The sequence below is a fragment of the Nomascus leucogenys genome, chromosome 6, assembly GCF_006542625.1.
Source record: "Nomascus leucogenys isolate Asia chromosome 6, Asia_NLE_v1, whole genome shotgun sequence".
Lineage (NCBI taxonomy): Eukaryota > Metazoa > Chordata > Mammalia > Primates > Hylobatidae > Nomascus > Nomascus leucogenys.
Window position 1 is genome coordinate 92,046,313 of NC_044386.1, and position 144,179 is coordinate 92,190,491.

At 42.2% G+C, this 144,179-nt stretch overlaps 3 protein-coding genes across 10 annotated transcripts; 1 reads left to right on the forward strand and 2 right to left on the reverse strand.

The window, feature by feature from the left end:
- Positions 1-3,883: 3,883 nt before the first annotated feature.
- Positions 3,884-14,367, reverse strand: HIGD2B (HIG1 hypoxia inducible domain family member 2B). The gene is made up of 3 exons (XM_012507211.2): positions 14,001-14,367; positions 8,112-8,290; positions 3,884-4,464 (listed from the first exon to the last, which is right to left on the reverse strand). Exon 3 carries the CDS (start codon positions 4,449-4,451, stop codon positions 4,131-4,133), a length of 321 nt encoding a protein of 106 aa, XP_012362665.1. The 5' UTR covers positions 4,452-4,464; positions 8,112-8,290; positions 14,001-14,367; the 3' UTR covers positions 3,884-4,130.
- On the forward strand, positions 14,364-66,775 carry BBS4 (Bardet-Biedl syndrome 4). 5 transcript variants are annotated; one of them, XM_003267182.2, is made up of 16 exons: positions 14,370-14,436; positions 23,303-23,354; positions 37,717-37,796; positions 40,286-40,349; positions 43,357-43,468; positions 44,832-44,904; positions 50,864-50,917; positions 52,906-53,033; positions 56,280-56,334; positions 57,936-58,004; positions 59,627-59,779; positions 59,877-60,048; positions 63,438-63,507; positions 64,136-64,277; positions 65,066-65,267; positions 65,783-66,775. In XM_003267182.2, exons 1-16 carry the CDS (start codon positions 14,413-14,415, stop codon positions 65,887-65,889), a joined length of 1,557 nt encoding a protein of 518 aa, XP_003267230.1. In that variant the 5' UTR covers positions 14,370-14,412; the 3' UTR covers positions 65,890-66,775. The 5 variants fall into 5 exon arrangements, with proteins under 5 accessions (XP_004088354.1, XP_003267230.1, XP_030670573.1 ...); XM_030814714.1 differs by having other exon boundaries at positions 14,379-14,436; positions 50,859-50,917; positions 65,783-66,773; XM_004088306.2 differs by lacking the exon at positions 23,303-23,354 and having other exon boundaries at positions 14,364-14,436; positions 50,859-50,917.
- Positions 66,776-79,762: 12,987 nt separating this feature from the next.
- Positions 79,763-112,036, reverse strand: ADPGK (ADP dependent glucokinase). 4 transcript variants are annotated; one of them, XM_030814716.1, is made up of 7 exons: positions 111,716-112,036; positions 103,154-103,379; positions 100,073-100,135; positions 88,769-88,889; positions 84,629-84,825; positions 83,933-84,031; positions 79,763-81,281 (listed from the first exon to the last, which is right to left on the reverse strand). In XM_030814716.1, exons 1-7 carry the CDS (start codon positions 111,946-111,948, stop codon positions 80,730-80,732), a joined length of 1,491 nt encoding a protein of 496 aa, XP_030670576.1. In that variant the 5' UTR covers positions 111,949-112,036; the 3' UTR covers positions 79,763-80,729. The 4 variants fall into 4 exon arrangements, with proteins under 4 accessions (XP_030670576.1, XP_030670575.1, XP_030670578.1 ...); XM_030814715.1 differs by having other exon boundaries at positions 79,763-81,284; XM_030814718.1 differs by lacking the exon at positions 103,154-103,379 and having other exon boundaries at positions 79,763-81,284; positions 111,503-112,015.
- Between the last annotated feature and the right edge of the window lie 32,143 nt (positions 112,037-144,179).

Consider the following 144,179-nt stretch of genomic DNA (forward strand, 5'->3'; position numbering starts at 1 on the left):
AGAGGATTTTGATAAAGGAAGAATTCTATCAACCAGGATCACTGAGGAGGAATGAATTTATAACTACCTTTTTTAAGGCTAGAAGAGACCTTAATTAAATTCCTTCTATTTACAAAGGAGGGAACTGAAGTCCAGAAATGACAAAAGATTTGGCAGCTTTAAAGAATCCATCCAGCCCCTCCATGAAAAGGAAATAGGCCAACGTTGAGTTTTAGTATTCTAAACTTTTGGAAAGTGGTAAAAATGAAGGATATTGAACAAAAATTCTAGTTTTTTTTTTTTCTATCTTGTTCATTTAGTGTCAACATGCTGTAAGTTTTCATAATTTTTTTTTTTTTGGTTTTTCTTTTTTTTGAGATGGAGTTTGACTCTTGTTGCCCAGGCTGGAGTGCAATGGTGCGATCTCAGCTCACTGCAACCTCCACCTCCTGGGTTCAAGTGATTCTCCTGCCTCAGCCTCCTGAGTAGCTGGGATTACAGGCATGCACCACCACGCCTGGCTAATTTTGTATTTTTTAAATAGAGACAGGGTTTCTTCATGTTGGTCAGGCTGGTCTTGAACCCCCAACCTCAGGCGATCAGCCTGCCTCAGCCTCCCGCAGTCCTGGGATTACAGGCATGAGCCACTGTGCCCAGCCTGTTTTTTTTTGAGATGGAGTCTTGCTCTGTTGCCCAGGCTGGAGTGCAGTGACACAATCTTGGCTCACTGCAACCTCTGCCTCACAGGTTCAAGAAATTCTCCTGCCTCAGCCTCCCGAGTAGCTGGGACTACAGGCGCACACTGCCACACCTGGCTAATTTTTTTTTGTATTTTAGTAGAGACGGGGTTTGACTGTGTTGCCCAGGCTGGTCTCGAACTCCTGAGCTTAGGCAATCCACCCACCCCAGCCTCCCAAAGTGCTAGGATTACAGGCATGAGCCACCACACCCTGCCTGGTTAATTTTTATGACAATAAAAATATTCTCATAAAATTTGGGAACTTCCAAAACCTATGGAGAAGAAAATTTAAATTATCCATAATCCCACAATTTATTCATTTGCTTATTTGAGCAACAAATAAAAGTGCACACCTTAAGAGCAGGGCATGTTCCAAGACTGACTATCCAGAAATGATAGCCTCTAACTGATTCCCTTCCAACCCGTTTCTCAGTGCACTACTACTAATAATTTTAAAATCAGATTATTTAGTTTTGAAATCTCCTTTTCACCTAATATATCATAAGCCTTTTTCCAGGTTATCAAATAATATTCCAAGCTATGATTTTAACAGCTGCATAACATCACATCATATAAATTTACACTGATTTATTAAACCATTCTACTTGGGACATAATAAGATGATCAATTTTTCAATATTATAAATAATGTTGCATGTAATATTCTTTGGCCACATACCTGATTATCTTTGAAAACTTCCCTAGAATTCAGATTGTTAGATCAAAGCCTTAAATATTTTTAAGGTTTTAAATACACAATACTCAACTGCTTTCTTGAAAGACTGTAATAGTTTTACTTCTACCAGCTACAAGAGTGACTTTCAGTCATAGAGCAAAGCCCACACCTCAAAACAATGAGTGTTAGCTTAAAAAAAGTCATTGTCAACTGAGTTCGAATGGTTTTTCCTTTAATTTGCAGTTCTTACTTGGCAATGGTAAGTCAAACTTTCCAAAAAAACTTTGTTCTCTTTTTTCATAAATTATATATGCATACTTTTTGTCATTTTCTATGGAACTGTTAACATTTCTTCTTAGCATTCTAGTCTTAATATTTCTCAGTGAGGGATTTTTCTGATTGCATTCTGAGATCTAGCCTCCTGGCTGGGGCAGTAAGAGGTGGGATGGAGAAAGGGCAGGAGTCAGAGCCAGGCTTGTTCTCTTAGTCCTTCCACAATCACCAAGGTGTGACCTGGGCCAACTCTTAGTATCTCTGGGCTTTAGTTTCCTCCTCTGTAAATAGAAGGGTCTAATTAAGGTCCCTTCCAGTCCTATAAAAGGGAGTTAGAGATCCATAGTTTCAAAGCTTCTTTCACTATCATGATTTGAAGGAGGTAGTGCTAGTGGGTAAACATCAAACCGTAAGCTTGTTTCCCCAGTTCTAACCTACCACTACCACCTACCACTGAGAAAATCATTTCAAGGCTCTTAGTTTTCTGATCTGTAAATGGAAACCTCGTTTTACAGATTTGTTGTAAAAATTATGTGAAATAATAGAAATCAGGCCAGGCGTGGTGGCTCACGCCTGTAATCCCAGCACTTTGGGAGGCTGAGGTGGGCAGATCACCTGAGGTTGGGAGTTTGAGACCAGCCTGACCAACATGGCAAAACCCTATGTCTACTAAAATGCAAAATTAGCTGGGCGTGGTGGTGCATGCCTGTAATTCCATCTACTTGGGAGGCTGAGGCAGGAGAATTGCTTGAACTCAGGAGGCAGAGTTTGCAGTGAGCGGAGATCATGCCATTGCACTCCATCCTGGGCAATAAAAGTAAACTCCATCTCAAAAAAAAAAAAATAATAATAATAGAAATCAAAGTGTATAGAGTATAATATACCACAGACAGACGGGATGCAGTGGCTCATGCCTGTAATCCCAGGACTTTGGGAGGCCGAGGCGGGTGGATCACCTGAGGTCAGCAGTTCGAGACCAGCCTGGCCAACATGGTGAAACCCCGTCTCTACTAAAAATACAAAAATTAGCCGGGCATGACCACTCACCAGAGTGACTATAATCCCAGCTACTTGGGAGGCTGAGGCAGGAGAAAAGCTTGAACCTGGGAGGTGGAGGTTGCAGTGAGTTGAGATCGTGCCATTGCACTCCAGCCTGGGCGACAAGAACAAAACTCTGTCTGAAAAAGGAAGAAAGGAAGGAAGGAAGGAAAGAAGGAAGGAAGGAGAGAGAGAAAGAAAGAGAAAGAAAGAAAGAAAGAAAGAAGAAAGAAAGAAAGAAAGAAAGAAAGAGGGAAGGAAGGAAGGAGACCATATTCATACTAGTAGCTGCTTATGACTAATAGAAGTAAGGATGAGGATTAGAAGCGATTTCAACTTTATAATACATTCTTTCCTTTATATAATAACAATGAAAAAGACAGCCAGGCACAGTAGCTCATGCCTGTAACCCTAGTGCTTTGGAAGGCTGAGGTGGGAGGATCATTTGAGCCCAAGAATTTGAGACCAGCCTGGGCCACAGAGCAAGACTCCATCTCTACAAAAACTTTAAAACAATTAGCCAGGTATGGTAGCCTGTGCCTCTAGTCCCAGCTACTAGGGAGGCTAAGGCAAGAAAATCATGTGAGCCCAGGATGTCGAGGCTGCAGTGAGCTACGATAGTGCCACTGCACCTGCACTCCAGCCTGGGTGACAGAGTGAGACCTTGTCTCTCTTTAAAAAAAAAAATGAAGCAAATATAACAAAATATTAACAATAGTCAGTGTTGATTCTGTGGTAGGAACATAGTTGTTTGCAAGATCATGCTCTGGACTTTTCTGTATCTTAAAAAATTTCCTGGCCAGGTGCGGTGGCTCATGCCTGTAATCTCAGCACTTTGGGAGGCCAAGGCGGGCGAATCACGAGGTCAGGAGTTTGAGACCAGCCTGGCCAACATGGTGAAACCCCGTCCCTATTAAAGATACAAAAAATTAGCCGGGTGTGATGGCACGTATCTGTAATCCCAGCTACTCGGGAGACTTAGGCAGGAGAATTGCTTGAATCTGGGAGGCAGAGGTTGCAGTGAGCCGACATTGTGCCATTGCACTTCAGCCTGGGTGACAGGGCGAGACTCCATCTCAAAAAAGAAAAAAAAATTCCCCCTTCCCATACAAATATGCCTAGTTCATAAAAGCAATCCTAAAAGATTACATACAGTATGAATGTAATTTTTTACTTTTTTTATTTTTAGAGTTTATTAAGCAGGGGAGTGGAGGGGAGATGTGGCACAAATAGAAGTATGTTACATTCAAACAACAGAATCTGGGATTTTTGAAAAAATCTTTCAGTTACGGTTACAGAAGGGTCACTTCCTCCCTCAACGACACAGGGACCTCTCAAAGGAGAGGAGAGAGTAAGTCCCATGGTAGGGCCAGTGGTTGCTCCTGGGTTTTGGAATGATTTCTGCAGAGTTTTCAAGACCCTGGGCTCAGGGTCGAGACTTCATAGCGGTGGCAGCTAGACCCAGCAAGAGGGCTGCGACGGTGAAGCCCTGGGTGGCGATCCAGGTGCGCATCATGAGCTGTGAGCACTGGCTGTTGCCCTGGTGGAAGCAGTAGAGGCCGTTGGTGAGGACGGCTGCCGTGCCCAGGCAACCTATGGGTACAACCGGGTTCTCGCGGGTCTTGCGAAAGAACTTTTCCTTGAAACCCTCAGAATTGCTGTAAACAGTGGGGCTAAACCCCTCAAAGATGGGAGGCTTCGACGATTCAAAGGGGGCCTCCGGAGTCACAAAGCCGGGAGTCGCCATGCCCAGGCCACAGCTGCAGGAGAAAATTCTTTTTTTTTTTTTTTTGAGAAGGAGTCTCACTCTGTAGCCCAGGCTGGAGTGCAGTGGTGCAACCTTGGCTCACTGAAACCTCTGCTTCCCTGGTCCCAGTTAAAGCAATTCTCCTGCTTCAGCCTTCGAAGTAGCTGGGATTACAGGAACGTGCCACCATGCCAGGCTAATTTTCGTATTTGTATTTTTAGTAGAGACGGGGTTTCACCATGTTGGCCAGGCTGGTCTTGAACTCCTGACCTCATGATCCGCCTGCCTCAGCCTGCCAAAGTGCTGGGATTACAGGTATGAGCCACCATGCCCAGCCTACATGTTTTTTTATAATGTTATTTGATATAACAACTTGGAAAGGACAAAATTATAGAAATGGAGAATAGATTAGTGGCTGCAGGGGTTAGGAATGGGGAGGTGGTGGGAAGGAGGTATGTGTTTATTAAAGGGTAATGACAGGGAGGCTTATGGTGATGGAACTCTTTGTATCTTGACTATGGTGACAGATACACAAAATCTACACGTGTGACAAAACTGCACAGAACTAAATACACACAAATGAAGTAAAAGTGGGGAAGTCTACATCAGATTGGTGGACTGTATCAATGTTAACATTCTGGCTGTGATATTATACAATAGTTTTGGAAGATGTTACCATGGGATAACTGTAGAAAGGGTATATGTGACCTGTCTATTATTTCTTATGACGGCAGGTGAATCTACAATTATCTCATAAGAAAAAGTAAGAAGAGGCCAGGCGTGGTGGCTCACACCTATAATCCCAGCACTTTGGGAGGCCGAGGCAAGCAGATCACTTGAGGCCAGGAGTTTGAGACCAGCCTGGCCAACATGGTGAAAGCCCATCTCTACTAAAAATACAAAAATTAGCCGGGCATGGTGGCACACTACTCAGGAGCTACACAGGAGGCTGAGGCAGGAGAATCACTTGAACCCAGGAGGCGGAGGTTGCAGTGAGCCGAGATCACACCACTGCCCTCCAGCCTGGGTGGGCAACAACAACAAGACTGCAAGGGAATAATGTTCTCTTTGGGAAAGAGATTGGATGTAAATAGGAGGTCTAGTAGCTGGGCATGGTGGCTCACACCTATAATCCCAGCACCTTGGAAAGCTGAGGCAAGAGGATCACTTGAACCTAGGAGTTTGAGACCAGCCTGGGCAATATAGCAAGATTTCTATAAAAAATGAAAAAAATTAGCCAGGCATGGTAATGCATGCCTGTGGTCTCAACTACTGAAGAGGCTGAGGCAAGAGGATCAATTGAACATCCAGAAGTTGAGGCTGCAGGGAGCCATGATCATGCCACTGCCCTCCAGCCTGGGTGACAGGGCAAGACTGTATCTCTAAAAATTAAAAAAATAAAATAATAAATAGAATATATAAAAGTAAATAAAAATTAAAAATACAGATCTGGAGCTGGTAGGGAAGAAACAGAGCTGTATGGGAGAAAAGAATACTTTCCCTTGTTGATGTATGGTCTGTGTCCCCTTTTTCTCCTCTTATTTTCCTTTGCATTCTTCCTCTGATTGACTTCTTTCTCAAGTGCCTCTTCTCTCTGACTTTCCCTGTGTCATTATTTTCCTCAACTCATTATTTTCCCTCTTTGCTTTGCTAAAAGACTCTATCCCTGCATCTTATTCAGAGCACACTGACTGCACTGGACAGGAGTTACAAGAGAGAAGAGGTACTCACAGAATCCTGGATTTCTAAAACACTTAAGCTACAAAGGTTGGTGAATATCAGAGTCCAATAGTCACATATTACACAGATGAAAACTGAAGTGCTGAGAAGGGAAATAACTTGTGTCACTCACAGAGGGAATTTTTGGTAAAGTTGGAATATGAGCCTGGGACCCACTAGGACAGCTTCCCTAATTTTCTTTTCTTTTTTTTTTTTTTTTTAGACAGGTTCTTACTCTGTTACCCAGGCTGGAGTTCGGTGGCATGATCAAAACTCACTGTGGTCTTGACGTCCTGGGCTCAAGTGATCCTCCTGCCTTAGCCTCCCAAGTAGCTAGGAATGCAGGAGTGTGCCACCATGCCTGGCTAATTTTTTTGTATTTTAATTTTGTAGAGATGGGGTCCGGATATATTGCCCATGTTGGTCTCAAACTCTTGGACTCAAGTGATCCTCCTACCTTGTGCTCCCAAAGTGCTGGGATTAGAGGCGTGAGCCACTGCGCCTAGCCCTAGTTTCTGTAATTTTCAACAGACGGAGCTCCCTAGTTGGAGATAAAGAGATTCCTGGGGGCAGCCAATTAAAACATAGAGAAATTAGAGCAACATGGTAAGAGAAATAATCTGATTGGGTGCAGTGGTTCGCGCCTGTAATCCCAATAGTTTGGGAGGTCAAGGCAGGAGGATCACTTAAGCCTCGGAGTTTGAGACCAGCCTGGGCAATATGGCAAAACCCCATCTCTACAAAAAATAAAAAATTAGCTGAGCATGGTGGCGCATGCCTGTAGTCCCAGCTACTCAGGAGTGTGAGGTAGGAGGATCACTTGAGCCTAGGAATTTGAGGCTACAATGAGCCATGATTGTGCCACTGCATTTCAGCCTGGGTGACAGAGCAAGAGACTCTGTCTCAAAAATAGAAAAGAAAAGAAAGAAAAAGAAAAGGAAGGAAGGAAGGAAGGAAGGAAGGAAGGAGGGAAAAAAAAAGAAAAAGAAAAAAGAAGGAAACAAAGAGGGCAGCCGGGCACAGTGGCTCACGCCTGTAATCCCAGCACTTTGGGAGGCCGAGGTGGGCAGATCACCTAAGATCAGGAGTTTGAGAGCAGCCTTGCTAACATGGTGAAACCTTGTCTTTACTAAAATACAAAAAATTAGCCGGGCATGGTGGCACACTCCTGTAGCCCCAGCTACTAGGGAGGCTGAGGCAGGAGAATCGCTTGAACCAAGGAGGCAGAGGTTGCAGTGAGCTGAGATTGCACCACTGCACTCCAGCCTGGGAAACAAGAGCAAAACTGTGTCTCAAAAAAAAAAAAGAGAGAGAGAGACAAAGAAAGACGAAAGAAAGATGGAGGATGGAGGGAGGGGGGAAGAGGAAAGAAGGAAGGGATGGAAGGATACAGCTACTAAGTAGTTATGAGCCAGAGTTATAAACTAGCCAGATGGTTTTGTGATAGGATTTGGGTAGAATGAAAATCTCAAGAGGTTAAATTCCTAAGAGGCAACTCTTCTCTCTTACTAACTATGGATTATTTTAAATGCATCAGATACCCCTCCTCGAGATGTAATGTTATACCATAAATGTTATGTGGAGAAACTGCCCAAATGAACAGACCAGCACTCACGCTGAGAACAGGAATAGGCAGTAGCCTATTTTGAGCCTACCTTTTTAAAAAACACTTGCATTTTGGGAAAATATAAAAAAAATGTGTCCAACAGGGTTGTCCTGTTGGTACCAAAAACCTTCAGAAATTTCAGAGTATATGATATTGGTAAGAAGCACCAAAGCAGAAAGTACCTCTTTCTGCATGCGAGAAACCATCATTTATGTGATGTTCCCTAACACAAGAAAGGGTCTCCGTTAAGCAAGTGAGGGGTGGAAGGAGCTGTTGCCAGAGCCCGCCAGAATCATCCTGGTAACCAACTGCTGGTCCAAACATTTCCTACTTACATGCAACAGTGCAAAGTGCCAACAGAGTTCTCCTGACGAATGTCTTCATGTTCCTTATAGATTCCCTGCTTTTGCCTGGGCAAAATAGTCCATCAACCAAAGTTTAGGTTTTCTGCCCTTCTTCCCATTCTTACCCAGCAGGTGGAGTCTACAGCCTAACTCAGGTTTGACCTCAGTAGCTAGAGGAAAAGTGGTTAAACAAAATAAAGAAGTTAGAAAGGGTTAAACAAAATAAAGAAGTTAGAAAGGGTTAAACAAAATAAAGAAGTTAGAAGCTGATTTACCTTTTAAAATAACAAACTTAAGTTCTTGTCTACAGTAAGCTTTATGGATCAAAAACTATTCTGACTTTTCATCTCAACAGATATTCTACACATATCACACATCAGCATACATATATGCCTCTTAGAAAATTCTGTTATTAAAACTTGAAGGAAAGGTGAGATCATGAATAAACTGAGCATTAAAAAAAATTTATCTTTCATAACTTTTCAATCTAATATCTGTATATTATAATCATTTATTTTTTCATGTACTAATTCATTTATGTATTTACCCATCAATAAATATAATCTGACGTGCACTATGATAAATGAGGTCAAAAAAAGGAGATACCCTGATCCACACAAGATATAAAGATGAAGGGCTGGGCGCGGTGGCTCACGCCTATAATTCCAGCACTTTGGGAGGCTGAGGCAGGCAGATCACCTGAGCTCAGGAGTTCAAGACCAGCCAGGCAAACATGGCGAAAACCCGTCTCTACTAAAAATGCAAAAAATTAGCTGGCCGTGGTGGCGGGTGCCTGTAATTCCAGCTACTCAGGAGGCTGAGCCTGAGGCACGAGAATTGCTTGAACTCAGGTGGTGGAGGTTGCAGTGAGATCGTGCACCCCAGCCTGGGTGACAGAGTGAAATTCTGTCTCAAAAAAAAAAAAAAAGTGCTATATTGATGACTGAGACCTGAGATAGTGAGAGACAGGGATGTACAACTTGAGTCATACTGTGGACTGACAGGATGGGAATAGCTAAGGGACTGTCTGAGGTGGGGATGCCTGTCTGGTTCACTTGTTACTGCCTTGTTTATGTGACTTTGATAGTACTTAGCATCTGCTGTTGACACTCTGTGGGAGATACACCTAAACCACACAGACAGCATTATTCTGAAAAGGAGAAGTTGCCAGGGAGTGTGGACCAGTAGTCTCAGTGGCCCTGTACTCTCCAAGCAGAAGTGTAGACTTCTTAGCTCTTCTTCCCTGTGACTAGCCTTCAGGTGTAATTTCCAGTATATAGTTCCTTATAAATTCTATAGCTCAGGAGAATAAATAAGAGGCTCCTTTTCCAGAAAATCCAGTATTGGTTTTCCTCCTTCGGAGGCTTAGAGTCAGAACTCTCTAAGTAGGCATGGCAGGATCCATGGAGGTGGCCACATCTCGCTTTTTTCAGTGAGTATTAGATCCCACAAGACAACCGCTCAGCTAAACATAATTAAAACTTAGGTTTTATGCTATTTGTTCCTTTCCTAAAACCCTCAGTGACTCCTTATTATCCATAGGGAACATACAAGCTAAATAAACGTGAACTTTTTTCTCCAAGCAAAACATTCTCCCCAGTGAATAGAAAATCTTGTTTTCCTGTGTTACCTTGAACCAAAATGTTTTTTTTGTTTTTTTTGTTTTTTTTTGAGGCAAAGTCTTGCTATGTCGCCCAGGCTGGAGTGCAGTGGCGCGATCTCATCTCACTGCAACCTCCACCTCCTGGGTTGAAGTGATCCTCCTGCCTCAGCCTCCCAAGTAGCTGGGATTACAGGCGCCCGCCACCACACCTTGCTAATTTTTGTATTTTCAGTAGAGATGAGGTTTTGCCAGGTTGACCAAGCTGGTCTCAAACTCCGGACCTCAAGGGATCCATCTGCCTGCCTTGGCCTCTCAAAGTGCTGGGATTACAGGCATGAGCCACCACACTTGGACTCCTTTAAAATTATTATTATTATTATTATTATTATTATTATTATTATTATTGAGACAGAGTTTCGTGCTGTTGCCCAGGCAGGAGTGTGGCACTACCTTGATTATAGACGCAAGTCACTGGGCCCAGCTCTCTTTCCAGTTTTAAAGTATTATTTTTAATTATCCAAAACAAATGTGTAGTAAATAGTCGTCTTATAAATCTTTGTTTTCTTAGCATATAATTTCAGAAATAGAACTGATCAAAGGGTATGTGTATTTTTAAGGATTTATAATGCCAGATGCCTACCAAAAGATGTTAACAACTTATTGAACTGACAGTATATAAGGGTGCTATACAGTAATTTATTTATTTGAAAAACAAATCTTTATTGTGTAGAAATATGTATTTTAAAAATCCCCCAGAAAAGATGCTCTTCTCTCATTTCCCCATCCTATTCCTCTTCTTCCACATCTCTGATATAAAGGACATTATTAAATCTTATTAAAACTTCATCCACACTAGGCATGGTGGCTCATGCCTGTAATCTTGGCATTTTGGGAGACCAAGGCAGGCAGATCACCTGAGGTCAGGAGTTTGAGACCAGCCTGGCCAACATGGTGAAATCCTGTCTCTACTAAAAATACAACAATTAGCTGGGCATGGTGGCTGACGCTTGTAATCCCAGCTACTTGGGAGGCCAAGGCGCGAGAATTGCTTGAACCTGGAGGTTGCAGTGAGCTGAGATCGCACCACTGCACTCCATCCTGGGTGATAGAGTGAGACTCTGTCTAAAAATAAGATAAAATAAAATAAAATGAAAACTTCATCCAGATGTCTGGACAACACTTTAACTATGTATTCTTCTGTATTTGCAAGTTACATGTTCATATAGCCATCTACAGATACCAGTTAGCCTTTGTAATCCATTCCCCACTTAAGTTTCACCGTCTACTGGCTCTTCTGTTAATCCCTTGAGGAAAAGTTTGGAATTGAGGGGTAAATCCTTTATAAGGAGAATGCTGCAGTCTATTCGCTATTCACCGCTGACCAAGCTGCCACCCGGCCCTCCTGACTGCAGCAGGCACCCCTAGACAGTCATGTAAATGGACTAGGCCTGAGTCTGTAGTTCTTTGCTCTGAAAAAGGAGACGTAATGGCTTCTACTTTCTATTTATTATTTTGTGGAAATAATAGAGGAGTTTCTCTAGAATGTTTTTTGATCTGGTGGTTAAAGAGACCTTGGACATTTAGTCCCTGAAATAAATTGTTGCATCTTTGAAGGAAAAGACGAAAGTAGTTTCTTACACTTTAGTGAAGAGGCCTTTGGAAAATTTTGTTCTAGATGTTGTATATTTTCTGCAGAGGAGTGTTGGGGATTCCCCAAATCAGTAGAACTAAAGGGTAACTGAAGAGAACAGGGAGTGACATGTCAGATTGAGAATCAGTCTTTTGAAAGTGGCAAAAAGAATATGTGTTAAAAGAAAAAATAGGGTAGAAAATAAAAAGCATAGGGCAGAAGATATTAGCTTCAATTCCTCTTTTTTTTTTTTTTTTGATCCTTGGGAATGATTTCTTCCTAGTTAGACTGCCAGTGTTGCATAGTAACCCCACCCATGAAGAGGACTGGAATACTGAAAAACTGCATGAAACTAAGCACTGAGGGTTGGGCAGGGTGGCTCACGCCTGTAATTCCACACTTTGGGAGGCCAAGGTGGCTGGATTGCTTGAGCTCAGGAGCTTGAGACCAGCCTAGGTAACATGATGAAATCCGATTTCTACAAAAGATACAAAAATTAGCTGGGCGTGGTGGCATGAAGCTGTAGTCCCAGCTACTTGGGAGGCTGAGGTGGGAGGATCACTTGAGCCTGGGAGGTGGAGGCTGCAATGAGCCGTGATTGTCCCACTGCACTTTCACCTGGGCAACAGAGCGAGATCCTGTCCCAAAAACAAAAAAACTAAGCACTGTGGATTAGAAATGAATAATTTTTCATCTTTATATCTTTTTTTTTTTTTTTTTTGAGACAGTCTTGCTCTGTCTCCCAGGCTGGAGTGCAGTGGCACAATCTCGGCTCACTTAGGCCAGGTGTTTAATTAATCTCTGAAAAGTGGAGAATTTAGCACCAGGCATGGTGCCTGGTGCCTGTAATCCTAACTACTTGAGAGGATGAGGTGGAAGTGTTAAAGGTGGAGTGTGTCCAGGTTCTTGGTGTCTTGAAAAAAGAATTGGACAAAATGCACAAACAAAGCAAGGAAGGGACAAAGGAATTTACTGAACATGAAAGTACACTCCAGTGTGGCAGCGGGCCTGAGCTTAGAAGTTCAATGGGTCCATTACAGAATTTTGGGGAGTTTAAATGCCCCCAGAGGATTCCATGATTACTTCCGGTATGCCTTATGTAAATGGAGAAGATGAAGTAAAGTTACAAAGGCATTTATGGCCTATGCCCTATGGACAGAATATTACCTGTTATAGCTGAAGTGTGAATTGGCCTTATGTACCCTACCTCCAGACCCTATTTTCCTGCCTCAGGAGGATTACTTGATCCTAGGAGTTCAACTCCAGTCTGGACATCATAGTGAGACCCCTGTCTCTGAAAAAAAATTTTTTTGAGACAGAGTTTTGCTCTTGTTGCCCAGGCTGGAGTGCAATGGCATGATCTCGGCTCACTGCAACCTCCACCTCTTGGGTTCAAGCAATTCTCCTGCCTCAGCCTCCCAAGTAGCTGGGATTACAGGAGCCAGCCACCACGCCCGGATAATTTTTTGTATTTTTAGTAGACACAGGGTTACACTATGTTGGCCAGGCTGGTCTCGAACTCCTGACCTCAGGTCATCTGCCCACCTCGGCCTCACAAAGTCCTGGGATTACAGGCATGCGCCACCGAGCCCAGCAAGTTTTTGTTTTTTAGACGGAGTCTCCCTCTATCGCCCAGGCTGGAGCGCGGAAGTGCGATCTCGGCTCACTGCAACCTCTGCCGCTTGAGTTCAAGTGATTCTCCTGACTCAGCCTCCCGAGTAGCTGCGATTACAGGCGGGCACCACCATGCCCGACTAATTTTTTGTATTTTCAGTAGAGACGGGGTTTCACCATGTTGGCCAAGCTGGAAAATTTTTTTTCTAATAAGTGAAAGGCAGAGTATTTATCTGAAAAAAGTGGGAGACCAACAGTATCATGGGATTGTTATAAAGATTAAAAGACAGAGTGTTACTGAAATACTTAGAAGAGCTGTTATTCTATTGCTGTCCTTTCCCCTTGTATTTGGATAGATTACCGTACTTGTTTCTTCTATGTAACTCTGTCAGTGGGGTTCTCCTTCTCTTAGAGGCCTGGAGAAATTTGTCTTAAATGCTTTCCCAGTTAATGAATTGGGAGAGGCAGATTTTATGTCTAAATTACAAGGGCGAGACTTAAAAGTATGAATTGGGGCTAACGTCAGTGCTCAGGTGCAGGGATCCTCCGTTTTGTTCATCACACAGCTCCCGGCACTTTAATAAATGAGGCTCAAAGAAACGACGGGCTTAGGTCATGCAGTAGTCAAATCCAGAACTCATGGTTGATTCCAAAGCCCACACGTTTTCCTAGTTTAGAAACACTAAACATTTAATTCACCGCACCGGGGGCCAGACAGGTAATGGATAACGCCTTAAGTATGTTAGGAAGGGAAGACTGTGGTAAAAAGGCGAAGAAATGTTTATCTACAGTCGCAGCCGCTATTCAGATCTATTTCACTGCCTTGCAGAAAAGGCCGACTGTCGTCTCTTTATCCCATGGCCGATTTCTTGTGAAATCTCCTAACTTTTAAATACTTCCAATCAAAAGACTGCGGTTCAAATGCAGCCCACCGGGAGCGTGTTTGCAAACTCTGGAGTAAACAAGAGTGGGAAGCTGATGAGGTGAGTACCTCAGTTCGATAGTGATAGCCAAGAAACGGGGAGTTTTGTACCTAAGGCGAGAATGAAATTCTACGCAGGAGGGTCCCGGAAGGAGGACTGAATTAAATGCAGATTAGAGTTAGGGCAGGGCAAGGTGGCGGGAGAACTAGGCTGCTATCCCAGGTGACTGGCCTATCCAGCCAGCGCGGCCAGAGGTACAGACCATGTACAGACCACGGCGAGGGGTGTTAGGGGCTTCTCGGGATAAAGGCAGCGAGTGGCTGCGCATTCCCTCCCTGACTCTTTCAGATGTAAGCCTTCTGTGGAGCAGACCCTAATCCTGCCCCCCCGATTCCTTAGGTCACTCGGCGATTTACTTCCTTCGCCGGCTCCTCACAGTCCTCCACAGCCCTACGACTTCCGCTTGCCTCGTCGTCTGGGAAGCCGCCGACTTCCGGCCGTGCAGCGGTGGGCTGAGCCAAAATGGCTGAGGAGAAAGTCGCTACGGTGAGCGCCGAGATTCTCTTTTGTTGCCCGGCCGCAGGGCAAGGCAGGCTGGCGGGTGGCTTCTGTCCTATGCAGCGGTTCCTGGAGAGAGGCGGAGCTGGGTGCCGAGCGGCTCAGGGTGGGCGGGGCGACACGGTCCTCTTTCTACTGTCCCGGCACCTGGTCGCCTGGGGCAAGTCTGGATACTTAGCAGCACAAGTCCTGTTCTAGGACTGTAGTCCCTCTTGGGGTGCGCTGGACGGAGAAGGGAGACTTTTCACCAGTAATGCCTCTTACCTTAGTCCCATCTTTTTCTCTCTCGGGGGTTTGGAAGGTAATAACTAGCACTTGTGTAGACAGTTTCTGTTAATCCCGTGAACTGGGAATTTAACATGACGACAGCCTGGAAGCTTGCAGCGTCACTGCCTTCTGCCAGTGGAGCAGGACTATGTTTTTTCTGTGGTGACTAAGTTTAGGAAAGTACGGTTTTGGAATTCAGCTGAAGGCTGAGTTGGGCGTTAACTCCACAGAACTGCTAATATAGAGAAACCCGATGAATTCAGGATGACCTAGTCGCTGTTTTTTGAGGCATATATCCATAATTGGATCTAATTTCGGTAAAGTGCCAAGTGTGAAGCCTTGTTTACCTTGCTTTAGTGTTGGGTTTGGAAGCCTCTTCTGTCCATTTGTTAGAATGATTTTAGGTATTCGGAATTTATTGTCTTTCGAAAAACGCCCTGGAAAACAGTACAAGAGCAGCCTTTGGCTGTTTTACAACTTAGTTTTGGTTAAGCAGCAAGGCTAGTGTTATTGTTAGAGGGCCTTTTGTTTGTTTTCTACTCTCATTTGCAGAGTAGTCATATCATTCTAGTCTAATTAGAAAACTCTGAAGACAAACTTTTTTTTTTTTTTTGAGACGGAGTGTCGCTGTTGTCGGCCCGGACTGGAGTGCAGTGGCGCGATCTCGACTCAGTGCAACCTCCGCCTTCCAGGTTCCAGCAATTCTCCTGCCTCAGCCTCCGGATTAGCTGAGAATACAGGCGCCTGCCACCACGCCCGGCCGAAATATTTTTATTAAGCTAAGAAATTTAAAATAGCTAGGCCAGACGCGGTGCATCACGCCTGTAATCCCAGCACTTTGGGAGGCCGAGGCGGGTGGATCACTTGAGGCCAGGAGTTTGAGACCATCCTGGCCAACATGGTGAAACCCCGTCTCTACTAAAAGTACAAAAATTAGCGGGGCATCATGGCGCTCACCTGTAATCCCAGGTACCTGGAAGGCTGAGGCAGGAGAATCGCTTGAACCCTGGAGGCGGAGGTTGCAGTGAGCCAAGATCGTGCCATTGCACTCCAGCCTGGGCGACAGAGACAGACTCCATCTCAAAAAAAAAAAAAGAAAGAAAAACAGATTTTAAAATAATAGGCCAGGTGTAGTGGCTCACGCCTGTAATCCTAGCACCTTGGGAGGCTGAGGTGGGTGGATCGCCTGAGGTCAGGAGTTCGAGACCAGTCTGGCCAACGTAGTGAAATCCCGTCTGTACTAAAAAAAATACGAAAAATTAGCTGGACGTGGTGGTGGGCGCCTGTAATCCCAGCTACTAGGGAGGCAGAGGCAGGAGAATCGCTTGAACCCAGGAGGCAGAGGTTGCAGTGAGCCGAGATCGTGCCATTTCACTGCAGCCTGGGCATCAAGAGCGAAACTCCATCACAAAAAAAATAAAAAAAAAATAAATAGCATGGTTAATGTTACTGGGTTTTAAATATTAAAGACATAAGAAAAAATACTTCTACGTAATCTTAAAGTGTAAAAGATAACGGGTAACATAACATTGCTACAAATACAGCTTATCCTCTAGTGCTCATCACAGGTGTTTGTGTAATAGAATATGAACTTGAGTCGGTGATGGCAGAATTGTCCTGTACATTTGAATGTCTAATACTGTTTTAAAGAGAATAGCTTTTGTTTTGATTTGACTAACCATTAAGCCTGAAGTTAACTGTTTTCATTGTTATCAAATTTATTGCTAGTAGTGTTATGTTTATAGTAATTTTCATCTTTTCCAGTTACTAATGCATGGAAATTTGAATTTCTGTCCTTTTTGGAAGTGGTATTTTATCTTTTTTTTTTTTGTCTTGAGATGGAGTCTCACTCTGTTGCCCTGTCTGGAGTGCAGTGGTGTGATCTCAGCTCAGTGGAACCTCCACCTCCTGGGTTCAAGCGATTTTTCTGCCTCAGCCTCCCGAGTAGCTGGGGTTACAGGCCCTCACCACCATGCCTGGCTAATTTTTGTATTTTTGTGGAGACGGAGTTTCACCATGTTGGCCAGGCTGGTCTTGAACTCCTGACCTCGTGATCTGCCTGCCTCAGTCTCCCAAAGTGTTGGGATTACAGGTGTGAGCCATCACCCCCAGCCTTATTTTTTAATACAATTAAAAGAACCCAGTAATCCTGCTCCTAGACCTGTGTCCCATAGAAAAAAATGTTAAACATGAGCGTGTAGTACTAGGGCATTCGTGGTAGTACTATCCGTAGTGGAAAAACGCTGGAAGCAAATTAAATGCCCATTAATAGGGTAATTGATGACTTTAGATATTTCCATACTGTGGAATATTATGCAGTCATTAAAAAGAATGTTACAACTAATTGCTTTTCCTCTCAGAAGCCCTTCTGTCTTACTAGAGAAATTTGTTCTCCTTTCTTTCTTCTGCCTGTTAAACCTCTGCTCCTAAACTCAGAAAAAAAAAAATTACGACTAATTGACTTGGAGGGACTTCCATGGTGTACATTTAAATAAAAGGTAGATGTGAAGTGGGGTATATATTATGTGATCTTCATTTCATAACACAAAGGAAAACATAGATCTGTAGATAAGGATATATGGATATGGATGAGAGAAAAGGAAAAGACTCAAAACTCACAGAGAATTTTTGAAGAAATGTATAGGTAAAAATCTAGGAAGGCTACAGTCAAGGCCTTGAGGCCAGAAGACACCCCATCAAAACTGAGTAAAACTAGCCCAGTGTGGGACACAGAAATTCTAATACGCTACCAAAATTACTTACGGGTTGCTACCAGTTCCTTAGAAGGAAAACTGAGGACAGATATTTGTATTTTCAGTATAGTTTAGAATTCTTAAAAAATGAACAAACAGGCTGTACTTGGTGGCTCATGCCTGTAATGCCAGGACTTGTGGAAATTGAGGAGAGAGGATAACTTGAGTCCAGAGGTTTGAGACCAAACTGGGCAACATGTTGGAGCCCCATTTCTACAAAAAACACAAAAATTAGCCAGACGTGGTGGCATGCGCCTGTAGTCCCAGCTACTGGGGAGGATCATCTGAGCCTTGGGGAAGTTGAGGCTCCAGTGAGCCGAGATTGTGCCACTGGACTCCAGCAGGGGCAGAGTGAGACCTTGTCTGAAAAAAACAAAAACAAAAAATGAATGAGCAACTAGCTCTGGCTTTCATGATTTGTGCTTATAAATCTTATTTTTTTATTATTTATTTATTTATTTATTTATTTTGAGACGGAGTCTCGCTCTGTCGCCCAGGCTGGAGTGCAGTGGTGCGATCTTGGCTCACTGCAACCTCCGCCTCTGGGGTTCACGCCATTCTCCTGCCTCATCCTCCTGAGTAGCTGGGACTACAGGCGCCTGCCACCACGCCCCGCTAATTTTTTGTATTTTCAGTAGAGACGGGGTTTCACCATATTAGCCAGGATGGTCTTGATCTCCTGACCTCGTGATCCGCCCGCCTCAGCCTCCCAAAGTGCTGGGATTACAGGCGAGCCACTGCACCTGGCCAATAAATTTTTTTTATAATGCCCTGATTCTCATTATTTGATGTATTTGGATAAATATCTGTCATCTTGTAAATTAAAGGATTAAACTGATAAGAGCAGAAAACAGAAATTAGTACACTAGTTGATCTGCCTCAGATATAGTGCCTATGTATCAGGTGCTCCATGAATATTTGTTGGATGAATAAATGATCATAAAACTATATAAAAATGAAGAAATAACAATAAAATAATGTGTTCTATATAAATCCTATGAATGAGATTGAGTGGGCTAATATAATCCTTTCCATCTCAGAATGTTCTAGAAAGTCTTTCAAGACTCATCAAAAAAATAATTCTGCTTTGTGCAGAAAGAAGGGTTGCTGACCTTTGAAGGTGCTTTTTGAGTCTTTAACATTCTTTACTAACATATTCCCCAAAGTTAAGAAATTCTAGTTAGATTTAAAAAAATTGAGTTCTTTAAAATTTAAAAAACAGTTTTGTTGAGGTATAGTACACATACCATAAAATTTACTCAATTTAAGTACATAGTTTGATCAGTTTTAGTAAACTTATGTAGTTGCACAGCTGTCATCAGAGGGTACTTTTAAAACATGTCCATCACTCCAAAAGGGTTCCTTGTGTCAATGGAATTGCTGGGTTGTATTGTTTAAGTATTTGTTTAAAAAAAACAGAAACAAATCTGCCTAACTTTTCTGCAGGCTATATACGAGTTAACATTTCCATGAGCAATGCATGAGGGTTGTGATTTTTCCACATCTCTGTCAACACTTGGTTTGTCAGTTTGTTTTTATTTAGCCGTTGTAGCGGATGAGTAGTGATGGTGTATGGTGGTTTTAATTTGTATTTTCTTCATGAATAATGACATTGAAGATTTTTTATATGTTTATTTTCCACCCATATCTCTTTGGAGAAATGTCTCTATAAATTTTTGTGCGTTTTTAAATCAAGATCATTAACCAAATGAGCCCCTCCTGCTCAAGTGATCCTTCCACCTCAGTCTTCCAAGTAGCTGGGACCACAGACAGGCGCAGGCCACACTTGGCTAATTTTTGTATATTTTGTAGAGGCGGGGTTTTGCCATATTGCCCAGGCTGGTCTTAAACTCCTGATCTCAAGCAATCGGCCTGCCTCACATAAGTATTCTATTTTGAGGATTAATTTTTGTTGTTGTGAAATATATCCTACCTGTAAAAAGTGGTTAAAATGTTGTATGTATGCTTTAAATGATAATATAATGGAAACTTGTGTTCCTACTGCACAGGTTAGGAAATGGATTATTAATAACTTCGAAACCTCCTAAATGCCTCCCTCCTACTGCATTTTCCTTCCTCCAAATCAGATGTAGTGTTTCTTCAATTTTATGTTAATATTTTGTATTTTTTTATAGTTTTACCATATTTTTTATATATATCCTTAAACAATATATTAGTTTTTAAAATTTGTTTATTAACCTTCAGTTTATTCATTATTTCAACACTGTATAGTATCCTATTGTAGTAAAGTATGTCAATTAACTTATCCATTCCACTAGATGGAGATCGGGATTATTTCTGGTTTTTAGTTATTAAAAACAATGCTGCTGCTGGGTGCAGTGGCTCACACCTGTAATCCCAGCACTTTGGGAGGCCGAGGCTGTGGATCACGAGGTCAAGAGATCGAGACCATTCTGGCCAACATGGTGAAACCCCGTCTGTAATAAAAATACAAAAATTAGCTGGATGCGGTGGTGCGCACCTATAGTCCCTGCTACTCAGGAGGCTGAGGCAGGAGAATCACTTGAACCCAGGAGGCAGGTTGCAGTGAGCCGAGATTGCGCCACTGCACTTTAGCTTGGCAGAGCAAGACTTTGTCTCAAAAAAAAAAAAAAAAAAAAAAAAAAACCCAAAAAAAGCTGCTATAAATAGGGCCAGGACTAAGGAAAGGTAAGTGAGGTGCTTAGGGTTCACATTTTATGGAGTAAGAGTAAGTACCTTCTTAAGGTTTGTACCCTAGGTTCTTCACATGCCTCACTTTAGTCCTATTCCTGAGCATTATTATGTAGGTCTTCTGATGCAGTATCTAAGAGTTTCTCTAAGGTATACCTGGAAATAGATTGCTAGGTAATGGAGTAACTTTATTACTTCTAGGAAACTATATGGTGGTTGTAACAATTATGCTTCTACCACCAGTCATTATGGTGGATATGAAATTATGTCTTAATGTGATAATTTACATTGCAATTTTTTTTTTTTTTTTTTTTTTTTTTTTGAGACAGAGTCTTGCTCTGTCACCCAGGCTGGAGTGCAGTGGCGTGATCTTGGCTCACTGCAACCTCTGCCTCCTGGGCTCAAGTGATCCTTCCACCTCAGCCTCCCAAGTAGCTGGGACCACAGGCTCAGGCCACACTTGGCTAATTTTTGTATATTTTGTAGAGGCAGGGTTTCACCGTGTTGCCCAGGCTGGTCTTAAACTCCTGAACTCAAGCAATCGGCCTGCCTCAGCCTGCCGAAGTGCTGGGATTAGAGGTTTGAGCCACCACACCTGGCTGTTTGTTTGGTTTGAGCCTGTTCCTCAGGCTGGAGTGCAGTGGTGCGATCATGGCTTGCTGCAACTTGGCCTTCTGGGCTTAAGAGATCCTCCCACCTCAGCCTCCTGAGTAGCTAGGACTAAGGGCACGTGCCACTATGCCTGGCTGATTTCTAAAGTTTTTTTTTATAGAGGCAGGGTCTCGCTATTTTGCCCAGGCTGTTCTCAAATTTGTAGGCTCATGTGATCCTCCTGCCTCAGCATCCCAAAGTGCTGGGATTATAGGTGTGAGCCATCACATCTGGCTGATCTGTCTTAAACTAGAGAATTTCATTTTTTTCTACCTCCTTTCTTGTTTTTTTTTAAAAAACTGAATTTCCATCTGTTCCCCCTCCCTTTCTGCTCCTCTTATTTCATTCCTTGGAAGTTATACTTTGCCTTCCTTTAGTGAGTACCAAAGAAATTAAAAAATACATGTTTACTGTAAGTCGAGGCCTAAATGTTGCTAATACAGGGACAATCATGCTTTACTACCATCTATTGCCATCTGCGAATGTATGCCATTGTTGTTTAGTTTTGTAGTTCCTAATGTATTTTAATTAAACACCACAAATTATGCTTTTTGTTTTATTCAGTCAGTAGATTTTTAGAATACTTGCTTATTTTACCAATTCGTTTGCTCATTCTACTCCTTCGTTCTGGGATTATTTTTCTTTTTCCTAATATATTTTCATTAAAAGTTTATTTGGTGAGAATCTAAAAACTCTCAAATTCTGAAAGTTTTAAAAATTTGCCTTTGTTGTTGAAAATTAGTTTTGATGGGTGAGAGAATCTAGATCAGGTGTTGGCAAACTTTTTTGGTAAAGGGCCAGATAGTAAATATTGTGGGCTTTGTGGGCCATAGAGTCTCTGTGACAACTACTCAACAATGCTGTTGTAGGACAAAAGCAACCATAGACATTATATAAACATGCGTGTGGGTATGTTCCAACAAAATTTTGTTTGTAGACACTGAAATTTGACTCAGAATTTTCATGTGTTAATATAATTTTTTGAATTTTTTTAACATTTAAAAATGTAAAAATCATTCTTAGCTTGTAGACCAAATAAACAGGATGGATTTGACCTGTGGGCCATAGTTTGCCGACCTCTGGTCTAAATTAACATTCATTTTACTTAGTACCTGACACTGGAGTAATTATTCTTATGATGTCTTATTGTGATATTGTCTTCCATTTTTAATTGTTGAAGAGCCAGCTGTCTGTCTTTTTTGTTTTTCTTTTCTTCTTTTTTTTTTTTGAAATGGAGTTTTGCTCTTATCGCCCAAGCTGGAGTGCAGTGGCGTGATCTTGGCCCACTGCAACCTCCGCCTCCTGGGTTCAAGTGATTTTCCTGCCTCAGCCTCCCAAGTAGCTGGGATTACAGGTGCCCGCCACCACACCCAGCTAATTTTTGTATTTTTAGTAGAGATGGCGTTTCACCATGTTGGCCAGGCTGGTGTTGAACTCCTGACCTCAGGTGATCCACCCGCCTTGGCCTCCCAAAGTGCTGCAATTACAGGTGCGAGGCACAGCGTCTGGCGTTTTTTCTTTCTTTCTTTCTTTTTTTTTTTGAGACAGAGCCTTGCTCTGTCACCCAGGCTGGGGGGGCGATTGTATGATCTCGGCTCATTGCAACCTCTGCTTACCAAGTTCAAGCCATTATCCTGCCTCAGCCTCCCAAGTAGCTGGGACTATAGGCACGTGCCACCATGCCGAGCTAATTTTTGTTTATTTAGTAGAGATGGGGTTTCACCATGTTGGCCAGGCTGGTCTTGAACTCCTGACCTCAAGTGATCCTCTCGCCTCAGCCTCCCAAATAACTGTCCTTTCTTTGTTGGTAATCTGGTGATATGTTTTCTTGTTTGGCTGCTTTTAAGAGCTTCTTCTTGTTTCTGGTGCAGTTCGTTATGATGTGTCTAAGTATGTATTTATTTTCATTTAACCTGGTCAGGATTTGTTGAGTATCCCGAAACTAAGGATTGGTGTTTCTCATTACATCTGGAAAAATTTGAGCCATTATTTTTGCTTATATTATGGTATATCATAGGAAGTTGATAAAAGAAAAATTCATTTGATGGTTTTCTACGCGGTTATAGTGTAAAATAACTATCTCCCTTTTAGAATTGAGTGCTAGACAGTTTCTGTGTAGATGATCTCATAAGCTTCCTTTTATCAAACAGTGGTCACTTTTTTGGTTTGGCTGCTGAGAAGTATGGCATCAAGTATCATACTAATATGAGGTGTTTAAGAACTTAGTGTATTTCTTATGCACATTTTACTATATGCTATAATTATACATTAAAAATGCATGTTGTAAATATTATAAATATGCATTATACATTATTAATAGTTTGGATAGCAAAAGTATGACTTGACATTTGTTTTTTAAACCGTATTTAAAATAACTCTATCAGAATATGGATTTAATGGATTAGTTGCGTAATTGGTGAGCTACTGATTATTCTTGTTATTTAGATGCTTCTTTAAGTTAGCAAGTTTATATTGTGGTGCTTCAATATAGACTACTTATTTCATTTCAGAGAACCGTATTTCCTGTATCTACTGAGTCTCAAAAACCCCGGCAGAAGAAAGGTCTGTATGCAATTTCATTGTATGTGTATATTTGCACAGATTTCTCTGTCTCTGTTTTTTTGGAGGCAGAGTCTCACTGTCGCCCAGGCTGGAGTGCAGTAGCACAATCTCGGCTCACTGCAACCTTTGCCTCTGGGGCTCAAGCAATTCTCCTGCCTCAGCCTCCCAAGTAGGTGGGATTACAGGCGCACGCCACCACACCTGGCTAACTTTTGTGTTTTTGTAGAGATGAGGTTTCACTGTGTTTGCCAGGCTGGTCTCGAACTCCTGACCTCAGGTGATCCACCAACCTTGGCCTCCCAGAAGTGTTGGGATTACAGGTGTGAGCCACCGTGCCCGGCCAGATTTCTCTCTCTTGTTGATTCTTTTATCTATTCTATATGATGTCAAAATGAGTGTTGGGAAAAGAAGTAATAGTCTAAACGTTCTGTCACATCTAGCTTTTATTTAATTGAGTTATTAGATATTAGGAGGTTGGTTTGACCTAGAAATTATTTAAATGGGGTTTGATTATTATGTAAGTGTGTACTAATTTTCTGCTTCGGGCAAAACCACTCTGTGAAGTTCCAGATATCTTTTTGCTTTGTTGGTTTCTAGTTTAATTCTATTGTGGGTAGAGAACATTATATGGTTTGTTTCATGGCCCACAATGTGGCCTGTGTTGGTGAATGTCCCATGTGCACTTAGAAAGAATGTGTATTCTGCTCTTATTGGAGGTAGCATTCTGTAAATGTCAATTAGGTCAAGTTGGTTGATAGTGTTCTGTATATACTTAAAATTACAGATATTCATATTCTTACTGATGTGTAGTTACTGATTGGAAGGGTGACAGAAGTGTTGAAGTGTGCAAATGTAATTGTGGATTTGTTTCTACTTTCAGTTCTATCAATTTTTGATTTGTGTATTTTGAAGATATGTTGTTGGATGCAATACATTTGGGATTGTCTGATTTCTTGGTAAATTGACCCATTTGTTATTATGTAATATTCCTCTTCAATTTCTGATAATATTCCTTGTTTGAAGTCTACTTTGCCTGATAATATTTTAGTTTTAGTTATTTATTTAGCTATTGTAGTTTTGTTTTGGCCAGTCTTTGAATGGTATCAACGTATAATTTTCGTAGAGTAAAATTCCCTTTTTTTTAGTACAAATTCTGGGTTTCGACAAATGAAACTAGTCATGTAACCACTACTAGCACCATAATCAAGTTATAAAAGTTTAATTACTCCCCCAAAAGTCACCTTTACTTTGTAGTAAACCACTTCTTCCATTCCCAATTGCTGGCAGCCATTAATCTGTGTCTTTCTTCCTAGTTTTGCCTTTCTTGGAATGCCAAATAAATGGAATCATACATTATTATTATTTTGAGAGAGAGGGTCTCGCTCTGTCACTCAAGCTAGAGTGCAGTGGTGTGATTATACCTCACTGCAACCTGAAACTCCTGGGTTCAAATGGTCTTCCCCAGTAGCTGGGTCTATAGGTTCATGCCACCATGCCTGGCTAATTTTTAAATTTTTTTTGTAGAAACGGGGGTCTGGCTCTGTTGCCCAGGCTGGTTTTGAACTCCTGTCTTCAAGTGATACTCCATCTTCGGCCTCCTGAAGTACTGGAATTACAGGCATGAGCTATTGCACCTGGGTTATGTAAATTTTTCAGTGGCTTTTACGTCTCATACAATGTTGGTTTGTTTGTTTTTGAGGTGGAGGTTCGCTGTGTCACCCAGGCTGGAGTGCAGTGGTGCGATCTCGGCTCACTGCAACCTCCACCTCCTGGGTTCAAGTGATTCTGCTGTCTCAGCCTCCCAAGTAGCTGGGATTATAGGCATGAACCACCATGCCTGGCTAATTTTTTTGTTTTTGGTATAGATGGGGGTTTCACCATGTTGGCCAGGCTGGTCTTGAACTCCTGACCTCAAGTGATCCACCTCCTTTGGCCCCCCAAAGTACTGGGATTACAGGCATGAGCCACTGCATCCAGCCCAATATAGGGAAGTATTAAGAAAACAGGAGAAATATCATCCTTAAGGATTAATGGGACTTTAACAAATTAAAAAAGTAGTACTTTGAATAAAAAGCTGTCACATTTTACTGTGAAATCCTTAGACTTTTTTTTAAAACCTCTAGTTCAGGTTTTTTCAGCTTTGGCATGAATGATATTTTGAGCAAGATAAATCTTTGTTGGAGTTGTCCTGTATATTGTAGGATGGTTAACAACATCCCTGGCTTCTACCTGGTAGATGACGGTAGCACTTACTTGTAACAACCAAAAGTGTCTCCAGATGTTGCCAGTTATTCCTTCTGGGGCAAAATTGTTCCCACTTGAGAACCACTGCTCTGGTTAAGTAGTATAATACTTGGAAATAGAAGGCAGGAAGTTGGTAAATGCATAAAGAATTCACACAGAAGTTGGATTAGCAAGCTGAGACGTTATTTGAACAAGTAGCAATTGGAGGCATTTTTGACTGAGAATGGATGTTGTCCCTCTCCCTCACCCTTTCCTCCTCAGCTTGAGAGGTCCATATCCTAGTTCGACTCTTTAGTTTTGAGGGTGATGACTGCCAACTGTGGAAGGGATAAACAGATTTCTATTTGGTATTTTTGTCCAAATATATCAGGACTTTTTCAAGAACAGACAATGAAATTGTTGATCAGAACTACTTGATGGTTCTGAGAAAATAATATCCTACGTGAGGCTACTGAAGTCCTCTTCCTTTTGCCCCATGATGTGACCTTAGGTGACTTTCTTCTGGCTTTCAGCTGAAGATCTTACCCATCATCGAGGTGAGTGAACTGATTTACTGCTTGAGTCTATTTCCTTCCTTAAAGGAGTCTTCATGGAAAACTTTACCCATTTTGGGGTGGCCATAGCTGAGGATGAGTTTTGTCCACAACCTGAGACAACATACTCACTATGTAAGAAACATGATCTCAGCTTGATATCTGGTTTTAGAGTAATTGTTTAATGGAATAATTTATTATTGTAAAATATACGTAAAATTTACCATTTTTAAGTGTGTAAGTCAGTGGCATTAAGTACGTTTACAAAGTTGTGCAGCCATCACCACTGTCCATTTCTAGAAGTGTTTCATCATTCCAAACAGAAACACTGTACCCATTAAACGATAAATCTCCACATCCCCTTGCCTCCCTAGATCCTGGTAATCTCCATTCTATTTTATGTATCTATGAATTTGACTATTCTAGGTTTTTCATGTAAGGTGAATCATACAATATTTGCCCTATCTGTCTGGCTTATTCCACTCAGCATTTTCAAGGTTCATTCATGTTGTAGCATGTGTCAGAATTTCATTCCTTTTTAAGGCTGAATAATATTCTAGTGTATGTATGTATCACATTTTGTTTGTCTGTTGATGGGCATTTGGGTTGTTTTCCTTAGAGTCTTTATATGTCAGTAATTCTTAAAGAATTTAAACGTTGTAGAAACTAGGAATTTTGTAGATATTCTAGAAATATGTCATTTCCTGTACTGTATATAATAATTTATTCTACGGACTAATTACTGTGTATATATTTGGTTCTCAGACGTGATTTTGTAGATGCTGTACATGCTCTTCACTTCATTAATCTTTTCCTTTTGTTAATTTTGGTTCCTGTGTATACAGAATTGTAGAGTTACAAGGTAATTTAGTTGTTACCTAATTCACCCTAAAGTCTACATGAAACCACTGTTACAGTCTTTGATAAGTAGTTACCAAATCTCACTATTTCTACTGTGATAGTGAATGACTTTCATTGATTAGCTTTTTGAAATAATAGTTTATCTTGCTTGTCTTGGTATCCTCACCTCCGAGTCTGTTTGTCTATTGTAATCTGGCTTTTGCCCCACCACTCCACTGATTAAATTGATGAGCTAAGGGTTTTTTTTTTTTTTTTTTTTCCTACTGCCACCTCTGCCTCCCAGGTTCAAGTGATTCTCTTGCCTCAGCTTCCCGAGTAGCTGGTATTACAGGTGCCCACCACCATGCCTGGCTAATTTTTTGTATTTTTAGTAGAAACAGGGTTTCACTATATTGGCCAGACTGGTATCAAACTCCTGACCTCATGATCCACCCGCCTCGGCCTCCCAAAGTTCTGGGATTACAGGTGTGAGCCACTGCGCCTGGCCCAATTCTGTTTAATTTTTGAGGAACAATGTTAACTTCTAATTTAAATGGAAGGTAGTATATATAATTTTTCCCTATTATTTTTAATTTCAATGCTAGTAAATCTTTAAATCTGAAGTACACACTTGAATTTTGACAGATATGTATACTCATGTACATATTTATATACCTGTAATCATCAGATCAACTAAAACATTTTTATCACCTAGAAAGTTTCCTCATGCCTTTTTCCAGTAAGTCTTCTGCTTCACTTCACCAGATGCAACCACCATTCTGATTTCTGCCTGTATAAATTGATTTTGAACTTTCCTATAAGTTGTGCTTGTACTTCACACAAAGGGAGCCATACAGTATCTACTATTTAGCTTTTGGCAACTTTCATACAACATGTTGTTTTGGAGATTCATCCATGTTGTTATATGTAGTTCTTTTATTTAAAAAATGGTGTTTAGTATTCAGTTGCATGACTATACCACCGTTTGTCCATTCTCCTGTTAATGAACATTTGCAATGTTTCTAGTTTTTGAGTACTGTGAAAGTTTCTATGAACATTTATTTGTTTAGAGATGGAGTCTCACTTTATTGCCCAGGCTGGAGTGCAGTGGTGCGATCTCAGCTCACTGTAACCTCCATCTCCTGGGTTCAATCGATTCTTCAACTTCAGCCTCCTGAGTAGCTGGGACTACAGGTGCGTGCCACCACACCTGGCTAATTTTTGTATTTTTAGTAGAGAGGGGGTTTCACCATATTGGCCAGGCTGGTCTTGAATTCCTGACCTCATGATCCGCCTGCCTCAGCCTCCCAAAGTGCTGGGATTACAGACATAAGCCACCGCACCCGGCCTGAACATTTATTTACTGGTCTTTTTTTGTGTGTGCATGTGCCATGTGTTTTTACTTGAATAAGTGCCTAGGGAGTGGAATTGCTGGGTCATATGTGAACTGTTTGTTTTAACTTTATAATAAACTGCCAAAGTATTTTCCAAAGTGGTTGTTCAATTTTACCCTACCACCAGCAACGTGTGAGGATTCTGTTTGCCTATGTTCTTGCCAACATTTGTTACTATCAGTCTTTTTCATACTAGACTTGCTGGTGGGTGTATTGTGTTTTATTGTGATTTTAATTTGCATTACCCTAATGACTAGTGATGTTGAACACCTTTTCATATACTTACTGATCATATCTTTTGTGTAGTGCCTGCTCAAGTTTTTTGCCTATTTTTAAATTCCTTTTTCCTTATTATTGATTTGTGAGACTTCTTTATATATTCTGAATGTAAGTCCTTTGTCTGTTATACGTGTGGTAAATATTTCCCCCCAGCCTGTGTTTTACTACTTTCATTTTATTAAGGTATCTTTTGATGATCAAAAGTTTAATTTTGATGAAGGCCAATTTACTATTATTTTTCTTTTGTGATTAATGCCTTCTGTGTCTTGTCTAGGAAATCTTGATCCTTACCCCAGACTGAATTGTGTGTCCCCTCCCTTTTCTGCATTAATATTGCAGAAATTAATTTTTTGGTTTTAGAAAATGTCTAATTTGGCTCAATCAGTAATTTTTGATATCTTTCTATTGAAATATATATACAGCAAAGTACATACATAAATCATAATTGTACTGTGCAGTGAAGTTTTACAAAGTAAACATACCCATGTAATCACCATCTAGATTAAGGTATAGAATATTATCAGTGCCCTCCAGGCCGCCTCCTTATTCCCTACCACTCATTAACCACCCCTCCCAAAGATAATAACTTGTATTTAACTTCTATCTTCTATTTTTTTTTTTTTTTTTTTTTTTTGAGACGGAGTCTCGCTCTGTCGCCCAGGCTGGAGTGCAGTGGCGCAATCTCGGCTCACTGCAAGCTCCGCCTCCCGGGTTCACGCCATTCTCCTGCCTCAGCCTCTCCGAGTAGCTGGGACTACAGGCGCCCGCCACTACGCCCGGCTAATTTTTTTGTATTTTTAGTAGAGACGGGGTTTCACCGTGGTCTCGATCTCCTGACCTCGTGATCCGCCCGCCTCGGCCTCCCAAAGTGCTGGGATTACAAGCGTGAGCCACCGTGCCCGGCCTTAACTTCTATCTTCTAGATCAGTTTTGCCTGCTTTTGAATTTAATGTAAATGGAATCATGCAGTGTGTACTTTTGAATATCTGGCTTCTTTGCTCAGAATTATGTTTGTGAGATTCATCTGTGTTGTTGCATGTAGTAGTGGCTGGTTGTTTTCTTCCTTGTTATAAATATTCCATTATGGGGCTCTACCTAAGTCTATTCATTTTATACTTGATGAACATTTGGGATATTTTTATTGTGATGTATTATGAATAATGCCACCATGAAGAGTCTTGTGCATGTTTTTTGGTACACATACATACTTAGGAGTAGGATTTTCAGGGTCACCAGGAAGGATATATTTAGGCTCAGTAAATATTAGCAAGCAATTTTTAAAATGCGGTTAATATAATCCCCATGTGTAAAATAAAGGTGTACAAACACACACACACACTTGCTCATATGCTTATATGTGCATAGAAATAACTCAAGAAATGCTTCACCTCTGGTGAGGGATAGGAATGGAATGGGTCTTTTGTTTAGTATCTTATGTGCCCTTTGACTTTTGTTTTACTGTAAGTATGTATTTTTAAGAAAACCAAGTAGTTATTTTTAAAAATCATTTGAAAGTCTTCCTACTTTGGTATATGAAAAGCACTGCTTGTAAAAAAAAAAAAAAAAAATAGAAAAGCTTTAAAATCATTACTATTTTTTTGAGATGGAGTCTTGCTCTGTCGCCAGGCTGGAGTGCAGTGGTGTGATCTCCGCTCACCGCAACCTCTGCCTCCTGGATTCAAGCAATTCTCCTGCCTCACCCTCCCCAGTAGCTGGGACTACAAGTGTGTGCCACCAGGCCCAGCTACTTTTTTTTTTTTTGTATTTTTAATAGAGACGGGGTTTCACCATGTTGGCCAGGACGGTCTCGATCTCTTGACCTCGTGATCTGCCTGCCTTGGCCTCCCAGAGTGCTGGGATTACAGGCATGAGCCACTGTGCCTGGCCACTTTAAAATCATTAATGTTGTGTTGCTCAGTTAATGTGTAATTGACAGCCCAAACATTTACATTTTAATATTAGAAAATCCTTTATGATTGGGCAGAAACTTGGTTTAATGGGTCACCTTGGAGACCTGGGTTATAGTCCCGCCTCTTCCATTAACTACTTGTTGGATGTAGACAATTTACTTAACCTTTAGGACCTTAATTTCCTCCTTTGTAACGTGAGAATGTTCTCTGCATTGCATAACTCACTGGCCTTATGTGAATATTCAGTGGAATAATAAGAGAGAAAAACTTTGAGATACATACACACACACCCTTAACAAGGATCTAATTGTTAAATTTTGATTTGAGGAAATAAAATAATCTAAGCTATAACGTAAAACCATAATTAGCTAATCTTTTATATGACTTTTTTCTTCCTTATTTCAAGCTAATGAGAAGCAAACAAACTGGATAGCAGCAATATAATTAAAAAATTAAAGGCCAGCTTCTAGCATGTATTCTTGAGTCAACACTGATTCAGCTTAGTCTCTTCCTCTTCCTTCATCATCATTTATGTCCCTGAACAGAGTAGATGTTTCTCTTGATCCTGGGCCTGTTTGCCCTCAGATCCATTCCTTGCCTTCTCTTCTCTTTTTGGTATGGTGAGGAGCTGGCTCTTGCAGCCTCCTTTTCTTCCCAGGCTTCTGTGTCAGCAGTTTCTGGCTGGATTAGCAAGTGGAGGAACTGGCAGGAGATTAGAAGGCAAGAGGAAGAAGACAGGGCTTCCCTCCCCGACCTTCAGGCCTCAGAGTCGTAGTGGCTTTTTGCTCATGCAGACTTCTGATTTGTCTCACCATTCCCTCTTGGGCCTCTCATTTCTTCCATTGCCTGTTCTCTGCATTAAAGTCCTTGTGTTTCAAATCCCGAAGTGGTTTTTTGTTAGGCTTTGACTGATACAGGGCTCCAAATGATAGTAATGAAAATGTCTTACATTTATTTTCAAGATTTGTTATTTCTTTTGATGCCCCAAATATCCTATTGAGGTAGAAAAGTGTTTTAATTCCTGTTTGGCATGAGGAAATTAACATTTATTGAATGACCATTTTCAGATTCTTTGGATTTTCAGGTGAAAATTATAGGGGGGATAAATGGAGGCCCAGAGAAGTGAAATAACTTGCCCTAGGCCCCATAGAAGGCTGGTATTGAATGAAGATTGTAATTCTACACGTGAAAACTTTTATGTGCCACATGTCTGCTAGTCCTGGAAGAAATCCTTTCTTTGATGAGTATTTTTTTTTTTAAAGGCATTACTTGCAATGTATTTACAAAAGCCTTAGTTATTTAGTAAATTTTGCAATGAAAAATCTGAACCATAATAGTTTTCTACTTAGTACTTATATAGCTAGCATATTATCCCTAGCATTAATCAAAGTGTCATGTAAAGGTGTGATTTTTGAGCCTAAGCAGAATTTGAAATTCTTCTAAGAGAATTTACCACCTAGGGCAAACTGCAGGGGAGAATTCTTGAAGTGTCATGTTAATTCACTTCTGGAATTATTTAAAATATGTCAGGTGCATCCTTAAAAGGAGAAAGAAGGGGAAGAGATGTTACAAAAGAGTAGAATGGGGCAAGAGAAGTGGCAAGGGAGTATTGTTGCTAGGTTGCCAGCCTTCTGCCCCCACTGTCTTGGTGATGGTGGAGGGGTAGTGTGGTAGCTGGGATATGAATGAGGTCTTTTTTATAATTCACTAAAAGCCATTACCTTGTCTTCATCTCATCAGCTGCCTACCTGACCTCTGTGGTAACATAGGCTCCTGAAATGTGGCATTGGAGATGATCACTCTGCTTTATTGCAAAATAGGGGAGACTGTGTTCTGCATTTACATGCTTATGTTTTGTGGAGGATCTTTCAACTAGTAATTCTCATAATACCTGTGAAAGCATATAAGAACCAATATCTCCATTTTTAGGGGGAGTTGGAGTGAGCAATGATTTGGAATACCAGAAATTCAACGTAATACATTTACAGGTAAAATTCTAATTGTAAATTCAGGATTCGTAGATTCTAGGGATTTCTGAGGTATCCAGAATTCCTTCATCTTTGACGATAAATAGATGATAATGGTAATAAAAATAACAGCAACAGGCCCAGCACAGTGGCCCACACCTGTAATCCCAGCACTTTGGGAGACTGAGGCAGGTGGATCGCTTGAGGTCAGGAGTTCAAGACCAGCCTGGCAGACATGGCAAAACCCCATTTCTATTAAAAATGCAAAAATTAGCCGAGCATAGTGGCATGTGCCTGTAATCCCAGCTACTCAGTAGGCTGAGTCATAAGAATCATTTGAATCTGGGAGGCAGAGATTGCAGTGAGCTAAGATCGCGCCACTGCACTCCGGCCTTTATGACACAACTCGACTCCATCTCAACACAAAACAAAATGCAAAAAAACAGCAACAATAATAGGTAACATTTCTTTAAGGCTTGCTATGTACCAGGCGCTATTTGAACCTCTTTATATATTAGGTAATTCGATCCTTACAACTCTATGAGGATGAGTATTTTATTTCCTGACCCTTGTATTTAAAAGTAAAACCCCCCAACCCGTCACTGTTTCTCTTTCCTGCTTTATTTTTCTCCATAGAAAAATATCACTCATAAATGTAAGATACTTTATTATCTATCCTGTGTGGTAGCAGCCCCTGCCCTCAATTGTAAGCTCCATGAAATCAGGGAGTTAGTTTTGTTCACTGCCGTATTCCAAGTGCCTAGAACAGTGCCTGGAACATGGTAGGTACCCAGCGAATATTGGTTGAATGAATGAGTCTTGGTTTTACAGATGAGGAAACTATAAATTTCCCAGGTCACACATTTGGTAATAGGACAGTTGTGTACACTGAAATGTTCTCTAAAATATTTGATGAAACTAAAATTCTTTTAGCTTTTGGACAGCTACATCTCCAAGAGTGTGAAATGACCTTCAGCACTGGATTTGGTGGATTTTCCTTTTTCTAATCCCTAGAGTTCCATTTAATGAGCATTTGGGTTCTTGAGCTACCTTACAAATTGGACACTTTTTTCTCCAGCTTTCACTCAGGAAACACAAAACGTGGCTTGTCCTTTTTTTTTTTTTTTTTTTTTGAGACTGGGTCTCACTCTGTCACCCAGGTTGGAGTGCAGTGCACGATCACGGTTCATTGCAACCTCTGCCTCCCAGGCTCAAGCAATCCTCCTAGCTCAGCCTCCTGAGTAGCTGGGACACCAGGCTTGTGCCACCACTCCTGGCTAATTTTTTCGTATTTTTTTTTTAGAGATGGGGTTTGTCCAGGCTGGCCTCGAACTCCTGGACTCAAGTGATCCATCCACCTGGGCCTCCCAAAGTGCTGGGGTTACAGGCATGAGCCACTATGGCTAGCCCCGATTGTCTTTTATTGTGAGATTTTAATAACAGCTAAGACTTGAAAATTAACATTTTATAAATTTTCTTTTAGACTACTTAGTGATATTATACTAAGTATCTAAGGTTTGTAATACTTAATATAAACTCAGAAGAGTTCAGTGCCTCATTCTCTTTTATTCTTTCCCTTTAGTAGGTAGGTGACAGAGGACTAGGTCATGCAGTTGAGACTTGGTCCAAGATTACTCAGTAAGCTACTTGTCCCAGAACTATTTATTTATTTACTTATTTTTGAGATGGAGTCTCGATCTGTCGCCCAGGCTGGAGTGCAGTGGTGTGATCTCGGCTCACTGCAACCCCTGCCTCCTAGGTTCAAGCGATTCTCCTGCCTCAGCCTCCCGAGTAGCTGGGATTATAGGCACCTGCCACCACGCCCGGCTAATTTTTTGTATTTTTAGTAGAGACTTGGTTTCATTGTGTTAGCCAGGATTGTCTCGATCTTCTGGCCTCATGATCCACCTGCCTGGACCTCCCAAAATGCTAGGATTACAGGCGTGAGACACCGCCCCCGGACCCCAGAGCTATTTATGACGGTGCACTTTATGCACTTAACACACTTACATGTCTTTAAGCTTGGTGACTCGTGTGGCTTTTTCAAAGGAGATTTGATTCTGGAAGTGGTTAAGTAGAATGTGAATGGCCAAGGTCTGGTCATTGGTGAGGCCTTAGGGGAAGAGAAGAAAGGAAACACGAGTCTTAGAAGAATTTCAGATAGGCCCCAACGACTAGAAGGGCGGTTCTACTATGAGAATGTGTGTAGTCAGAAAATGAAGAGTCAGTTGCTTAAAATTTTACTTTTTTTCTTGTTCCTGGCATGTAAAGTCATATCCATACTTTGTTATAATTTCTTCTTACAAATTCCATTGATAATCCCTATTCTTGGATAGCAATGAGCAGCATTACTTCTTTTTTATTTTTTAAAAAAATTTAAATTTTTTGTTGAAATGAGGGTCCTGCTATATTGCCCAGGCTGGTATCAAATTTCTGGGCTCAACTGATCCTCCTGCCTCAGCCTCCCAAAGCGCTGGGATTACAGTTGTGAGCCAGTGTGTCTGGTTGTACCTTGTAATTTTTGTGTTCAGGCAACATTAACTCTGAGTCACAGTAAGCTTTTTTTCTTCCTGTTATATTATGGACATAGAAGTTTTTTGGTTTTCTTTAGGTTGTTTCTCCTTAGTTGCAGAACATCAAGAAATGGATTACAGTCATTTTCCTCTCTTCCCCATGCTCTTCCCTTTCTTTTTTCTTTTTGGAGACAGAATCTTGCTATGTGGCCCAGGCTGGAGTACAGTGTCACGATCTTGGTTCGCTGCAACCTCCCCGCCCCCAGGTTCAAGTGATTCTGGTGCCTCAGCCTCCCTAGTAGCTGGGATGACAGGCATGCGCCACCACTCCCTGCTAATTTTTGTATTTTTTGTAGAGATGGGGTTTCACCATGTTGTCCAGGCTGACCTCAAACTCCTGGACTCAAATGATCTGCCCCACTCGGTCTCCCAAAGTGCTAGGATTATAGGCATGAGCCACCACATCTGGCCTCTTTTCCATTTTTAAAAAGGACTGTCTCCAACATATTAAAGTTCACAAAAAATAATATAAACACACATGTACCCACTGGCTAGGCTTAATAAAAAACATTTAGTCATGTTTACTTTAAAGCTTTTTTTTTTTTGAGAAATAAGCATTAAAGAGTTGAAGTCTCCTTTCTATCTGTTCATAATTCTGTTCTCCTCTCTTCCTTCCTTGAGATCTTCACTATTCTGAGGTTAATTTGGATCTTTCTACTCCTTGTTACCACAGAAAAGTAATTTCTTAATGAATTTGACCGTATTTTAAACTTCTGATTTCAGTGGGCAGGTAACTCATTTTTTAGTTTCTGTATCATGAGCCATTTTCAATGACTCAACTAGATTTTTTTCATCGTTGACTTCTCATTTCTGGGCAACAGCATAATGTTCTCATTTGAGCTATTTCTAAGGATTGTGTTTAACTAAAATATTTTTGGTACTCTGTTCATCAGATGTGATTTTTTTGTTGTTGTTTGAGACGGAGTCTCGCTCTTTCACCAGGCTGGAGTGCAGTGGCGCAATCTTGGCTCACTGTAACCTCTTTCTCCCAGGTTCAAGTGATTCTCCTGCTTCAGCCTCCCAAGTAGCTGGGACTACAGGTGCGTGCTACGACGCCCGGCTAATTTTTTGTGTTTTTAGTAGAGACGGGGTTTCACCGTTTGGCCTCCCAAAGTGCTGGGATTACAGGCGTGAGCCACTGCGCCTGGCCAGATGTGATATTAACTATCTTATATATATATATTTATGTTGCGGGAAGTCAGGGACCCCGAACGGAGGGACCGGCTGTGGCAGAGGAACATAAATTGTGAAGATTTCACGGACATTTATCAGTTCCCAAATAATATTCTTATAATTTCTTACACCTGTCTTACTTTAATCTCTTAATCCTGTTATCTTCGTAAGCTGAGGATGTACGTCACCTCAGGGCCACTATGATAATTGTGTTAACTCTACAAATTGATTGTAAAACGTGTGTTTGAACAATATGAAATCAGTGCACCTTGAAAAAGAACAGAATAACAGTGGTTTAGGGAACAAGGGAAGACAACCATAAGGTCTGACTGCCTGTGGGGTTGGGCAAAATAGAGCCATATTTTTCTTCTTGCAGAGAGCCTATAAACGGACATGCAAATAGGGAAGATATTGCTAAATTCTTTTCCTAGCAAGGAATTTTAATAATTAATACCCTGGGGAAGGAATGCATTCCTGGGGGGAGGTCTATAAATGGCCGCTCTGGGAGTGTCTGTCTTATGCTGTTGAGATAAGGACTAAAATACACCCTGGTCTCCTGCAGTACCCTCAGGCTTATTAGGGTGGGGAAAAAACCCCACCCTGGTAAATTTGAGGTCAGATCAGTTCTCTGCTCTGGAACCCTGTTTTTTGTTGTTTAAGATGTTTATCAAGACAATTCGTGCACTGCTGAACATAGACTCTTATCAGTAATTTTGCTTTTGCCCTTTGCCTTGTGATCTTTGTTGGACCCTTATCAGGAGTTTCTCATTTTGCCCTTGTCCTGTTTCCTCAGAAGCATGTGATCTTTGTTCTCCTTTTTGCCCTTTGAAGCATGTGATGTTTGTGACCTACTTGCTGTTCTTAGACCCCCTCCCCTTTTGAAATCCTTAAAAACACTTGCTGGTTTTGCAGCTCAGGTGGGCATCACGGTCCTACTGATATGTGATGTCACCCCCGGAGGCCCAGTTGTAAAATTCCTCTCTTTGTACTCTTTCTCTTTATTTCTCAGCCAGCCGACACTTGTGGAAAATAGAAAGAACCTGTGTTGAAATATTGGGGGCAGCTTCCCCGTATATTTCCTTAGTGACATTCCTGCAATCTCCTTTAGAAAGTCTTTCTATTCACCTTCTATAACCAGGGAAGGAGAGATTGAGAAGAAGAGACAAAGGATGATTTTATGTTTTTCAGTCCCAGTCATTATTTGATGAGAAACTGATATTACAACCTTCGAAAACTCAAGATATGTATTCAACATGTAGTAGTAGAACAAGTATCTTAGTTTAATAGTCTATATATTTTTGATGCACTATAATATATTCTTGTAGTCAGTAGGATCAAAATTTTAATGTGATATTGCAGTATGTTTATGGTTAGTTTAGACATGAGGATAGTGCTAAAGGAGAAAATCTGATGACTGTGTTGTTTGTTTTGTCAAAATATGCTACCTAGCTCCAGAGTTTCCTATTTTGGAGAAGCAGAACTGGTTGATTCATCTTCATTATATCCAGAAAGATTATGAAGCCTGCAAGGTAAGAGATTGCCATGATAATAAAAATGAGAAGGCAGGATGTTGGGTAGGCAACTAACAGTGCCTGCTGAACAGCATGTGGCAGTTTATATCTCAGTGATAAAATATGAATTCCTTTTTCCCCGTACTTCACACACTGGTTATCTTTTGCTATGGTAGTGATGTTTAACATACAACCTCAAAATGTCAGTGGCCCCCAACAAACAGATATTTATTAATTGCTCATGGGCTTTCAGATCAGCTGTGGGTTGGCTGGGTTTGACTGCAGGCTGTGGGTCAGGTTCAGGTGTGTTCCATGTGTCTTCTCATGTCAAGAGCAAACAACTCTCTGGGATATGTTGGTCTTCTGGTGGAGGCAGATGTTCAGCTCAGCACATTAAGTTTTTTATCTTTGGATAGATGAAAAATGGTATTTTGTCGAGTTCTTTTTTTTTTTTTTTTTTTTTTTTTGAGATGGAGTCTCACTCTGTCACCTAGGCTGGAGTGCAATGGCACGATCTTGGCTCATTGCAGCCTCTGCCTCCCAGGTTCAAGCAATTCTTCTGCCTCAGCCTCTTGAGTAGCTGGGACTACAGATGAGCGTCACCACGCCCAGCTAATTTTTTGTATTTTTAGTGGAGATGGGGTTTCACCATATTAGCCATGCTGGTGTTGAACTCCTGACCTCGTGGTCTGCCCGCCTTGGCCTCCCAAAGTGCTGGGATTACAGGTGTGAGCCACCGTGCCCAGCCCTGAGTTTTATTTTTTAATTTCCCTCTTATTGCAAGGTTGATCATCATGTGTATATTTAAAAACCATTTGTATTTCCCTTTCTCTGTATCTTTGGTAACATACCATATATGTTACAAACTTGCAGGCAGACAGTGGTAGTACTAACATGCAGAACATATCCTTGGTATCATCTTTTTTGGCATCCAGAGCTTTGTGACCCATCTAAGGTTTTTAATTTATACCTGTGGCATTTATACCTATGGCAATGCACAGAACTAATTCATACTGGTATGACAAAGATTCATGCCAGTTTTTTTTTTTTTTTTTTGAGATAGAGTTTTGCTCTTATTGCCCAGGCTAAGAGTGCAGTGGCAAACTCTCAGCTCACTGCAACCTCTGCCTTCTGATTTCAAGTGATTCTCCTGCCTTAGCCTTCCAAGTCGCTGGGATTACAGGCGCCTGCCACCATGCCCAGCTAATTTTTTTTTTTTTTTTTTTTTTGTATTTTTAGTAGAGATGGAGTTTCACCATGTTGGTCAGGCTGGTCTCGAACTGCTGACCTCGTGATCCACCCGCCTTGGCCTCCCAGAGTGCTGGGATTATAGGCATGAGCCACCGCACCTGGCCCATACCAGTGTTTTTTTGATACCACTGATCTGAAAGCAGATACCAGTATGAATCTTTTTCTTTTCTTTTTTTTTGAGACAGAGTTTTGCTCTTGTCGCCAAGGGTGGAGTGCAATGGCGTGACCTTGGCTCACCACAACCTCCGCCTCCTAGGTTCAAGCGATTTTCCTGCCTCAGCCTCCTGAGTAGCTGGGATTACAGGCATGTGCCACCACACCTGGCTAATTTTTTGTGTTTTTAGTAGAGATGGGGTTTTTCCGTGTTGGTCAGGCTGGTCTCAAACTCCTGACCTCAGATGATCCGCCTACCTCGGCCACCCAAAGTGTTGGCATTACATGCGTGAGCCACCACGCCCGGCCACCAGTATGAATCTTGAAAGGTTCTCTTTCTTTTTCATCTGTGATAATACTTGGAAATCTTTTCATACTTTTCTTAGCTTGCCTAGTTAGATTTTAGACAGGGGTTGGCAAACTTTTTCTGTAATGGGCCAACAATATTTTAGGGTTTGTAGGCCACATACAGTCACTACATCATATTTGTTATCTTATTTTTTATAACCCTTTAGAAATATAAAAACCACTGTTAGCTTGAGAGCTGTACAGAAATATACAGGGCCTGTAAGCCCTGTAGTTTGCAAATCCCTGTTCTAGAATAAGTAATCATAACAAGGGAGTTGAAATTTTAAGAAACTGAATGAACTAGTACTTTACTAGGCATTATTAATACTCTAGGTTTTTTTACATATGATTCTTATCCAGGTCTACTTTTTCATTACTATTTTATTTATTTATTTTTTAGATGGAGTCTTGCTCTGTTGCCCAGGCTGGAGTGCAGTGGCGTGATCTTGGCTCACTGCAACCTCCGCCTCCCGGGTTCAAGCAATTCTCCTGCCTCAGCCTCCTGAGTAGCTGGGATTACAGGCACGTGCCACTACTGCCCGGCTAATTTTTGTATTTTTAGTAGAGATGGGGTTTCACCATATTGGTTAGGCTGATCTTGAACTCCTGACCTCATAATCTGCCTGCCTTGGTCTCCCAAAGTGTTGGGATTACAGGCATGAGCCACCACACCTGGCCTGTCCATGTCTACCTTTTCTTAAAGACACCTGGAGAAACTTAACCACTGCTCAGAAGCATTTTTCTTCCTCTTTCAGGCTGTTATCAAAGAACAGCTTCAGGAGACTCAGGGATTGTGTGAATATGCTATCTATGTCCAAGGTAAGACACACACTTCTTGTCTTCTTGCTAGAGAAATACACTTTTCCTAGGTTCTTGAAAAAGACCAGGCAATTGAAGAAACAAGTTCAAGTACAGTCATGCACCGCCTAACAACGGAGATATGTTCTAAGAAATGTATTGTTAGGCAATTTTGTCATTGTGTGAACATTACATAGAGTGTACTTACACAAACATAGATGGATGATATAGTGTACTATACACATAGGCTATATGATACAGTCTATTGCTCCCAGGCTACAAACCTATATGAGCAGGTGTTATACTGAATACTGTAGGCAGTTGTAAAACAGCGGTAAGTGTATCTACACATAGAAAATGTACTGTAAAAATATGGTATAAAAGATAAAAAATAGTATACCTGTATAGAGTACTTACCATGGATGGACTGGAAGTTGCTCTGGGTGAGTTAGTGGTGAATGAATGTGAAGGTCTAGAACATTACTGTATACTAATGTAGACTTTATAAACACTGTACACTTAGCCTACACTAAATTTATTTAAAAATATTTTTTCTACAATGATAAATTAACTTTAGCTTACTGTAACTTTTTACTTTATAAACTTTAAAACTTTTTGGCTCTTTTGGGGTAATACTTAAAACACACAACAACATTGTACATTTGTACAAAAATAGTTTATTTATGTCCTTATTCTATAAGCTTTTTTCTTTTTCTTTTTTTTTTTTGTAGAGAGACAGAGTCTCACTATGTTGCCCAGGCTGGTCTTGAACTCCTGGGCTCAAGCACTCCTCCTGCTTCAGCCTCTCAAAGTGCTGGGATTATAGGCATGAACCACAACACTCGGCTCTTTATGCTATTCTTAAAACTTTTTATTTTTTTACTTTTAAACTTTTTTGTTAAAAACTAAGACACACTACTACAGTGGTAGTACTAACATGCAGAATGTATCCTTGTTGTCTTTTTTGGCATTCAGAGCTTTGTGACCCATCTAAGGTCTTTGACACACACACACACACACACACACACACACACACACACACACACACACGCACTGGTCTAGGCCTACACAGAGTCAAGATTATAAATATCACTGTCTTCCACCTCCTTATGGAAGGTCTTCAGTGGCAGTAACATACATGGAGCTGTCATCTCCTATAACAATAGGAATACCTTCTTGAATACCTCCTGAAGGATCTGCCTGAGGTGGTTATACTTTTTTTAGTAAGTGGAAGGAGTACACGCTAAAATAAAGATTAAAATATATAGCGTAGTAAATACATAAACCAGTAATGTAGTCATTTATTATCATTATCAAGTATTAAGTTCTATATATACGTAATTGTATATGCTGTACTTTTATGTGACTGGCAGCACAGTAGGTTTGTTTATACCAGCATCACTACAGATAGGTGAGTAATGCATTGCACTGTTTTGATTGCTATGACGTCACTGGGCAATAGGAATTTTTCCTCTTCATTATAATCTTAAGGGATCATCGTCACTTATACATCTGTCGACCAAAATGTCGTTGCAGGTGCATGAGTGTAAATGTTCTAGAAAGGTTTTATTCAGTATTAATCTTTTTATGGAATCTGAATATAATTACTGTGTTGGATTTGACTTCAGAAATGACTAGTAATGTTAAAAAATTGCTATGATTACCCATTTTTTAGTTTCTGGCTAGTTTTTTTTGGAATGGATGCTTAGGATTCCTGCCTAATACAGTGATTTCAGGGCCAGAAGATGCTTTTGGAAGGATTCCTTGTAATCAAGCTAAAAGAGATGAAGAAGAGCTTGAGGATTTCTGTAAGGTGAATCAGGATGGGGGAAGAAGCCTAGAAATAAGATAAAGCAGAGCATAAATTCAGCTCATTAGAAACCAAAGATAAGGACCACTCACTTTTTTTTTTTTTTTTTTAGACAGAGTCTTGCTCTGTTGCCCAGCTGGAGTGCAGTGGCACGATCTCAGCTCACTGCAACCTCCGCCTCCCAGGTTCAAGCAATCCTCCTGCCTCAGCCTCCCGAGTAGCTGGGATTACAGGCACATGCCACCACGTCCGGCTAGTTTTTGTATTTTTAGTAGAGACGAGGTTTCGCTATGTTGGCCAGGCTGGTCTCGATTTCCTGACCTCAGGTGATCCACCTGCCTCGGCCACCCAAAGTACTGGGATTACAGGCATGAACCACTGTACCTGGCCCACTGACTTAAATTTTCCTCTTTAGTGGCATATTTTCCTCTTTAGTTTTTTAAAAATTTCCTTTTAGTTTTTTTAAAATTTCCTCTTCAGTGGCAATTTTCCTCTTTAGTTTTTCCAGGAACTTTCTTTTTGACTCCTGGGTATAAATGAATGGTTTTGTTTACCATTCATTGCATTTGTAGTCTTCAGACTAACATATAATTTTCTGACATAGTTGTTAAGATATTGACAAATTTAGGACATCATGGCAAAAAATGCTCTTATTCCCAGCATCACAAGTATCAGACTTTCAGTGCCTGATAAATTCTTCTGAAAACATAGGCCTAGGAAAAACCTCTGGTTCTAATTGGTTGTTGTACTGACAACCGAAGTCTTAAATGTTATTGTATTCTTTGCCAAAATCTCCGTGTTGAATTTGAGGTATTGATTCCATTTGCCCCATTTGCGGGTTTGCTCTGAAAACTATCAGTTAGAAGTCAATTATGATAAATGAAGCATCTGATGGGGAAGCCCCAAAATGTTCTTAATGTGAAGAGTTTGTGTGATAATTTGCAAAGGAACTGATTATCTATGTGATGGATCCTGGGAGTAGAGAGAGAAGTAGGTAGGTTTGAGCTACCTTACTAAAAGAGAGTTGAGCTTGTCAGCAGTTTTGGTTGTTGTTTCAGCCTGTCCAAAGTCATATCTGATTGTATTAAGGATACAGTTGTCCAAAGGATTTACTTGATGTGGTTTCCCAGTTTTCTCTTCTCCAATTTTTCTGACCCCAGGCTCCATTCTTCCCAGAACATGGTTTTACTTTTTTTTGTATTTTCTGTTTCTTGGCAGCATTGATATCTCGCCTGGAAGGAAATATCCAAGAATCCCTAGAACTCTTCCAGACATGTGCAGTTCTTAGCCCTCAGAGTGCAGATAACCTCAAGCAGGTGGCCAGATCTTTGTGAGTATTGGCAATCTGGAGGCCCTAGGGCACTCACAGAGAACATTGTAAAATGCATTCTTAGGTACAGCCTGCTGCTGGCAGCCGCATCAGCATGATACACAAGTGGGGAATGGTTTAATAGGTATAATGGGATTCACTCTGAAGAGCATGGATTAAGTTTGAAATTTGAGATAACTAGTGTTAAGGAACTAAGCCTTTTAAACACTGTGCATTCTAGTTTGATGGGGGACCGATATTGTTTATCATGTAAATAGAGACACCTTGTACCCTAAGTCTTCTAAACTTATTGGCAGTCCTTGGAATTTTTCTCATCTTCTCTTCTAACACTTAATATTTGTCACACAGTAAGTTTTTAGTAAGGACAGAGAGTTCCTGACTTCTGATGGCTCAACTTACATAATTTGTCAACTTTACAATGATGTAAAATTGTTTTGTATTCAGTAGAAACTGTACTTCAGGTGTCTATACAGCCATTCTGTTTTTCATTTTCATAGTATTCAGTAAATTACGTGAGATATTCAGTATTTTATTATAAAATTGGCATTATGTTAGATGATTTTGCCCAACTGTCAGCAAATGTATTTAAGAAAGTGGAGATAGGAACTCCATGGAACAGAGTAAGTGTTCTGAGCATGCTTAAGATAGGCTAGGCTATCTATGATGTCTGGTAGAGTAGATGTATTACTTGCATTTTTGAATTACAGTATTTTCAATTTACAATGGGTTTACTGGGATGTAACCCCATCATAAGTTGAGGAGCATCTCTATTTGTTGAGTGAATGTCCTAAAGGTTCCTAGATGGAAAGAATCTCAAGTCTTTATAAACTACTAGGTACTCCCTTTTCAGTCCTTTGTTCCATGGAGTTCCTCTCTCCCCTTTCTTAGCCACATTGCCATTCATACCTGTGTTGTTTTTGCATAGAGTTTGGTTTTCCCTGTTTCTCTCTAAACTCAGGATCCAGTATCACGGAAAGAGACTTAGTCTTGGAAGGAAAGGACATGTCCCTAATGGGTGTTGATAAATGATGATAGTTACTGCTTAACATGGTATATCATTAGGCTTATTTCTTTTTTGGTCTGCATTTATAGTACATTGTAGAAGGAAAATTCCACAAGACTCTCACTAAAATTGGTATAGAATGAGACCAAGGCCTTGGAACAGCTGCCAGTGCAATCCCTACTAAGAGAGCTTCTGCTGTTGGTGTATAGCAGCTTCACTGACCAAACCAGCACAACCAGCTCATGGAGAAAAGGCTTCTAGAATTCTCTGCTGGATGAAATATGAGTAAAATGTGGGACTAGTAGGGTTAGTCTTCTAAGAATTTTGAGGTAATAATTATGGAAAATATATCTTTTACAGATTTCTTTTGGGAAAACATAAAGCTGCCATTGAAGTATATAATGAAGCAGCTAAACTCAACCAGAAAGATTGGGTAAGTAGAGAACTTTCAGTTCTTTCTTATTAGTAAACATGCTAATGGTTCCATTTATCATATGGCTGTCTTATTTCTGAATTCTTGCATTCCAAAAATGTCTTGATTTTATCATCATACTTAATTCATGATTTGTCTAAGTATAGAATCAAAAACCATGTTTCCTCATAACTTTGCAGGCATTGCTGCATGATTTTCTAGCAGTTTGCTGACGAGCGGTCTCTTACCAGTCTGATTCTTGTTGATGACCCCTAGAAGCTGTGGGTATTTTTTTCATCATTGGAATTCCACAATATCAGCAATAGGCATCTAGTTGTGTTTCATATCTTTTTCCCATCCCCATCTGTGTGACATTCAGTTGACTCTTTCATTCTGAAGACCCTTGCCTTTCTCTGGGTCAGGGCCTTTGAGTAGTTCTTTATTTTTCCCCTCCCCTTTTCTTTGTATCAATTGAGGATTGTGTGTAAACGCAACAGAAATTTTGACTAAACATTGGCTTTACAAATTAGGGTTTTGTTTTTTTTTTAATTCTCATGAAACAAGACGTCCAGGTAAGTAGTTGCTGGCATTGATTTGGCGGTCCTAGGATGTCAAGGCTGAGAGTTTTTCCTCATGGTGACAAGAAGACTGCTGCATCTAACATCACATCTGCATTCCAGAGAGGGAGAAAGAAACAACAAGGAGAAAAGGACAGAGACTATATTGGGAAAGCACAACTTTCCCAGAAGTCCCCCACAGACTTCCACTTATGTCATATCAGCTCCCCTTCTGTAAGGAAGGCTGGTTAAATGTAGTTTTTAATCTGGTCACATTGCCACTCTAAACAAAATTAGGGTTCTTTTAGTAAGGAAAAAGAGAAGAGTAGGTAGCAGGTAGGCAAGCAGGTAACTAGCAGCATCTGCCACACCGTTTTCCATTCTCTATGAGACATGTTCTCTAACTATTCTCTACTCTTAACTTGCCTCTCATTTTCTACCTCCATGTCCTTTTTTCGGGGGGCGGGGACAGAGGCTCACTCTGTCACCCAGGCTGGAGTGCAGTGGCGTGATCTTGGCCCACTGCAACCTCTTTCTCCCAGATTCAAGCGATTCTCCTGCTTCAGCCTCCCGAGTAGCTGGGATTACAGGTGCCTGGCTAATTTTTGTATTTTTGGTAGAGACAGGGTTTCACCATGTTGGCTAGGCTAATCTCCAACTCCTGACCTCAGGTGATTCACCCACCTAGGCCTCCCAAAGTGCTGGGATTATAGGTGTGAGCCACCACGCCTGACCCTCCTTGTCCTTTTATTATATGTTCAGGACATGTATTCAGTCTTATCTTCCATATCATCATTTTTGTTTTTAGCTGTTTGTATTCTGTTATATACCCTATCCATCCAATATTTTTTATTTCATTTCCTTTTATTGTATTTTTAATTTCCAGAAATCTTGTCTTTTCTTCAATGTCTCTGATTCTTGAAGTTCTTTTCTGCTTCTCAGAATTATCTTTTTCTTCCTCTCTGCATTTTGGTTCTTCTATTTTATGCTGTTGGTATTTTTCAAGTATTTGATGATTCTCGGAGAGACATTGATATCTGTGAGTGAAGGACTAGATTTATTAGTACAGAGAATTAGCTTGGATTTCCTTTGCAGTTCTTATGGGGCACTATTATTTTTGAAGTGTGTTCAATTTGTCAGTCGCTTTTCTTCTGTATGTCGGAAGATTTGAGTTGAGTCTTTATGCCATGGTGTATGTTATAGCTAACAGCCAGAGTGAAGCTACAGATGAAGAAAAATTCATGTACTTTTCATTCAGTTGGTTTTTCAAAAAATGAGTATGTCTGCTATATGCCAAGCACTGGTCTATGCCTTGGAGATGCAAAGATGGACTGTTAGATTATAAGATACTCAACTAGAATAGGAAATGAATGAAGAGGAGCAAGTTTGGGAAGAGGGTGATGGTAAGAAATCAGGGTTAAATCCTGTCTTTCAGAGGATTTTGGATATAATAAGTTTTAGGTTCTGAGGGGATATCTAAATTGAGATGTGTCCAGTATGGTTGGATATAGAAATCTGAAACTCAAGTGTTTTGGAGTAGAGATGTACATTCTGGAGTCAACAACATAAAGGTGGTAATTGAAACCATTAGATTGGTTGACGTTACCCTGCAGTGAGCTGAGGATGGAACCCTGGAAAAAAAGAGTTTTTTACTTTTTTTTTGTTTGAGACAGCACAGGAAAAGTTACTGCTTTAATGCAGGGAGGAAGCCCTGCACTCTGTATGGGGGCCAGGACCATGGGGGTGGCCAGCGCCACAAATGGTCACCATACAGGCCAGGGAGGAGCCAGGGCCCACCAAGAATCCCTGGAACATCCCTGGATGCTAGCAGTTTTTTACTTTCTAAACTTTTTTTTTTTTTTTTTTTTTTTTTTTTTTTTTTTAGGAGACAAGGTTGCCTAGGCTGGAGTACAGTGGGGTGATCGTAGCTTACTGTAACCTCCAACTCCTGGGCTCAAGTGATCCTCCTGCCTCTGCCTCTTGAGTAGCTGGGGCTACAGGTACGTGCCACCGTGCCTGACTAAATTTATTTTGTGGAAATGAGGTCTCATTATGTTGCCCAGGCTGGTCTCAAGCTCCTGTCCTCAAGTTCCTGTCCTCAAGTGATCCTCCTGCTTTAGCTTCCCAGAGTGCTGGGATTACAGGTGTCAGCCAGCAAAAAGCAATTTTGAAGGACTGAGCAGAAGAAGAGAACCCATAGAGGGAGATAGGGAAGAGGTATTAACAGGAGAGCTCAGGGTCACAGGGGGAATGGAATGTATTTCTTAATCTATCCAGTTGGTTGAAAGAGCTCATTTGGTATTACTGACTCACTTGGGATAACCATCCCATTGTTACTAGTAGATATGGTAATTCACAAAACAACTATTCTTTTTTTTTTTTTTTTTGAGACAGAGTCTCATTCTGTCACCTAGGCTAGAGTACAGTGGCTCAATCTTGGCTCATTGCAACCTCTGCCTCCCGGGTTCAAGCTATTCTCCTCCCTCAGCCTTCTGAGTAGCTGGGATTTACAGGCACCCGCCACCATGCCCACCTAATTTTTGTATTTTTAGTAGAGATGGGGTTTCACCATGTTGGTCAGGCTGGTCTTGAACTTCTGTTGTTGTGATCCGCCCACCTTGGCCTCCCAAAGTGCTGAGATTACAGGTATGAGCCACCACCGCTTTTTATTTTAACTCTTAAATTTTTCCTTAAAATTTTCCCCTTCATGGCATTTTTATTTTCTTTTTAGAATATTTTAATGATTTTTAATTTTACTTTTATTAACAGCCCTTCTCTACCCTACATATTTCATAAGTACCTGTAGAAAACGTTATAGTAGCTGGAGCATGGTGGCTCATACCTGTAATACCAGCACTGTAGGATGCTGAGTGGGGAGGATCACTTGAGCCCAGGAGTCTGAGACCAGCCTGGGCAATATAGAGACCCAGTCTCTAGAAAAAATAATAATAATAAAAAAATTAAAATTAGTGGTCGTGTGCACCTGTAGTCCTAGCTATTCTAGAGGCTGAGGTAGGAGGATCACGTTAGCCCGGGAGGTTGAGGCTGCAGTGATGCAGTGAACTGTGATTGTGTCACTGCACTTCAGCATGGAAAGCAGAGCAAGACCCTGTCTCAAAACAAAACAAAACAAAACAAAACACCTTGTAGCCCTACTTTCTTGGACTCATCAGGGTATTCCACAGTCTTGCTGCAACAGGGGAATGGTAATTCCTCCTGCCATTATCTTATTTGACTTTTGGAACAGCTCTGTTAAGTAGGGAGAATTTCCCTCATTGACAAGTGAGGAAGCTAAGGCTTTGGAAGATGGAATATCTTGCTGAAGGGTAGGAAGTTGCTACAGTGAGGTAGTTGCTGAGCCAGAACTGGAATTCAGATCTGTGATCTAAGGTGATCTAAGATTCCTCATCTTAAGACTGTGATCTTTTCCACTGTACCAACTGCCTTTGCAGGATGTCTGCTGGATTCCCTTACCTCCTGAAAGATAGGATTTAAGTCTGATTTGTTCTGTTGCCCTTTCCAGATTTCTTTTGCAGTTAGTTTGTTAAAGGTATATTGCTGTCTTCTCAACTATCTATGTCAAAGATTTTAAAAGGTCAGAGGTTAGCCTTCAGGACATCTATTTACTTACCTTGACAATTCCTACTGCAGAGCAGGACATTTAAAGGACAAGAAAGGCTTTATTTCTGCCTTGTCTCTCTCCATGCATGCATTCTTATAGCATGACAAAGTTGGAAGTATACAAGTTTTGGAAGCAGGCCTGAATTCAAATCCCAATGTTCTGTAATATGGACATGATTTGTGATTGAATAAAAAAAAATTTTAAATGTGAGGCATTTGTGAGATAATTGGAAATTTTAACATAATTGAATATCTAATATCAAGCAGTCACTACTTTTTTTCAAGTATGGTGATGTGGGTAGGTTTTAAAAAAGGCCTTATCTTTTAGAAATACATACGGAAACATTTGTGGTTAAAACGTTGGGCTGTTATTTGCTTACAAAAGTTGTGGGAGTAGATGGGGTGTGGATTGGATGGTTGTTGGGACAGGATGATGAGTAGCTGTCTGCACTTACGTATGATTGAAATTCTCTGTAGGATATAGAACAAAAAAAGAAAAAAAAATCCCAGTACTCTCTGTCTTAAGTTAGGTTATCTACTCAACCTCTCTGAGCTTCAATTTCCTTATCTGTAAATTTGGAAAGATTATAACTATGTTGCAGGTTTGCTGAAAATTAAAGTAACATATATGAAAACATCTGGCATAAAGCCTGATGTTAGGTGCTCAACCAATGGTTGCTGTTTTGTTGTTTTTACTATTTTAGGAGACCTGGAAAACATTAAATCAGTTGTTATCTCTGAGCCTGGGGGTCCATGTTTCCTCAGACAGGGACACATCTCCACTACTAATAGGGTAGTTCTTACTATGTTTCCCAAGAGCATTTTCCTTACCCTTGCTTTCTCCTTCTCCAAAGCTACCTTAAATAAAGGGAGGTTTATTATAAAGGAATTTGAGAGTCCATTAAACAGTATCAAGAGATGCAGGTTGGTCTTTTAGTGAAGCAGAAATGGAATGCTTCAGCATCCAAGGTAGCTACTCTGCCTTTTCTGCTTCATCTTTTCTTTCTATAGATCAGAGGTTGGCAAACTCTTTGTAAAGGGCCAGTTAATAAATATTTTAATTTGTGTAGCTTCATACAGACTCTGTTGCAACGACTTAACTCTGCAGTTCTAATGCAAAAGAGCCATACAAAAACAATAGTTGTGTCTGTGTTCCAATGAATCTGTACTTATAAAAAAGGGCAGGGAATGGATTTGGCCCATGGACCATAGTTTCCCCATGTCAGCTCTAGACTTCTGCAGATGGCTCCAATTACATGTATTCCATCATAGCAGACTCCAGGTGGCGCTGTCAGTCCTCAAGTCCACATCACCTAGTAAATTTAGTACTTGTAACTAACTAGCTCTCTTCCAATTCCAGATTCCTAGGGAAAGGACTTCAACTGAGTCAGGTGTCACTATCCAACTGTGTTGCCTTAAGGGCGGAAATGTGTGGCTAGCAGCCCACTCAGCAGGGGCTGTGGGTAGTCTCTCCTGAGAAGAAGGAGCAAAGGGTATGGGTGATGGGCAACTCTTAGAGAAAAAAGGGATGGGCTGGGTATGTGCCCCAGGGTTCCCCATAGATCCAGGAAGATAACCTGTTTATTCTGCTTTTATTTCTTATAATCTGTATTTTTTTATGTTGAGGAACTTATTTTTAATTAAATATACTTGAGTATGAACTCTAATAAAAAGCTGACTAATGCATGGTTTAAAGTTTAAACTTTGCCGAGCAATAACAATCTCTAGATGTCTGTTGTTTCACTCTAATACTTACTGTGGAATTACACCTGAGTTGTTTTCCTTTTTTTTTATGAGCCTAGGAGATCAGCCATAACCTAGGAGTTTGCTACATATACCTGAAGCAGTTCAACAAGGTAATTTATAGAAGTGGTAATAGATTTCACTGAGGGTGCACTTGTTGCAGAAGTTGTTAACATTGCTTATTTTGTATTATCCCTAGTGCTTGCAGAGGCTTTTGGAACTGAAAATTGAAAGTACCTTTATACATTTTTTTCTGTTTTAATTCTCACTTGTCATTATTCATCTGTTGTTTTCTGCTTTTAATAAGAACATGGAAAGTTCTAGAAATATGAGGGAATGGCAGTTTTTCTCCTTTCTTCTTTTTCTCTACCTCCAGTTAAATTTCCCAGTTCAGAAACAGATGCTTAATAAAACATAAATATCAAAAAGTGGACCCTTAAGTCTTAAAGGTGTAATCATGACCATGTGAGCTATCTCCATGCCCTGACAGCAACTTAGTTTTTAGGGTCATTGAAAATAAATTTTAAATTTTAAGTGGATCTGATTTGAGTTTTCAGTTTTAATTTTGTAGTTATTTTCCATGATGAGAATTTATATTTCACTGTGATTAAGCTATAGGCTCCTATATCAGAGAAGGCAAGTTGAGCTTACCTCAAATTTGATACTCAGGTAAGAAAAAGTATATATCATAATTGAGGAGTAGACAAAATTACTGAGAGCTCTAAAACTTAGTGATGAGAGCGTTGGGTAGTTTCCTTCATAGAGCTCACAGTTAGTGATTGTAAAGTTTTATTCTCCTTTCTCCAGTGCCACCAGGACTGAGAATCTGAATTGGTTAGTACCCATTTGACAATGTTTAGTTTGTGTCAATTTGCAGACTGGTGTAACTAGTATCCCACACTGGTGTGAAAAAAAATATGCACATTAGCAGTTGGGGTGTAAAAGTAACTTTTCTCCTGAGATAATATATGTACATAAAATACATTTAGTGGGCTCCTTAGGTTTTGTAGATGGATCTATAGTTTTATATACTTGGTTAGGAGATTTTTCTCTTCAGAGACAATTTCAAACAGGCACATTTCTATTCACAGGATTATCCTGAGTCAGGGGAGAAGAAGGATTAGTCCTTGGTTGGATCTGTGCTGAGAAGAAATATATTTAGATTTTACTGTACAGCTAAAAGGCTAGGCAAATACAATACCTGGCATTTATATAAATACTTGTTGGATCAGTGAATGACTAAACAAAGCCCTTTTGTTTACTAGGAGAAGGTAAGCTCCTCCAGAGCAAGGAGTTGGTTTTATTAACTCAAATATATTTAGCATCTAGAACAGCAAGCAGTTGAGTGAATAAATGAGAACAATCTATTTATTCATTTATCATCACATTGGTGGGGAAATCTGGGCCCACCATAGGGAAGGTTGTGCACTTGGTCAGTGTTACACCTGGGATTTAGTTTAGTTTAGTATTCTACACTGTACTATGATGGCCCTTTTGACTTATGAAGTATGAGTCATTGGTGTGAATATCAGGCAGAAAACATTCAGAAAGATAAATCGTCTTGTATAAATTCTTCCAAGTGGCTCCAGAAGCAGATATCCCATGTTGCCAGCTGTCTTTTCAACAAGGACAGTTTTATTTATTTATTTATTTATTTTTATTTTTATTTTTTTTAAAGTACAAACAAAAAGATGTATATCAAACATATTAGGAAGGTTGCACATGGGAAGACGGGGAATAGAAATAGGGGGTGGGAATTAAAGAAAATAAATGAGAGAGGGACTTTGTATGGATCAATGATAATAACTCAATCCTCTATTTGACAAAGAAGAAGAAGGAGAAGGAAGAGGAAGAAAAAGAAAGTGGGATAAAGGATCAGAAAGGGAGGAGAATAGAAAAAATTAGAGTATGACTCCAGGTTAGACCTGTTTTCAACAAGGACAGTTTTGGTATGTTTTGGTCTTTGGGTTTTGGGGGCTGTTTGCTGAAATGTGATGTTCCTATGTCAATACAGCAGAAAGTGTCTTTACATTAGCCATATAAAGGTATAGTTCGTTCAGTGGTAGTGATTTGGTTTTCTTTACTTTGTCAAATTTGTCAGGCACAAGACCAGTTGCACAATGCCCTGAATCTTAATAGGCACGATCTGACTTACATAATGCTGGGGAAGATCCACTTGCTGGAGGGAGACTTGGACAAGGCCATTGAAATCTACAAGAAAGCAGTGGAGTAAGTGTATCTGTTTCCTTTAAAACAATGAGAAACTAAAAAAAAAATTGAGTGGATATGTGAACTCCCAAGCCTAAAAGAGTGAATATGTTTGATTAATTACTTACTGTATGAGTTAAAGGTTAAGCTGAAGTTTTAAGAGCTCCCAATGGCTTCAATAAGGTAGACTGTGTTTCTTTCTTACCTATAAGAATGGCTGCTGCTTTAGGTTAGCTGGGCAGCTCTATTCTACAAGGTCAGTCAGGGATCCAGGTTTCTTCCTTATTAACTCACCATTCCTTAGGTTGTTGTCTTTACCTGCATGGTTGATGCTGAATGTAACATCCACATCCAGGCTGTGGTGGAAGGAGATGGTTTGGGAAGCTAAGCATGGAATAAGCATCTGGCAATATATACATATATATATATATATAGAGAGAGAGAGAGAGAGAGAGAGACATGATCTTACTCCATCACTCAGGCTGGAGTGCAGTGGAGAACACAGCTCACTGCAGCCTCAACCTCTTGGGCTCAAGCGATCTTCCTACCTCAGCCTCCCAAGTAGTTGGGACTACAGGCATGTGCCACCATGCCCAGCTAATTTTAAAAACACTGTTTTTGTGTTGACAGGGTCTTGCTATGTTGCCCAGGCTGGTCTTAAACTTCTGGGCTCAAGCGATCCGCCTACCTCAGCCTTCCAAAGTGCTGGGATTACAGGTGTGAGCCACTGCGCGTGGCCTTGGTAATAAGTTTTAAATGACCTAGAAATTGCACACATCGTTCCTGTTTACATTCCATGGTTCAAAACTACATGATAGTTACAAGGGAAGTGGGCAGACATGCACTCAAGAAGAAGGAAATAACAGATTTAAAAGTTGGCTGACAGTCTGCCATTTTGGTATCATATGTTAATAACAGATCTTCTGTTTTCAGAGATATTAGGGACAGAAATCTCCTGATTCAGTTAAAAAAAAGAAAATAAACATTTGGCCTTATTAGCATGAGACCAGTATCTGTTTTCCCCCTTCCGCCTTTTCCCTTCCCCTTTCCCCCTTTTCCCTTCCCCTTTTCCCTTCCCCTTCTCCCTTTTCCCTTCCCCTTCCCCCTTACCCCTTCCCCCTTCCCCTTCCCCTTTTCCCTTCCCCTTCTCCCTTTTCCCTTCCCCTTCCTTCCCTTTCCCCTTCCCCCTCCCCCTTCCCTTTTCCCTTCCCCTTCCCCCTTCCCTTTTCCCTTCCCCTTCCCCTTCCCTTTTCCCTTCCCCTTCCCCCTTCCCTTTTCCCTTCCCCTTCCTTTTCCCTTTTCCCTTCCCCTTCCTTTTCCCTTTTCCCTTCCCCCTTTCCCCATCCCCCTTCCCCTCCCTCCCTCCTTTCCTCCCTTCCTTTTTCTCTTTCCTTCCTTTCCCTCCCTCCCATTCCTCTCTCTCTCTTTCTTTCTTTTCTTTCTTTCCTTTCTTTCATTTATTTCAACAGTCTCGCTCTGTCATCCAGGCTTGAGTGCAATGGCGCAATCTCGGCTCACTGCAACCTCTGCCTCCTGGGTTTAAGAGATTCTCATGCCTCAGCCTCCTGAGTAGCAGGGACTGCACGAGCACGCCACCACGCCTGGCTAATTTTTGTATTTTTTAGCAGAGACAGGGTTTCACCATGTTGGTCAGGCTGGTCTCGAACTCCTGGCCTCAAATGATCTGCCTGCCTTGTTCTCCCATAGTGCTGGGATTACAGGCACGAACCACTGTGCCCGGCCTTGTGTTGTTTCTTTTAAATGGGATAGCTGTAGCAAAATGCTTTGTCTCATTTGGTCACTTAATAGAATGTCTGGTCTGTGGTTCAAGGCTTATTATTCCTAATAATTAGATTCTGAACTAAACTTAGATTTCTATTAATTTGTTAATCATCTTTGTCTTCTACCATGGTAGTACATTTTCTGGTTATGTCAGTCACAGCACTGCTTTCTGAATTTTCTTCGACCATATTTTGTGTCTAAAACAGAAAAATCACTTGGTTTGTTAAGCTACAGAAGAGATGTTTGTCATCAAGAGGCTGTATATATGGGCAAGTAGTAAGGAGCCATGTCACATGTTAAGTGCCTCTGTGGTGCTAGGTAGTAGCCCTGATCCCTGACCCCTGCCTTCTAGAGGTTAGCTCTTTGAGAATAGCATACATAAATCCCAAGCGGAACGTTCTTCCAGTAACCGATCAAGGACTTTGGTCACTAAATTTCCCAAGGGAGAAATGTGGACAGCTGAAATCTGAAGCCTTACTGAGAAGATAGAGCCCATTGTTCATGACCTACAGCTATGAAGAGAGTAGTCATGTTGTAGTGGGGAAGCCGATATTGCTAGAATTACAGAAGTTACCTGGCTTTGGGGAGGGAAGTGATCAAAATGGATGTTTATTATGGCAGAAAGTGAAAGGCAGATTCCCAGTTGAATTGAGAAAGCTCTGTTTGGTCAGTTCAGGCCTCCCCTGGCTGGGGCTTTGCATCTTCTGGTTCAGGTCTTCCTATAGGTAACCAGTGCCCTATATCATTCCTTAGAAGCAGAAGACATTGTTCATAGCCCTTTGGTGTTTTACTGTTGAAACTGTCTGATGGTCCTATAATCAGATCATCTCAACTCAGTGTTGCCTTGGTTTTGTGACAAAGACAAATATTAGTGAGGGATTGAGCAGGCAATCCCTGATGTGAGTATTTTACTTATATCAGTGTTTACTCCCAAAGGTCAGTAGCACCTTCTTTCCTAGGATTGGTATGTATCTTCCTTCTTTTGTTTAGTTTGGCTACTTGGTATAGCTCTTTGTTTAAGTGGAGAGAACAGCATTAGGGGCCTTGGGATCCTAAATTACATAGAAAATTATGCTGCCTGGCATTGTGAGCACAATGAGAATAGAAAAAAAATCCCACAAGATAGGACTGGTGAAACTGTATGTGTTCTAGACTGACTTGGTTTATAAAGCATTGTTCTTTAATTTTATCAGTGTGACCAAGACAGTGATGCAAAACATTCTATAGGTTCTTTCTTAGGACTTTTACCCTAAGAAAGGAATCTGAATTCTAAGCCCCATTTTTCTTGCTGAGCAGTTCTCCTTATCACCAGGGTTGAGATGACCTACTTTTGATGGCAGTTCCCAAATTGCCTTCAGGTATTTCCACGGGGAGGAAGAGGCTCAGTGGGGTCTGTCAAGTATTGCATGAGGGCATATTACCGTGCATGTGTCTCCGTGTTTCTCATCTACATCTTGTTTCCCTCTGAGCATCTCTATGTTGCAGGTTCTCACCAGAAAATACACAGCTTCTTACAACTTTAGGATTACTCTACTTACAGGTAATGAAAACTCTATACTCATTCATGCACTGATGTTAGAAATGGTTTTGGGTTTGTGTGTATGGTGGTTTTCCTGCATTGATATTTATTTTACTAAAGGTCATATAAAATTCATGAACTACACTCTCTCTATTTGATACTCTTTGCTACATTTAAATTGGAAGCAATTCTATTTTAGCCTAGTGCACTTACAATTCTTATCCAGGCTGGGTGTGGTCTCATGCCTGTAATCCCAGCACATTGGGAGGCTGAGGCTGGTGGATCACTTGAGCTCAGGAGTTGGAGACCAGCCTGGGCAACATAGTGAGACCCTGTCTCTACAAAAAATACAAAAATTAGCCAGGCATAGTGGCATGCGTCTGTAGTCCCAGCTACTTGGGAGGCTGCGATGGGAAGATTGCTTGAACTCGGAAGGCAGAGGTTGCAGTGAGCTGAGATTGAGTCACTGCACTCCGTCCTGGGTGACAGAGCCAGATCCTGTCTCAGAAAAAAAAAAAAAAAATCTTATGCTATCCAGGAAAGAGCATATATGAGAAATAACTCTGGTCTTGGAGGCTGTTATTTTGTTGTGAGGAGAGAAACAGATACAAGTGAGCACTTAGGGCTTTGGGGAAAAGCCATTTCTTTTGATCTTTCTTCCCAGCCAGAGTCTTATTGGAAAGAGAGAAGGCAAAGTATACTTTTATCTAGAATAAGAAGTTTTCTGTCCCCTCCACATGCCTGAATGTGAATGGGATTCTTTTAGCTCCATTGATTCTCTGGCTGAGGACCCAGGGCCCAGGTATCCAAGGGGCTTTTCCCCCTTCCCCAATATACACATTTGCCAAGTTCCTTGTTCAGCTGATTCTGCCTCCAGCCCTGCCTCTATGGTGGCCTTTATGTCTATTTCATTTTTCTTTAAAAGGAATTAGGAGCTTAACCCTGGGTCTTCCTGGGCTTTGACTTTGAAGGTTGGCTCTACGGGAGATGAGGATACCGAGCTCACTTCCTGCCAAGAGGCATTAATGTGGAACAGTACTAGTGTGGCAGAGATGGTTCTTATCAAATAGATACTTTGACCTTATCAGGGGACAAATTAACAAAAATAGAAGGACAACCATGACTGTGGGGATTTTCGGTTTTCTTTCGTTATTATCTGGTAACTGTAGCTGCTTTTTTTTGTTTTGTTTTATTTTGTTTTTTGGTCAAGAGAACTCAAAAAAGCCAGAGCGTTTCTGTTCTGGGTGAAGTTGGCCAGATTTTTTTTCTTTTTGAGACAGAGTTTCACTCTTTTTGCCTAGGCTGGAGTGCAATGGCATGATCTCGGCTCACCGCAACCTCTGCCCCCTGGGTTCAAGCGATTCTCTTGCCTCAGCCTCCCGAGTAGCTGGTATTACAGGCATGTGCCACCATGCCCGGGTAATTTTGTATTTTTAGTAGAGATAGGGTTCCTCCATGTTGGTCAGGCTGGTCTCGAACTCCTGACCTCAGGTGATCCACCCACCTTAGCCTCCCAAAGTGCTGGGATTATAGGTGTCAGCCACCATGCCCGGTCTGGCCAGACTCTTTTTAACTGCCATCTCCTTGCTGATGTAAATTGTCTTGTTTGCTTTTTTTCCAAGCTCGGCATTTACCAGAAGGCATTTGAACATCTTGGCAATGCACTGACTTATGACCCTACCAACTACAAGGTATTACAGGCTGTGAAGGCTCTGGCCTTCATATAGATGGTCCCACTGCTCCTAGAGGTGATCTGACCCTGGAAAGCAAAGGAATAGCTTCTTAAATTTGGATACCTGAGAAATAGAAAAAATATAAATAAAAGGTGGCTCTTCTTATTTGAAAATATTGTCAAGTATGCTCTACTTACCTTCTAAAGGTGCATATTTGTTATAATAGATGTGTAACCCCTGCAGAAAGCAGATCATAGTGCTAGTAAAGTTTATGTGTTACTTAGGAAATTAGCAATGCCTCCACAACTATTGTCAAAAATAAATCTGCTGGGCATGGTGGCTTATTCCTGTAATGCCAGCACTTCGGAATGCTGAGGCAGGAGGATCACTTGAGGCCAGGAGTTCAAGACCAGGCTGGGCAACATAGTGAGACTCCCATTTCTACAAAAAAAATTATCCAGGCGTGGTGGCACACACCTGTAGTCCTAGCTACTCGGAAGGTGGAAGAGGGAAGATCACTTGAGCCCAGGAGTTTCAGGCTACAGTGGGCTATGATGGCACCATTGTACTCCAGCCTGGGTGACAGAGTGAGACCCTGTCTCTAAAAAGAAACAATAATTATGTTGAAATGACTTCTAGAGTCCTAATGATTTGATATTACAACTTTTGTCTAGATGTGACTTTGGGAATGAGAAGGAATAGCATCAAATGGATGAATATCATTGAGGAGATGCAGCAAGACAAGCTGTTTATTAAAGGATACAAACTAAATTCTGATTTAGGAAGTAACATTAGCCTGTCAGCTCCCACCTTGATACCTTTCCTTAGAGAAATGAAAGGGCTGGGCTAATGAAGCCTAAAGCTGACTCACCCTCTGTTCTATGGTAGAAAGAAATTTACCTGGCCGGGCGCGGTGGCTCAAGCCTGTAATCCCAGCACTTTGGGAGGCCGAGGCGGGCGGATCACGAGGTCAGGAGATCGAGACCATCCTGGCTAACACGGTGAAACCTCGTCTCTACTAAAAATACAAAAAATTAGCCGGGCGTGTTGGCGGGCGCCTGTAGTCCCAGCTACTCGGGAGGCTGAGGCAGGAGAATGGCGTGAACCCCGGGAGGCGGAGCTTGCAGTGAGCCGAGATTGTGCCACTGCACTCCAGCCTGGGGGACAGAGCAAGACTCCATCTCAAAAAAAAAAAAAAAAAAAAAAAAAAAAAAAAAAAGAAAGAAATTTACCTTAAGTAGCCACGTACAGGTGTATTTCAGGTATCTAGAACACTTGGTGTACCAAATAGGGGCTGCAGAGAACAGATTGAAGGAAGTTTTTACTTAAAGGGCTCTGGTATTCATTCTGAAATACTGACTTTCCTGGCTAGAAGTAGGAAACAGATGGGTAAAGCAAATAACATTTTATCTTTTTTTTTTTTTTTTTTTTTGTGCTGTGCCAGAGAGCCACAGCGTAGGGTGCAAGGACATTCCTCAGAAAAATTTGTCCCAGTAGCTTGGATATATTTATGTCCCTGGAAGAAATTTTTCAGTGCCATCTATGCTGATGGGCCTGCTGAGTATAGACTCAGGAAGGCTGCCTCACTGCTACAGCCTTTTGGGAATGACTGAATGACTTTCTGTGTGCCATGTTTTCAGGCCATCTTGGCAGCAGGCAGCATAATGCAGACCCATGGGGACTTTGATGTTGCCCTCACCAAATACAGAGTTGTGGCTTGTGCTGTTCCAGAAAGTCCTCCACTGTGGAATAACATTGGAATGTGTTTCTTTGGCAAGAAGAAATATGTGGCAGTGAGTGTCCCCTCGTGTTCTTTGTTTGCATTCCTACATGAGGTTATTGGGTCTGTTTAGCTTGCCTCTCTCATTGAGTGCCCCTTCTCTCTCATAGGCCATCAGCTGCCTGAAACGAGCCAACTACTTGGCACCCTTCGATTGGAAGATTCTGTATAATTTGGGCCTTGTCCATTTGACCATGCAGCAGTATGCATCAGCTTTTCATTTTCTCAGTGCGGCCATCAACTTCCAGCCAAAGATGGGGGAGCTCTACATGCTCTTGGCAGGTAAGAAACATTTATATGGAAAACTCTGTCTGCCATCTGTAATGAGGGAAAAATGGATTAGAATCATAGAAGATCAGTGGTTGTCTCATAGGAGCCATTCCCTTAGAGATCCTATAGGAATCTGGACTACTGTCCTGGAGCTTGAAGAAGTAGAAAAAGATGACAAAGGAACTTGGTTGTTTCTAACTTGGGGGAGTTTCACTCAGAGACCAACAGGTTAAATAAAGATCATCCGTACTTCACCTTTTACCAATTTTTTCCTTTTGCCTTGACAATTCATTTATGTATATATTCAGTCCAACTAAGTTCCAGACAGCAAGTGTTAAGAGCTTGGGTTTTAGGTGGGGTCCTGCCTCTACTACTTATTATATGTACCTAGGGCTGATGTGAGGATTGCCATGATTAAGCACTCACAATAATACTGGTTTTGTTGAAATACTGATTTTTGAAAACTGTTGGTTTTACTGTGGTTATATAATTTGTCTATTATTATCAATATTGTTGTTACTATAACTGGCCCCTAGGTGATACTTCCAAGTCAAGCTACCTTATGTTGAAACCCTTATCTCTTCTGAGCATGTTATATAGAATGCCGTTCTCTTACTGAAACTCCATTTTATGCCATGCAAATACTAAAATTGATCATAAAAATAAGTTAAAATTAAACACTTTAAAAATTATGCACAACCATCTTAATTTTAAAGTACTGACTACATAGTCTTCCTAGGAATTTTTTTCTCCATATACATTTACTTACTAAATGTAAGACCCAAAGCAGATTTCCATGTCCTCATTTGGCAGTCGTCTTCCAGTGGCTTTTTGTTCATTACTGTGGGTTCTTATTTATAAGAGAAAGCTTGCAAAAGCAATTGTGGTTATTTGAGGGTTGCCTGAATACAAAGATAACTTAAAAAAAAAACATAGGTTTTATTATTATTCAGATATGGTATGGGCAACAGATCAGAAGACATCTGCCACTGGAAAGATAGTCTGTTACAATTCCTGAGAAGGAGGGCATGCTACACCATGCAGGGCCACATGGGGAAGCACCAGGTCAATCAGGAGATGGAGGGAACAAGGGGTAAATGTGGGCATGATTCTTTATTGTAGTTTTCAGGGGTAGAAATGCCCTCCCTGGGCAAGACCGGGAAAGCAGGTTAACCAGGTTGAGGATTGGCCAGTTTGAATAATTTCAGTAGGCTCTGGGGTATAGGGCTGTCTCTAGGTGTCTGGTACCTGACCCTCGGGTGACTAGGACTAGGGAATATTGGCCCAGTGTCAGAGCCTAATAAAGGAGGCAGTTAAGAATATGAATACTGGATTGGTCTGCATACAGAAGGCACTCTTGTAGGGGTTATATCTAGGAATTAACTGACCCTGGGAGGGACAGTCTCCCCAGGGTCAGTAAGGCCCCAGATGTCAAAACATCAGAATAAAAAGGCTAAAGTGGGGTGTGATGGTACATACCTGTAGTGCTAGCTACTTGGGAGGCTAAAGCAGGAAGTTTGCTTAAGCCCAGGAGTTGGGAGTCCAGCCTGGGCAACACAGTGAGACTCCATCTCTCTTTTTTTTTTAAATTTTATTTTAGGTTCAGGAGTACATGTGCATCCTGTTACACAGGCACATGTGTGTCATGGGGATTTGTTGTACAGATTATTTCATCACCCAGGTACTAAGCCTAGTACCCAATAGTTATTTTTTTCTGGCCCTCCCCCTCCTCCAGTAAGCTCCAGTGTCTGTTTCCCTCTATGTCTCCATGTGTTCTCATCATTTAGCTCTTACTTACAGTGGAACATGCGGGATTTAGTTTTCTGTCCTGCATTAATTTGCTAAGGATGGTGGCCTCCAGCTCCATCTATGTTGCTGCAAAGGACATGATCTTGTTCTTTTGTATGGCTGTGTCGTATTCCATGGTGTACATTTACATTTTGTTTATTCAGTCTACCATTGATGGGCATTTAGGTTGATTTCACATCTTTGCTATTGTGAATAGTGCTGCATTGAACACAAACATGCATGTGTCTTTATGGCAGAACGATTTATATTCCTTTGGGCATATACCCAGTAATGGGATTGCTGGGTCGAAGGGTAGTTCTGTTTTTAGCTCTTTGGGGAATTGCCACATTGCTTTCCACAATGGTTGAACTAATTTACACTCCCATCAACAGTGTGTAAGCATTCCCTTTTCTCTGCAGCCTCACCAGGATGATATATTTTGAGTTTTTAATAATAGCCATTTTGACTGGTGTGAGATGATTATCTCACTGTGGTTTCGATTTGCATTTCTCAAGTCAGTGATACTGAGTTTTTCATATGCTTGTTGGCTGCATGTATGTCTTTTGAACAGTGTCTGTTTACGTCCTTTGCCCACTTTAATGGGATTGTGTTCTTCTTGTAAATTTGCTTAAGTTCCTTATAGATCCTGGATATTAGACCTGCATGGTTTGCAAATATTTTCTCCCATTTTGTAGGTTGTCTGTTTACTGTGTTGGTAGTTTCTTTTAGATAGCTGGGTTCTAATGGGACACAGAAATGTTAACAGCCATGATGTAAGACATAACAGCAATGCTAACTTTACAAAGTAGAGATGGCATTCAAACTGGATCCTGAATAACAAGCTAGAATGGAATAGCACAGAATGGCTGAGGAGACACTGTGAAGAAAGGCATGCAGCCATGAAACTGCAGTGTCCCTTGCTGTTAGTGGGGGGTAGTGTTAGAGAATATGATGGGAGATGAGTCAGGAAAGATATTCTGGGGTCAGATTATGGAGGTCATGCATACAGTGCAAGGACTTTATCTTAGAGGTCATGTTTGTCCAGCTGTCTTCCTAGATTCTCCTCTTAGGTGCCTGGTAGGAGTGAGTGCATAGCTGGTGGGGAGGTGGAATGGGCAGGGCTTCCAGAGCAGCTGTTTTTGTTTTATATATTAGGTGTCAAGGAAATACTGATTTTAAAAAGTGGGGGGAGTGTTTTACTGCTAAATGAAAGTGTAAAGATCCTGGTTATAGATGTGGGGAGCCAGTGAGGATTCCTAAGTAGGATGGTAATGTGGTCAGATTTGTAAGTCAGTGAGATACCTGGCAGTGCTGTGGAAAGTGGAATGGAGGCAGGTGGGGACTTTGACACTGGGGAATAAATGGAAAGCCTGAAACTACTTGGGCCTGAACAAGGGCAGTGTCAGAAAGAAACTGCGAAAAAAGGATGCATAGAACCTGGCAACTGATTGACTGTAGAAGAGATTGTTGAAGATAGCATCAGGTATCTAAGCTGACTTAGTAAACTCTGGTGCCATGAGCTGAGAGGGTGAAGTTTACTTTGGGGGCAGTCTTTAATATTCCTTTTGTCTTCCAAGCTGAGCTCTCCAGCTGCAGTGCTTTCTTTGTTGCAGTGGCTCTGACCAATCTGGAAGATATAGAGAATGCCAAGAGAGCCTACGCAGAAGCAGTCCATCTGGATAAGTATGCGCTTTGTTGAGAATGGTACTGGGAGGGGTTGGACTCTCCAAAGCCATGAGGTGGTGCCATAGCATCGGTGCTGCCTGAGTCAGCCCAGCTGTTCCTCTGTGGCATTATTACACAGCAGACCTCGGTGTGGAGGGATGTGTCTCCTAAGTGTGGTAGCTCAGCAGGAATTGACACTCTGAGAAAATGTTTCCAGTCCTAAACGGAGTAATAGGAGGCTAGAGAATGTCAGATCTGGCAGTGGGCTTGGGTTGCTGATAGCTATGGGCTAGTTGGAATATCAGATGGGACTCTGGGCTGTTTAATTGAAGATAAAACTTGACTCTTCCAGGATTTACTCCACTGGCATCTTCTAGACAGCAGGGTAGAGATCCCTTTTTCAACCCTGACCTAGGTAGTCTCTGTTGAGGGCTGAGATGCCAGATTTGGTCCCAATACCAGCTTTGCTTGTTAGGCCATTAATTCCTTGATTCTTCTCCACAGGTCTGCTTAGCACGTATGTACCTACCTTGCTGCATAATGGAGAAATCTCTACTTAACCAGTTTTGTTTTGTTTTTGTGTAATGAGAAGGATCTCTAAATGACCATTTGTTGCAGAGCCCCCAGCAATCTCTGTCTGCCACAGGTGTAACCCTTTAGTAAACCTGAACTATGCTGTGCTGCTGTACAACCAGGGTGAGAAGAAGAACGCCCTGGCCCAGTATCAGGAGATGGAGAAGAAAGTCAACCTACTCAAGGACAATAGCTCTCTGGAATTTGACTCTGAGGTATGTCTTTTATTAGCTCCCAAGAGTCATAAGTAAGCTCTCAGGAGACTTTTAAAAATCAAGCCCAAATCATCCAAATCCAAGGTATTACACGTTCATGGCTGTTGTGGCTTTGATATTCCTAGCAGGATGAGTTCATCAATTAATAACAGCCTGAGAAAAACTTTCCTAGAATAACAAAAGGAAATTCAGGCTTACTGAGTTGTTATTGCTAATTCAACTCATCAAAGTTGAGGTCTGTGTCTGTCTGTAGCTTCCTTCTATTTCACATTTTTTTTTTTTTTTTGAGACGGAATCTCACTCTGTTGCCCAGGCTGGAGTGCAATGGCGTGATCTCAGTTCACTGCAACCTCCGCCTCCTGGGTTCAAGCAATTCTCCTGCCTCAGCCTCCCAAGTAGCTGGGACTACAGGCATGTGCCACCACGCCCAGCTAATTTTTGTATTTTTAGTAGAGATGGGGTTTCACCATGTTGGCCAGGATGGTCTCGATCTCTTGACCTCGTGATCCACGTGCCCAGCCCTATTTCACTTGTTGTAGGAAATGCACTGTTTGGCCCAGTAATGCACCAGGCTTGAATTGTTGGGTTTTGAGATCCTATGTGAACCACCGTGCCATCCAGTAAAGGCAATCTATATTCTCTACTGTTTGATAAGTACTTCCTGCCTCAACTGCTAGTACGACCAGACACTATTTCAGCTAAAACCCCAGCTGGAAGACCAAAGAAGTGGGTTGGCTTGTCTCTGACAGTCATGCTTTTGATTCTTTTACTTCCTTTGTGGACACAAGATGGTGGAGATGGCTCAGAAGTTGGGAGCTGCTCTCCAGGTTGGGGAGGCACTGGTCTGGACTAAACCAGCTAAAGATCCCAAATCAAAGCACCAGACCACTTCAACCAGCAAACCTGCCAGTTTCCAGCAGCCTCTGGGCTCTAACCAAGCTCTAGGACAGGCAATGTCTTCAGCAGCTGCATACAGGACGCTCCCCTCAGGTAGGACCATACAGAGCTCCATGAAGACCTTGCAGGTACAAGCCACATGTGTCAGCAAAGAGATGATAGCTTTCAGTGAGGTTCTCTTCAGACTCATATGTCCAATGTAGTATTGGCCACAAGGGGAGAAAAAAACACAGGGTGGCTAAATTGGCACTTGTTTCCTTAAGGTGAGCTATATAGTAGGTAACAGCTACTCACAGACTTAGTTGAATGGTCAATACACTGGTCTTTCCAATTTTAGCAATATGTTATTAAGTATATCCTGTCATGCAATGTTTAATTTTTACTGCTTTATCAGAAGTTGACATGTAATTAAATATTTTTCAGTGACTCATTGAAGGCAAACTTGACTGTTGCTTTATTTCTCAGTTATAGTCTTCCCTCATAGCTAATGGGTCAGTCCCACTGGTTCCAGAAAATATGGGGTTTCCTCTTGAACTCTAACAGCAAAAAAGAATGATTTCTTCTGAAATTGTGGAACATGAGGATTCAAGTTTTTATTTTGTTACTAGGTGCTGGAGGAACACAGTTCACAAAGCCCCCATCTCTTCCTCTGGAGCCAGAGCCTGCGGTGGAATCAATTCCAACTGAAACATCAGAACAAATGAGAGAGAAATAAGAATAGAATGAATGACCCCAAAATAGGGTTTTCTTGGGCAAGGATCTGCTGGATTAGGAAAGGTGACATGACACAGGCAGAGTGGCACCCACCACAGAATACAGTGTGTGTTATGATTACGAGGAGCCAGCAGTTGAGCCTAAGGTCCTTCTGCCTACCTGGTATTGGCATTTGAGGTCGGAAACCCTCTATTGCCCCATAAGCTAGGAAAAGTGAAAAGACAACACAGTTCCTTTAAGAACTGGCAGCAAGGCTTGAGGCTCTGTGTATGTAGCTGAGTCAGCAAGGTACATGATGCTGTCTGCTTTCAAAAGGACTTTTCTCCCCTAGCTGACTGACTCCTTCCTTAGTTCAAGGAACAGCTGAGACAGACCTCTGCTGAGTAGCCCTGTGATGACAAAGCCTTGGTTTAACTGAGGTGATCCTCAGGTTGTGAGGTTTTATTCGTCCCCAAGGCAAACACAAATATTAGATTAATAATCCAACTTTAATAGTATACATTTAAAAGAAAAAAAACAAAAGCCCTGTAAGTTGAGGCCCAGCCTGCTGAGTATTGCAGCTGCATTTGCCTAAAGGGAATCCAGAACAAGTCCCTCCCTGTATTTTGTTCTTGAGAGGGGTCAGTTTAGGAGCTAGATCCTATCAGTATGAGGAGGAGCAGCCCAGGGCTTGTCTGGATCAGCACCAACGATTTTAAAGAAAAAAGGAAGAGTTTCTTAGATGAGTAATTGTTATTGAAGATAGTCAGTGATAACCACTGACCAGATGCTATCAATACACTATGTGTCCTTTTTAGAATAAAGATTACGTATCATCATTCCTTTGGGGAAAATTGTTACTCAGGTATAAAAACGAGATCACAATAAAAACCTAAAAGAACCTATGATCACAGTCTTCCCTTTCCTGTGTCTAAGCCTATTTTGAAATTGGAGGAGGAACCTCAAGGCCAAGTTCCTGCTTGGTACAGGCATGGCCTCTGCAGCAACCCTGATGCATGATAAGCCAGCAGTTTGCTTACTGAGGGCCAGTCCCCATTTTGCACTGAAAGTGCCCTTTAATCACCGTAATTTAAAGATAGAAAACTGACCTACCAAACTGTTTGGAGTTCTTTATTTTATTACAGGGTCTGTTTTGACATTGAAGAAGCAGCTAACTGAGCAGGACCCCCTTCATTTCTTGTATCTCAGAAAGTATCAGAAGTGATGCCTTTGTCATTCAGCTGGTGGTATGTGGCAAACTTGGATCTGTACCCTGAACAATTGAGAACACTTCTACATCAGCATGGAGTCTAGTATATTAGAATGAAATGGTCTAGTTACTTTCTGAAACTGGAAAAGTCTTAGTGAAAAAAGAGGAAGAGAGAAATATGAGAGATTTAGGAGCTAATATCAACAGGAATTGGGGATTGATTGGATGTGGCAGGTTAATAATTGGGTACCCATTTCGGGGCCTAGATAACCAGGGAGAGTAAAGGAATATTGGACTAGGGTCGAGGGTTCGTTGTGGAATCTAGTTTTAGATGTTGAAGATGTCCAATGATGATATCCATCAGACACCTGAATAGCTGGATTTCAGGAATGAAACCTGGTTTGAAGATAAAGATTCAGGAGTAGGCCAGATATGGTGGCTCACGTGTAATCCCAGCACTTTGGGAGGCCAAAGCCAGAGGATCACTTGAACCCAGGAGTTGGAGACCAGCCTGGGCAAGATGGCTCAGACCTCATGTCTACAAAAAATTAAAAAGCCAGGCGTGGTTGTGCGCACCTGTAGTTGCAGCTATTCGGGAGACTGAGGCAAGAGGATCACTTGAGCCTAGGAATTTGAGGTGGCAGTAAGCTATGATCATGCCACTGCACTCCAGCCTGGGAAACAAAGCAAGACCCCATCTCAAAAAAAAGAAAATTTGTTTTTAAGATTCAGGAGTAATTTAGATTTGAGGAATCATCAAAAATCCACGGAAAGCTAGGAATAAGATGACAGGCAACCGAAGAAAGAAAATAAGTACTTAGAGGGAGAAGCAGAAGAGCCCACAAAAAAGAAGCACATGATAAAAGAAAAAACCCAGGAGAGTGGTATTATGGGAAGCTAACGAAGAAAGGTTTGGGAAGGGAATGGTCAGCCTCAATGAACACTTCCAACAGAGAGGTACTGTTATCACCATTTTATAGAAGAGAAAGCTGAGGTTAGGAGAGACAAAACAAATTTTCAAAGGTAAGTGGCCGGACCAGGATTTTAATCCAGGTCTGGATGCAGAGCTCTTGCTCTTAACCATCAATAATCAAGCAGTGATGTATCTTTGATGAAGCAGTGGTGGCAACAGAAACTTAAGGACTTGAAGACTGAATGAGTAGATATTGGACTACTTTTATTTCAGAAAGCTTTGATGTAGAAGGAAGAGGTTTTCAGTGGACAGAACTGTATTCATTACTCTGATCTGAGAAACTTTTAATATTTGGGGAGAGAAGAGTAAAAAGGTAGTCTTTTTTAAGTATAGCATGTTGGAAACAGAATGCAAGAGCAGGGCTTTTGAGTTTTTCCACATTTGGGGGCAAGATGGTGCTTTGCTTCCAGGGATAGCAGTAAAGAAGCAATGCTTTCCACATTAATTTGGCTTAGATTTTCTTTTAAAAATAAACTCTACTAGGGTGTGCAGGGTCAGTCTTTTGGGCATGTGAATTTGCAATTTTTCATTCACTCTGGTGAGATAGGAGCTATTCTAACTTCTATATGGGGGTTGGTTGCTCATGTCATCAGAATTTGTAACAGAATTAGGAAAATGAAACCAAGAACATAATCACAGCTACGGATGTGGTTTTAGAAAACTGAAAGAGAGAGGCAGGAAAGTAGAAGTATGAACTAGCAATGAGAAAAAAGTATCCTTCTTGCTGAATAATATTGGGCAAAACTGTGCATTCCAAGGACAGTAAACCACTTTGGAGTGTGTCACTACAATGATTATTTTGTTTTCAAGGAAAACTCATTATTGTCTGATAATGGCTTAGTAGTTCATGTTGGACCAATCCTTCCACAAATAACAAATGTAAACAAGTGGGTAAATATAAAATACTCTCTCAGTTTAACTTTTAAAAAATACATATGATTGTTCAAAGAAAAAATATCACAGTGTATTGTGAGGCTGAACATACATAAATAACATGACAACTATAAAGCATATATGGTTGCAAGGTTTTAATATTTTACATAGTGGGACACAAAACTAATCCTAATTTGTGAAAAGCTGAACATGGTCCTAGCCAGAGCAATCAGACAAGAGAAAGAAATAAAGGGCATCCGGATCAGTAAAGAGGAAGTAAAACTGTCGCTGTTTGCTGATGACATGATCGTATACCTAGAAAACCTTAAAGACTCATCCGAAAAGCTCCTAGAACTGGTAAATCAATTCAGCAGTTTCAGGATACAAAATTAAAGTACATAAATCAGTAGCCCTGCTATATACCAACAGCAACCAAGCTGAGAAATCAAGAACCCAACCCCTTTTACAATAGCTGCAAAAACAAAAAAAACAACTTAGGAATATACTGAATCAAGGAGGTAAAAAACCTCTACAAGGAAAACTACAAAACATCACTGAAAGAAATCATAGATGACACAAACAAATGGAAATACATCCCATGCTCATGTATGGGTAGAATCAATATTGTGAAAATGACCATACTGCCAAAAGCAATCTACAGGTTCAATGCAATTCCCATCAAAATACCAAAATCATTCTTCACAGAATTAGAACAATCCTAAAATTCATATGAAACCAAAAAAGGGCCCGCATAGCCAAAGCAAGACTAAGTAAAAAGAACAAATCTGGAGGCATCACATTATCTAACTAACTTCGAACTATACTACAAGGCCATAGTCACCAAAACTGTGGTACTGGTATAAAATCAGGCATATAGACCAATGGAACAGAATAGAGAACCCATAAATAAAACCAAATACAGTCAACTGATCTTCAGCAAGCAAAAAAGTGGGGAAAGGACACCCTATTCAGCAAATGGTGCTGGGATAATTGGCAAGCCACAAATAGAAGAATGAAACTGGATCCTCATCTCTCATACAAAAATCAACTCAAGATGGATCAAACACTTAAATCTAAGACCTGAAACCATAAAATTCTAGAAGATATAACATTGAAAAAAATCCTTCTCGACACTGGCCTAGGCAAAGACTTCATGACTAAAGAACCCAAAAGCAAATAAAACAAAAACAAAGATAAATAGATGGGGCTTAATTAAACTAAAAAGCTTCTGCACAACAAAATAAATAATCAGCAGAGTAAACAGACAACCCACAGAAGAGAAAATTTCTGCAATCTATACATCTGATGGACTAATATCCAGAATCTACAAGGAACTCAAATCAGCAAGAAAAAAAAAATCCCATCAAAAAGTGGGCTAAGGACATGAACAGACAATTCTCAAAAGATATACAAATGGCCAAGAAATGTGAAAAAATGCTCAACATTGCTAAAGATCAGGGAAATGCAAATCATAACCACAATGTGATACCACCTTACTGCCACAAGAATGGCCATAGTAAAAAAATCAAAATACAGATGTTGGCATGGATGTGGTGAAAAGGAAACACTTTTACATTGTTGGTGGGAAAGTAAACTAGTATAACCACTGTGGAAAACAGTGTGGAGATTCCTTAACTAAAAGTAGTTCTACCACTTGATTCAGCAATACCACCCCTGAATATCTTACCTAGAGGAAGATAAATCATTATATGAAAAAGATACTTGCACATGCTTGTTTATAGCAGCACAGTTTGCAATTGCAAAAATATGGAACCAGCCCAAGTGCCCATCAACTGATGAGTGAGTAAAGAAATTGTGGCTCATGCCTGCAGTCCCAGCACTTTGGGAGGCCAAGGCAGGCAGATCACTTGAGGCCAGGAGTTTGAAACCACCCTGGCCAACATGGTGAAACCCTATCTCTCTTAAAAATACGAAAATCAGCCAGGTGTGGTGGCACACGCGTGTAGTCCCAGCAAGTCAGGAGGCTGAGGGAGCAGGATTGCTTGAGCCCAGGAGTTTGAGGCTGCAGTGAGCTATGATGGCACCACTGCACTCCAGCCTGAACAACAGAGGGAGACCTTGTCTCTTACACACACACAGCAACTCATAAATCAAGGGAAAAAAAAAGAAAAAATACTTTGAACTAAATGATAATGAAAACAAAATGTGTAGGATTCAGCTAAAAGCAGTGCTTAGAGGGAAACTTAGAATTGTAAATGCTTCTATCAGAAGAAAGGAGAAAATCAGTGATACAGGTTTCCATCTTAAGCTAGAAAAAGCAGAGAAAAACCCAAAGTAAGTAGAAGGAACAAGTATTAAAGAAAAATTTGAGAAGCCCCAAATTCTATGGAAAAAAAATTTATGATAAATCCCCACCAAGAGCTGAGCACGGTGGGTAGCTCATGCCTGTAATCCCAGCACTTTGGGAGGGGGAGTACTGCTTGAGCCCAGGAGTTTAAGACCAGCCTGGGTAACAGTGAGACCTACGTCTCTCCAAAATAATTTAAAAAATAATAAGTTAGCAGGGCACGGTGTCACATACCTGTGGTCCCAGCTGCTTGGGAGGTTGAGGTGGGAGGGTTGCTTGAGCCCTGGAGATTGAGGCTGCAATGAGCCATGATTGTGCCACTGCACTCCAGCCTGGGCAATGGAATGAGACCCTCTCTCTTGAAAAAAAAAAAAAAAAAAAAAATCCCCAGCTAAACTGATCAAGAAAAAGACAAATTACCAGTATCAGGAATGAAAGCGGGTATAACATTACAGATTCTGCAGACATGAAAAAGGGAATGTTTTGAACAGTTTTATGACAATAAACCTGACAAATGCAATAGACAAAAATCTTTGAAAAATACAACATACTGCCTGGCATAGTGGCGCACGCCTGTAGTCCCAACTACTCAAGAGGCTAAGGCAGGAGAATCGCTTGAACCTGGGAGGTGGAGGTTGCAGTGAGCCAAGATCGTGCCACTGCACTCCAGCCTGGGCGATAGAGCAAGACTTGGTCTCAAAAAAAAAAAAAAAAAAAAAAAAACCAAAACAGAAGATGAAATGTAAAATCTTAAGTCCTACTAAAGAAACAGAAATTTGTAAATCAAAAGTTATCCTTGAAAGCAAACTCCTGGCTCAGATGATTATACTGGTAAATTCTGTCAAACATCTATGGGGCAAAATAAATTCAACCTTACAAAAATTTTCAGAAAATAGGAGCAAGAACGTAACTTGTTTGTATGATGCTAGCAATAACCCTGATGTCAAAACTGGACCAAAGACATTACAAAACAACAAAACTATAGACTGTTACCCTGTATGAACATAGGTACAAAAATCCTCAACAGAATATTAGCGAATCAATCCAGCAATATATAAAAAGGTGAATATGTAAATCATGACCAAGTTGGAGTTATCCCAGGACCCTAAGCTTGGTTCAGTATTGAAAACCAAAGTACTCACATGCATTAACAAAAGAGAAGTCATATGATTTTAGTAGATACAGAAAAAAAGCATTTTTTTTTTTTTTTTTTTTTTGAGACAGTCTTGCTCTGTTGCCCAGGCCAGAGTGCAGTGGTGCAACCTCAGCTCACTGCAACCTCTGCCTCCTGGGTTCAAGTGATTCTCCCACCTCAGTGTCCCAAGTAGCTGGGACTATAGGTGTGAGCCACCAGGCCCAGCTAATTTCTGTATTTTTTCTGGGGGGGGTGGGTGGGGGGGGGCGGTTTCGCCATGTTTGCCAGGCTGGTCTCAAATTCCTGGCTTCAAGTGATCCACCTGCCTTGGCATCCCAAAGTGCTGGGATTAGAGGCATGAGCCACCACACCTAATAAGCACTTTTTTTTTTTTTTTTTTAGATAAGGTCTCACTATTGCCCAGCCTGGAGTGCAGTGGTTCAAACAGCTCACTGCACCCTCGAACTCCTGGGCTCAAGTGTTCCTCTTGCCTCAGACTCCCAAGTAGCTGGGACCACAGGCATGCGCCACCATGCCCAGCTAATTTTGTTTAAGAGATGGGGGTCTCACTTTGTTGCTCAAGCTAGGAAAAAATAAATTTTTAAAAAGCCAGCATAGCCAGGCATGGTGGCTCACGCCTGTATTCCCAGTACTTTGAGGGGTGGAGGCAGAAGAATCACTTGAAGCCAGGAGTTCAAAACCAGCCCAGGCAACATGGTGAGACCCCATCCCTACAAAAAAAATTTAAAAGAAAAATTAGCTGGGCATGGTGGCACATCTTGTGGTCCTAGTTACTTGAGGGGCTGAGGCAGGAGGCTCACTTGAGCTTGAGAGGTTGAGGCTGCACTGAGCCATGATCTGTGATCATGTCACTGCACTCCAGCCTGGATGATGGAGCGAGAGCCTGTCTTAAAACACACAAACACAAAAAACCCATCATGTTTCTTAAATGATAAAGGACTGTTACATAAAATATACAAATAACTTCAAAAACTCTCCATTAAGAATACAACCTGAGGCCCGGAGCGATGGCTCACGCCTGCAATCCCAGCACTTTGGGAGGCTAAGGCGGGTGGATCACTTGAGGTCAGGAGTTGGAGACCAGCCTGGCCAACGTGGCGAAACCATGTCTCTACTAAAAATACAAAAATTAGCCAGGCATGGTGGTGTGTGCCTGTAATCCCAGCTACTTGGGAGGCTGAGGCAGAAGAATCGCTGGAACCCGGGAGGCAGAGGTTGCAGTGAGTGGAGATCGCACCACTGCACACCAGTCCGGGCAACAGCGAAACTGACTCAAAAGCAAAAAAAAACAACCTGACTAGAAAATGGACCAAAACCCCTCACCTCACCAAAGATACACAGATGGCAAACATACTTGAAAATGCTCCACATCATATGTCATCAGAGAAATGCAAATTAAAATGAGATACCACTACATACCTATTAGAATGCCCAAATCCAGAACACTGACACCACCAGATGCTGGTGAGGATACTGAGCAATGGACTGTCATTCATCGATGTTGGGAATGCAAAATAGTATAACCACTTTGGAAGACAATTTGGCAGCTTCTTACAAAACTAAACATACTTTTAATGTTAGAACTCAGCAATCACACTATTTACCCAAAGGAGTTAGAAATGTATGTCCACACAAAAACCTGCACATGGATGTTTACAGCAGCTTTATTCAGTTGCCAAAACCTGGAGGCAACCAAAATGTCCTTCAATAGGTGAATAAATGAATAAACCGTGGTACATCCAGATAAAAGACTACTACTCAATTCTAAAAAGAAATGAGCCATGAAAAGACATGTAGGAAACTGAAGTGCATATTACTATTGAAAGGAACCAATTTGAAATGGCTGCATCCCACATGATTTCAACAATATGGCCTTCTGGAAAAGGCAAAACTATAAGACAGCAAACGGATCAGTGGTTGCCAGGGGTTAGCGGGGAAGGATGAACAGAGCACAGAGGGTTGTTAGGGCAGTGAAATTACCCTGTATGATACCATAGTGGTGGATGCATGTTGTTATATTAATATATTTGTCCAGGCCAGGTGTGGTGGCTCACACCTGTAATACCAGCACTTTGGGAGGCTGAGGTCAGGAGTTTGAGACCAGCCGGGCCAACATGGCAAAACCCCGTCTCTACTAAAAATACAAAAATTAGCCAGGCATGGTGGCACACGCCTGTAATTCCAGTTACTTAGGAGGCTGAGGCAGGAGAATGGCTTGAACCCAGGAGGTGGAAGTTGCAGTGAGTCAAGATTGCGCCACTGTGCTCCAGCCTGGGTGACAGAGTGAGACTCTGTCCAAAGCCATAGAATGTATAAGAGTGAAGCCTAAAATAAATTATGGACTTTGGGTGATAAAGATGTGTCCGTATATATTCATCAGTTGTAACAAATGTGCCACTCTCGTGGGAGATGTTGATAGGGAGGGAGGAGGCTATGCATATGTTGGGGCAGCTGGTATATGGCAAGTGTTTGTATTTCCTCTCAATTTTGCTATGAACCTAAAACTTCAATACCCTTCTCAGCCCCTGAGAAAGTAAAAACAGAACAAAATCATAAAAATTGTCAGCAATTAAAGAATAGATGGGGGAACATCTTCAACCATATGAAGGGCATCCATGAGAAAAAAATGCAATGGATATCATCATATTTAGTGAGATATTGACTACTTTGCCCCTAAGATCAGGACCAAGGCAAAGATGTTTGCTCTTACCACTTCTATTCAGCATTATACTGAACTAGAGTTCTGGCCAGTGCAATAAGGCAAGAAATAAAAAGGCATAAAGACTAGAAAGGAAGAAATAAAACTCTTTACAGATGACATATGTAGAAGATCCTAAGGAATCCTAAAAATAAATTATTAAAATAAAAGTGACTACACTCAAGTGGATTTGGCAAGGTCACAAGATAGAGTCAATGTACAAAAATCAATTGTATTTTTATATACAAGCAAGGAACAATTTTGAAAATAAAATCACAAAAGTGTCAAATACTATTGATATGAAATACTTAGGAATTTAACAGACTACAGGTAAGACTTCTACTCCGAAAACGGCAAAAGCACTGGTGTGAAACAGAAAGCCATTGTAGAAATATATATCATGTTCATGCATTGTACGACTAAACACTGTTAAGATAAAAATTCTTCCAAAATTCATCTATAGATCCTATCATAATCCCAGCAGGTTTTGGGGAAGAAATTGACAAGCTGGCTCTAAAATGTTATGGAAATACAAAGGACCAAGAACATGTAAAGCAATCATGGAAAAAAACCAAAATTGGAAGACTTACACTGCCTTACTTCAAGACTTACTATAATAGTGCTCATGTAGCACTGGCATAAAGATAGACAAATAGAGCAATAAAACAGAAGTGAGTGCATACATAGACCTTACAGTTATACAGTCATTTGATTTTTGATGAAAGTACCAAAGCAATGCAATGGGAAAAGTCTTTTCAACCAATGTTACTGGAACGACTGGATAGCTGTATAGAAAAGCAATCTGGGGGCAGGGGTTGGGGAGATGTACGACACAGTGACTCTACTTAATAATGTATATAAAAATACAATACAAAAGAATTTAAAAAAGAAAAAATTATTGAAAATTGCCAGCAGAAGATTTCAAGTGTTCTCACCACAAAAAAGTAACTGAGACAATGCATAATTAGCTCAATATAGCTATATACCTATAGCTAATGTAAAGGTAATATATACGTGTTTCAAAACATGCTGTACATGATAAAAACTTACACATTTTATATACAAAGTAAGACTATATTTGTGACATAGGCGTGGTCCAATATTTCTTTGGGCATAGAGAAGAACATTAAGACATTAAGAAAAAGGATATCAAGCCACAGACTTGGAGAAAGTACAAAACATAACTGACAAAGGACTTGTATCCAAAATATTTTGGATACAACTCTTATTACTCAAAAAAACCTAACAACCCAAACAACAATATACACAAAGCAAACAACTCAACTGGGGGAGAAAAAGGCAAAAGATTTAGACACTTCACAAAGAAAGATATACGAATAGTCAGTAAGCACATGAAAAAGTGCTCATATGTCATTAGGGAAATACAAATTGAAGCCATGCTGAAATACCACTGTATACCTATCAAAATGGGTAAAATTAAACATTGACAACTCCAGATGGTTGTGGGGGAAAAAAGCAACCACAACTGTCATATGCTGTTTTAGGGAGCGTAAATGGTCCAACCATTTTGGAAAAAAGGCCTTTCACCCAGCAATTTCCCTCCTATAGGCCTTTATCCAAGAGAAATGACAGTACGTCTACATAAACACTTGTTGACAGCAGCTTTATTCATAATAATTCCAAAGTGGAATGCTCTGTACTCACAGTGGAGTACTATCTAGCTATAAAAAGCAACCAACTACATGCAACATGGATTACTCTAAAAAATACTATGCTAAATGGAAGAAGCTCTATACAAAGGACTAAATACTGAATGACTCCATTTTTAAGTTGCATTCTGAAAACAGGCAAAACTAATTTATGGTGGAAAAAAATAACTGGTTGTTCTGGGGCTTGAGGTATGGGGTGGGGATGACTTGGAAGTGGCACGAAGGAACTATCTAGGGTGATGGAGACTTTTCATTTTTGCTGCTCTTTGCAGATCAAGACTAACTCAGGCAATGTGCTTGGGGCTGTCCATTCTGAATTTTTTTTTTTTTTTTTTTTTTTGAGACAGAGTTGGCTGTGTTGCTCAGGCAGAAGTGCGTGATCTTGGCTCACTCCAACCTCTGCCCCATGGGCTCAAGCAGTTCTCTTGTCTCAGCCTCCCCAGTAGCTAGGATTACAGGCACCCACCACCACACCCAGCTAATTTTTGTATTTTTAGTAGGGACTGCGCCTGGCCCATTTTGAATTACGATAGCTACTTGGGTTAGGTAAGTATATGCGTTTGTCAAAACTTACCTGGCTGGGCGTGGTGGCTCACGCCTGTAATCCCAACACTTTGGGAGGCCAAAGCGGTTGGATCACCTGAGGTCAGGAATTCAAGACCAGCCTGGCCAACATGGTAAAACCCCATCTCTACAAAAAATTCAAAAATTAGCTGGGTCTAGTGGCAGGCACCTGTAATCCCAGCTACTCGGGCGGCTGAGGCAGGAGAATCGCTTGAACCTGGGAGGTGGAATTTATAGTGAGCCGAGACTGAGCCACTGCACTCCAGCCTGGGTGACAGAGCAAGACTGTCTCAAAAACAAAAAGGCCAGGCGTGGTGTCTCATGCCTGTAATCCCAGCACTTTGGGAAGCCGAGCCACTGCACTCCAGCCTGGGTGACAGGGCAAGACTGTCTCAAAAACAAAAAGGCCAGGCATGGTGTCTCATGCCTGTAATCCCAGCACTTTGGGAGGCCGAGGCGGATTACCTGAGGTCAGGAGTTCAAGACCAGCCTGGGTAACCTGGTGAAACCCCATCTCTATTAATAATACAAAAAACTTAGCTGGGCGTGGTGGCAGGTGCCTGTAATCCCAGCTACTCCAGAGGCTGAGGCAGTTGAATCACTTGAACCCATGAGGTGGAGGTTGCAATGAGCTGGGATTGCACCACTGTACTCCAGCCTGGGCGACAGAGTGAGACTCTGTCTCAAAAACACAAAAACAAATTTACCAAATGGCACACTTAAAATTTGTGCAGTTTCACTATATAAACATTTTTACCTAAAAAGACCAGAAAACAAAATCTTAAATTATTACAAGTAGCTTTTCAGTGATTTAAAATAGTTCTAAAGAGACCCAGGAAATTGTCTGTTCAGCTTAGTTATAACTGACAATTATTTAACTCTTAAATATGTGCCCCATACTGTGCTAAATATTCCACATGGCAGTCTCCTTTAATCAACAGCCCTATGAAGGTAGGTACCATCATTAACCCCATTTTACAGATGAACAAAGGAAGGCTCAGTAAGGGTAACTTGTCCAACATCATTCAGTACTCACCACCTCAAAACCTTTTGTAGAATTTGGATTTCTTCTCAAACTTGCCAGGAGAGAATACAATGCAAACTGTACCTGCATGATAAGATGACGGATTTTTGGCTGTACTCTTACTTCTTGGTAGTGCTTTGTATGCTGCAGCTTTTCTTTTCCCTGAAACTAAAATCAGTTTCAAATGAAAGCCAGAGGGAGTGTACCAGCGGTTTTCAGGAAGACTCACTCTTCACCAGGCATCCTTTTTAGGCCAATGGATTTTCAAACATTTCTTCATATAAAATCATATGTAAAATACCTTTGTAAAACACCAAAGCAAAGGGTTGAGAAACCTGAAGCTCCCACCTGTTCAGCTTATCCTACCCTTCCAACTCACCTCTGCATAATCTGTCTTGTGTGATAAATACCCATCACTTCTATTGCTTAGCTGCTTCACAAAAAAAAATGGACATTCTGCAGGGGGATGTATGTATGTTCAAATCTATATACACTCAGACAGTCACTGACATTTTACAAAACAATGCTTACTTATACTTACCCTTATAATGTATGATGTGTTTTTATACTTTTTGTGATAAACACCAAATGGATTTAGTGGCTATTAGTTCAAGATCCATTATTTGAAAAACACTGCTGTAGGGTATGTGTAGTCTATACTCCCTGAGCTAGTCTTTATTGGCATCACCAATCAAAAAATGGAGAACCAGTTAAGAATATACACTCAGGACCAGGGGCTTAGTCAACTTAGACATTAGAAAAGATCATGTGAACACTTCAGGACTCCTAATAAAGTCTTCTTAGGTTTAGAATATAAATATTTCAATTCTTGAGAAAATAAAAATTTCATGTGAGCCTTTCTAATAAAAATAGGCTAGAAGGTTGGTGGTTATTTTTAACTTATCTGGGAAACAGAAGGAAGAGGTAGCAGCCAGAGATTTCCTTAATTTAAGCCTAGAATGCAGCTTTGAGTTACAAGCTGCATTCTAGGCTTAAATTTACTTTGAAGGAGTAATCAAGCTTTCTTATCCAAAGCAGGGAAAGGGAGGTCACAAATGAAGAGCCTGAGGTAGCTCTGAGATTCCAGAAGCTGCTGTGGGCCCAGGGGAAATGAAGACCCCTGAACTAGGCAGGCCCACCACCAGCTGCCATGTTCGTACTGCCCTCCCAACAAGCTGAAAAGGCTCACTATGCTCTCAAACTGCTATGTTCCAATTCAGCTTTAACTGGGCTACTTCATACTAGTACTTTGTGTCACTTTCAACCCCACAGGACAGGCCTATAGCTCAGGCTCAGCATGAGGGACTGCAAGCACCTCAAGAGCAAAGTAACATGCACATCACAAATGAAAATCAGAAAGATTTTTATCTTATCTGGTTCCAGAGTGGTGATGGAGACAAAAATCAATTACAGACAGAATTCCTGAAATGTAAATTGTTTTTAATATATTTAAGAGCACACAGAGTCTTGATTTATAAAAAAATAAATATATAACATGACAAATTTACTGATGATCCTGGAGCTCTGAGGTCAAACTCTTTAATGATCAATGAAAACATAAAACATCCATGATCTGTTATACACACAGGAGCATATTCCAGTTGTAACAAGCAAATTCCTTGAAGGCTCAGAACGAACAAAAATCAGTCTTTATGGCGGAAAGCACATCCAAAGCTAGGCAATGAAGTTCAGCCTGGGCCACGTGAACCTTTCACCAGCCAGCCTATAACCTATGGAGCCAGGACAGGAAAGCACGATCCTTCAGCTCATGACGCCACCCAGGCTTCCAGACAATTGCAGAATGAAAGAGTCCCTCAGAGGCTCCCCAGCCCCTGCTGCCATCATAAAGCACAGGAGGGACTGTTTTGTCCTTACCGGCTCTGTCCTAAATTTGAGAGCAGGAGACTGAGAAGGTTATGCTCATTAAATATTGTCATTGTAACACTGAATAGAAATCATGATCCTTGCCCATGGGCACTGAGCTGAGAGATAGAGGAAGCTCACATGAGGCTTTCCTAGAGACCAGGATGTTCGGTGAGTGGGCGTGCACTTCTCAAATGGGCAAGAAGTGCTTTTCTCCAGCTGACATGCTCTCAGGGGTGAAGAAGTTTGGCTTAAAATACTTGATGGCGCTGCATAAACTGGGGATTTAGGAACTGAGTTTTTAGCTCTGTGACACACAACGTAAAAAACAAAAATCCAGTCTCATTAGCTAAATTCTGATTAAAGTCTGAAATGTTTTTATGGAGTTGCCAACAGGCTGGAATGTATCTGATACAGTTTAATCTGCTTTTATTTCTTTGGCTGTCTTCCAAACCACTTTCTTCCTGTAATTCTTAAGTTGGCTAGTTCTCCTTCCTCAGAAAAATTACCCCTAACAATCTTCCTAATAGTGAGAGTGTACTTCTGAATAGAAGAGTCCTTCGGCTGAAATGGCATCTCCAAGGCCTACAGTTCGAATGGGGTCTTTACACACCAATACTGGTGTGAAGTGGAAGGATATTCCCTCTCTGTGCCATTCTACTACTGGCTTGTTTGGGTTTAATACAATCCTGGAGCCTGCCTCCGAATGGGAAGTCGTGAACTCTTGGGGTGCCCTCAGAGACACTCGGCTGGTGTCTATGGTTTCTGTGGCGCAGGCCTGTGTCCCAGCCACACGAGCTCCTGCAGCCACGGCTGCCAGCTGATTGGTCCAGTGTCCATCCACAGTTGCCAGGATGTGGTAGACCAGCGTGTGGAAATGGATCCTGGTGAGATCCGAGGCTCTGCTTTTACTCCTCCCGTGTTCTTTCAAGATCCAGAAGAGGATGTCACTGACCATGCCCACATCAGGAACACCGTTCCAGGAAGAGAGAGAGGAGTGAGGTCCAGAGGCCGACTGGGTGAGAAATAACAGCTCCTGTTCATTCAGCCCAAGGGAAGTTACCGCGGGAAAGACCTGCTAACAAAAACAACAGGTATCTTTCTGATGGAGATAACCTGGCTCCTAAGATGTCTTATGACACAGCCAGTGACTAAATGACAGAGAACACAGGCAGGCAGCATTCTTCCTTGACACAGGACTCCCTGGCCCTGAAGTCAGTGTTTTAGCTATCACACCCCTATCTTCACCTTCATCATCATTTGGGAGAAATTGGAAAGCTGCAGTAACATTGTTTCAGACCCAGTCTTTTGTGGTATGCCACTGTAAGACAAAAGGCAGAGGTGTCTATATTTTGTGTTTCTTTCCATGGTCCCTAGCTTTTGCCACTGCACATATACGAGATACTCTTACCACTGATGGGGCATGGCTCTCAGTTCCTGAATGTCAGCAGTATTAGACCAGTAAAATGGAGACCTCAAGCAACATACTGTCAGGGTTATGATTTTTTTGTACAAAACACCAAGAAGCAAAAAGCATACAGTTTCATGTTAGAGCTAAGCTTTTTAAAAGCAGGTGTGGGTTAGGAAGACTGTCTGAATTTAGCAATTAACACTGTAAGAAAAAGATTACCAAACAGGTGCCCCTGTTTTCTGTCTGATGGGGAACCACTATATCCACCTCCCTGTGTTTCTTACTTAGCACTTCCCTCCTTAGAACCAGAGAACCACACTTAAGGTAACAATTTTTGCAGGAGAGAGGAGTCCTTGTATGTATGTGTGCATGTATAAAATGGTTTTAAAAATTTAATGGCCTCTATCTTTGTTGGAGCAATAACAGCTTTCCTTCACTGCATGTTCTTCTGTGTTAGGTACTGAGCTAAAGGCTTTATTTCATCCAATTCTTACTGTAATCTTCTGAGGGAAGGATGGACTGCCTCCATTGTACAGACTAAGCCTTAGAAGGGTTAAGTAGACAGTTACAGAGAAAATGAAATAGAAATGGCTCATTTTTTTTTTAAGGTGAGAAGAAAAACCCAAACAAAAGCTATACTGAAAAACACCAAGAGTGAACCCAAGTGTAAACTATGGACTTTGGGTGCTGATGATGTGCCTGTGTAGGCTCACTAGCTCTAACAAATGTACCACTCTGGTGCAGGCTGCTGGTAGTTGGGGAGGCTGTGTGTGTGAGGGGACTGGAAGTATATGGGAACTCTCTTGGATTCTTCTCTATTTTGCTATGCACCTAATATTACCGTAAAAAAATGAAGTCTATCAAAAAAAAAAAAAAAAAATGAATGACAGCCCTCCATATCCATGGGTTCAACCAACTTCAGATGGAAAACAGACTATTCAAGGATGTGGAACCTGCAGATACGGAGGGCCAACTTGTCTAATCCACAGATTCCACAGGGCCAACTGCAGTACTTAAACATCTGCAGATTCTGGTATCTGGGAAGGGTTCTGGAACCACCCCCCTGCCCCACACACCGCTGAGGACGAGGGATGTGTATATTGAAATGCCATTTTTTCATCTGTCAGACTGATATAAATGCAAATTTTAACATTCTGGTAGCAAGGATATGAGGGAACAAGTATTTGTAATTATTGCCAGTGGGAAGTAAACTGGTGTAATTCTTATGGAGGGCAATCTGGCAATCTTAAAATTACAAATGCTTTTTTATGCTCCAGTCCAGCTGTTCTACTTCTGAGACTTTCTCCTAAATATGGACTTGTTCACAGGCAAAATAAAATCATGTATAAAGTTGTTCACTGCAGCACTGTGTGTAACAGCAAAGGGCAGTAAGTAACCAATATGTTCATCAAGAAGGTTCAGGTTAAGTAAACGGAGGTACATCTACACATTCATTTTAACCATGTGGCTGTGAAAAGACAGAGGATACTCTCCATGTTAGTGATGCAGGAAGATCTCCAAGATATATTTAGTGAAAAAAAAGAGCAAAGTGAAGAACAGAGTATTCAGTAGGCTATGCTATCTTTTTGGGTAAAAGGGGATGGAAAACAAAATCAGGATATATTTCTGTATTTTCTTATACTTGTACAAAAGAACTCTGGAAATAAACTGATGAAGGGTACAAGTAGGGAAGGGGAGGAAGTAGGAGGGAGACTTCATTGTATATCTTTTCATAGTTTTTGGTTATTTTTTAACCAAATGAATATATTACCAATTAAAATTAGGTAACACTAGATTGCCAGGTGAGGTAACTTGCCTGAGTTCATGAAGCCCGTGAGTGCAAGGCTGGCATGCCAACCAAGGTCTCCAGAGCTTGTGTTCTGAAGCTTCACCTGCTCAGATTTATACTAATCAATGCTGCTGCCCAGAGGCAGGCACTGAACACACAGATGCCTGAGGAAGGAGGGAGTTTCCCTCAAAGTTTCTTTGCTTTGAACTTCTTGAAGTTCAACTGAAAGCAGCTGAGCTGGGCTTTCAGTTTTTTCCACTCACTTTCAACTTTTCCATTCCAGACGAGAAATATGATCGACAATCTGTCAGTTACACTGCCATAACTTTAATCTAGTAGGAGATACTGCTGTTTCAGAACAGTCCTGGATCCTTATTTGGATCTCTATGGACTTGGGTCTGAGTGACACAAACCTACATGTCAGTGAGCCAGTCCCTGAGCCCAAACAGATGGTCCCACTGCACAAAAACGCTTCTCTGCAAGGCTCTATGAGGATCAGGGCCAAACGATAGTCCCATGAGGTTACCTGATGGACAATGCTGCTCATGAGCTCCCTGTCAGTCATACTGGCCAGCTCTAGGTGAACTGGAATACCAGTAGGGATGTCAGAAATGGAGGCTACAACCTGCAAAGAGAAGAAGATAAGCACTGCCATTAGAAATAAAAGGAAGTCAAGAAAGAGGGAAGAAAAGATCAGATCCTGAGAGACGGTTCCTCCTGGTAATGGCCTTCTTTGCATGCTCACGGGAGCTACAAGCAATGTGGGTCCCCCACCGCCTCTGTGGACAAGGGACACTTTTCCCACCAGGGAAGACTAGGCTGTGCAGAGCCATCAGGGATACAGAATCAGAGACGGCAGTTCACTTCGACTGCTGTACGAATCTGTAGGAGTTGCAGCATAGCTGATGTGAAGTGAGATGATACAAATAACACAAAGGACACAAACTACAAACCCTGCAGCTTGCAGCCATGGCCGGTTTAGCACAGGATGCAGAGGCTCAGGCAAGAAGATGTTCTGACCTGTCCTACTCAAACTGCTGCCCACGTCTGAAGGGATACAGTGAGGTGCCTCACTGCAGCAGGAGGCAAGCTCCACAGCCAGCTGCCAAGATATGTCCCTGGGAGGCCAGGACCTAAGACAAGGCAGCAGATGCCAAGAGAGGCTGGAACCTGAAGAAAACCACCAGCTGAGATCTGTGAAATTCTGTAACAGTGCCATTACCTCCAAGAGTCTCTTCCTCTGGAGCTCCTTGCTTTGTCCCTCCATCATGTGCAATCCAGAGAGGACCACCAGGTCTGGCTGAAACTCCTCCAGGCTAGACACAAACACCTCCAGCATATTCATGGCCCCGTTGGAGAGGTCGTGAGAGAAGATGAATCGGTTGGCATGGGGAGCTTTTAACTGGCCCCACTCCTCCCCTGGAAAAACCCAGTCAACAGAATGGGAAGAAAAGGAAGAGGCTTTAGGTCTCCTAGCTGTGGGGGCACTTTCAGGCACCTCACAGGAGCCTTGGCTCCAAGCAGGCTGGTTTCTGGCTGAGGAGACCCCAGCAACAATGGTCTAAGGTCAGCATGGCACTGCAAGAAACAAACCAAAAACCTAAACCCAAACCCAGCTAAGAAACAGAAACATAGTATGGGTGCTATAGGCCTTTCTCAAGGTAATTAGCTCCCCCTGAGTCCCAGGAGAGCCCTACTTGGGCTCTCAGACACAGGAAAGACAGTACGGAACGGCAGCATGACTTCCAAATACCAGCATACAGTGCGCAGCACGCACGCCCTGCAGACAGTACAGGCCGTCATTGTTTAAAGCACATTCTTCCTCACAGCATTGCCCTGAGCATCTTTCATTCAGTTGGAACTTAAGCAGGCTGAATTTCTTCCCAACAGCCAAGCTCACTGCATCTCCTCTTCCCTGCCGCCCATCAGTGGTTTCTGGGCACCTGATCCAAAGGGTCAGACTATCTGGCTGCTCCAGTTTCTTCTATGTGAGTTGCTTTAGAGGAATGACTGTTTAAAGACCCAAGTTCAAGTGCTAGTTCCTCCCTAAATGTGAAGCCTTTCCTAACTCTATCACCCCTAAGCAGAGTTGATTACCTCCTTTCCAGGGCCACCACTAACCCTAATACAGGACTGAGGCACATGATTTTGCAATTACTTTTTCTTTTTTCCTTTTTTGAGATGGAGTTTCACCCTGTTGCCCAAGTTGGAGTGCAATGGCGCAATCTCGGCTCACTGCAACCTCTGCCTCCCAGGTTCAAGCGATTCTCCTGCCTCAGCCTCCCGAGTAGCTGGGATTATAGGTACCCGCTACCACGCCTGGCTAATTTTTGTATTTTCAGTAGAGACGGAGTTTCACCATGTTGGCCAGGCTGGTCTTAAACTCCTGACCTCAGGTGATCCACCTGCCTTAGCCTCCCAAAGTGCTGGGATTACAGGCGTGAGCCACCATGCCCGGCCTGCAATTACTTTTTCCAAGTGTCTATCTCTGGCAGTAAACTGAGCTGAGGGCAGGGCCTGTGTCATCCTCTATCATATTCCTTCTGCATCATGCTGTTGTCTGGCATATAGCCATGGGAATGAATTAACAAAAGAACAAGCAAATAAGAGAAGAGACTGATGACCTAAATGCCCATGACAACAAAAAATATGGGTATGAACCCCAAATCCAACATTTTGCAAATCAACAAAGACTCTGTATGATGGGAAAAATATATTACATTGATATTCTCCAGAGAGCAAGAGGTGGACTCAACCCTTGAATAGTGACACTGCTGGGAAACACGACCTAACTGAACCTAGGAGAAAGGAGCCACACTGTATTCAAAATACACTGATTTCTTCAGGAAGTGACAGAGGCAAAAATAAACAGGCTTCTGCAAGGCAAGGATGAGAAGAACCATGCAGAGCTGCTTGCTGTTTCCACAGGAAACAAGGCAGCAGATGCCAAGAGAGGCTGGAACCTAAAGAAAACCACCAGCTCAGATCTGTGAAATTCTGTAACAGTGCCATTACCTCCAGGAGTCTCTTCCTCTGGAGCTCCTTGCTTTGTCCCTCCATCATGTGCAATCCAGAGAGGACCACCAGGTCTGGCTGAAACTCCTCCAGGCTAGACACAAACACCTCCAGCATATTCATGGCCCCGTTGGAGAGGCCAGGGCAGGGGGCAGACGCAAATGGATCTAATTCTGCCTGTAATGGTAGTTAGCGCCCCTCTTTCCTCACAAAGTGTTGTATTCATTTCTGCAAGCAATCTCTTCTCAATGTATCATCCTGCCCTCAGCCAGTAAGTCAGCAAAACCTCTGCGTAGTGACTCACTGGATTCCTAGCCCATGCCTGACAATGGGCTTCTCTGGGGAGATCTGGTAAGAGAGAATGTGGGAAAAAAAAGTGGACAAATCCCTTGGAATTTCCCTATTGAGGTCAGAGAGAAGCTGGGAATGGATTTCTGTTGAGAGAGCTGAGCCCAGGGCTGCTGCCACCAGACTAGGCTCCCTCCTTGGACCTAGGAAAATGTCACCTCACAAAGTTTAATGGAAGTCCACTGCTTTGTATGCAGAAAAGGCATAGGAAAGAAAAACCGAAGTGTGAAGCTTATAAACCCAAGGATGGAGACACTCTTTGTGAGGTGAACTGTGCTGTCTCTTTAAACTACATACAAGGCACAGCTGTCCAATACAACATCAAAGTCTTGCTGAAGACATAAGACTCTCCACTCTGTAGTCACCAGGAAAAATGACAAACCAGGAATCACAAAGGTCCCCAGTTCCTGCTGTGGGTGCCAAAAAAAAGTGACATGAATCTGGAACTCATGGCAGCAATACCTCAGAGGCTCATCTTTAGTAATTCCAGACCCTTCCAGTCCACAGTCAGGTCATTCTTTTATTTATTTATTTATTTTTTTCTTTTTGAGATGGAGTCTCGCTCTGTCGCCCACGCTGGAGTGCAGTGGTGCAATCTCAGTTCACTGCAACCTCCACCTCTCAGGCTCAAGCAGTTCTCTGCCTCAGCCTACCGAGTAGCTGGGATTACAGGCGCCTGCCGCCACACCCGGCTAATTTTTGTATTTTTAGTAGAGACGGGGTTTCATAATCTTGGCCAGGCTGGTCTTGAACTCCTGACCTCGTGATCCACCCACTTCGGCCTCACAAAGTGCTGGGATTACAGGTGTGAGCCACCGCGCACGGCCAGATCATCTTTTCATCCAAGCTGCTCACAGTGTTTCCGCACACCAACCAATCTCTTAATCCTTACCACAATGATCAGGCAGTAAAAACTATCACTCTTACTTCCCATTTGGGAAAACTAAAGCTGAGAAACTAAAAAACTTGTGTAGCATTAAGTATGAATTGCCTACGTCAACGCTGTGTCCCTAATTTTCAGACCCTATCCTTCTTTAACTCCCAACTGATTCTAGTAAGCACCCGAAAGAGAACCAGAACATGTTACAACTCTTTTTTCTACCTGGAGAAAGGCATAATTCTCAAGAAACAACATAGTTCATATCTTATGTTAAAGTTAATTACTCTAGTAGAGAAGATTCTCTTAATTGACTTGGAAGTAGTCCACTGAAGAGTATTAAGTGCTGCTTTAAGGTACCAATTAGTCTGTTTAGATGCTTGAGTTTTTAATGTGTATTAACAATGTGTTGAATCAGAAACTCAAGAGTCTGAGTTCTGAGCAGAGGGAACATTACAGCAGGAAATACACAGGATCAAAGTATGTCCAAGTATTTAAGATTCTCTCAGAAACTAGATGCCTAATCTATGTAACATATAAAATCTCCTGGGAAGAGGGGATGGGATGCAGTGGATGTGGATTTATTAACATTAGAACATCTGATGGGAAACAATATAGTGATGTTAAATATAAAACACTTCCACTCACACACCCAAGGAAAAATAAAATGCTCCAGAGAAACTTGCCAGAAGCTTGGAATCAATCCTGAGCAGCTTGGAAGAGTCAGTCAGAAAGGCCTAAGGCAGAATCCAGCACAGAGTTGAATGGATGCTACCTGCCTTTCTCTTGTCTTAGTCATAAAGGAAAACTTTATATATGTGTGTTTAACACATTTTCACTTTTATTTGAGATGCTTGCTTTCCTACGGCCTGATTTATCTTGGGTTCAGAGCAATTTGCTTGTAGACCTGGGGGTTTTCTTCCATTGTAATACTCTATCAGTCTGCCTTGAGACAATGGCCAGTATCAGCTCAGTAGAACCAATAGGTCAGGAAACTTTCAGTATGGCAAAAACAGGATCCTGCTAATTTACAAAGGTAAATTTCTGGCACAGTCACACCCCAATCTGACAATACACAGTCCCTTGACTGGTCTTGCCACCATTACTTACTCATTTCCTTACCTGCTTGATACTCTAAAATGAGGTGGAACTCATCCACTTCCTGCAATGACTCTGGTGGAACAAAGACATTGTCATCAAGAAGCTCATGTAGCTTTGGACCCACTGGACCGCAAAGAAGAACCTGGAGACAAGCAACACGAAGTCCATCAGGAGCCCTGTTCCTTTCTCCACAGAACCTCAACAGCACCCCAGGACAGTACATTAAGGCTGGTTCTCATCATTTCAACAAAATATTGGAATCCAAATCTAATTTTGAAAGCTGTTGGTTTGGAGGTGTGTGGCAGAAGGCATGTCACCAGGGCTAAGACCTCTGGAGGGTATGGCCATAATGTACCCAGAACTGAGAGGCTGACAAAAGAACTCTGTCACAGCCATCAGGCACCTATGCAGCTGCTGCATCTCATTCCCTCTGCTGCGGACTGCACGTTTGTGTCACCTCCCCAAATTTAGATGGTGAAGCCCAAACCCCCATGTGGCTTATTTGGAGATAGGGCTTTTGGAAGGTAATTAATATGAAATGAGGTCATAAGGGTGAGGTGAGGTCCTAATCAGATAGAACTGGTGGCCTTATAAGAAAACAGAGAAAGATCAATCTCTCTCCCCCCGTCGCATGCACCAAGGACAGGACATGTGGGAACACACTGCGAAGGTGGCCACCTGCAAGCCAGGAAGAGACTTCTCACCAGAAGCCACACCTTGCTGGAACCTTGTTCTGGGGCTTTCCAGTCTCCACTGTGAGAAAATAAACTTCTGTTGCTTGAGCCTCCAAGTCTATGGTATTGTGCTACTATGGCAGCCAAAGCAGACCCTACCCCCACTTTCTTTACTCACTCCACCTTGTGCAGGCAAACAGACATGGGATGTTGTCTGCAACAAAGCTGCCAGATGAAAACTGTTTGAGTTTTTATACAGTATAAAAAAAGTTTCTGGATCACCATATCCTCAACCGGGTGACCTCATTTGTGGAATAAAATTCTCTTCCATTACTCAACTGTTAAGTGAATAGGACAGCCTTTCCAACATGAGAATTAAAAAGCATCCCAACTGAGAGACTTCAGGGGAAGGTGCTCTGCAACTTTTCCAAAACCTTTTTCTTCAACTCCAACCAGGGCCTCCCTCTGGCTATTCTTTCTAGAAGCCATTTTGTATCTATTCCTGTTCCTCAACTCCAATAAACCGCTGTTTTTGACACAACATTCAAGGCCAGGCTAGCAGACTCAAAACCACTGAGCAATGAGGACTGCACTGAGATTTAAAGGAAAGTCCACAGAGGTTATCAGCACTGCTTCATGTTTTTTTTTTTTTTTTTTTTTTTTTTTTTTTTTTTAAGACAGAGTTTTGCTCTGTTGCCCAGGCTGGAGTGCAGTGGTGCAATCATAGCTCACCGCAGCCTTGACTTCCCAGGCTCAAGTGACCCTCCTGCCTCAGCCTCCCGAGTAGCTGGGACTACGGGCATGAGCCACCCCACCTGGCTGATTTTTTATTTTTTTGAGACAGAGTCTTGCTCCATCACCAGGCTGGAGTGCAGTGGCATGATCTCGGCTCACTGCAACCTCTGCTTCCCAGGTTCAAGCAATTCTCCTGCCTCAGCCTCCCGAGTAGCTGGGATTACAGGCACGTGCCACCACGCCCAACTAATTATTTTTAGTAGAGACGGGGTTTCACCGTGTTGGTCAGGCTGGTCTCGATCTCATGACCTCGTGATCCACCTGCCTCGGCCTCCCAAAGTGCTGGGATTACAGGCATGAGCCACTGCGCCTGGCCTAATTTTTTATTTTTATTTTTAATAGAGACAAGACCTCACTATGTTGCCCAGGCTAGTCTCGAACTCCTGAGCTCAAGAGATCCTCCCAACTCAGCCTCCCAAATTGCAAGGATTACAGGCATGAGCCAACATACTCGGCCCGTTTCAGATTTAGTATGTCCCACCCAGAAGCTTCAAAAGGCATTAACTTGCTAATTAACTGCTTATACAGACTGCTTTGTACAGAGGTACTTTCGTGTTATCTAAGAAATCCCAGCTTCTGGATAAAAACATACTCCTCTCCCTTTTCTGCCTTGACACATGCCCATTACTTGCCAATTCTGAAAAAGTCTTTCCCCAACCACTTTACTTCCTTTCTCTAATTCTTGGCTAGTGCTTCACTTCCAAGATGAGACAACAAAGGCCATAGGCCATATTTACCCTCCTGCCTGAAACAACGAAAAAGACAAAATATATGAAACAATGGTTTTCAAAACATTGTGTGAACATCAGACTATAAAGGATGATCCCTAAAAAACAGGAATAAACTGGCCAGGCATGGTGGCTCATGCCTGTAATCCCAGCACTTTGGGAGGCTAAGACAGGCAGATCACTTGAGGTCAGAAGTTTGAGACCAGCCTGGTCAACATGGTGAAACCCTATCTCTACCAAAAATACAAAAAATTTAGCTAGGCGTGGTGGCACACACCTGTAATCCCAGCTACTCAGGAGGCTGAGGCAGGAGAATCACTTGAACCTGGGAGGTGGAGAGCCAAGATCGTGCCACTGCACTCTGGCATGGGCAACAAAGCGAGATTCTGTCTCCAAAAAAAAAAGGAAACAGGAATAAACTTAGTGAGCCCTACAAATGTCTTAGCATATTACTGTAGAAGAATTTCCAGGTATACGGAACCTGAAAGAATTTATCACCAGCAGACTCACACCACAAGCAATGTTAAAAGAAGTCCTTCTGGCAGAAGGGAGAATGACACGAGATGGAAATATGTTTTTATATTTTTTTGAGACAGTTTTGCTCTGTCCTCAGGCTGGAGTGCAGTGGCGTGATCTCGGCTCGCTGTAACCTCCACCTCCTGTGTTTAAGCGATTCTCCTGCCTCAGACTCCCAAGTAGCTGGGATTACGGACACGCACCACCACACTTGGCTGTTTTTTTTTTTTTTTTGTATTTTTAGTAGAGATGGGGTTTCACCATGTTGGCTGAAACAACCTGACCACGCCAGGTTCGTCTCAAACTCCTGACCTCAAGTGATCTGCCCGTCTTGGCCTTCCAAAGTGCCGGATTACAGGCATGAGCCACCATGGCCCAGCCAGAAATATGGATCTAAACAAAGAAATGAAGAACAACAGAAATGGTAACGCTAGATAAGTACATAAGATTATTTTTCTGATTATTTAAATCTCTTTAAGAGATAACTGAAGAAAAGTACTAACAAATGTAGTGTGAGGTTTGTAACATGTAAAAGTCAAATATATCACAATAATAGTATAAAGATTGGAGGGAGAGAAGTACAGGCATACCTCATTTTATTGTGCTTCACTTTACTGTGCTCTGCAGATACTGCAGTTTTTATAAATTGGCAGTTTGTGGCAACCCTGTGGTCCCCTGTGGGCACCATTTTTCCAACAGCATGTGCTCACTTCGTGTCTCTGTCACATTTTGGTAGTTCTCACATTTCAAAGGTTTTCATTATTATGTCTGTTATGGTGATCAGTGATCTTTGATGCTACTATTATAACTGTTTTGGGACACCACAGATCATTCCCACATAAGACAGTGAACTTAATCGATAAATATTTTATGTGTTCTGACCGCTCCACGGACTGGCTGTTCCCATCTCTCGCCCTCTCCTTGGGCCTAATTTCCTGAGACATAACAATATTGAAATTAGGCCAGTTAATAACCCTACAATGCCCTCTATGTGTTCAAGTGAATGGAAGAATCACACATCTCTAACTTTAAATCAAAAGCTAGAAATGATTAAGCTTAGCGAGGAAGGCATGTAGAAAGCTGAGAAAAGCCTCTTATGCTGTTAGCCAAGTTGTGAATGCAAAAAGTCCTTAAAGGAAATTAAAAGTGCTACTCTAGTGAACATACGAATGTAAGAAAGCAAAACAAAACAAAACAGAAACAAAAAACAACAACAACAAAAGGAAAGCAAAACAGCCTTATTGCTGATAATGGAGAAAGTTTGAATGGTCTGGATAGCAGACCAAACAAGCTACAACATTCCCTTAAGCCAAAGCCTAATCCTGAGCAATGCCCTAACTCTCTCCAATTCTGTGAAGGCTGAGAGAGGTGAGGAAGCTGCAAAAGTCAGAAGCTAGCAGAGGTTGGTTTATGAGGTTTAAGGAAAGAAGCTGTCTCCACAACATAAAAATGCAAGGTGAGGCAGCAAGTGCTGATGTAGAAGCTGCAGCAAGTTATCCAAAAGATCTAGCTAAGATCACTGATGAACATGGCTACACTAAACAACAGGTTTGATGGATACAAAACAGCCTTCTGTTGGAGGGTAATGCTGGATAAGTACATAAGATTATTGTAAGGAGATGCCATCTAGGACTTTCAGAGCTGGAGAGCAGAAGTCAATGCCTACCTTCAAAGCTTCAAAGAACAAACTGACTCTTGTTGGGGCTAACACAGCTGGTGACTAAGTTGAAGCCAATGCTCACTGACCATTCTGAAAAATCCTAGGATCCTTAAGTATGATGCTAAATCTACTCTGCCTGTGTTCTATAAATGGAACAAAGCCTGAATGACAGCATACCTGTTTACAGTTTAATAGGTATTTTAAACCGACTGTTCAGAACTACTGCTCAGAAAAAAAAAATGTTTAAAGTATCACTGCTCATTGACAGTATACCTAGTCGCCCAAGAGCTCTGATGGAAATGTATAGGGAGAAGGATGATGTTTTCATTGCCTGCTAATGCAACCTCCATTCTGCAACCCATAAATTAAGAAGTTATCTTGACTTTTTTTTTTTTTTTGAGACAGAGTCTGCCTCTGTTGCCCAGGCTGGAGTATAGTGGCGTGATCTCAGCCCACTGCAATCTCCACCTCCTGGGTTCAAGTGATTCTTGTGCCTAAGCCTCCTGAGTAGCTGGGATTACAGGCGTGCACCACCACACCTGGCTAGTTTTTGTATTTTTAGTAGAGATAGGGTTTTACCACGTTGGCCGGACTGGTCTCAAACTCCCGGCCTCAAGTGATCTGCCCACCTCGGCCTCCCAAAGTGCTGGGATTACAGGCGTGAGCCACTGCACCTGGCTGGAATTTAAGAAATACATTTCATAAGGCTATAGCTGCCATGGGTAATAACTCCTCTGATGGATCTGGGCAAAGTAAACTGAAAACTTCTGGAAAGAATTTACCATTCTAAATGCCATTAAGAACATTTATGATTTATAGGAGGAAGTCAGCATATCAACATTAACAGGCTAACCCTCTTGGACACCTTTGAGATTCAAGACTTCAGTAAACTGCAGTAACTGCAGATGTGGTGAAAACAGCCAGAGAACTAGCATTAGAAGTGGGGCCTGAAGATGTGACTGAATTACTGTATTCTTCATGATAAAACTTGAACGGATAAAGAGTTGCTTCTTATGGAAGAGCAAAGAAAGTGGTTGAGATGGAATCTACTTCTAGTAAAGATGTTATGAATATTGTTGAAATGACAACAAAAGATTTAGAGTATTACATACACTTAGTTGATAATGGCAGATAGCAGGAAGGCTTGAGAGGACTGACCCCAATTTTTAAAAGTTTTTTAATTTTTCATTTTTAGAGATAGGAATTTGCTCTATCACCCAAGCTAGAGTGCAGTGGCACAATCATAGCTCACAGTACAGTAGCCTCAAACTCCTAGGCTTAAGAGATCTTCCTGCCTCAGCTTCCCAAGTAGCTGAGACTATAAGCATGTGCCATCATGCCTAGCTAATTAAAAAAAATTTTTTTTGTAGAGATGGGGGTCTTGCTATGTTGCCCAGGCTCAAGTGATCCTGCTGCCTCATTCTCCCAAAGTGCTGGAATTACATGTGTGAGCCACTGTACCTGGCCTGATTCCAATTTTGAATGAGGTTCCACTGTGGGTAAAATGCTTTCAAACAGCATCACATGCTGCAGAGAAATCTTTTGTGAAAGGAAGAGTTAACTGATGTGGCAAACTTCATTGTTGTTTTAAGAAATTGCCACAGCCACCCCAACCTTCAGCCACCACCCTGATCAGCCGGCAGCCATCAAACATTAAGGCAAAACACTCTGCCAGCAAAAAGATTATGACTGTCTGAAAGCTCAGATGATTGTTAACATTTTTTGGCAACCAAGTACTCTAAAATTATGTACACTTTTTTTCAGATATAATGGTACTGCACACTTACTTGATGACAGTACAGTGTAAACATACCTTTTAATGCACTGGGAAACAAAATTCATGCGTTTCATTTTATTGCAGTATTTGTTTTATTGCAGTCGTCTAGAACCAAACATGCAGTATCTCTGAGGTATGCCTGTTATCACTTGAAAGTAGACTGTGATAAGCTAAAGATGTACAATATAAACCCTAATGCAACCACTAAGAAAAAAAGAATTATACCTAATAAGTCAGAGAAGATAAAATGAAATCATAGAAATTAATTCAAAAGAGTACAGAAAAAGAGGGAAAAAGATAGAGATGGGACACACAGCAAACAAATAGCAAGACGTCAGATTTAAACCTAACCTGATATAACAATAATCACATTAGATGTAAATGGTCTAAACATTCTGATTAAAAGGCAGAGATTGTCAAAGTGGATTAAAAAGCAAGCCCCAACTATATGCTGTCTATAAAAAATACACTTTAAGGTAAAAAGATGCGAATAGATTAAAAGCACAAAGATGGAAAAAGATATACCATGCCAATACTAATCAAATGAAAGCTGGAATGGCTATTTCAATCAAAATAGATTTCAGAGCAAAGAATATTATGAAATGATTTTATTTATCCCTAGTAATGATAAAGGAATTAATTCATGAAAGGGATGTAACAATCCTAAACATTTATGTACCTAATAAGAGTTTCAAAATACATAAAGCAAAAAGTTACAGACCTATAAAGGAAATAGACAAGTATCCAAAATTACAGTTGGAGATGTCAACATCCCTCTTCATAACTGACAGATCAAATAGACACACACACACACAAAAAAACAGTAAGAATATAGAAGACTTGAACAACACTATCAATCAACTTCATCTAACTGACATTTACAGAACACTCGACCCGACAACAGAAAGGCTTATGTATATTCTTGAAGCTTTCAAGTACACACAGAACCTCACCAAGAGAGACCATATTCTGCACCATAAAAAACGTCTCAAAAACTTAGTAGGATTCAGGTCATAGAAAGCATATTTTCTGACCATACTGGAAATAGAAATCAGTAACAGAAAGACATCTGGAAAATCCCCAAATATTTAGGAACTAAATAACATACCTCTAAGTAGTCCATGAATGGGCTATTAAATGGCACCTCTCAATAAATCAAAGGGATATTAGTATTTTGAAATGAATGAAAATAAAAATAATGTATCAAAATCTTTGTGATGTAGCTAAAGCAGTACTTAAGGGGAAATTTATAGCACTAAACCCCTATATGAGAAAACAGGAAAGGTCTCAAATCAATGACTGTAGCTTTTCATGTTAAGAAACTAGAAAAAGAGCAAGTTAAATCTGAAGCAAGCAAAATCCAATGAAAATAGAAAAACAGAGAAAAAATCAATTAACCAAAAGCTAATTACTTATTAAAAAGAGCAATAAAATTTATAAACCTCTAGCCAAGCTGATCAGGAAAAAAAAGAAGATACAAATGACCAATATCAGGAATGAGAAGGAAAACATTACAAATTGTAGAGATCTTAAAGGAATAATAGAATACCATAATTAACTTTATGCCAATAAATCCAACAACTTAGATGAAACAAATTCCTTGACAGATACAAACTACTAAAGCTCATTTAAAAAAAAAAAAAAAAAAGGAAAATCTGGATTTCCCTATATCTATTAAAGAAATCAGTTATTTAAAATCTTCCTACATAGAAAACCCTGGGCCTAGAAGGCTTCACTAGAAGGCTTAAATTCTATAAACATTTAAGGAAGGTACAATACCAATTCGACACTAACTCTGTTTTAAAAATTGAAGAAAGGGCCAGGTGTGGTGGATGAATCCCAGCACTATGGAAGGCTGAGAGGCAGATGGATTACTTGAGATCAGAAGTTGGAGACCAGCCTGGCCAACACAGTGAAACTCCCTCTCTACTAAAAAATACAAAAATTAGCTGGGCATGGTGGCGCACACCTATAGTCCCAGCTACTCAGGAGGCTGAGGCATGAGAATCACTTGAACCTGAGAGACAGACATTGCAGTGAGCTGAGATCGCACCACTGCACTCCAGTCTGGGCAGAGCAAGACTCCATCTTAAGAAAAAAAAAAAATTGAAGAGAAGCTAGGTGTGGTGGCTCATACTTGTAATCCCAGCACTTTGGGAGGCTAAGGGAGGACTGCTTGAGGTCGGGAGTTGAGACTAGCCTGGCAACATGGTGAAACCTCAATTCTACAAAAAATACAAAATAATTAGCTGGCTGTCGTGACATGTGTCTGCAGTCCTAAATACTCGGGAACTCGGCTGAGGTGGGAGGATGGCTTGAGCCCAGGAGGCAGAGGTTGCAGTGAGCCGAGATCATGCCACTGCACTCCAGCCTGGGTGACAAAGCCAGATCCTGTCTCTCAAAAAATTGAAGAGGGGGAAACACTTTCCAACTTACTCTACAAGGCCAGTATTGCCCTGGCAGCAAAACCACAGACATTACAAGAAAAGAAAAATACAGAGGACGTAAAAATTTTAAACACAATTTTAGTAAACCGAATATATGAAAAGGATAATGAATACATCAGAACAAAGTAAGCTTTATCCTAGAGATGCAAGGTTGGTTTAATATGTGAAAGTCAATATAATTACCATATATCAAACTAAAAAACAAAAAACCACAAAATAACCTCAGTAAATGCAGAATTTGACAAAAGCAGCATTTGACAAAATAAAATAACTATTCCTAATTCTTGGCTAAATTCCACAAGTATATATTTTTTTGAGATGGAGTCTCGCTCTGTTGCCCAGGCTGGAGTGCAGTGGCGTGATCTTGGCTCACTGCAACCTCCGCCTCCCGGGTTCAAGCCATTCTCCTGCCTCAGCCTCCTGAGTAGTTGGGACTACAAGCGCCTGCCACCATGCCCGGCTAATGTTTTTGTAATTTTAGTTCAGATGGGGTTTCACCATGTTGGCCAGGCTGGTCTTGAACTCCCGATCTCAGGTAATCTGCCTGCCTCGCCCTCCCAAAGTGCTGGGATTACACAAGTATATTTTTTAAAGGCACGGTTCCTCTCCTGAAATTTGGTTTCTATTCGATCATTCCACGAAACCTGCCTTTACTATATTCACCAGCGTCTATTTCAAAGATGCAATATAGCATGGCTATTAGGAGAATGGATTCTGAAGCTTGACTACTTGGGTTCAATTCCCAGTTCTACCCATTATTAGGTATGTGATTTTCACCAGTTTTAACTTCTCCACGCCTCATTTTTCCTATCTGCAAAATGGGGATAATAAAAAGACTTCCCTTTAGGGCCCTATGAAGATGTAAATTGGTTCATACACATTTAAAGTACCTAACTTAAAACAGTGCCTGGTATATGGTAAAAAACTATAGAAGGAAGTGCTAGCTATGATTACCACCTCTGGAAAATACCTAGTTCTTAATCTCCGTAGTTCTCAGATGATCTCTCAGTCCATGTTGAGAAGCATTTCAGCAAGTTAAACTGAGTCTCTCTGAGAGTGCATACAGGGTGAAGTAAAGGCAGAGCCTGACACTTGAATCCTGGCTCTATCATTTACTAGCCAGGTGCCCCTTACTTAGCCTCTCCAGACCTCTATCTTTGAAATCATAAGATTGTTGTGAGGATTGAGTAACAGAACGCTTCTCTTTCCTCATCTCCTACCAAAGCCATACCTGTTTTATTAGAATGCCTTCCAATCAGACTGGTCCCAGGACCAGCTACTCCAGAGACCAAGAGCAAATGCTGGTCCCAGGGGAGGTCAATACTGAAAGGTCAATCTTGTACTCTGCCATGACCGTCCAGGGTATTGTCTTCCCAGAGGCCAGAATTATTTCTCAGGATCAGGAGGGTGGCCTCTTAGGAACCCATGAAAACTCCTGGGATTCTGATGGGAATGGCCTGGGCTCTCTCTAAAGGGCTTATGATCAATCTCCTTTTCTTCCACCCATTAGCTGGTAATAGTTCCAAAGGTCAGCCCTGGAATTTCTAATCTTCTCTATTTGGGAGTTAATTACAATTTATAAACACAATGACTGCAAAAGTCTATATTTTCTTTTTATTTTATTATTCTTTCTTAGAAGTATTTTCTACCCTAGTATTTCATGAGAACTTTGATTCCTATTAAAATATGAATGTTCACACTTTAATATCCTCTCTAAACTGAAAGCACATCTATCTCCAGGTGTATAGTGTGGCTTCATATGAATTTTTCCCTGAAACTGCTGATGACCTATCCGTATTTCTGAGTTCGTCTCTGGCTTCTGGTCCCACCACTCTGACTCACATTTCTATTTTTAGGCTGGTCCCCCAAAACTAGAAGACTGTTCACAGTCTGTTCTCTAGTGTTAGCGGCCACAACCATTCTGCACTGATCAAGGTTATTTACTCCAGAATCATCTTTGTTAAATCTCTTTTTTGTTCCCCATGTATTGTAGTAGGTTTTAGATATATGTTTCTCCTCTCTGGCTGCTCTAATCCAAACCTTAATCATTTTACAGGACAACAGCGATAACTTTCTTGCTGGCCTCCCCCTTCAGGCCTATTCTACTCATAGCAAGAGAAACTTCTTACTCAGGTGTTACTGTGAACATGGCAACAATTTTTAATTCTACTTAAACCAAACAATTTAAGTCTTGAAGACACTCCCCTACCGACTCTCATCTAGTGGCTTTTATTTTTGGCACTCACCAACATCCAGGCTCACCAATACGGCCAACTGTGTTTTCTCTCATGACTTGTATAATCCTCAGTCTCAAGGCCCACATGCTCCTAACTATTACATGATATGGTGCCTAAGAACATGGGTTATTGGGTCAGACTGCCTGGGTTAAATTCCTCATTCCATTACCTATCAGTTGTGAACCTCTGGCTGCCTCAAGTTTTCTCATGTAGAAAGGAAGAACAATGGCAGTACCGACTAGCCTTACAGGGTTTGTTGCAAGGATTAGATAATCTATGCAAAGCACTAAAGACAATGTCAGGCACAGAGTAAACACTCAGAAAGTATTAGTTACTACTATCTCCTACTATTACTGCTTCCTAACAAAAGACCCAGGGTCTGCTACATGGTGATCCCTAAGTTGAATCAAGGAATAGATACTCATTCTTGCTCCTAAAATTATTGAAACACTAGGGAAAGGCACAGGTTTTAATCTAAAAATTTGACCTACCTTTAAATCTGAGTTGGCTGCAAATTTCTGTCCAATTAAAGCTGCATTTCCTCCTACATAGTGCTGTAAGAGAGTTCAAGGCTTTTAGACAGTATTTTAATACAACTATATCACCCAAGTTTAATCATTTTTTATTTTAAAAATTAATTTATAGTCCATTTTCCCAAAAACATTTTGAGGTGATTTTACATCAAAGGACACACAGATGAAGTGAATGCAATACAGAAATAGAAAGTGAGTAATAAGGTGAAGAAAATAAACAGGACAACCATGAAAATGAGTCTGATTGCTTTAACTGTTGATCAAATTCAGCTCTGAGCTTACAGACAGCCAGAAGAGACATAGGAAACAGGAAGTGTGGACAGGGCTTATCTTCTACATTATAGTCCTTCTAAAATGAAGAAAAATTTCACTATCCTGTGGAAAATCATTCAGTACATACTATAATGAACTAAAATCTAACTCTTGAGTGAGGCACATACGGCCTTTATCTAACCCATGCTTTCCTTACCACCTTCATCTCCTGCCCTTCCCTTCCACACCCTGCTTACAGCTCTCCAAGTCAGCCTTCCTCTGTCTCTGTGCCTTTGGCACATGCTGTTTCCTTCCATTAGGACACCCTCCCCTTCTCATATACTAGGCAAAAATCCTGATCACTTTCCAAGAATCAGCTGCAGTGTCACCTCTTCTGTAATGCCTTCTCTGTTCCCCTTACCCCACTGACATCTCAGCCTTCACAACCGCCCTCACCAGATAGGATTACAGATCTCTTCCTACCCCTATAACCTGAACAAACCTCTAATGCAGCTCTTGTCCGCTTGGGCTACTATCACCTGGGTACACAACTAGGTCCTTCAGGGCAGGGACTGTCTTCTTCTGAAGTGTTCAGTAAATGTTTGTTGCTAAATTTTGAGAAATGAAGAAACACACTGATGTGTTGGGAAATATAAAAGTTTTCCTGGAAGTAAATTCTAAAGATAATGGGCCCCTAATATTGGACAGTACTTTCCCTTAAACACCACATCTCTCAGCTGACGATCCGGAGAACAAACAATTCAAGGTTGGTGTTCCATGTTGCTAAGGATGGATCCATGTGCCTTGGAAATCTGACACATAACAGCTAAGGTTGCTGTTCTGTTATAAAAGTTGAAAAGCCTAATAGTGTTACCTGGGTGGAATGCTACTATCCCAGCTTCCTAGTCCTCAGCCCACACAGAGGCATAGACTAAACCAGGGGTGTCCAATCTTTTGGCCGCCCTAGGCCACACTGGAAGAATTGTCTTGGGTCACACATAAAATACACTAACAATAACGACAGCTGATGAGCTATTAAAAAAAAAGGGTGGGGGGGGGGTTAAATCTCATAATGTTTTAAGAAAGTTTATGAATTTGTGTTGGACCACATTCAAAGCCATCCTGGGCTGCAGACTGGACAAGCTTGGAGTAAACAATTCTAGATGGTAGACATCACTCTTATCCCAATTTTGTGCTGACCTCTGAATTCAGGTGGGACGGTAATAGCTTTTTAGAGATAATTTAAAACTTTCTGTGACATGTAGGCTGAAATTTGGCCCTTTAACATGTCAGCCTTAATGTTTTATTTAACCACGATAGTTAGAATTTACTAAAAAAATCTTGGGAAAATAGTAAGATATCTACAAAGTGGATTTCAGAATTTTCATATAATGCTTATCAACCTGCCTTAAACTATAAGGAAGTATGAAAAGGCACTCCCCTAGTGAAAGGGGTTTTACAATGTTAAGAAATAACCTGGACCATCACAAAGCTAGATAAAGTTGCTGTAAAAATCTTTTTCATCAAGAAATAAAGGCAGAATCAAGAGAGAAGAGAAATCAAACTGGTTTAAATTCCATAATCATAAAAACTTTTGAGCAGTGAACTCATCATGTTAGAACTATTGAGATTCTCTCATAAGAGATAAGAATTTCACTACTGATCCCAGCTGCCAAAATGATAATAACTGAAATCTTAACTTGCTGTCACCTTTAGAAACTCAGCTAGGTAATGCCTATGTCCATTTCTAATGTTCAAACAGGCAGCTTCGAAGACAAAAAACTTATTTTTAAAAACTTTTTGAGACAGGGTCACACCCTGTTGCCCAGACTGGAGTGCAGTGGCACAATCATGGTTCACTGCAGCCTTGACCTCCCGGGCTCAGGTGATCCTCCCACAGGCACATGCCACCATGCCCAGCTAATTTTTTGTATTTTTTGTAGAGACAGGGTTTCACCATGTTGCCCAGGCTGGTCTCAAACTCCTGGGCTCAAGCAATCCACCTGCCTCAGCCTCCCAAAGTGCTGGGATTACAGGCGTGAGCCACTGTGCCCGGCCTAAAATCTTAAGTCATCAAAATAAAAGCAGTCACAAAGGTTTGCCTGTGAAAGGTGCCAATTAAAAATGGCATTAAGAGCTTCCCTGGCTAGAACTACCAAACCAGACTGGGTGCGCAGCCAAAGGGAGGTTTAAATGAAGAGGAAGAATGGGGTGGGGGCAAGACACGGGAGATAACCAACCAACCAAAACTCAGCCTCAAGAGGCATGAGGGTACATGCAGGAGCAGGCATACTGGGGTGAGGTCGGAAGAGCCATGGTTGGGTCTCCAGCCCCAGCACTGCCTCTTATTCCACGTGAACCTCCAGGAAGTGCCTGGACCATGCAGGGCTTTGTATATAATCACCAGGTGAGCTTGGAAACCACTAAGGTTCTAACTCCGACAGGTTCTACCCTGCAGACCAGTGGTTCTCAAAAGAAGGTTCTCAGACCTACAGGATCAACCAGGAAACTCGCTGGAAAGGTAAATTCTTGGGTCCCATCCCACATCTACTGAATCTGAACTCTGATAGTAGGCCCAGAAATCTGTGTTTCAACAGCCTCTCCAAATGATTCTGACACATGCTCAAGTCTGAGAACCATCAACCTAGACCCACAGTTTTCAACCAGGGGTGATTTTGCTCCCCTCCTCCTCAAACTGGAATGAAAAGTTGCCTGCTTACTTCTAGGAACCATATGAAAAAGGCATCTTTTTCCACCCTTAATTTACTATTGCTGAACCAAACAGACCTGGGCTCCTGGGAACTCTGACGCAACCTGGGCAATGTCGTGAAAAGTTTCCTTATCACTGAAGAAGCGCTCAGCAGCTGCTCCCTTCCCCATGAAGTGAATGAAGGCTTCTTCCAGATCATTCCTTGAATGCAGAATGCTGTGATCTTTCCCATTCCCAGGACTAAGGCCAAGTGCCTGCAAGAGCTTCACCCCTGAGAGCACCACATCAACACATGCATTGACTCTAGAAGGAGGAAAAAAACTGTGTGAAAGCAGCAGAAGCACCAAGTAGCCATTTTGAATTTAACAAAAGGAAAATGTTTCTCAGAACCTTATTCAACAGAAAAACAGGAAGTAGATCTGAAACCTGAATTGGCAAGTAAACAGCACATGGCAGGAGAAAAATTACTTTAACTGGATGTATGTATTAGGATCAGAACACAGGACTCTTCAATAATTTGGCAAACTTTTACACTAGTTACAAAGTGAGAAGATAGGTGCTTAGCGTTTCAGAACAAAGCTACTGTAACAAAAATGTAACATTTCTGAGAAAACGCTGGCAGAGCCAAACTGGATTCATGCTGGCTGTGTGACTTGGGCAAGTCACTAATTTCTCTGTGCCTCGGTTTCCTCATCCACAAAATGGCAATAATATGAGCATTTAACTCATACAGCCATGGTTAAGATTAAATATGTGAATGTATACTTAGGAACAGTGATTGGCACAGAGTAAGCAAAATATGTGTTTCAGTCAAAGGCTTGGTATCAGGCATCTTCCCTCCAAAGACAAATGTGGATGGTGGTAAGATACAATAAATTCCTAAATGCCTGAGTACTCCCAGCTGAAACCCTGCCTCTTAGAATTTAGTGGTGTTTTACAGACTTAGGCACACCTGCGGCATTTTAAGAACTCACCCTTTGGCCAGTGTTCACAGGACTGACCCATGAATGTTAAAGACCTGCCACTCCTGGTTGTCTCGATGGAAATTATAAAGTACAGGTTGAATCCCTTATCTGAAGTGCTTGAGATCAGAAGGGTTTCTGATTTTGGAATATTTACATATACATGAGATATCTTGGGAATGCAACCCACGTCCAAACACATTTCATATATACTTTATACATACAGCCTGAAGGTAACTTTACACGATGTATTAAATACTTTTGTGCATGAAATGAAGTTTCTATTCCTTACATGTGGGTGGAATTTTCACATTTAAGTACTTAATATACATCAGTGGCATCATGTCAGTGCCCCAAAGTTTTGGATTTCAGAGCATTTTGGATGCTCAACTTGTACTAAGGTTGTCTGGCATGGCCTCTCCTATGTGTGTATGGAGAAGGTCTGTCTTACATTTTCAGGGTTTCTTTGCTAAGTCATCCCTCTTTTAAAGAGAACGTTCAAATAATTAAGGTAGCTAGATGAGGTCTTCCTGCCCCTACCCCTATCATGGTCATCTTTATTCCTGCCTTTGCCTATTGGGATGTCATTCTGGCCAGTGAGGTTGGATTACCATACAGGCAGCTCCCAGCCGGCCAACTGAGACGGCCCCTAGTGATACGGGTGACTGGGCTTCAGAGTTAATTCTGAGCAGCTCTGAAACCACAAGGTAAACTCATTGATAAAAATGTCTCAATGGATGAGATTTTGGTGTAAAATACATAGTTGTATTTCCCTTTTAGACTCTTTCAAAAATGAAGAGGAATGAGACTGGGATGAAGAGGAATTTTACCAGGTATATTTCTACTTTTAACATGCATGTATTCCTTTTATAATTTTTAAAATGACATAACTTTAAAAAGGTTTGTATGCAGACTAGATATTATTTACATCATTTAAGGAAGATTTACAAGGGCAAGGAAGAGACATCCTCCCTCAAGACACAAACAGACTGTATCCTCATTATAAGGGTCCTTTTTAGTAATTCTTCCCCTAGGGATTCATGTTTTGAAAGGAGTTTTGCCTATCAAATAGTATTTAAATACTCAGTTTCTTGTTCAAGACATACATAATGACTCTGGTCAACTGGAGAAGCATAACCTAAGAGTTACTATGCCTTTCAGTGCATAAAACATCTAGCTACTGTATTTGGCCCTTCTCTTTAAAACAGGGATGATTTATAGTAAAGAAACACTGAAAATATAAGCCAGAACTTCTCCATGACACACACAGAAGGTGCCATTCTGGACATGCACGTGGCAGTTGCTTAAAGATATGTTTAAAATCTTTCCTTTCACAACCTTCAATGTTAAGAAACCAAACACACCTTGCAAACTGGTCTCAATTTTACCTCAGACATGGTGCCCTTTATTTCTAATGAATGCAACATTAGATTGGTAGTTAGAATCAATAGGAATACAAGTATCTGTAGCTCTCAGATGCCAGTAGGTTCCTAAGTTTCAGACAGTGAGGGCTTGAGTAAGGAGGGATACCATTTCCTCCAGACAGCCCAGTCTAAAAAAATTGTATCCAAATGGATTTGGGTCCCGAGTCTGAAGAGTAAAGGTTCAGAACTGGAGGGAAACCCATCTTTGAAAATAACTACTTCAAAAACTATGATAAACATCCTCAAGCCTGTAATCCCAGCACTTTGGGAGACCGAGGCAGGTGGATCATGAGGTCAGGAGTTCAAGACCAGCCTGGCCAAGATGATGAAACTCCGTCTCTAATGAAAATACAAAAATTAGCTGGGCCTGGTGGCGGACACCTGTAATCCCAGCTACTCGGGAGGCTGAGGCAGGAGAATCGCTTAAACCCGGTAGGTGGAGTTTGCAGTGGGCCGAGATTGTGTCATGGTACTCCAGCCTGGGCGACAGAGCGAGACTCCATCTCAAAAACAAAAAAACAAAACTATAAACACCCCACTCTCCATATCTAGTACTGCTGAGATTTTAAACAGTCTGACTCCTTAAAGATGAGAATGGGGAAAGCTGTTCAGTATACTTTGTAACACAAGGCAAAACCCAACAGAACTAATTTTGAGTTACAAAATATCACTATCATGGAACATTTTCCATCCCTCACCTAATCACACCAGGAATAGTGGGGGAAAATAATCAGTTTTTCAGACTAGTTCACGGTTTACTTGATAACTGTTTATAATTAAAGAAAAACAGGCTAAGCACGGTGGCTCACACTTGTAACCCCAGCACTTTGGGAGGCCAAGGTGGGTGGATCACTTGAGCCTAGGAGTTCCAGACCAGCCTGAGCAATATAGCAAGACCTCGTCTCTACAAAAAATACAAAAATTACCCGGGTGTGGTGGTGCACACCTGTAGCCCCAGCTACTCAGGAAGCTGAGGCAGGAGGATCACTTGAGCCTGGGAGGCAGAGGTTGCAGTGAACCAACATGGCACCACTGCTCTTCAGCCTGGGTGAGAGAGCAAGACCCTGTCTCAAAAAAACACTGAACATCTACTACATGCCAGATGCCAAACAAGTACTTTACATGTACTTTCTTGTTCTGTTTTATAATACTTTAACTAGAATAAGAACCTTTCTCTGCACTTTCTCAACTCAATAGCATTCCAAAATGTAAAAAGCATATTACCTAAGGTGCTGTATTGTCAAGGGGAAATAAAGGGAGACACAGTTAAAGAATCAGAAGGCAAAATTATGCTCATCTGACATGCAAGTAGAAGCTCACACTTCAGTAAAAAATGTATATTAGATGACTGTGATTTTGGAGAAAACACAGATGAAACAACTAGAAAATAGGTCAAGACAATAGATGCTGAATGTCAAAATGGGTTGGGGGGGCTGGCAAAGAGGGCATAGTTCTCCCTTCTAGACCATAAGTGCCTCTAAGGCAAAGACGATGTTTCCTATCTCCTCCCTTTTGTTTCATCACCTGTAAAATGTTTTCTAAGGTTTTCTCTAGCTTTACATTATGTGCATCAGCTGTTATAAGAGCTAATTATAATTGTTAAGACATAGAACTGTAAAGAGGCGGGGGAAAAAAAGGCTAGGGCAGTGGTCCCTGGGCGGAACCCTAGCTCCTGCATCTAGACAGAAGAAAGGCAGCTGATCTTTAAGAAGCACCCCATGCTAGGCAGGCATTTTCAGATAGATTAAACCTATTTGCAAAATGCTGTAAAATCGCTAATTAGTCATCACTGCTTTCAGCTGAGAAGAGTAAGGCTGTGGATTAACTAACATTCCAAAGGCCACAGACAGGTGGAGCTGAAATTCAAACCCAGATTTATCTGATACTGAAACCCACACAGGAAGTATACACAAGCAAAGTTGTACACGAAGGGATTAACTTTGTGTTTGGATACAATAAAGAATTATCTAGCTAGAATGGAGAATTCATACAGGGGAGAAGACCAAGATATGTTTCAAGGTTCCAGGTGAAGCCAGTTCCAGGGGCAATAAATATTAGCATGAGGGTTTTTTTTTTTTTTTTTTTTTTGAGACGGAGTCTCACTCCTGTTGCCCAGGCTGGAGTGCAATGGCACGATCTCGGCTCACCACAACCTCCGCCTCCCGGGTTGAAGCGATTCTCCTGCCTCAGCCTCCTGAGTAGCTGGGATTACAGAAATGCGCCACCATGCCCGGCTAATTTTTGTATTTTTAGTAGAGACGGGGTTTCTCCATGTTGGTCAAGCTGGTCTCGAACTCCTGACCTCAGGTGATCCACCCACCTCAGCCTCCCAAAGTGCTGGGATTACAGGCGTGAGCCACCGTACCTGCTGGGTTTCATCATTTTTAAACCAATGAACAATAGGTACCAGAGTCTGATTTAGAAGCAGGGGAAGTTTCCTAGAAATGCCTTAAAACTCCTATCCTTTACTTCTTTCACCCGTTTCCACCAGCCCCTTAAATGCTAGTGCCTCCCAGAATTCCACCTTTACCATTTTTACCTTCTCCTCTTCTTCTCTATCTGGGTGATCTATCCAGTCTCTGGCTTCAACCTAAGTGCCAGTGTCTCCAAAATTTGCAATCCTGTTTCTCAATATATTCCTAAAAACCAGCTTCTCATTTTCAGTAGCTGACAGAAAAGCTCATCTAAAATCCCATAACAATGTATGTACATTTCTCCTCCTCTGAAATCCAATTTATCTTCTTAAACTTGTTTTTCTTAAATCTCTCTTAATGGCAACGTGGCATCAACAAGGAACCAGAAATGGGAAAGACCAAGCTTCAGTTGCTCCTCCGGCACTTGACAGCTACAAGATCTTGGGCAAATAAATCAATGTGTGAAGACTCGGTGACAATATCTGTTATCTGCCTCCCTCATAAAGTTGTTGCATTAGTCAGTTTTCATAATGCTATAATGAATTGCCTGGGACTGGGTAATTTATAAAGGAAAGAGGTTTAATTGACTCACAGTTCAGCATGGCTGGGAAGGCCTCAGGAAACTTACAGTCATGGTGGAAGGTGAAGGGGAAGCAAGGCACCTTCTTCTTAAGGTGTCAGGAAGGAGACGTGCCGAGTGAATAGCAGGGAAGAGTCCCTTATAAAACCAAAGGATCTCATGAGAACTCACTATCAGGAGAACAGAATGGGGAACCGCCCCCATGATTCAATTACCTCCACCTGGTCTCTCCCTTGATTAGCTTATGGGGATTACAATTCAAGATGAGATTTGAGTGGGGACACAAAGCCTAACCATATTAGTTGTTATAAGATATTTAATACTGGGCTGGGTGAGGTGGCTCACACCTGTAATTCCAGCACGTTCAGAGGCCAAGATGGGAGGCCAAGGCCTGATCCCAGTAGTTGAAGACCAGCCTGAGCAACTTGGCAAATCCTGTCCCTACCAAAAATACAAAAATTAGCCAGGTGTGGTGGTACATGCCTGTAGTTCTAGCTACTTGGGACACTAAGCATGACAGGTCAAGGCCACAGTGAGCTTGATCATGCCACTGCACACTCCAGCCTGGTGACAGAGTGAGACGCTGTCTCAAACAGAAAACAAAAACTAAACAAGATATCCAATACTAAAAACCTGTCGTTTTTGACTACCTTTCTTTACTCCACCACATCCAACCTATTATTCAGGTTATCTCTCAAATCTCACCTCTTCTACATCATTGCCAAGTTTGGTTCAGGCTCCTTTCTCCCTTTACACAAACCCTACAACGGCCTCTTAAACCAGTGTCAGGATGTCAAGATATTCCTCCTTATGAATCACATTAAATTGCATTTTGAGTGTGTCTGTGTGAGAGAGTGAATACGAGTGTGTCTCTAGAGAAGTCAAACTACAACCTCAAAATGAGATTCTGATACAAGTACTACACCTGCTCCCCCTCATCCCTCCTATATCCCCCTATCTTTGGGCTAAAAATCCTCTTTGGGTAATAAATGATGAGAAGCAGTTTAGAACCACTGCTCAAAATCCACCCTTCACATTCCCACCAATTCTCAACAAAGAACTTGTCATCAGTTAACTGCTTACAAACCTTTATGGCTTCCCCATAAAAGGCCCTTCACAATCTGGTCCAACCCTTCATTCTCAGCATCATCTCTCTACAACCCTCTACCATAAGATTCTTGCTCCAAAACAAGGCCCACCTGTTCCCCAACAAACCATGTACTTTTTCACATTTGGTTCTCTTGCCTAGGTGGACCTTTGGCTTGAAGAAATCTCATTTATTGTCTGTCCTATGAAAGTCACTGTAGTAAAATATATTTTCCAAGATGGTCGCAATAAGATGCCCTATTCCACATGTTCTTTTCACAATGGGACACTGATGCTTCTCCCATCAAGGTTTGTTCTATGTCCCCTCCCTTAAAACCAGGTGGACCTGTGACTCTGGTAGAAGAGTTCCTATGTGCTTCTAAGGTTAGGTCGTAAAAAGGCATTAAGGCTTCTGCCTGGTTCTCGTGGGTTGTTCCTCTTCTAACCATAATTGTTATGGACTGAATTGTCCACCCCCCACCAATTCATATGCTGAAACCCTAATTCCCAATGTGACTATATTTGGACGTAGGGCCTTTAAGGAAGTATTTAAGGTTAAATAAGGTCATACGGGTGAGCCCTATTCCAAAAGGACCTAGTGTCCATAAAAGAGGAATAAGAGGCACCAGGAGTGTGCATGCGCAGACTAACTGAAAAGCCAGCTGGCTGCAAGCTAGGAAGACAGGCCACATCAGAAACCAATCCTGCCAGCACCTTGATCTTGGACTATCAGCCTCCAGGTCCATGAGAAAACAGATTTGTTGTTTAATCCACCTAATTTGTGGTATTCTGTTCTAGCAGCCCAAATGACTGATACAATAATATGTGTTTCCAACAAGTGAGGCAGGGACCTTGCTTCACCCATCTCTGTATCTTAAGAACCTAGCACAGACCTGACTAACCATTTAGTTGGTGAATATCTGCTGAATGAATGCGCATAAAGCAAGGAAGGACAATTTAATTCCAGCACTTTGGGAGGCCAAGATGGGAGGTTGGCTTGAGCTCAGGAGTTCGAGACCAGCCTGGGCAATATAGCAAGACCTCGACTCTACTAAAAAAAATAAAATAAATAAAAAAATTGGCTGGGCGTGGTGGTGCTTGCCTGTCGTCCCAGCTACTCCAGAGGCTGAGGCAGAAGGATCTCTTGAGCTCGGGAGTTCGAGGCTGCAATGAGCAGTGATTGCACCACTGCACTCCAGCCTAGGCGACAGAGACAGAGACAGAGACCCTGTGTCCAAAAAAAAAAAAAAAAAAAAAAACGAAAAAATTATAGCTAATATCGAATGCTTTTTAAAGCAGGCACTATGCTAGAGAGATTACATGAACGATGTCATTTAATCTTCAGGACAAGTTTGCTCTACTTTACCCCTCCCAGCCCCAACACTCCACAGAAAGTAGTGAGCTACATGGTAGAGGGCCTGCTTTAATGTGGTGGTTATACATAACTCTGAGGTTATGGCAAGAAAGTCAAATCGAACTAAGACAGGGACTAAAGTTAGTGTTTACAGTATCAATACTATGAAGGGAATAATTACATTCCCAAGGAAAAGTACAAAGAAAGGAGGTAGTGTCATTTGAAAGAACCTTAAATATGCAGTGTCACTGAAGTCAGGGGAAGAAAAGAGTTTCACAGAGAAGGGCGTGTTCAATGCGTGGAAGGCTGCAGACAGATAATGAAGACTCAAAAAGGCAAATCAGAGAGGAGTTGCAGTACAGTCGTGTGGTTTCTAGACTACACGGCGTTTCGAATGAAAGTGGGTAAAGGCAGAGATCACGCGTCTTCAAGAAGTTCAGAAGAAAGAGGAAGAAGAGTGTTATCATAGTGGGTAAGGTCAAGTATCTTTGACTGCAAAACAAGTCGCCAGAAGAGAAGGAGCTAAAAGTTGGAACGAGGAAGAAGGCTCGGAGAAAGGTGTCAGACAAAGTGGGATTAGCAAGAAGCTGTTAGGGCTGGTCCTACCGGGATGAGAGAAAGGCGCAGAGGCCAGCCGAGTGGAAAGAGCAGCGGTGACGAACCGGGTTCCACTCAGACGTCCGACGCTTCTCGCCAAGGGGCCAGCGCGGACAGCAGCGCCTCCCGTGGACCTCTGAGAAGCCCTGTTTCTGCGCGGCTCCGCCCGACCTCCAAGGCGGACCTCGGAGGCTCAGAGACCCAGGCCCCGCTGGCACTCACCCCACTGCCACGCGGCGCCAGCGCCGGACTGGCCGCACGATAAGCGCGTCCCAGGCGGCCGCCAACCGGCCCTCGGGGGAGACGGGTCCCGGGGGCGCAGGCGCGGGCCCCAGACACAGCGAGCTCCAGAGAGAGCGCAGCGCCGAGCCTGGCAGCTCTGGCTCCAGCAGGAAGACGCAGCCCACGGCCAGCGCCAGGAAGCCCGCGTACGCGGAGCCGCGCCACAGCGCCATGGGGACCGAAGCGCCGCACCTGCGCGAACCGACTCCTTTCCTAGCCCGCGCCTCCTCCGGGCTCAGCGCGCGCCGATGTCGACACAAGCGCTACGTCACAGGGTGCGCCACGGGCCCCCCAAGGGGCGGGGCGACGGGCGGTGCCAGGACGGAGCGGGTGGGGACCCCGCCGCCTCAGTCCCAGTCCTGGCACTGCGGTGTTGTGGCCCCTGAGGAGGTGGGACAACGGCGGTTGTCCCTTCCCGGAACTCTAACCGTATCCCCAAAGAGAGGGATGGGAACACATTTGCTTTCGCAGTAAAACGAAATGGACAGATTGTGAAGAAGCAGACAAACCTCGCATTAATATTCGAACCAGTGGGTGTCCCCATTGGCACGGATCACACCCCCATCTTTTTTTTTTTTTTTTTTTGAGACGGAGTCTCGCTGTCGCCCAGGCTGGAGTGCAGTGGCGCGATCTCGGCTCACTGCAGGCTCCGCCCCCCGGGATTCACGCCATTCTCCTGCCTCAGCCTCTCGAGTAGCTGGGACTACAGGCGCCTGCCACCTCGCCCGGCTAATTTTTTTTTTTTTTTTGTATTTTTAGTAGAGACGGGGTTTCACCGTGTTAGCCAGGATGGTCTCGATCTCCTGACCTCGTGATCCGCCCGCCTCGGCCTCCCAAAGTGCTGGGATTACAGGCGTGAGCCACCGCCCCCGGCCATCCCTCCCTCCGCCCCTGTGTCCCCTCATTTACTAGACTCGTCCTCTTCCAGGCCTAGTGCTCGGCGCTTCTGAGAGGAATAGGCTCACAGAACAGCGGCGCTGCCGAGACCTCTGGGGTACGCGAGGCAGGGGGATTCCGCCCCTTTGGAAGGTGGCCGAGACCCTCAGCCACTAAAGTACTTCGTCGAGACAGGAGAGCCCGCAGAGATCGTTCTCTTCTGGATAACCAGATTATTCCACAGTCAAACTTTAACCCTTTTGGGGGCGCTGTTCCCTTTAACAAACTCTGGAAAATGTACACAATCTTGTGCGCAACACGAGAGTTATGGACCTGAGTTAAGAAACGCTGGTTTCTTTTGTTCCCCCTTGGTGACATCACTTAAACCCAGCCTCTCTTCGTTGATACTTTTCTGTGCATGAGGCGAGGCTGAGAGACAGTGAAGCTAGGCTGGGTACCAACTCATTCTTATCAGCCACAATGCCCGGCCTAGTCTTGTTCCCTGGTCTGTTTCCACTTTTCCAATTCTGTCGGCTCCTGACCTTGGCTTTGTGTCCAGTTTTCCACTGTGACCCTGACCTTTGGACTTGGCAGCGAAACTTTACTTCCCTAACTTTGATCTTGGGCGTTAGTCTTCATTCTCCTCAGCCCCACCTCATCAGAACTTCCCCATCCTGGTCATCTACCTTCCCGCAGTTCATCCTACCCAGCCTACCTGACCATGCTATCCCTTTAGACAAAGATATTCACACAGGAACAGATTTGGGCTACCTTGGAAAAGAAGCCAAAGAGCTAGTCAGATCTTTATGAAGCCATGAAAGCCATCTTCCTTAGAGTTGCCTGTCACTTCTCTCTCCTCAGGGAGACATGTCAGTCAGTTCCTAGAGAAACTGCTTCTTCTCACAACCCTCAGCTGTCAGGTTTCCCTGGCACCCAGAGGGGACTGAGCCAGCAGCTGACCTGAAAACAGCGAGTCTGCTGTCCAGCGACCATTTCCCTCTATTGAGAATTTTAACCAAGTGTCTGTTGTCTGTAGTTATTTGATATTGACTGTGGACCCACAAAGTCACACGAGGCTGAAGGTCAGAACAAGTTAAATATGTTTCCAAGGTGAAGTTTTGGGGAGCACAGGAAGCTGAACTGTGGGAAGGCCGTAGAACAGACAGATCTAGAGGACTAGGAGAGTGCTCCACATCAAAGTGATGTGGACAGAAAACTGCCTGGGGCTTTCTTGCTCCCACGAGAGGCTGCTAAACTTCCAGCACTTTGCACCTAATTCTTCTGCTTCTTTCTAGATTTTCCAGAACTGTTGATTTAGTCACAGAGACAAAACAATAGCAGTTGAACAAAGTGGATGTTTATTTCTCATGTAAAAGTCTAAATGGGGTGTTGGCATGTTGTGGGCTGTGGTAGCAAGCTTGGCCCCCTCTGGTTGCCATGGGACCTGCTGTGGGCCTCTTGCTGGTTGGTCACTCAGTGTGGGTTTGCATTGTGGGTGGTGAAGGGGCCAGACAAGGAAACGAGAGAGCTGACCTCAATTCCAGCTGAGAACTGAAGAGTCAGGAGCCGCAGGAGGTGAAGAACAGAACACCAGGGACAGTTGCCAGGCCTGGTGGAACCTGATGTGGCTTCTGGTCACATACATAGTCACAGAGCCCTTAATTCCTTCTCATCAGTGGCTCAGGGGCAGGCATTCACTGTCTTGGTGCCACAGTCCCTCTTGAAATATTTCCTTAATGAAAAATCAGAAAAGATTCTGATCATCTGTCTGTTCAGACACTCTGGAATCCTTTGCAAGCCAATTGTTTTTCTAGAAGTTAGGTTTCTGGGGACAATTAAAACAGCTCTGAGTGGGCAGCTGTGGCTCCTTTGCCTAGGCTGAACAAAGAGGAAAGGGCTGGGCTGGGCAGGCCTCAAGACACCCCCCGCCCCCACCCAAATTGCTTCCAGACATGGCCTTTGCTACTGGTTCTCTCTCCTAGGATCTTGAAATGAGAGAAGAAAAGCAATTTCGTTCTAGAAAATTCAGAGGCACATGGAGGCTCCAGGTGTCCCATCCAAGATCCTGACCTGGAAGGCCAGGGAGCAGATCCTGTATTAACACAAAGAATTAGCAGAATCCTGTCAGCTTCCAAATTAGCTGAAGGTGTTGGCTTTAACATAAATACCCATCAGCACCACCCCCGCGATCTGAAAGACCTTAAGGGGCACATTTGTTCCCGCGTGGAGCAGAAACTGAAGTGGGACCAAACAGTTCCTGTGAAAGCTGAGCTAACCCACTTTCCTTGCAGCTCCAGGCCTCTGGGGTTTCCATCCAAGCTGCTCTTTGAAGGCCACACTGTGTCAAAGCCTTTGTTGGTGCCAGGGACACAGCCCACCACAGGCCATACCCAAAGGCCAGAGTCAGAGCACAATTTTGAAGATTACAGAAAACTCCAAAGAGATTAAAGAGATGGAATAAAGGATCCCAGCCCCCGAAAAGAGAAAGCTTTGTGTCTGCAGCCATAGCCCTCAGCAATCAGACATCCTCCTCACTAATGTGAGGTCAGGAGGGGACTAGAAATGCTCAGAGGATGGACTGCCTCTGGCCAGTGCAGGGGAGAGGCAGGGGTGTTGAGGCACAGGAGCCAGATGAGAGGAACGTCAGCAGCAAAGCAGTAAGAAGAACATGAGAGTTTCTTGACAGTAATAGAACTTCCTACACAGACTGGGAACTGGATTCTAGCTTGAGGGGATGTGACAACATAGTGGCCCGGAATTTTCACTTTGGAATTAACTGCTTTGGACCAGGAAGAAGCGCTGAGCCTAGAAAGGCAGGAGGCACAGGACTGTGTGGGCTTCTGTCTGGCAGGGACATATGAGCTTCATAGGGCGAATGAATCGGGGGCAGGATAAAGCATAGGCCTCCACCCTCACAGTGCTCTTAGCCATCTCAGGCTTCCCGGAACACTGCTACCAGGCTGCCTGCTGGAGCCCTTTACACAGGCCTTCCTGCTTGGGTTCTCTTCTGCAGGCTGCGTAAACCAGTCCTGTTGTAGCCCTTGTAGCATCTGCTGTAGTGATCTGGTTTGGGTTTCAGTATTGCTTGCAATGGTTTGGAAGGAAATGGGAAGTTTGCCTTCTAACTACATTTTCTTTTTGATTCAAGAACCCTAGGAGTTCTACAACCACTGGGCCTAAAACTAAAATAAAGGAAAAATAAATAAAAGGAAGCAAAAACATCTAACTGGTATAGCCTGGCAGCATTGCCAGAGAGAGTCCTCAGGGGCCCAGGCTTGTTCTGTCTTTTGCTCTGCCATCCCTAGGGTGGACAGCACAGAAGAGGCAGTACATCTTAACAAAATCAGGGTTCTGGAAGAAGGGAGGGGTGGTGAATGGTTGTTGCAATCAACAGTTCATACTTCAATGGAAAGAAGGTGGGATTTGATTCTTGGTCGCAAATCTTCACTCTGTCACCTGCTATCTGTGTGCCCTCAGGTAAGTCATTTAACTTTTGTCTTCTTCAGTTTCCTTATATGCAAAATAATTCCTACTTTGCAGAATGGTTGTGGGAGGTAGAGTTATCTTAAGACAGTCTAGCACAGTGTCTGCTACATGTTGGAATTCAAAACACTCCCTGCTGTTGCTATGGTTGGTTCTGAGAGCTATATTTAATTTTCTTTTTAGTCTTTCTTGCTGGTCTGTCACTCTCTTACTATAAGGAAGACAGCCATTTCTGCATAGGTCACTATGCAGTAGCCTTTCCTATTTTTTGACTGCTTAGCATCTATATAATATCCCACTGAATGAAAATACTAAAATTTATCTATTGTACTATGAATAGACCATTTGGAGTTTTCCCAGTTTTTTACTATTACATACAGTGTTGCTATGTATATGCTGTGGTACACGTGTATAGCCATTTCTTCAGGATGGAAACTAAGTAACATTTCTGGGTCATATGATCTGCCTGTCTTCAACTTTACTGTATAATATCTGACATCTTTCCAAAGTGGTATGCCAGTTTATCTTCCCACTGGCAGCATATGAGAATTTCTGTTGCTCCAGCTACACTCCAACAGATTCTTAAAGCTTTGTCATTTTGTAGGGTGTGTAGTGGTATCTTACTGTGGTTTTGACAAGTTTCTATTTGTTGGTGATTTGCAAGTATCTTGCCTCCCTCCCAGTCACTTGTCTATTCATTCTTTTTATAATATCTTTAGTGAGTAGAGTTCTATGAAAAATTATTCTTATTTATGTGTTTTTGTAGAGATAGGGTCTCTCTATGTTGCCCAGGATGGTTTTGAATTCGTCACCTCGAGAGATCCTCCTGCCTTGGCCTCCCAAAATGCTAGGAGTACAGTTGAGAGCTACCATGCGCAGGCTTAAAGTTCTTAGTTTTTAGTGTAGTTAACATTTTGTTCTTGTTTTATTACTGCTTTCCCCTTATCATTGGTGCTTTTTGTTACTTATTTAAAAAATCTTTCTGTACTCAGGATCGTGATGGTATTTTCCTTCTAAGAGCTGTAGGCTTTCACATTTCATGTTTAGGTATTTAATCTACCTTGGAATTGATTTTTGTGTGTTGTGAGAAGAATGCTTATAGATACCCAATTGACCCAGTGCCTTTTACTGGTCATTTCTCAATGACTCTGCATTCCCACCTCTGTCCAATACCACGTGTCTATGTATGTGTCGATCTGTTTTGGGGCTCTTCAATCTGTTCCATTGGTCTATTTGTTTATCAGCATCTCACTGTCTTGATATCTGTTAATGTAAATTCTTTCGCCTTACTCTTCAAGAGTGTCTTGGCTATCTTTGGCCTTTTAAAATTCCCATATACATTTTTGAATCAACTTGTCGCCCTCCCTCCCAAAAAAAAACCCAATTAGGATTTTTATCATTCCAGGACTATGGTAGATCCCTTCATTTATTTAGATCTACCTAAATGTCTCCCAATAGCATATTAGACTTTTTGTGGAGGATTTGTACATCTTTAGTAAGTTTTATTACTAGGCACTTAATATTTTTAGTATGCTTATTGAAGTAAAATTGATATGCATTAAGTGCGTAATATTTAAAGTGTACAAATTAATAAGTTTAACATATGTATACACCCTGAAACTGTTACAGGAAAGGGGTCCCAATCCAGACCCCAAGAGAGGATTCTTGGATCTCATGCAAGAAAGGATTCAGGGCTAGTCTGTAGTGCAAAGTGAAAGCAAGTTTATTAAGAAAGCAAAGTGGTGAAAGGACGGCTACTCCATAGACAGAGCAGGACGTTCCTGAAACTAAGAGGAGGAACGCATCCACCCTAGGTACAATGCTTGTATATATGGAGAGATGTGCTCTGCTACAAGGGTTTGTGATAAACTATTAATTTTCTTAATTATGATATTTGGCAAGAATCAATATTATTATCTTTCAAGCAAAATTAGGAATGCCTTTGTTCCCCAGATATTGGGATATCTGGACATTCCCAAGTCTGGGTCTGTTTTAGTAAACATTATTAATTTGTTCCCTTAACCGTAAACATCTAGAGGCTAGGAATGCCTAACCTTCTAAGAATTCAGTCCAGCAAGTCTCAGCCTCATTTTCCTAGCCCTCACTCAAAATGGAGTTGCTCTGGTTCGAATGCCTCTGACAAAACCATCACCACAATCAAGGTAATATAGTAAACATATCCATCACCCTCAAATGTTTCCTCATGGCCCTTTGTAACCCTTCCCTCTTACTCCTTCCTGCCTGTACATCCCCCCACTCCCTGTACCCAGGCAATCTGCTTTCTGTCTCTATAGTTCAGTTTGCACTTTGCAGAATTTTATATAAATGGGATCATACAGTACATACTCTTTTTGATGTGGCTTTTTTCATACAGCATAATTATTTCTGAGATTTATCTAGGTTATAGTGAATATCAATTGTTAATTGCTCTTTAAAAAACTTTTAATTTCAAAACAGTTATATATTCACAGGAAGTTGCCAAAATGGTAGGGTCTGTGTACCCTTCACCCAGTTTCTCTCAATGGATATATCTTACATAATCATAGTGCAGCATCAAAACCAGTAAACAGACATTGGTGCAAGGTATGTGTATAGTTTTGTGCCGTTTTCTTATATATGGAGATTCGGGTAATCACCACTCAATCAAGTTGCAATAACTGTTCCATCACTACTAAGATCTCCCTCATGCTGTCCCTTTAGAGTCACACCCAACCTCATCCCCTACCATTCCTAGACCCTGGCAGCCACTAATCTGCTTTGCATCACTCTAATTTTGTCATTCTGAGAATGTTATAAATGGAATCATACAGTATGTGATCTTTTGAGAGCATAATACCCTTGAGATGCATCCAACGCTGTTGCATGTGTCAATAGTTCATTTTTGTTATTTACTTTTATTTTTTGACTGAGTAATGTTCTGTGGTATGGAAGGATCACAGTTAGCTTAGTCATTCACTCATTGAAGGACATTTTGGTTGTTTCCAGTTTTGGGCAATTGCAAATAAAGCTGCAATAAACAATCATGTACAGAGTATTGGATGCACATATTTCATATCTCTGAGAGAAACGCCCAGGAATACAATTGCTGGGTCATATGTTTAGTTTTCTTTTACATCCCCCACAGACAGCATATTAGAGATCCAGTTTCTTCACATCCTCACCAGCACTTGATATTGTCACTAATTTAGGTTTTGTTCTAATGGGTGTATAGTGACATCTGTTTGTGGTCTTAGTTTACATTGCCCTAATGGCTAGTAGTGTTGAGCATCTCTTCATGTATTTATTTCCCATCCATATATCTTCCTCAGTGAAATGTCTCTTCAGGTTTTTTTTTTTTCTTTTTTGAGACAGAGTCTCACCCTGTTGCCCAGGCTGGAGTGCAGTGGCGCGATCTCGGCTCACTGCAACCTCTGCCTCCTGGGTTCAAGTGATTCTCCAGCCTCAGTCTTCCAAGTAGCTGGGACTATCTGTGCGCACCACCACACCCAGCTAATTTTTGTATTTTTTAGTAGAGATGGGGTTTCATCATGTTGGCCAGTCTGGTCTCGAACTCCTGACCTCAAGTGATCCGCCTGCCTCAGCCTCCCAAAGTGCTGGGATTATAGGCATGAGCTACCACAGCTCTTCAAGCCTTTTGCCTATTTTATAATTGAATTGTTTGTTTTTTGTTATTGAATTTTGAGAATATATATCATATATTATAGATAAAAGTCCTTTGCCAGATACATGGTATGCAAATATTTTCTTCCAGTCTTTTCATCCTCTTAATAGAGCCTTTCACAGAATAAAAGTTTTTCTTCTTGATGAAGTGTAATGTGTTGATTATTTTTTCTTCTATAGATTGTGCTAGTTTATTGCTTTTTGTTGCTGAATAGTATTCCATTGCATGGATATACCATTATTTGTTTATCTGTTCATTTGTTGATGGACATTGGGTTCTTTCTAGTTTTTGACTATTACAAATAAAGTTGCTATGAGCATTTGTGTACAGGTCTTTTTGTAGCCTTTAATTTCTCTTGAGAAATATCTAGGAATGGAATACCTGAATCATGTAACAGATGTATGTTCCACTTTTTAACAAACTATCAAATTGTTTTCCAAAGTGGTTGTACCACTTTATATACCTACCAGCATTCTATTGGAGTTCTAGTTCTTGTATGTGCTTGCCAAGACTTGCTATGGTAAGTCTTTTAAATTTAGCCATTCTAATAAATATGTAGGTATATCTTTGTCTTAATTTTTATTTTCCTAATGACTAATGATGTTGAGCATCTTTTCATATCTTCATTGGTCAAGTATCTGTTCATATCTTTTGCCCATTTTTATTAGATTGTTTTTTTCTTATTACTGAATTAAAAAAATATTCTAGATGCAAGTCCTTTATTAGACATGTGATTTGCAAATATTTTCTTGTCTGTCTTTTCATTCCCTTACCTGTCATATTGGATTAGAGGCCACCCTACTGACCTCATTTAAACTTAGTTACCTTTTTAAAGACCCTATCTTCAAATACTGTACAGTCACATTCTGAGGTACTAGGGATTAGGACTTCAATATATGAATTTTGAAGGGAATACAGTTCAGCCCATAACACTCCCCAACAATTGCTCTGGACATGCTGGAATTTTTTTTTCTGTTCTTTATTCATTCTCGCTCATGGTGTGTTACAAATATCATAATTCTCCTATTCTCTGTGACCATGTCTCTCAGTCTCCTATCAAGGAGTGATGTCTGTTTCTCCACTTCTTGAATCTGGGCTGGCCTTGCCAATAGAATATGGCAGAAGTGACATTTTTCCAGTTCTGAGTCAAAGCCTGAGGAAGCCTTGCATGCTTCCACTCTCTCTTGCAACCCTGCACTGCCGCATATCAACAAGACTTATCAACAAGCCTGGGATAGCCTGCTAGATGATGAAAGATATATGGCCTGCTTGCTCCCATCACACCAGCTGATAGCCAGCCAACCCTAAGAAGCAAAGTCACCTAGCTGATTAGTAGCTGACCACTGACACAAAAGTAAGATCATCTGAGACCAGAAGACAGCCCATCTGAGCTCAGCCCAAATTACTGACCCACAAAATAATAATCAATAAATGGTTATTATTTTTATGTTACTGAATTTTGAAGTGGTTTATTATTGAACAAAAGCTACCTGATACCCGTCCTTTTTTTTTTTTTTTGATATGGAGTCTCTCACTGTTGCCCAGGCTGGAGTGCAATGACGTGATCTGGGCTCACTCCACCCTCCGTCTCCTGGGTTCATGCGATTCTTCTGTCTCAGCCTCCTGAGTAGCTGGGATTACAGACGCACACCACCACACTGGCTAATTTTTTGTATTTTCAGTAGAGACGGGGTTTCACTATGTTGGCCAGACTGGTCTTGAACTCCTGACCTCATGATCCGCCCACCTCAACCTCCTAAAGTGTTGGGATTACAGGTGTGAGCCACTGCACCCGGCCTACCCTTCCTAAGAGTCTTTGCTCTGGCTCTTACTTTCATCTGGAATACTATGTGACTTGATTTTTGCACGCCTGGCTGCTTTATGTCATTCATATCTCCGCTCAAATACAATTTCCTCAAAAAGGGCTACACTGACCAATCAGTATAAGCCTGTAGGTCTCTATCGCTTCTCCCTATTTATTTGTTTATTTTTAGAGATGAGATCTCACTCTGTTACCCAGGCTGGAGTACAGTGGCATCATCATAGCTCACTACAGCCTCAAACTCCAAACACTTGGTCTCAAGCAATCCTCCCTCCTCAGCCTTCTGAGTAACTAGGACTACAGGTGCATGCCACCTTGACTGGATAATGTTTTGTTTTTAATTTTTTTTTAGAGAAGGGGGTCTCACTATGTTGCCCACACTAGTCTTGAACCCCTGGCCTCAAGCAATCTCCTACCTCAGCCTCCTGGGTAGCTGGGATTACAGGTGTGAGCCACAATGCCCAGCCAGTTTTTTTTCTTACACAGAAAAGCTCCAATATTCACTTACATACTGCAGAAGGAAAAGAGAGGCTGAAAGGGTTGGATCAAGGAAGTAGGAAAGGGAATTTCTGGGGCATTTCCTTTCCCCCAATCCCAGAATAGCCATAGAAATCATGGTCACCAAGAGCTGCTGCTTCTGAATAACATGACAGTGATGGTAAATTTTCCAAAATGTTGATTGTAACAGAGTTTGCAACATGACCAAACTGGTGGATCATAGAGTGGACAGACATCAGGAGCTCTGGAAAAAAAATTGCTACTCAGTACCTATTCAAGTTGTAATGGGGAGAGAAATGGACTGATATGCCGGATTTTTGTTGCAGAGAGCTGGCAAACTTGCGGTAAGTAACTAGCTCCATTCAAACTGACTGAAGCACATAGATGGAGCCCTGAAATCCACAGCTCCATTGAAGAGGCAGCAGAATTTATCTACTCCGACCCAGGTTTGCAGAATTTATCTACTCCCACCCAGGTGCTAGGCTGCTTGTGGTAGGGAGTGAAGCCATCATGCTGATGGATTTGGTGGTGACAAAGCAGGCTGTCAGGAAGAAGTAGGTCCCCCAGATTCTCCCGGGCAAGAGGACAACACTGGAAACTACATGTGGTAGTTTCCAGTATGTTAGGCTTTTCCTTCTGAAACTTGGCAAAGTGGAATTTGCTGAAAAGTAAACAGTACAGCTTGTTTTTAATTTCGTTTCTCAAGAAAACCCAGCTAAGTCTCATCATGACTGTTTACTCTTGTTTCTTTTGGGAAATTAAATTCTTAATATAACTTTGACTAAAGATATGTAGATTTGTGGTATGAAAAGAAAATCTATTTGTTGGATGATGTTCCCAGTGAAGTACTATCCATTTGTTATTTTAAAAGTTACTCTCTTTTGTTCTAAACAGTAAATAGTGCCAAAACTAAGAAAAACATGTATTATAGTTTCAACGTCAGGCTGACTTGCTTGCAGATCTGTTCACAATAGACTGTAATGCCCCTTTAAAGAAAGATTTAGAAATAAATTATTAAAAGTATTAATTCATTTAAAAAAAATGTAAGCATGAATGGGGACAAGCTGGGGAGAATGATTTGTCTGCTCTTTCTGGGAGGGTGGGGAGAAACATCTATGAGAAACCTGCAGGCCTTGCCACTGCTGCTGAGAGCCAGTGACCCCAAGGGCTGACCACTTGGGATGTTAGCTGCCCCTAGCCCAGGCACTGTGGTCTGGGTCTGTGGTATAAAGAAGGGCTATTGCCATAAAAGGAGATAGACACAACTAGCTTCAGTCTATCCTGCTTCCTGTCTCAGAATTTTTTTTTTTTTTTTTTTGAGATGGAGTTTTGCTCTTGTTGCCCAGGCTGGAATGCAATGGCGTGATCTCGGCTCACTGCAACCTCTGCCTCCCAGGTTCAAGCAATTTTCCTGCCTCAGCCTCCCAAGTAGCTGGGATTACAGGCGCCTGCCACCACGCCCGGCTAATTTTTGTATTTTTAGTAAAGATGGGGTTTCACCATGTTGGCCAGGCTGGTCTCAAACTCCTGACCTCGTGATCTGCCCACCTCGGCCTCCCAACAGAATTTTTTTAAAAAAGAAATATGGTATGTCTTTGGAAATCCGAGATTCAAATCTTAGCACCCTATATCCCCACCACCACTACCATTAACAGTGCAGCTTGGAGCAAGTCGCTTAATCTTTTCCAGCCCAGTTTCCCATTTGTAAAATGGAAAGAATGACATCCATATAATGTGGTTGCTGGAGGATTCATTGTTTCATTATTCAACAATTATTTATTGAGTGCCAGACATTAGTCACTAAGACAGACAAGGTCCATGTTCTCATGGAATTCATATTCTAACAGGGTAAGGTCACAACAAATAAATAATAAACAAATGAAAAATATCAGATATTGATAAGTTTAGACAGAAAATAAAATAGGGAGCTGGGCATGGTGGCTCCTTTCAAATCCCAAAATGAGAGGATTGCTTAAGCTCAGGAGTTCAAGACCAAACTGGGCAACATGACAAAACCTCGTTTCTACAAAAATACAAAAATCAGCTATCCCAGCTACTTAGGAGGCTGAGGTGGGAGGATCATCTGAGTGCAGGAGGTCAAGGCTGCAGTGAGCCTGATCACACCACTGCACTTGATCAGCGTGGGTGACAGAGTGAGACCTTGTCAAAACAAAACAAAACAAAACAAAACAAAACAAACACAAAACAATACATATTCACTGTATAATACTATTTAGAAAATGCAGAAAGGTACAAATACTTATTTTATAATAACTCAATATTAATATTCAAGTTTTTGGTGTATATCTTTGCAGAGTTTTAAAAAAATGTGTGCACACACATGCATCTTCACAGAAATGGAACTTTGTTATTGTATATGCTGCATTGTAACCTGCTTATTTGCTTAACAATAGAATGGCGTCTTTTATATATCCAAACTTTTTACCCAGAATGATTTTTCATGGCTGCGTAGAATACCATTTATTTAACCAAGCGGTAGAGAGTTAGACTATTCACAAGTTTTGCTATTATGAACAACTAGGGAGAAGCACTCACACAGCAAAATCTGCTGAGTTTCTGAATTGTCTCCTTAGTATAGACCACGCAAGTGAAACTATCAGATCCCAGGGCGCTCCCCTGCGGTTGTCAGATTTCCCTCCTGTAAAGTGGATGAGTAACCCCACCCCACATGCACTCCTGTCCACACAGCTCTTGAAAGGCCAAACCAGGCGACGCTGCGGCCCGGAGAGAACCAGAAGAGAGAGTGCGTGGGGTGCACCGCAAGCCATTGAGTCTGTGGCCATACCTAGGCGGAGAGAGACGAGCACGGGTGAGGGTGGGCCTCGGGGTCCCACAGACTCCTCTTCGTGCCGTGGATGCATCAGGCTCCGTCTCTGAACCTCGGTTTCCCCATCTGCAGAATGGGGATGGGATCTCCTGGTGATGGGGATCTGTGGACGCGGCGCCTTCGGGGGTGCACAGAACCAAGGCCGGCCTGCAGGAGCGACCTCGGGGGCTGGTGGGGACGGAAGACGGGACCTCCTGGCCCGCAGGCTGGGCGCAGCCCCCGCCGGCCCGCCTCTTCCCGCCGGCGCCTCCCCGGGGTGGCAGTGCTGGGAGAGTGGCTCGGAGCCCGCAGGGGGCGCCGCGAGCCCACCGCGAGAGCGGCCGAGGCGCGGGGCGGGGGCCGCATGGGCCGCGCGCCGCGCTGCTCCCGACCCGCGGGTCAAGTCTGGCGCCTGGGAGGTCCTTGAATTCCGCGAGATTTCTTTTTCCGCAAAACCAAAAACGCCATCCACTTAACAGATTCGTGCTAGGAGGCCCTGGCTCAGTCCTTCCACCAAACACCTCGGCCCAGCCGCGGCTCTGCGGCTCCCAGGCTCCCAGTGTTTCCTCCACTCTTTCAAATCTCAGCCCTGAGGTCACCGCCTCCGGGCAGCCTTCCCGGACTACCCAGGACTCGGGGACGTGGCTCCACAGCGGGCCTAGTTCCGCCCGTGTGCGGGCCTCTTCCACGACCGGCAGTCTTTGAGGATGGAGCTTGGCCTCCATCCCCTTGAACCCCTCAGCGTCGCACCCCAGAGCCACTCTGACCCCTGGCCAATAATTATAAGTGAGGGAGCCACCTCTTCTCCCTGCGTGGCACAGGCGAGGGTCCGCAGGAAGCGGCCTTGCTCCATCCCCAATCTTAAGCTCCGCTGAGTTGAAGGAACCAAGAGCAGGCTTGGCACTGGGAGGGCGGCTGCCCCAGTGGCGGGGAGGGGAGCTCTGGATCTGTGTGGGAGTTTGTGCAGCGTGTCAGCGGGGGCCTGTGGATGCCCGCAGATGTTTGTGTTTGTGCATGTGTAAGTCTCTGTGTGTATATATTTGTGGGAAAGCATCTTCTAAATTAAGAATATATCTGTGTAGGGTAAATGGTCAAGTCAAATAGAAAGTGACTTCAATACTTGTTACTTGATGGTGTAAATACAATAGCCAAGGAATTCAGTCCAGAAGCTCACATTTGAGGGTTAAGGATTGGTGCTGTATTTGTTACAACAGGCGTCTAACCTTGGGCAAATCTCTTCCTCATAGTCTTCGTTGTCTCTGGTTTGTTTGTTTGTGTTTCTGGTTTGTTAAATGATCCTTTTTTTTTTTTTTTTTTTTTTTTTCTGAGACAGGGTCTCACTTTGTCGCCCAGGCTGGAGTGCAGTAGCGCCATCACCACTCACTGCAGCCTCACCTACCGGGCTCAAGTGATCCTCCCACCTCAGCCTCTCTAGTAGCTGGGGACCACAGGCACGTGCCACTAAATGATTATTTTTTCAAGGGAGAAATCATGGCTGTCATACAAATAAAAAATAAACAAGTGTCAAAGATTTTATTTAACTCATTAGCTAATGAAGTTAAAAACTGATTCAAAGGACAACACAAAGGCCAGATACACACATTGGCATCAGAAATAATGAAATAAGTTTGTTAATTGATACAAAACTGGCTTTATCCACAGGGGTGTGTGTGTGTGTGTGTGTGTGTGTGTGTGTGTGTGTGTGTGTTTGGTGGGGGGCGGGGGGGTGTGGGGGATCACTTGCATCTCCACCTGACAAAACTTGTTTGCTTTGCCGTGGACAATAATAATTTGTATTATTTTCAGTTTTCTACAGTTTACAGATTCAAAGACAATGAGAAATGGAGACTACCATAGAATGACATAACCTGGAAGGGCACACCAGGCCTGCATTCCATAGGGTACATTTTCTCCCCATTTCAAAAGTCTTTCACAATTTTTCCTGGCCACTTATACAACAGGCTTGAGTTGCATAAAGGCTTTTCAAACTTTTTAGTGGTGGAACTCTCTATCTATCTATCATCTATCTATCTATCTATCTATCTATCTATCTATATCATCATCTAATAGATAGATAGATACTTTATTTTTTAATTTTTAATTTTCTATTTTTTGAGACAGGATCTCACTCTGTCGCCCAGGTTGGAGTGCAGTGGCATGATCTCAGCTCACTGCAGCCTTGACCTCCCCAAACTCAGATGATCCTTCCACCTTAGCCTGCCAGGTAGCTGGGAGTACAGGCGTGTGGCAGCACACCCAGAAATAATTTTTGTATTTTTTGTGGAGATAGCGTTTCGCCATGTGTTCTAGGCTGGCCTAGAACTCCTGAGTTCAAGCTATCTGCCCACCTTGGCCTCCCAAAGTGCTGGAATTACAGGCATAAGCCACTGCGCTTGACCTGAATATATTTTTTAACATCTCAGAGGGTTAAAATAATGTATTATACAGTTAATATATGCTTACCATAAAGATGTCAAATAGTACAGAAAGTTAAGTAAAACATTTGTTTCCCTTCTCTTCCCCTTTCTCCCTGTCCCCTTCTCATTCTCCAGAGCCACCTACTATAACAGTTTCTTATGTACCCGACAGACACTCTATGGATATATATACAAACATTTACATATATTTTTTGAGACAGGGTCTGGCTCTGCCACCCAGGCTGGAGTGTAGTGGCCCAATCTCCGCTCATTGCAACCTCTACCTCCTGGGCTCAAGCTATCCTTCCACCTCAGCCTCCCAAGTAGTTGGGATTACAGGTGCACGCCACCGCACCTGGCTAATTTTTGTAGAGATGGAGTTTCACCATGTTGCCCAGGCTGGTCTAGAACTCCTGGGCTCAAGTGATCCTCCCAAAGTGATGAGATTACAGGCGTGAGCCGCTGCACATAGCAAACACATACACACACGCATATATATATATGTTTTTGGTTTTTTTTTGAGATGGAGTCTTGCTCTGTCGCCCAGGCTGGAGTGCAATGGCGTGATCTCGGCTCACTGCAATCTCTGCTTCCCTGGTTCAAGCAATTCTCCTGCCTCAGCCTCCTGAGTAGCTGAGACTACAGGCACCCACTACCATGCCTGGCTAATTTTTTGTATTTTTAGTAGCGATGGGGTTTCACCATATTGGCCAGGCTGATCTCGAACTCCTGACCTCAAGTGATCCACCCACCTTGGTCTCCCAAAGTGCTGGGATTACAGGCATGAGCCACCACGCCCAGCTGCAAACATATATTTTTAAAAACACAAACAGGGTAAAATATGTTGTGGATATCTTCTGATATCAGAACATAGAGGTCCACCTCAGCATTTTAAATGATTAAGAGTATTTCATGGTATGGCTGTCCCTTAACTTATTTGGCTAGGTTTCTATTAATAGACTTTTTTTTTAGTTGTTTCTAATTTTATGGTAATATAAACAAATGCTACAATGAACCTCCTTAATCAGTATTGTGTGTGTGTGTGTTTGTGTAAACTTTTTAGGAGTGAAATCATTAGGTTTAAGGGTAGCTGCATTTAACATTTTGATATACCTTGCTGAGTTCTCTTCCCTGGAATTGCAATCATTTACTTTTTCTGCTACATGCTGTATCTTTACACCCCTGCCTACGTTGTGTATTATCAAACTTCTAAATCTTAGCCAGTCTGATAGAGGGAAAATGACACCTCATAATTTCAGTGTACTTTTCTACAATTATCTCTAGCTGTTACAATATTCCCTTTGGTAGGAAATTGCTTCATTATTTTCTGTGACTTCCCTTTGCAGAAAAACTCACGCGGCATAGTTCGAAAACCCTTGATCTCGACAGATACCCTGAGCTCTCATATTCCAGGAGGCAGGTTCTCTGCAAGTGTGTGTTTGTCTCTGCTCTGTGTCAGTGTGTAGCTTGTGTGCCACCTCTGTGTGTGTGATGTGTGTCTGACTGCCAGTGTGTTCATGTTAGTGAGTGTTTACCTTTCCCTTCCTTGAGGATCAGAGACCTACTCGGGAGAGCCCAGGTTACCAAGAAGTTGATTGTAGGATACAGAGATCTCTCCCAGTTGGGAAAAGAAGAGCAACTGGATTTTCTGTAACCAAGAACTGCATATGGGAAAGGGATAGAGGACAGAGGCTGCTTTCTCTCTGCAGACCCATCAACTTGCCCATGGGCCGAAGCCAGCCACGCTGGTCTGACTCTGCATGCCTTTCAGCTGAAGGAACAATTGCTGCCTGCAACAGTCACTCAGTTTCCCAAGGAATCAAATTTTCTGTGTGACTGGGGAAAAGGAAACAGACGTCAAGAGGTCTGCTGGCAGGGGCTGATGCAAGGATTGTAAATCTCTGCTTCATCACATGTGCATGATTTGGGAAGTGGCTGGAAGTTCAATTCATGCATCTATTGGCAGTGCATCTAGGGGAAAGAGCGGGAATACAGGAAGAGGAACAGGTTGTTTCATCCTTAATTCTGCCACTTACTGGCATGTGTCCACACTTCATGACTTCACATCATGAAGTCATCGTGATGAGTAAATATAACAATATGTATCATAGATCTTAATAAGCGTCTCAGTCAACACAGAAGTTCCCTCTCTTAAGAGTGACATTTTGATAATCACACCTTTGCAAAATGAGGATCTCAAAGAACATCCCCAAACATTAGAGGAGGAGGGAGTCTTTTTTCCTTTATTGTGTCCATTCAACAGCAGCGTTGTGCCTGTGTACTACTGTGAGAAGGGCAAAGTCCAATCCTGCCTGCCTTCCTGTGCCACTCATGGCCACATGTTTTTAATTTTTGCCACACTCATGCAATCTCCTGCACACATTGTGATACTTCATGCCTCCGTACCTTTGCTCGTGCAGCTCCTGCAGCCTGGAATGTTCTCTCCCACTCCACTGCACCTGGCAAATGCTCACTTATACCTCAAAACATATCAGGACCAAAGACATAGTATTTAGTCTAACACATCTGGCTGTTTGCCTGGAAGAGAATCAGAGTGAACCCCTATCTCTAGCCATATACAAAGATAAAATTCCAGAGGGATTAAGGGCTTAAAAATGTAAAAAATAAAATGTTAACTATCTGTCAAGACAAGCCACAATGCAACACTAGCGCATACCTGCCAGAATAGCTAAAATGCAAACGTCAGATGATATAAAATATTGGGGTGGATGTAGAGCAGCTAGAAGTCTCTTACATTACTGGGGAGAGTGTAATTGATATGGCCACTTTGGATGACTTGCAATATCCACAAAAGCTGAACATACATGTTCTCTATGACCCAAAAATTACACTCTTGGGTAAATACTCAACAGAAATGCAGACATAAATTCACCAAAGAAAGTTTGCAAGAATGTTCATAGCAGCACTATTTGTAACAGCCCCAAATTGGAAGCAATCCAAACGTCTATCAACAGTAAAACAGATAAAGTGTGGTATGTTACATACAGGACTGCTGTACAGCAACGAGAATGAATGAACTACATGAATTCATCTCACAAACATAATGCTGAGTCAAAGAAGCTAGATACAAAAGAGTACACATGGATATTTCATTTAAATAATGTTCAAACACTAACCAATGATGTTAGAAGTCAGGGTAGAGGTTAATCTTTGAGGTGGGTTGTGATTGGCAAGGGGGCATGAAGTGAAGGAATGTCTAGGGTACTGGTAAGATTCTGTTTCCTGATTTCAGTCCTGGCTACATGAGTGTATTCACCTCGTGAAAATTTATTGACCATAAAAAGGTGTGCATTATTTCATACATATATCTCAATAAAAATTTTGGCAAGGAGGCATCATATAATCTAAGGGTTAGAATACCTTCTCAACCAAGGTTGGAAACCTAGAAGATGAAAAAGATAGGTATTTTTGCATATATATACATATATATACCCACACATATATAGCATTTTTGTGGGAAAAGATACTGTAAGCAATGTCAAAAGGCAAGCAGAAGACTTGGAAAAAGTGTAATGCAGATGATAGACAAAGGCTAATAGCTATAGTATGCAAAAAGCTCTTATAAATTGATGCAAAAAGACAACCCAATAATGAAATAGACAAAATGATATGAGTAGGTGATTCAAAGAAGAAAAATATCCAACTGATGGAAAGATGCTCAGATTCATTAGAATTCAGTTTAATGCAAATTAAAGTAGTAATAAGATACTCATTTATGCTCTTCAGGCTGGCAAAATTAAAAAGAGTTTCTATACCTATTGCGTGTGAGGTTGTGGGGAGCATGCTCTCATTCATTGCTGGTGGAGATGTAAATTATTACAGCCTTTTTGCAAATCAATCTGGAAAAATCCACCAGAATTAAAAATACATATATCCTTTGACCTAGTGATCCCACTCCTGGGAATCTATTCCACAGAAATAGAAGGATCCACCTAAGAGTCCATGTAGAAGGGTGGTTATTGCAGCATTGATTGCAGAGGTGCATTCATGGTGTGCATACATGCATGCACACACACGCACATACACAGAAAACAAAGCCTGTACCTCTCAGCAGGGAAACGGTATAAATGGTGCTACTTTCCCTTGAGGCTCACAGTCCAGAGGGCTGGGGTAAACTCTTGCGGGTTCACAGGAGGTCTTCACCTCTGGAGGGGGTGGTTTGGGAGTGGGGTGGGCAGAGTCATGGATGATCAGAAGCCCTCTTCCTCCTAGCCTGAGCCAGTAGCATTGATTCCAGAGCAGGCTTTGGAGAAGTGACTGTTTAGAGTTCGGATATTCCCATGTCCCCTCTTGGCGGGACTCAGTTCCTATCCCTCCAGTATCAAAGAAGTGACATCAACAAAGGATCACAGACGTGGCTCTTATTGACATCCACTGCGGATCTCATTTAAAATGGCTTTCTTAAGCCAAAGGCAGGCAAACATCTCTACTAACTGAAGAATAAAGGAGACATGGAATCAATTGCAAATAATTATTTCTAAAAATCATGCCTCTCTTCTGAAGTTTGTGTTTGTTGTATCTCTGTCTACCTAAAATTCATTCTCTCTTAGGTGAATTAAAGTATAGAGTCAATTCCCTAGCATTTGGTCAGTTGTTGGGCAGCCCTGGCCTGGCTTAGGAAGGTAGCCCTAAGCAGGTCTTTAACACTAAGTGAAAGCCCCCGTAGCACATGTGTAAATATTTAAAATCATAAACTAGGCCAATGAACTATTAGATTAAAAGTTCCATCTTTCTGTCTTGAAAAATATACCCTCTTAAGATCAAAATTTTTAAAAAGTATAGCACTATGATTTTTATATGAACAAAAATTGGTAAAATAGTACAGAATTTAATTATTTGTAGACAGAATTAATAGACAGAATTTAATTATTTGTGCATCTATTTGGACAGTCTGTTGATGGGCTGGTGATGTTTTGGTAAGTTATAAAATCAACATATACCTAATTTATATTGTAAATCATTCAAATTATTATTTATCTTTTCATTAAATTTGTTTTTCTTACCTTCCTTATTGCAAAATTACCTAATTATGTTGTTATAGTCAAGATTTTTGCACAATTTGTGCAAAAATATTGATGATGATGCCAAATTAGACTACCTTTTTTGAGTTGTAGTTCTTAGATAATTAAAAAAATTAATTTCAATTTGGAGAAAGTTTCAGTAATAAATGGAATTTTCATTAAAATCTTAAAACGATGTTTACATTTGGAAATGAACCATGAATTTTCCATATCCTGTTCAAATACTTTAGTGGAGTTGTGTTAGGTAAACTGTAATTATTGCAGAAAATACTACAAAATATTTTAATTTCATAATAGAAATTTCTATCATACTGCAATTTTTGCTATCTTTTAAGGTAATAGTTTATGCACTAACATGAAGAATTAACTTCGTACATATTACATCTACACTCATACCTCTACCGATTTGAAGGTAAAATAAAGTGTTTAAATTGCAAACGTTCCTCAGCCACTGTGCAACAATCAATACCACACGAATTCGTGAGACCTCCTGAACCACGAACTGGAGCACAAAGAGAAGCATGAAAATGGACGTGTGGCCCTACTGGGAAATGGTATTTCATTGTGCAAGAAACGATTGCATTCTTGCTATCAGAGATAAAGGATTTGACAAGCTAATTAATTTGTCTTTTCCCTTACCTAAGTGCTTCCGCCGCTGAAATCCTCCCTGTTCTCTGAAGCAGTGTCTGTCTCCAATATTGGCAGAAGCACAACCCAGAAACCTTCGTGACGTTCAGACATGGTTGCTTTCTGTTTTGAGGACACAGGGCAAAAAGTGAGGAGCCACATTTCCCTGGGACCTGACCGGTGTTGTCATTGGAACTGACGTTTCTGTTGCCGGCAGCCTATGCCAGCGCTGAGCACTCGATCCCATGTGCTCCATAACCAATACATTTTATGGGTGTTTGTGATATATGCAACCTTTTCAAGCAGAGCTTCTCAGTTTCTAATTATTAGTTTTTAATTTCCCAACCCAATAGAGAACAATTCTTTGATTCTATAATTCACTAGAAAAATGAAATAAAAAAAAATCTATTTGAGGACCTGTGGGGTGGCTCACGCCTGTCCCAGTGCTTTGGGAGGCTGAGGTGGGTGGATGATTTGAGGTCAGGAGTTTGAGACCAGCCTGGCCAACATGGTGAAACCCCATCTCTACTAAAAATACAAAAATTAGCCAGGCATGGTCGTGGGTTCCTGTAATCACAGCTACTCAGGAGGCTGAGGCAGGAGAAACGCTCGAACCCAAGAGGCTGCTGCAGTGAGCCAAGATCACACCACTGCCCTCCAGCCTGGGCGATAGAGTGAGACTCTGTCTCAAAAAAAAAAAAAAATCTATACAAGTTACAAGCCCCAAGTTTTAAAGATTCAACAGATATAACTTTACTGTTAGTTTCTGTGTGTAACTCATCAAGAACAAGTAACAGACCACGTGTAGGCTGGCACTGGTCCACCAACTGCACTTCTTTGTGGAGGACTGCTTCGAGTCACTGGAGTCACCAGATTCAGGGTAGGGACCCCCTCTTGCCTCTGTCTAAGAGTGGTACTGGTAACCTGGTAACCACGAGGCTGAATCCTGCCCCACAGTCTTTTTCAGTCTCTGTGTGAGCACCTGTGCCATGCGGCTCTCATTTCACGCCAAGTTCTCTGTTCTCTTACTGTCCTGATAACAAGTGTAGCTCCCCATGGCCCCTCCATTTCCACCAGCCTTGCAGCCCCTGCTCCTTCCTGAGGGCCCCATATCAGTGTATGATGAGGGGCCTTGAATGCCATGCCAAGAGAGGAAGCTTCTGAGCTGGGGGTCAACTCTGAGAATGTGATGTGGCTTTGCACCCAGCCAGGACCTCTCCTGGGCTAAGCTGTCAGCACCAGGGAGTCCACGTAGAGCTGATGCCTCCCTGTGGTGGGGGAAGAGAAAGGATGGGGCAGCTCCCCAGAAGGCCTTGGGATTTCTTAGCAGAGATAGGAACTCCCACTCTGCCAGGGGTCAGCAGCAGTTCTAGAGCTTACCACATGCTCCCAGGAAATCGTACATGTTTCTAAAATCAGCCATGTATCTTTTTTTGTCACCTACATTTTTTAAGGATCCAGTTCCAATTTCCTGCCCTTATCATCTCTCCTTCTCATTGATATTTTTCCAGTAGATGTAGCTTTACTCATTACCAACTGCTGCCAATTCACTTAAGCTTTCACCTTTAATGTTTTAAAATAACAAGGGAATTCAGAAGTATAGAATGTGGAAGTCTGCCTTCATCATCCTCACAGGCCTGTGCTCCTCAATCCCATTTCCATGAGTTAAGGACTTTTAGCAACTATTAACAGCATGCCCTTCCCAGTTCTTGCCTACACATTTCAAAACACCTATCTCTCTCATCACTCAAACTGGGGGAGCAGGATCATGAGCAGCCCTGTGGAGAGGCCCAAGTGGAGAGGAATTGAAGACTCTGGCCAGCCACCACGTGAGTGTTCGGAAGCACGTCCTCCAGCCCCAGCTGGGCCTTCAGATGAGAGAGCAGCCTTGGCTGGCATCTTGATGGCAACCTCATGAGAAACTGAGTCAGGACTGCTCTGAAGCATTCGTTACCCTCAGAAACTATGAGATAATAAATAAATTTAAGCTGCTGAGTTTGGGAGGTTCTGTGTTACATAGCAATATAATACAACTTTCATTTCTCTCCAATGACCGTGTTAGTTTTTAGCCCCTCTGTGGTAAAGCCCCTCAAAAGAGCTGTCTGTATGCAGTGTCTCCTTTTCCACCCTGTTTTCTCCCACCCAATCCCATCTGTTCTAATACATTCACTGAGGTCTGCTCCCTGTGAGACTAGGATGTGTAGCTGAAATGTTCTCATGTTCCCTGTTGCAGACCCTGAGATGAGGATTCTTATGCAAGCAATTTGTTATGGAAGTGCTCCCGAGAGAAACAAGGGAAGGAAGCAGGGAAGCAGGACAGGGAAGGGGAGGAAGTCAGTTAAGGGTGAAATTTAGGCAAAGTCCCGGTCTCAGAATGATCTTGATGGCTCTGGAGAAAATGACACTTTACAGCTATCTGCATCCTGCTGGTGGGGCAGAGACTCAGCTATTCCCCACAAGCCTGGACTCCAAGCCACTGCTGCCTACTCTCACCCCAGGCCCTGGGAGCTCTAACTCACAGCCCTCAGTTCAGGTGGCATTAAGGTGAGCCCCTCCTAGGAGTACTGTTGTGCCTTCCTGAAATGAAGCTCTGTCTGGGGCTGCCCTGGTCCATAAGACATATTTTTCTGTCCTCAAAGGGACAAGAATGGTAACTGTGCTTATCCCATAGCAGTGCGTGGTGCAAACTACACTAAAGCCTAGATACTAAAGGCTCAGCTGAATTCTACTGCCAGCAGCTCTCAGGCCCACCCCTGTGGAAACAGACATTGGAGGGAGTGTGTTACCTGACTCGGATCAGCATGGCAACCCCAGCTTACTCACACAGAAATGGATGGGTAGGCTTGAAGAGGAGGGGAAGGGTGTGGTTAGTGCCTCTTCCCACAGTCTGTGGGAAGCCAGCTGCCACCCAGCCAGCATGTCTTATGACTTATTTAGTTTTCAGAACTGCCCTTGAAGCTTGAACGTCTTTTCCTGTAAAATGGATTATTCTACTTTTATGCTTTAGTCTGGGACTCTGCTCTTGTGATCTGGTGAGACTTTTGTACATGTGGGGCCTGAGAACACTTTTGGGAGAGCTGTCTCTGCTGAGGTCTTCAGAAGGACCTTTGGGCAGCCTCATGTCTGTCTTGGGCTCCCAGGACAGAAATGCTCAGGTGGCTTCTGGAAAGCCTGGTGGCCAGAGTGACCATTCAAGCTGTTCACTCATCCTCAGCCCAGGCCGTGCCCTGTGATCCTCCCAGAGCTCTGACATTTGTTCACCTGGAAAAGGTGTGATGAAGAAATATAATATTTGTTATTTATAACCCCTCATTGCTTTCTAAAGAAAATAAAGCCCCAAGACTATTTGTTGAAGGTCACAGAAGGGAGAATACAAAATTGGAAGCAAGGCGGGGAAGAGTTAAATTGTTCTGCAGAAGGAGAGGGAAATACATGGGGAGGGGTGGGAAGTAGAGGCTGAAGCTTTGTGGAGGAGGATCAACTGGGAGGGGAATGCGCATGGCTGGGGAGAAACGTTGCAGGGAGAGTTACAAAAAAAGTTAGAGTTTGCTGTGTTCTATGCGATGTGATCCTTTACTACATCTCTCCTGTTGACACTTCAGAACACTATCAGTTTCTTACTCGAATGCATTGTGGTCTGGGTTTTCTTCGAAGGAACGAAGAGGAATGCTGAGTCTTGCTTTGAGGTTGCTGAGGCGTGGATCAGAGGCTCCCAGTGGAAGCTGCCAGGCCTAGGTTCAGGGTTACATGGAGCACTAGGTACCTGTATGCTATGCTCTCCAGTCTGGCTATTCCCTTCTTTAAGGAAAAGAACATTTCAGGTAGAGGGCACGACCAGAGAAAAAGGTAAGTTGGGAGAGGGAGGGAGAGACCAGAGTGGGTGGGGAATGTATGTGAGTCTGTTGGGAAACGGGGTGAGGAACAGAGGCAGAAGATGGTGCTAATGGGTGAATTAGTCCATCCAGGCTGCTATAACAAAGCACCATACACTGAGTGGCTTATAAACAACAGAAATTTATTTCTTATGGTTCTGGAGTCTGGGAGTCCAAGATCAGGGTACCAGCATGGTTGGCGGCTGAATTCCTACAGTGGGCCCACTTCTGGTTGCAGACTACTGACTTCTAATTGTAGTCTCATACGGTGAGAGAATCCCAAGAAGCAAGCTCTCTTGGGATTCTTATAAGGTCACTGGTCCCATTCTTGAGAGCTCTACTGTCTTGAAGTCACCTAATCCTAATTATCTCTCAAAGGCCTCACCTCTAAATACTATGACACTGGGGGGTAGGGTTTCAACACATGAATTTTGTGGGGACACAAACATCCCGCTCATAACAGTAGGTTAGGATTCCAGGTAGGGCCTTGCTTATCTTCCACATCAGAGGTCCTCTCAGCTGTCCTACCACTCAAAATCTTAGGGTAATCCAAATACACCTCAATGCTCCATGAGGCCCAGGCTTGATTCAGTATCACATTCAAAGCAACACAATTCACCTTCATTGTGCAATTCATATTGTCTCTTATAATCCATTAGCTTCTTCCAAATGGAACCCTCAGTTCTACGGGTAAGAAGGCTCCCACCTGCAGGGGCAACCACCACCTTAGGAACTGGCCATGGCACTGGGCAATCCTAGGCTGCTCTGGATGGTTCATAAGGCATACCCCAGTGGCAGATGGATGGGCACTGGGAAAAGTGGTGTCCTGTTGGCTGCAGGGAGGCATTTCGGACAACCCACTGCCTCTCTGTATGTTCTTCTAAGGTCCCCAAACAGCTTCCTGGCAAAGACATTTTAGACCTTTTAACTACTTGGCAAGTGGCTTACGAGTCCGTCTAAATACAGCAGATTAGTCAACGGAAATACAAAATTTTAGAAGAAATTCATGGAAAGAGCTATTGAATTAGGGAGGTTTTGCCGGAGTAAGTATTTTCTCTATGGAATTCTGATCTATTCATTTAGTAATCCTAATTATGGTTTTGCTAATTTGGAGGTAATTTCAGAGAAAGGGTTTTATTCCACTGAGAACTGTCAATAAGTTAAAAGGATTTTGCTTTTCATTTGTGATGTTTCAAAGGAATGTCATTCTTGCAACAGCTTCAACTATTTTTCGCTTATGTCTCCACCTTGCCGCTCAAGGTTGACAAGAAAATACCTCTGCTTGTTAGTTCCCATGGCTGATTTCTTGTATACCAGCTATGTTCTCTCTACCAACTCTCCTAGGGACCAGCAGAAGATATGTGCAAAGGTGAATGTAATGCATTTTCCAGGAGTTTCCATTCTCTTCATTATCTTCAAAAGGATGGCCAGACTATCAGAGTAGAGACCAAGCCTTCCTGGGCCTTTGGGCCTCTGTGTACCCCATTCCTTTACCTAAAGCACTCTCTCTCCTTCCTCTTACCAGGCTCTTTTGATTTTATTTTATTTTTTTATTATTATTATTTTTGAGACGGAGTCTCGCTCTGTTGCCCAGGCTGGAGAGCAATGGTGCCATCTCAGCTCACTGCAACCTCGGCCTCCCGAGTTCAAGTGATTCTCTTACCTCAGCCTCCTGAGTAGCTGGGATTACAGGCGAGCACCATCACACCCAGCTGATTTTTTTGTATTTTTAGTAGAGACAGGGTTTCACCATGTTGACCAGGCTGGTCTCAAACTCCTGATCCACCTGCCTCAGCCTCTCAAAGTGCTGGGATTACAGGTGTGAGCCACTGTGCCCGGCCACCAGGCTCTGTTTAAGTCATGCTTGGGTTCTCAGCTGCAGCTGCAGAAGTCTTCTCTGACCCCATGTCAATATCCACAGCCATGGACTCATCTCTGGGGCTCCAGACCTGTGCACTCATTAATATCAGACATTTCACTGGATATTTCATAGGCACCTCAAATTCAGCAGGTCCCAAACAAAGTGCATCATTGCCCTCTCCCTTCCACCTTCATCCCTTCCCTCTCTTCTCCTCTGAACCTGCTTCTTCTTCCATGCTCTGCGTTTCCAGGCAGGGCACTATGGGGCTATCCTTCTAAATACAGCAGATTAGTCATCAGAACCAAAAACCCAAGGGTTACTTCAGAATTCTCCCTCTCCCTTAACCTCACATCTCCCTCCATTCTACTCTATTCCAGAATCCAGTAGATCCCACTTCTTAGATCTCTCTCAGATCCTTTCTTCCCTTTTCTTCCTCTTCCTGGCCTGGGATGCCATCCTCATTTGCTTGAATTACTGTATTGAGTGTCCTAACTGGCCTCACTGCCTCTGGTCTTATCTCTCACCCTGGCCACCGTAGTGATATTTGATGTGAACCATGCAGATCACAAAATTATACTCCTTGCTCTGGCTTCTCCACTTTCCACAACATCTCTCCATTGGATATCATCTAAATTCCCATCTGGTGACTGTTGACTTACCTAACTTCATCTTCTGTCACTTTGGACCAGTTAAGACTCAACATTGCAAAGAAGAAAAAATCCAACTCAAATTGACTTAAGCAAAAAGGAAATATATTGGTTCACACAACTGAACATCCAGGGAAAGATCTGGCTCAGTTTCAGGCATGGCTGGATCCAAGGGCTCAAGCAATGTCATCAGAAAGCTGTTTCCATCTCTCAGCTCTGCTTTTTGCTTTGTTAGCTCCATTCTCTGGCAGGCTTCTTTTCATGTTGTGGTGAGATAGCTTCCAGCAGCTCTAGACTGCTACCTCCTCACAGGAACAAATCCAGCAGAAAGAGTATCCCTCTCCCATTGCTGCTGAAACCAAGTACCAGGACTACCTTTGCTTGGACCTGATTGGCTTGCCTTGGGTCAGGTGCGCACCCCTTAAACAGTCACAGTGGTCAGAGGAAGGCGATGCTCTGGTAATCCAGGTCTGAATCATATGCTCATCCCCAGAGCAGGTTGGAATCAGCTTTTCCCAAAGCACATAGAGTAAGAGTTGGGGAGGGCAGCTTTCCCCAGAAACAATGGAGAAGTGACTCTAGGAGCAGACGGATTGGAGAATGGGCTGGCCAACACAGGCGAGCACTGCACCCTCCCTTCTTGCAGGCCCGCCCCTCCTGCCAGATCTCTTTCCAGCTCTCCGCACTGGCTGACTTCTTCTCTGTCAAGTTGTAGCCTATGTGCTGCCTCCTTGGGGCCTCCTTCCCTAGCTCCCCAGAGACTTGGAGGCCCTGCCTCCTGCTGTTCCCAGGGTCCTTTGCTTTGCAGCAGTGATGCTGCTACATTGTAACTTTGGGCTTTCATGCCTCTCCCTTTTAGACTGTGAGCTCCTTGAAGACGGGGACTCTCTCTTTACATTTCCATATTGCCTCTATCTGGTACAGGGTCTGGCCTAGAGTGGGTCCCTATTAAGTGTTGAATGAGAGCAGTTATAAGGAGAATGTGGATGTCACATGGGCCCTAATCCTGCATGTCATCAAGGTAGGAAGAATAGCCAGGATCATGGATAACAGAGTGAGAATCCATAAAGAGCTCAGTGGCCTGGAAAAATAGACCAAATCTGTCAAGATGAACTGAAATAGAACTAACTGTGGAGCCCTATATCGAGGTCTAAAAAGCATTTGTTTGGGTATAGGGTGGGGGTGGTAGGAGTATCTGGAAAAGATGTTAGTTGTCTTTATGTGGCTACCTAAAAATGCTAAGATAATCTTGGGCCACATTAATGGAAATATACTGTTTCTCCCCATCTCTTTACTATTTAAACTCTGATTCTTGGCACACCACCATCGTTAGTCTACACAATATCCCTTTCTTGTTTTGTTTGTTTGTGTATTCCTTTTATCTCCATTCCATTCCCATATGGACTACACTCTTTTTGTCTGTATGTCTTCCTATACTTACAAAGATTGTATTGCTGTTGTTTTGAATTTGTGTGAATGGTGTGGTGTCATGGAGCACATTCTATTTCTTATTTTTCTCATCCAGCATTTTGTTGTTAAATTTCCACTTATGTTGCCATGAGTATACCAACTTCATTGCTTCTAAATGCTGAATCCCCCTCCACGTTTTACCTATCCATGCTTCTGGTGATGGACACCCAGATTGCTTTCAATTTCCTGCAACCACAAACAATTGTGATGAATATCCTTATACATGTGCCTTATGAATCTGAAAGAGAATGGAATTGAGATATATGCTCAGGTGAGGATCTGCTGGAATAGAGGCTAGTCCATCCTTAGTTTACTGGCAGTGCTAGGTTGTTGTCCCAGGTGGGTGCAGTATTCAACACTCTCACAAGTGGTTAGAGTTCCATTGTTCCCACACCCTGCTGCCAGTACTTGTTACTCAGCTTCTGTTTTGGCCAGTGTAACAGGTATAGTCATATTTCACTGTTGTTTTCATTTGCATTTCTTGGATTACTGATGTGGTTTGCACATTTTTTACTTTTATTAGAAATGGGTTTTCCCTATGTTGCCCAGGCTGGTTTTTAAACTCCTGAGCTTAAGCGATCCCCCCAACTCAGCCTCCCAAAGTATAGGGATTACAGGAGTGAGCCATTGCCCCTCGCCTGAGCATATTTTCAAATGCTACTGAGCCTTTGGGTTCCCTACTCCATAAATTGTCTGGTCATTATCCTTTGCTCATTGTTCTATTGAGATGCCTGTCTTTTTGTATCAATTTTCAGGAGTTCTTAGAATTTCCTAGATATCAGTCCCTATCTCTACGTGGTTTTGGACAAGGCAAATACTTTTCAATGGTCCTGCTTACTCTGATTTGTCTAGTCTGAGAATTGTGTTGAGTTCTGAGGTTCATATCTTAAGAGACCATGATGAGCCTGGGACAGAGAAGAGACACTTGGTTTATGAAACTCATCAAGGAGGAGCTGTATCAGTAAGCGAAATTTACAGGGGTGCTGATTTCAAGCAATATAAGGAAGGTATTTCCAGTGATTAGAGCCACTGATGATAGGGTATATTCTCTGGAGCAGCAATGAGCACCAGAAACAGTAACAGGGGTGCTTAAAGAGAAGACAGATAGTGACTTGTTGGGGAGGTTGCAGAAATGTTTCCAGCATTAGATGGTTCATTCCAACCTTGAGCTTTTCAGAGCTTTTCTGAATCATCATGTGTTGAAAGTCAGAGAAGGAATTGTGGAAGAGGAGAAGCGGAAAACACAACTTTAATTCTTTTTTCTTCTTTCCTTATGAGCTCTCCATATTGTTCATTTATCGCACGGTGGCACTTCATTCTGCCTTGTCCTTTATGTGAGTTGCACACAACACACACACATGCTTGTGCACAGCCATGTTCATACAATCACTTTCACATTATGAGACACACATACATGCCACGTAAGTACATAGATACACACCAACATCGCAATAAAGCAGTACATGCCCCCAAAACACACATGGCTATATACATGTATGAAGGAACAGAAAAGATGTGAGATCTTTCCTTCACCATCATAAGGCTCACAGCTGACACTTCTATAACAAAAGACAGGTTAACAAGAGAAAAGCGTAACAGATTTGTTTAAGCAAAGTTTTATGTGACATGGGAGACTTCAGAAATGAAAACTCCAAAATACAGGGAAAAACGATCTATTTTTATGCTTCAGTTTGATGAAGCTGGGACAGCCATGTAGAAATAGGATTGCACAAAAAGGGTATGATCTCATGCTAATAGACTTAGTGGGGAAACCCAGCAGGACCTGTCTGTCCAGATTCTTGCTGGGCCTCTCTGTGCAGCATCCCCTCTCCCAGGTACAGGATAGGACCCTTTCTGGAATAGGGGTCTTATGACTCCCAAACAAGGTAGGTCAGAGAACTTCTTTATGGCCAGCTGTTACACCAAAAGGTGGCGGGGGGTGGGGGGTGGGGGAGGTAAGAGTAATAGTTTTAGGCTTTATGGCTGGCTTTGGGTTAAGGGGGTTTTGGTTTCTTCAATGACCCACCTGTGGGAAGAGGGCTTCTAGTTTCTATGGCTGGCCTCAGGAGAGAATGAGAGGCAAGAGACAGGAGGGAAGGGGAATGTCACAGAGAAACTTTGCTCCTGAGGCAGCTTCTGAGATCTTCGCTTTGGGGCATCATTTCCTGAGCCCCAGCGTGTTCATGTGCCCCATGCATGTTGTGTGTGTTCGCAAAGTGGAGGGAGTGGTTCTGGGTCAAATGTGAAAGGCCACACAGTCCTCCATCCTTCTTGGTGTGGAGGCTCCATTCGTGGTGGTCCAATCCTGCCTTCACTTCTGACAGAACCCAGAGCCTGTGTTCTGCAGGGAGGTAAATATTTGATAATTTACCTCCTTCCAGAGGCCAGAGGCCTGAGCAGGGACAAGGAACCGGAACCCTTGGTTCCAAACTCCCTCCACTCCCAGCCCAGTGTCTCCTAGACTTCCCTTCGGTCTTTTCTGACAGAGCTAAATAAAACTCTAGAATTGGCCTGTCTCCTCCCAGGAGGACCCCTTTCAGACTATTGCTTCCTAATGTTGTAGCATCTTGGTCACTGAGCTTCCAGGCCTTGCACGACCCTCACCCTGCCTTGGGGCTATTCTCCTAAGTGCATGTGAATGAGATGGTCCAGGAGGCAGAGTGTCTCAGGGTTGGGCTGGGGGTGAGAGGACTGCAAATCTGGTCAATGGAAGCTGTCTTGTGGGTGGGGGGTAACTCTGGGGCTGGACTGGTCTTTTTGATCTTTTTGATCCTGTACCTTTTAAGAGCTTCTGGGAAGAGTCAAGCAGCTGAGAAACTGCCTGCTGGACCTTGGACTTAAATACCCAAGGCAAGGCAGATAACACTATGCACCAGTATCAATCACGTTGTCTACTGCACCTTGGCCAATTTCCATTACTTACTCGAGTCCAGTGAACAGGACACTCTCACATAACAAGTTACATGGAGCAGGATTATTACTTATAGATAGGCAGCAAGGGACAACAGAAGCCTAGGATTCATGGTGAGCCAATCCCCATGGCTCAGGAAAGAAGCAAAATTGGATGGAGTCTTGTCTGAGTGGGCTCCACTTGCACTGCAGCTGAGGGATCCCTGAAAGCAGCCTGCTCTGGTTTTTCTACCCCATGGTAACAAGACTTGCTGGGACAAAGTGTTAAAGGATATCCTGTTCTACGAGGGAGAAAAACAGAGTCAGAACTGTTGCAACCACTTCCTCCCTATCTCAGGATGTTGCATTCCCAGGACATTCTACAGTTAATCTTTTAAAAAAAAATTTTTTT

What these genes read in the sequence shown, in the direction of transcription:
- HIGD2B (XM_012507211.2), bottom strand. Translation starts at nt 4,451, where the DNA reads ATGGCGACTCCCGGCTTTGTGACTCCGGAGGCCCCCTTTGAATCGTCG.
- BBS4 (XM_003267182.2), top strand. Translation starts at nt 14,413, where the DNA reads ATGGCTGAGGAGAAAGTCGCTACG. An exon ending in AACTCAACCAGAAAGATTGG is followed by an intron (nt 44,905 to 50,863) that starts GTAAGTAGAGAA and finishes TTATGAGCCTAG; the next exon opens with GAGATCAGCCATAACCTAGG. An exon ending in ATGACCCTACCAACTACAAG is followed by an intron (nt 58,005 to 59,626) that starts GTATTACAGGCT and finishes CCATGTTTTCAG; the next exon opens with GCCATCTTGGCAGCAGGCAG.
- ADPGK (XM_030814715.1), bottom strand. Translation starts at nt 111,948, where the DNA reads ATGGCGCTGTGGCGCGGCTCCGCGTACGCGGGCTTCCTGGCGCTGGCC. An exon ending in AGAGGAAGAGACTCTTGGAG is followed by an intron (nt 84,032 to 84,628) that starts GTAATGGCACTG and finishes TTCTCTTTGCAG; the next exon opens with GTTGTAGCCTCCATTTCTGA. An exon ending in TGAGCAGCATTGTCCATCAG is followed by an intron (nt 81,285 to 83,932) that starts GTAACCTCATGG and finishes TGTTTTTGTTAG; the next exon opens with CAGGTCTTTCCCGCGGTAAC.